The 130,077-nt window shown below is 42.8% G+C and overlaps 1 pseudogene across 1 annotated transcript; it reads left to right on the top strand.

The window, feature by feature from the left end:
* The first annotated feature begins 18,651 nt into the window (after positions 1-18,651).
* On the top strand, positions 18,652-108,679 carry LOC309416019 (nipped-B-like protein; annotated as a pseudogene). The gene is made up of 43 exons: positions 18,652-19,354; positions 22,155-22,320; positions 23,462-23,592; positions 29,185-29,284; positions 30,926-31,077; positions 32,646-33,215; positions 58,383-58,565; positions 62,030-62,207; positions 62,390-62,461; positions 62,547-62,636; positions 63,850-63,953; positions 65,561-65,647; positions 68,845-69,076; positions 69,768-69,919; positions 70,724-70,804; positions 71,880-71,980; positions 75,306-75,444; positions 75,661-75,743; positions 76,493-76,625; positions 77,968-78,111; positions 81,745-81,834; positions 82,079-82,293; positions 82,394-82,496; positions 83,406-83,504; positions 83,606-83,752; positions 84,944-85,078; positions 86,088-86,186; positions 87,387-87,440; positions 88,606-88,714; positions 92,972-93,108; positions 94,676-94,816; positions 95,134-95,227; positions 95,338-95,492; positions 95,765-95,855; positions 99,145-99,318; positions 99,882-100,072; positions 100,847-100,954; positions 103,323-103,523; positions 103,955-104,101; positions 105,223-105,518; positions 105,837-106,011; positions 106,646-106,831; positions 107,763-108,679. The product of its transcript is annotated as a nipped-B-like protein (transcript).
* The last annotated feature ends 21,398 nt before the right edge of the window (positions 108,680-130,077 follow it).

The raw sequence follows: 130,077 nt of genomic DNA, 5'->3' as shown, positions 1-130,077 counted from the left end.
TGTATTAGTTTGTGTTACCAAGTGATTTACACATGCAGCGCTGTTATTTTTGTGTACCACTCTGACTGTACATCACAGAATCACTAAGGTTGGAAAGGACCTTCAAGATCAACAAATCCAACCATTAATCCAGCGCCACCGTGTCCCCTAAACCGTGCCCTGAAGCGCCACATCCACATGTTTTTTGAACACTTGCAGAGATGGCGACTCCACCGCCTCCCTGGGCAGCCTGTGCCAATGCTTGACCACCCTCTCGGTGAAGAAATTTTTCCTAATATCCAATCTAAACCTCCCCTGGCGCAACTTGAGGCCATTTCCTCTCATCCTGTCACTAGTTAGTTGGGATAAGAGACCCAACAACCTCGTCGCCACACCCCCCTTTCTGGTAGTTGTAGAGAGCGATAAGGTCTCCCCCTCAGCCTCCTCTTCTCTAGACTAAACAACCCCAGTTCCCTCAGCCGCTCCTCATAAGACTTGTGCTCCAGGCCCCTCACCAGCTTCGTTGCCCTTCTCTGGCCATGCTCCAGCACCTCAGCATCCTTCTTGTAGTGAGGGGCCCAAACCTGAACAGAGGATTCAAGGTGCAGCCTCACCAGTGCCGAGTACAGGGGCACAATCACTTCCCTACTCCTGCTGGCCACACTGTTCCTGATACAGGCCAGGATGCTGTTGGCCTTCTTGGCCACCTGGGCACACTGCTGGCTCATGTTCAGCCAGCTGTCAACCAGCACCTCCAGGTCCCTTTTCTGCCGGGCAGCTCTCCAGCCACTCTTCCCCAAGCCCGTAGTGTTGCATGGGGTTGCTGTGACCCAAGTGCAGGACCTGGCACTTGGCCTTATTAAACCTCATACAGTTGACCTCTGCCCATGGATCCAGCCTGTCCAGATCCCTCTGCAGAGCCCTCCTACCCTCCAGCAGATCAACACCCCCACCCAACTTGGTGTCGTCTGCAAACTTAGTGAGGAAGCACTTGATCCCCTCATCCAGATCGTCAATAAAGAGATTGAACGCGACCGGCCCCAGAACCAAGCCCTGGGGAACACCGCTTGTGACCGGCCGCCAGCCGGATTTAACGCCATTCACCACAACTCTCTGGGCTCAGCCATCCAGCCAGTTCCTCATCCAGTGAAGAGTAAACCTCTCTAAGCCACGAGCTGCCAGTTTCTCCAGGAGAATGCTGTGGGAGACGCTGTCAAAGGCTTTACTAAAGTCCAGGTAGACAACGTCCACAGCCTGTCCCTCATCCACCAGGCAGGTCACCTGATCATAGAAGGAGATCAGGTTGGTCAAGCAGGACCTGCCTTTCATGAACCCGTGCTGGCTGGGCCTGATCCCTTGGTTGCCCTGCACATGTCCTGTGAGCACCCTCAAGACAAACCGCTCCATGATCTTCCCCGGTACTGAGATCAGGCTGACAGGCCTGTAGTTGCCAGGATCCTCCTTCTGGCCTTTCTTGTAAATGGGTGTCACATTGGCAAGCCTCCAGTCTTCTGGGACCTCCCCTGTGAACCAGGACTGCTGATAAATGATGGAGAGTGGCTTGGCAAGCTCCTCCGCCAGCTCCCTCAGTACTCTTGGGTGGATCCCATCAGGCTCCATAGACTTGTGTGTGTCCGGGTGGCTTAACAGGTCCTTAACTGCTTCCTCCTGGATTATGGGTGGGTTATTGTGCTCTCCATCCCCGTCTTCCAGCTCAGGGGGCTGAATACCAGTGCAGATACCTGATCTGGCTATTAAAGACTGAGGCAAAGAAGGCATTAAGTACTTCAGCCTTGTCCTCATCCTTGGAGACAATGTTCCCCACCATATCCAGTAAGGGATGGAGATTCTCCTTGCCTCTCCTTTTGTTGTTAATGTATTTGTAGAAGCACTTTTTATTATCCTTTACGAAAGTGTCCAGATTGAGTTCTAGCTGGGCTTTTGCCTTTCTAATTTTGCCTCCGCTTCACAGAATCACAGAATCACAGAATCACTAGGTTGGAAAGGACCTTTAAGATCATCAAGTCCAACCATTAATCCAGAACCACCATGTCCCCTAAACCATGTCCTGAAGTGCCACATCCACACGTTTTTTGAACACTTCCAGGGATGGCGACTCCACCACCTCCCTGGGCAGCCTGTTCCAATGCCTGACCACCCTCTCAGTGAAGAAATTTTTCCTAATATCCAATCTAAACCTCCCCTGGCGCAACTTGAGGCCATTTCCTCTTGTCCTATCACTAGTTACTTGGGAGAAGAGACCAACACCCTCATCGCCACAACCCCCTTTCAGGTAGTTGTAGAGAGCGATAAGGTCTCCCCTCAGCCTCCTCTTCTCCAGACTAAACAACCCCAGTTCCCTCAGCCGCTCCTCATAAGACATGTGCTCCAGACCCCTCACCAGCTTCGTTGCCCTTCTCTGGACACGCTCCAGCACCTCGACATCCTTCTTGTAGTGAGGGGCCCAAAACTGAACACAGTATTCAAGGTGCGGCCTCACCAGTGCCGAGTACAGGGGCACAATCACTTCCCTACTCCTGCTGGCCACACTATTCCTGATACAGGCCAGGACGCTGTTGGCCTTCTTGGCCACCTGGGCACACTGCCGGCTCATATTCAGCCGGCTGTCAACCAGCACCCCCAGGTCCCTTTCCGCCGGGCAGCTCTCCAGCCACTCCTCCCCAAGCCTGTAGCATTGCATGGGGTTGTTGTGGCCAAAGTGCAGGACCCTGCACTTGGCCTTATTAAACCTCATACAGTTGGCCTCTGCCCATCGATCCAGCCTGTCCAGATCCCTCTGCAGAGCCCTCCTACCCTCCAGCAGATCAACACTCCCACTCAGCTTGGTGTCATCTGCAAACTTACTGAGGGAGCACTCAATTCCCTCATCCAGATCATCTATAAAGATATTGAACAAGACTGGTCCCAGAACCGAGCCCTGGGGAACACCACTCGTGACCGGCCGCCAGCCAGATTTAACGCCATTCACCACAACTCTCTGGGCTCGGCCATCCAGCCAGTTCCTCACCCAGCAAAGAGTAAACCCGTCCAAGCCTCGAGCCGCCAGTTTCTCCAGGAGAATGCTGTGGAAGACGCTGTCAAAGGCTTTACTAAAGTCCAGGTAGACAACGTCCACAGCCTTTCCCTCATCCACTAGGCGGGTCACCTGGTCATAGAAGGAGATCAGGTTGGTCAAGCAGGACCTGCCTTTCATGAACCCGTGCTGGCTGGGCCTGATCCTTTGGCTGTTCTGCAGATGCCCTGTGAGCACTCTCAAAACCAACCGCTCCATAATCTTCCCTGGAACAGAGGTCAGGCTGACAGGCCTGTAGTTCCCAGGATCCTCCTTCCGGCCTTTCTTGTAGACGGGTGTCACATTGGCAAGCCTCCAGTCTTCTGGGACCTCCCCTGTTAACCAGGACTGCTGATAAACGATGGAGAGTGGCTTGGCAAGCTCCTCCGCCAGCTCTCTCAGTACTCTCGGGTGGATCCCATCAGGCCCCATAGACTTGTGGGTGTCCAGGTGGCTTAGCATGTCCTTGACTGCTTCCTCCTGGATTATGAGGAGTACATTGTGCTCTCCATCCCCGTCTTCCAGCTCAGGGGGCTGAATATCCTGTGGATACCTGGAGTGGCTATTAAAGACTGAGGCGAAGAAGGCATTAAGTACCTCAGCCTTGTCTTCGTCCTTGGAGACAATGTTCCCCGCCATATCCAGTAGGGGATGGAGATTCTCCTTGCCTCTCTTTTTGTTGTTAATATATTTGTAAAAACATTTTTTATTATCCTTTACGACTGTGGCCAGACTGAGCTCTAGCTGGGCTTTTGCCTTTCTAATTTTGTCCCTGCTTGACCTAACGAGATCTTTGTACTCTTCATGAGTTGCCTTCCCCTTCTTCCAGAGGTGATAAACTCTCCTCTTTTCCCCGAGTCCCAGCAAAATCTCCCTGTTCAGCCAGGCCGGTCGCCTTCCCCGCCAGCTCTTCTTACAGCACATGGGGACCGCCTGCTCCTGCGCCTCTAAGATTTCCTTCTTGAAGACTGTCCAGCCTTCCTGGACCCCTTTGTCCTTCAAGACTGTCTCCCAAGGGACTCTCTCAACCAGTGACCTGAACAGGCCAAAGTCTGCCCTCTGGAAGTCCATGATAGCAGTTTTGCTGAGTCGTCTCCTTACTTCACTCACAACTGAGAATTCTATCATGTCATGGTCGCTAAGCCCAAGATGGCCTCCGACCACCACATCTCTCACCAGTCCTTCTCTGTTTGTAAACAGCAGGTCCAGCAAGGCACCTCCCCTGGTGGGCTCACTCACCAGCTGCATCAGGAAGTTATCCTCCACACACTCCAGGAACCTCCTAGACTGTTTCCTCTCTGCCGTGTTATACTTCCAGCAGATGTCCGGTAGGTTGAAGTCCCCCACAAGAACAAGGGCCAGCGAATGCGAGACCTCCGCCAGTCGCTTATAGAATGTCTCATCCGTCTCTTCATCCTGGTTGGGTGGCCTGTAACAGACTCCCAGCAGGATGTCTGCCTCATTGGCCTTCCCCCTCATCCTTACCCACAAGCACTCTACTTGGTCTTCACAATCTTCGATTTCTATGCAATCAAAACACTCCCTAACATACAGAGCCACCCCACCGCCTCTCCTTCCCATTCTATCCCTTCGGAAGAGCTTATAGCCATCCATTGCAGCACTCCAGTCATGAGAAGCATCCCACCATGTTTCTGTGATGGCAACTACGTCATAGCTGTCGCGCTGCACAATGGCTTCCAGCTCCTCCTGTTTGGTGCCCATGCTGCGTGCATTGGTGTAGATGCACCTGAGCCGGGCTGTAGATTTCAACTCTGGCACGTTGAACCTACCCCTAGGTTCAACTCTAGTGAGCCCGGTTTTAGCCCCTCCCCCCTCCAATTCTAGTTTAAAGCCCTCTCAATGAGGCCTGCCAGCTCATGAGCAAGAATCCTTTTTCCCCTCGGCGTCAGTTGCACTCCATCATTTGCGAGGAGACCTGGTGCCGTGTAAACCGCCCCGTGGTCAAAAAACCCAAAATTCTGACGACGGCACCAGCCCCTGAGCCATGTGTTGATCAGGTGTGCTTTCCTGTTCCTTTCAGTGTTCTTCCCCGTCACTGAAGGGATTGACGAAAACACTACCTGTGCTCCCGCTCCATTGACCAGTCGCCCCAGTGCTCTCAAGTCCTTTTTGACTGCCTTCGGGCTTCTTAACGCAACCTCATCGTTGCCAACCTGCATGACCAACAGCGGGTAGTAATCAGTGGGCCGAACCAGACCAGGGAGTTTTCTGGTGATGTCTTTCACCCAGGCCCCAGGGAGGCAGCAGACTTCCCTGTGTGTTGGGTCTGGTCGACATATTGGGCCCTCTGTACCCCTTAGGAGGGAGTCACCTACAACAATCACCCTCCTCTTTTTCTTAACTAAGGACGTCTTGATGCGTGGGGCTGGTTGACACACCCTAGGCACCCCCTCGGATGGACCTTCATCAGGGTCCTCATGTTCCTGTCCTTCACGTTCCAGAGCCCCATACCTGTTGTGTAAGGGCAGCTGGGATGGTGAGGGAGGCCGGGAGGGAATTCGCCGACCTCTCCGAGGAGGGACCTGCTTCCATTTCCCCTCATCTCTTAGGTCCTCTCCTTCTGCCCGGCAGCAAGAGGACAGGGGATCTCCTGCTGCTTGTGGAGCCTCCACCAGCTGCCCCTGCCTCAGGGCCGCCAGGGAGTGGCTCCACCAATCTATCTCCCTCTCACACTCCCTAATGCTCCTCAGCCTCTCCACTTCCTCTTTCAGCTCTGCCACCAGGCTGAGCAGGTCGCTGACCTGGTCGCACCGCACGCAGGTAGCGTCCCCATCGGTCTCTGGGACAACCGACAGGCTCAGGCACTCTCTGCAGCCGGATACTTGGACAGCCACGTGCCTGAGCGGGAGCTCCGTCTGTGTCGCCACAGTCTTTCTGGCCCCGGTTTTCAGCCGAGTGGCGACCATGGCTGCGCCTCCTCTGGGAGGACGATGGCCACTTGCACTGTACCCCGCCCGCACGCCTCCTCCGCGCGAACTGCCGCGCTACGCCCTCCTGACGTGTCGCGCTCCGGGTCGCTCGCGCTCCGGGTCGCTGCTCTTGTAGGCGAGAGGTTTTGGCCGCCGCCGCCCTGGGCCCCGCCCACGCTGAGTCAGAGCTGCCGCTCGTTAGGAGCCCGCTCCGCCGGCCGGGGGTCGGGGGGGGAAGCTGGGGCACTCTCTCGCTCCCTGTGCTGCCGCCTTCGCGGTTTGGCCGCCTCGGGAAGGCTCCCCCGGCGCGATCCTTCGCTCCGTAGCCCTTTGCCTCGGTGGCTTCACCTAACAAGATCCTTGTACTCTTCTTGAGTTGTCTTCCCCTTCTTCCAAAGTAGGGAATTTCCATCTATATTTTCCAGAAAATCAGAAAAATTTATGGTTAGAAGAATTATCAAGACTTTGCCTAGTTCTCAGTTTTCCCAATTCTCATTTTTCCCTACTTTTCCCAGATTCCCTCAGATTTGTCTGTACTAATCCTTGAAGTCTGCTGCCAAAACTTACAAAATAACCCTCCCAATTCCTCAGGAATCTTCACTGACGTGGGGAAAATTACCTTGATTGAAGTAGTTTATAGAGAGGACCCTACAAGCTTCTACCAACTGCTTTAGAACGAGGACTCTCAGTAATCCCTGCTAGGAAAAAAGTACTAAATTCACCCAAAAGAAAAGAAGAAAAGCAGCTTTGGGGATTGCTGAAGTGTAGTGCTTTAGGGTATTTTATATCTTTCACTACTAATTAGGATATAGTCACCCTTCTTACCTCAGAAGTACTCTGCTTGGGTCGTGTACATATCCTGATAATAACACGTGAATACACTCTAAAAGGTGTAAAGGCTTTTTCATTCTATTCCAATACGGGTCCTAAAATAAGATTCAAAAATATCAAAGAGACAAAAAAAAAAAAAAAAAGCATGTGTGTGTACACACACAAACATCCAGCTGTGGTAATTATTCATTCACTGTAAAAAATATGTTAGAGAAATGGGAGTTCTATCTTAACGCACATTAAGTCTATATTTAAATACTATTTTGACTTTTGAGTACTAAAACTTACCTGAATTTAACTTAGTTTTCCATTACCTAAGAGTCTGTCAGGTAATAGATTTTAGGAGGTTCTGAATTCCTTACACTGTAAGGGATCTGGGTAAAGAGAACCAAGTCAAGTCTCTTTGTTTTAATTCTGTTTAAGTCTGCTCTACAAGTCAGAAGTTAAAAATACGACTTCCTATTCTTTATGCCTATGGTATCATTAGAGAAGTGCAGTAAGATAGCAAATTTTAATCATTAATAGGAAACAAAATGAATGTATTCAAGAGACGCTGTTCCTTCTGCCACATAACATTTCTGATCCTATTTAATCTTAAATCAGCTTTAGGTGAAGTAAAAGGATTAGAAATTCTAAACAATCTTCCTCATTCTTTAGGACTGCAGTGAATAAAAACAATGGGGGAAAAAAGCATCAGTAAGAACCTTTGAGGAAAAACAGGTGAGAAAAGCTATGAAGCTGGTATTTTGATACATCCCACCTTACAATATTTTATGTTTCCCACCAAAGACAGACCTTGACAGTAGTTGAAAACAGAATTTTTATTTTGTGGTGATTTTCCTTACCCGTGCTTTAAACAACTGGTCATATACTTCAAGCAGCCTTGGCAGTGGCACTCCGATTTCTTGCATGGTATATGTTACAAAACCTACATCCCAGTTCAAAGCGCAGACCCGTTGCTCTAGAAACTGCACTAAAAAATCTGGAGACAAAAATAAAAACAATGGGATGTTTAAATTCCAACTAGTTAACTGGAGTCTGGCAAAGGCAGGCATCTGAAAGTGATATACTCCAACTTTAAGTTTCTCCCTTCCACACAGTTGGTGCCTTTCTCCTGTGAGGCACATGTAACACCTTCCCCCAGTCAGCACTGAGGGAAGAATAACAATTAACTATATATTGTTCAGCAATAGTTGTTCTGTTACAATACTAAAAAATATTGCTCAGCGCTAAATGTTCTTTTATTTTAGCAGCATAAAAGAAGATTTAGTGCTGAGCAATATGTTTTCCAGGTTGTTGTATCATACCAAGTTATCAAAACATGTGAGCATCTCAAAAGCGGAAAGAAGCTCCAAAAAGGGTCCAGAAATCTCCTGAATTCTGTTTTCAGCTTGCAATGTATTCCCTGTTGCAAGTACCGTAACATAAACACGTAATTTCCTTCCAGTAATGGCCTGGATTAAAAACTAATATATTCCATTCATTCAAATGTGTTTTAGCAAACATCCTCGGGCATTGGCCTTTTCTTGTCCTTGGTCTTTTCTTAAAGTACCTACACATAAGGTTTTGATTTTGGTTTGCTTGTTTCTTCCCCCAATTACCTCAGTATATGCAATAGATCACACATAGTCCATACCTATGCAGGTCAGCCAGCTTAGCCAAGACTCGGGCCGCATTACTAAAATTTCGGTTCTTTTCAAAGTATCTCCACAGTAAATCCATGTAACGAACTTTGTTTTGGTCAATCTTGGTCATCCGCACAAGGTAGGGTTCCAAAAAGGGGGCAGTAACCTGCAAAAGTCATAAAGATAACGTCTCTGTTCTTGCTCTCTCCTCCTTTTTAAAGCATCAGCATTATTACTATTAACTTTTCCAGCTCAGTGGAAGCCTCCACGAAATGATTTCTTGCACAGAGATGAGCTCACCTGTAACAGTTTGTCAGCCAAGTCAACTTGTATCAGCCAGTTGTAAAGTGCAATGCTGAAGAGTTCATCTGTTGAACGCTGAGCCAGCTTTAGCATTTGTTCAAACTAAGGGAAGAAAAGGCTAGAGCTGTTATTCCAGAAGCGGTTACGTTATGTCAGGCACTGAATACCTATGCAGCAATACTTAGGTTCATGCTATTTGCTTGTCATCATTTTTATGCAACACTCCGCACCTAAAGAAGCCCTACTGGATATGGCGGGGAACACTGTCTCCAAGGACGAAGACAAGGCTGAGGTACTTAATGCCTTCTTCGCCTCAGTCTTTAATAGCCACTCCAGGTATCCACAGGATATTCAGCCCCCTGAGCTGGAAGACGGGGATGGAGAGCACAATGTACTCCTCATAATCCAGGAGGAAGCAGTCAAGGACATGCTAAGCCACCTGGACACCCACAAGTCTATGGGGCCTGATGGGATCCACCCGAGAGTACTGAGAGAGCTGGCGGAGGAGCTTGCCAAGCCACTCTCCATCGTTTATCAGCAGTCCTGGTTAACAGGGGAGGTCCCAGAAGACTGGAGGCTTGCCAATGTGACACCCGTCTACAAGAAAGGCCGGAAGGAGGATCCTGGGAACTACAGGCCTGTCAGCCTGACCTCTGTTCCAGGGAAGATTATGGAGCGGTTGGTTTTGAGAGTGCTCACAGGGCATCTGCAGAACAGCCAAAGGATCAGGCCCAGCCAGCACGGGTTCATGAAAGGCAGGTCCTGCTTGACCAACCTGATCTCCTTCTATGACCAGGTGACCCGCCTAGTGGATGAGGGAAAGGCTGTGGACGTTGTCTACCTGGACTTTAGTAAAGCCTTTGACAGCGTTTCCCACAGCATTCTCCTGGAGAAACTGGTGGCTCGTGGCTTAGACGGGTTTACTCTTCGCTGGGTGAGGAACTGGCTGGATGGCCGAGCCCAGAGAGTTGTGGTGAATGGCGTTAAATCCGGCTGGCGGCCGGTCACGAGTGGTGTTCCCCAGGGCTCGGTTCTGGGACCAGTCTTGTTCAATATCTTTATTGATGACCTGGATGAGGGAATCGAGAGCTCCCTCAATAAGTTTGCAGATGACACCAGGTTGGGCGGGAGTGTTGATCTGCTGGAGGGTAGGAGGGCTCTGCAGAGGGATCTGGACAGGCTGGATCAATGGGCTGTGGTCAATTGTATGAGGTTTAACAAGGCCAAGTGCCAGGTCCTGCTCTTGGGTCACCACAACCCCATGCAACACTACAGGCTTGGGGAGGAGTGGCTGGAGAGCAACCCGGCGGAAAGGGACCTGGAGGTGCTGGTTGACAGCCGGCTGAATATGAGCCGGCAGTGTGCCCAGGTGGCCAAGAAGGCCAACAGCATCCTGGCCTGTATCAGCAATAGTGTGGCCAGCAGGAGTAGGGAAGTGATTGTGCCCCTGTACTCGGCACTGGTGAGGCCGCACCTTGAATACTGTGTTCAGTTTTGGGCCCCTCACTGCAAGAAGGATGTTGAGGTGCTGGAGCGTGTCCAGAGAAGGGCAACGAAGCTGGTGAGGGGTCTGGAGCACATGTCTTATGAGGAGCGGCTGAGGGAACTGGGGTTGTTTAGTCTGGAGAAGAGGAGGCTGAGGGGAGACCTTATCGCTCTCTACAACTACCTGAAAGGGGGTTGTGGCGATGAGGGTGTTGGTCTCTTCTCCCAAGTAACTAGTGATAGGACAAGAGGAAATGGCCTCAAGTTGCGCCAGGGGAGGTTTAGATTGGATATTAGGAAAAATTTCTTCACTGAGAGGGTGGTCAAGCATTGGAACAGGCTGCCCAGGGAGGTGGTGGAGTCGCCATCCCTGGAAGTGTTCAAAAAACGTGTGGATGTGGCGCTTCAGGACATGGTTTAGGGGACATGGTGGTTCTGGATTAATGGTTGGACTTGATGATCTTAAAGGTCCTTTCCAACCTAGTGATTCTGTGATTCTGTGATTCTGTGATTCATGACAAGTCTTGACTTTCACCTACCTCGCTAAACTATTCCCTAATTTTTAAAAAATAACAAATTCTACACCCCTTCAAATCACCCTGTTTTCTGCAGTGGAGTCTTGATTGTTTCGTGAGTTTCTTACATGGTGCCCTGCTTCTTCATTGCTTCGCATGTTGGGGTCAGATGACAGCACCGGAGAACCTGGCTTTTTGGGTACACTGGGAGACTGAGGAGCAGCTTTGCTTTGATTCACTAGCTCTTGAAGGGTGTCAGTGATACACTTGTAGCTGTTCAATCTGTAAACAGAGCAAAAGAAAAGAAAAGCCTCACAATTTTCATGGCAACTCTCTATGAAATACTCTTCCGAAATGTTGTTACGGTATGCCTTTGTAAACACGATTGCTAAACGTAAAAAAGATCACAGATTATTGTCAGCTAGTTGCCACAACCTCGTTTGTTCTCGGTCATCCTTCTAGCAAGTACTTCTGTCATGTTCAGATCACAATGTCTTCTGCATCTCTCAGGTTACCCTCTGTTCCAGGTTAAGTTGGTGCCATATTAATGATAAACAAGGAGAGCATGCTGGGCAAAAACCTCTCCATTGTGCCCCTTATTATTAAATGCATGTTTGCCATTACGCTGCGTACCTTCCCCCAAAAGAGTTACTGTTCCAGTCACTGGAAATAAAGCACCCCAGGTAATGGTAGTAGGGCAACCTGAAAACTTGCCTCTCTTGAAAAGCTTGGAGTCCAACAAGATCCTCTTCTGGTTCTCCATTTTTATAGAAATGAAGGCCAAGACCTTGGGGATCTTTCTTCTCAGCTGCTGTAAGAGAGAGTTCTACTACTCCCTCATAGAAATGCACTAGGAAAAAAGAACAAATATGACCGTTCATTATTGTATTAAAACTATGACAAAATGGTAAATGACATCAAACACTTCCCATTTTAGCAAGCAAGAAAAAATAAATCTTATTCACTTTGGTCTGTATCCTACAAAGGTTTGTGCCTGCACCTAACCTTGTGGGATTATATGCAAGTTTGAAGTTATGTATTTGTGCAGAGGCTGAAGTCTGGGCTGTTACAACAGTTGTATCTACATTTAAATTATGTACTAGCTCCTACTGCACAAACAACATTCAGAACCATCTTTCAAACAGCACATTTGGTATAAAACCTTACTTGCAAAAGCACAGTCCTTTACCCTCTGCTTACGTACAGCCCGACAATTTTCCTAAAAATGGTTTTACCACATACATGAAACAAATGCACGCTGCAGTGTGGGATAAGTGGATGCGGATATTTTTATACAGAAGTGGGCTTTTTTATTGATTGGTGAAATCTAGAAAGGCTTTAAACAAGAACAGGTTGACACACAACAGTTGTAAGAGTTATTATGAAACTCTTTATGGTAAAACACTATGAAAGGAATTGAAAGTTAGTAAACAAAACAAACAAACAAGAAGTGGGCACAAAAGGACACTACAGAAACTACCTACCGGAACACAATCAGTGATTGCCTCTTACCTTGCCTATATTGCGCACAAACGTTAGCAAGGTCTACTTGATTGCTGATCTTCTGGTACTCTTTCAGTGACTCTCTTAGCATCTTTTCTTTTTCCAGTTTGCTTGGAGCCTGCCGTGACCGCTGAAGCAGTTCGTTTGCCTAAAAACAAATGGTGGGAAAATGGAGATTATTCACATGAACACATCAGGAACAGATCATGGATATTGTTGGAAGTTCAATGAGTTGTTACTCCAAACTTCAAAGCTAAAAAAGCTGAAACATCATCCCCTCAACAGCACTCTCTCGTCACTTGATAACACTGAGTTTCCAGCCGAAAGACTGTACAATGGCACTAGAGAGAAGGTCTTAAGACTTAAGCAGACAACTGGTTCCCCCTTCGCCCCTCACCAGTTACTTTTTCCAAATTTATTTGAAGAGCTTTGAAAAGTGAAGGTCTTCTACACAATTATCTTAATCTTATCCCATTAATAATGGATACTGTCAGAGATGAAAAAAATGGCAGATGCATAAAAAGGGAGAATTTAAGAAGTTTGAGGTCTGCACTTGTTACGCTTTTTAATATTACAGTTATGTTGAAAGTTATGAATTTTTTTAATTATTAGGAATATTTGCTCACACAGAGTTGCCAGTAGTGCCTGTGGAAGAGCACTAACAGCATGGAAATAGTAGTACAAAAACTCTAAAACTACTGAAGACTGAGGAAAAGCTTCTATTTGTTAAACAATTAGTTAACTCCTTGTCCAACAGAACAGAAAAGCTGCCTGTGTTAGAAATCGTGCTAACTCCCCAAAGCAACCGTGTGAAGAGCTCCAGCTTCTGTGCATTGGTAAAGTTTAAAAATTGTTCTCTTTATCGACAAAGAATACAACTCCTCAAATAATTGATTCTCCTGTCAAGCGCTAGCACAGAGTGCCTAGTATGCAAATCAATAGCTTCTTCAAGGGCTGGGTGCAAATTCAACATTAGCAAAGGGTACACAGCAGCAGCACCCATAGCTCTGTAAGCTTCCTTCCTTACAGACAAGGAGGGACTGAAGGAACTGGGGTTCTTTAGCCTGGAGAAGAGAAGGCTCGCGGGACAGTGTGTGGGATCTTACTAATATTCATGGGACGGCGTAAAGAAGGCAGAGCCTGACTTTTCTCAGTGGTGCCCAGTGACAGGACACGATGCTATGGCCAAAAGCTGAAGCGAAGGAAATTACGCCTGAACATAAAGAAGATTTTTCTTACTCGAAAGGTGGTTGAACACTGGAACAGGTTGCCCAGCGAGACTGTGGAGTCTCCATCATCGGAGATATTAAAAATCCCACTGGACACGGTCCTGGGCAACCTGCTCTAGTAGACCCTGCTTTGCGCAGAGAGGGCAGATAATGTCCAGCGGTCCCTTCCAACCTCAGCTGCTCTGTGATACATTCTGCATCCCTACTTACACGAAAGGGCAAGGGTTTGAGACTCTACAACACTACTGCTCTCCACTGTTAAAGCTTTACCAACACCAAGGCAACTCGGCTTGGACAACATGGGTCTAGTCTTTCCACCACATTTTGCAGAATGTGCTGAAGGCGAAAACACAGTAATTTATAAAGTCAGACTCACTATTAACTGTCAATAAAAGTGGAATTAAGAGCTATTGTGAAAGACACTTCCAATTTGCTAAAATTGGCTGATGAGGTCAACACTACACGTCAGTCTCTTAAAAATAAACTCTTGGAACCTGAATAAAAATCCGTATGTGGTTTAAGATTCATGACAAGTTTCTCAACAAATTAAAGTAATGCTCCTTTGGGAATATTTAGGTAGCAAAAGAAATTCAGGTGTTACATGCCAACAAATTAAAACTCTATGACTCAGATCGTACCTTCTGAAGCTCACCCACAACAACACTGAACTGATGCTCGCACAGCAACTTCCGTAAAGCCAATGCCTGGCAGGTTTTGTGAACAAGCTGCTGGATGCCTTGAAGTGAGATCTTCTCAGTTAGCTATGCCTCAGCTGAAAAAGCTGCTAACATTTCCCCAAAACAAATACCATCTGTTCACATTTATTTCAAACTACGCCACACAGGAGGAGTGCTTTCTGAAAAACAAGTATGGCTTTGAGTGAGTGCACTGGATTTACATATCAGTCTTAAAGTTTTGCTTGTTTTTTTCATAAAGTTATTATTATAAACGCATTCATGATGAACATCAAAGAAATAAAAAGAAAACCATACATATTCCCCTTTTCTTGGATTACCTCTATTTGCTTTTAGAAAGAACAATTACAATTACAGCTTGGGTCAACAGTGTCTACACTACCTTTAAAGGAACAACAACTGCTCCAAAAAAAACTAGTGACATTTAAACCTGGCAAGATGGGTGATATTCACTGAAAGAATAATATGGATGTACCTATTGCGTGGGGGGAACATAACTGCAACAATTTCTCTTTGAGTGCTTAACAGTTCAGAAATGAGGCAGCAATCATTATATTGTGTCATTTAGGAATCCAAAAGGGTTTATGGGCTTTGGAATGCGTAAAAATGAAAAGTAGAATTCCTAAATGTCTACTGAATTCGACATTATGATTAAGAAAAATTTACATTCATGCTATTGAAAATGAGCAGTTCCGAAAAAGAAGTAGAAATTAAAAGCCAGGATTACACCCACATGGACCACAACCATCTTTAGTTCTGTAACAGACATCAACAACCTCTCACAACTTGCCTGCAAGTGCTGGGCAAAAGCTACGCTACAGGAGGACATGAGCTCAAGCGGGCTGTGTGATGGGGCTCTTCTTCTAAACAAAGTTTGTAGGCATTTCAGTGACTGTAACTTAGGCTACTAGCATTACAATATTTCTTTTTACACAAGACAACATACTCGCTTGTCTCACAAGCAAACTGCTTAACAATTGCTATCCCGAAACTATAAATGGGTGTGCAGCTACTCAGTATTGCAATGAGGAGATGAAACAATCTCATGGAACACAGAGAACATTAGAAGGCAAAAAAGGAGACAGGTAAGCATGCAAAGAAACCTCTGGTTTTGTATTTCAAGATTGTCTCAGTGGGGAAAATAGGAGAAAGAGGACACGTGTCTACACAGAACAGAAGGTTGGTTCTTTGTATGAGAGAGCGGGTGTGTTTTAAAGTTCAAGCACTTTTGTTTTAGCTTAATAAATTCAGAGATACAACTTAGGTTTTGCAGTGGCTCAGGACCAGTACATGCTGTGGACTGCTTTAACTAGCTGCAATATTAAAGCTTTTGGTATCAAACTGAAAGGTACCATGTGCAGCATGTAAGAAACAAAATTTCTTGCCACAGTCAACCTAAAGTGTGGAATGTTTCTCTAGATTTGAGTTTTCATTCTGAGTATGAATGAAAACTCCACCTCTAGTACCGTTGCATGTAAATGATTTTTTACATCAAGGTCACTGCCGAAGCACTGCTCCTGGTGGAACAGTATGACATGGTATGGAAGCAAAAGGAAGGGTCTAGCAAAGTTAGTTTCCAAACTACAAGTGTTTCTTCTGAAGAACTTGATACTGAGTATGGCATATTGGTTCATGTTAAATTTGTGTGGAAAAAAGGCATTATTAGGTGAAGGTTTCAACAAGAAAAGTGAGAAAGGCAACACCCAGATGCACTGTTCCCTGACACCTCCTGTTCAAAAGTAATTACATACTATGATATTTCCTCTGGAGTTCCTGCTGGACTTGCTGAGAACTTCCACCATCAGGCCGCATGAAACCCAGGAGCCTCTGTTGCAGATTGGCTGGTGTGCTGAAACTGCCATTCCAAAATAAAAAGGAGATGCTAATATGAGTACAAATACGGAATCTTTTAAAGATGGAATCTAACAACTCATTTTTAGCATCTGACCAGGTGAAGCTGGAGGCCATACACACACTTCAGCTCAACACAGATACACATGGTATAGTTTTTAAAGAGTTGGATGTTAAATACCACTAGTAAATTCAACATGGTGAATAATACCTTGGGTTTCCAAGGGCTCCTGCTGTAGCAAACCGTGAGTTTCTACCCAGAAATTCTTGTAAACCTTTTAGTTCTTGTAGCACACATTCCAGCACATGGGATGGAACACTGCTTTCTACCTGCAAAAGAAAGCAGACTTCTTTACAGAAAGCTTAGTTTCCGAACATTTACCATTTTAAGCTAAAGTCATGAAGAAGACAAACGCAGGTACAACAAATAAATATCATGATAGTAATACTCTCACCAGGACACAACACTATTATACCGCAGGCATTGAGAAGGGGGCACACATGGGAAGAGGCAGGAGTCCTCTGATGATACATGGTGTTCAAGGTGCTGCTTTCTCTGCTCCTCTGATAACCAGACCTGCTGTTCTACTGTTTCCGACTCTGAACTAAAACAGTGACTGAGCAGTGCTAAGACACAAAGTGTAACTGCCAAGGTCTTCAGAGTCTCCCAGTTGCCCTGTAACTGGAGGAGGAAAGCTCAAGTAGCAGTTAACTTGCGTTGCTGAATTCACTCAATTCAGGATTCTGTTAACACCCACAGTCAGAAAGCGCTTTGTTCTTTTGACCATGGACAAAAGGTGAAAGACCAAGATGTCAGCCAGGAAGATGCTGGAAATCTTTTTATGTCCCTACGTAACTGCTGTGTTTATCCTAACCCACTAAAGCAGCTTATTTTTAGGCTTTGTCTGGAGGGGGTATGCAGAAATGAAGGAAGTGCAATTACTAAACATGGAGAAAACTGGCCATTGCCAACTAACAACAGAGATCAAATTCCAGTCAGGTTTCTTTAAAAGTAACATTCAAAATGGTAGCTTAAAGAGATTTAAAACCTAATAGTTTTAGAAAGATTTAGCAGCCTAACAGTAAGTCTCTGTAAACAGATTCTGTTTTGCATTATTTCTCTAACGAAATAGCAGGAAATACACTTCCCTGTAGAGCAGCGTTCTTAGTTATTCACATAGCCCCGTTGATGCATTGGGTGAAATGTCTCTTACAATATCCGTTGCTTCTTATAAAGAAATAAATACATATATACTGAATAGGCAAGACCTCATTTGCATACATGTAAATTGGATTTCTACTTCTCTGTCTGAAATGCTATACTGCATTCTGAGGCATTGTTTAAAAGCTTGCCAACACAGCAGTTCTTCATTCAGCTAATATAGCTTAGCAGTTTCATTTTTTCAGCCTAGAGGTAGAAATGCTGGACTCCTGGTGATAAGCTACTGTACAAGGGTGATAATGTAAAATTTTCTAAATATCTTAAAAACGTTGTTTCTTCTTAACTAATTGTGAGTTGCTACAAGGTAGTACTTCTAACTCTTGTTACAGGTGGGGAATGGCAAAAAAACCAACCCACAACAAAACTTGCCTGTCAGTTAAGCCATTAATTGTTGCATGTTGTTCTGATGTTTTGTATGAAGGAACCTGTCTCATCTTCAGCTGTCAATTTCCCCCCCCCCCAACTGCTTGGTATTTTAAATTCCTTAAACAAGCGAGTTTAGTAACGTTCTCAGTGACTTGAGTTGTAGTTTCACTGGATCTCAGTCTCTGGTTCTGGAATTGAATCCCACCTTATTTGCCAGTTGTATAAACACAGTTTTGCTCTCCACACAACAGAGGTAGTATTTGGACCCAGATATTCCTATGTGGTTTCTTCATATTGTGTTTGTTGTATAAACTAATCCTATCACTTACTCCCATCAGTCTCTCTTCGTCTTCTCTTTGGTCTCATCTCTTTACTCACATCATGATACTTAGAAAAACTTTGTAGTCCAAGAGCCAGATTCTTGAATCGCCATACTCGATTCCCAGCTTTATTGGCTATTTATTAGCAGACTTTATTAGTAGTGTCCTACATATTGCCATTGGTGTGGCATAAGAAAGAATGAGATAAAAACTACTAGGAAATGACAGTGATCTTTTGATTTGTACGTCTTGCAGAAGTAATTATCAAAAACTTTGACTTGTAAAGTAGGTGGTTTTAGCATCTTCAGTAGATAGCATAAATGCCTACAGAAGAAGTCTTTTTACTGTTTCCCAAACAGTAACATATGTTAACATAGGTGCCTGCCTCTAATAGGTAACCACATGCATATCAAATTCCTTTAATTTACTTGGTTTGTCTTCAGAAAATATTAAGTTCAATTTTTGTCATTTTGTTAGAATAGTAGTGGATCGTGAGGTGTGATCTCGGTAAATATTTGTTGTTTTGGAACTGCAGTTGAAATTATTGTGACGACCTTTTTTTTTCGTTCACAGTGTAGACTTCATTACAGTTGGGATCTTTATAGTTAGTGAAAACTGGGTGAAGAAATTCCTTTTTCAGTAGCTGACTATAATCTGTGCTCTTTCACAGGAAATAAACGAGCGAGGTCAGTGGTGGCTAAACCTCTTCTTTGTGTGGAGGGGATGATACAGCTTCTGGTAGTAGTTTGACCAGACAGAGCTTAATATTAAAGAGAGATTTTCAGCTTGATTTTGAAATACCTACTACTTTTGTGTTTGTATTTGCCACTTGGTTTACACCTTGAATTTTGCATCGGTAAATTACTCCTTTTGGTTTTGCTAGCCTCTTCTTACATGATAAGTATCTCCTCCTGCAGAAATGGGAAGTGAATATAGCAGCTAATAACTTAAACTGGTTATGCATTAAGTGCTATCCAGTGCAGTATGAGCTAACAGAAGTTTTCTTACCAATTTTTGAGTTGGTACGGTATAACCTGAGCAAATCTTATTTTGATTGCCTTATCTTGCATCTTTTTTGGTGAAGGAGACTGCTTCTGAGAGCAGAAGCTTGCCTTTGGATTGCTTAATACCATTTGATATTTAAAGTCTACATTGTCCTACCCACTCTAGTACACAGCTGAAGGTATAGTCTGTGTTTCATTTATGTTACTGAATTTAAAATTCTAACAAAGTAAACTGAAAATTTTCATTTGTTTCTGTTCCTTTTTTTTTTTTTTTTTTAGTGCTTGGGAGATGGGAAGTACTGATAGCTGGCACCTGAACTAAAATATCTGTGTACACACTACTATCCCAGAACTTCAGGATGAATGGGGATATGCCTCATGTTCCCATCACTACTCTTGCCGGGATTGCTAGTCTTACAGACCGTAAGTACTCTTCTTTTTCTTGTCTTTACTATGCTTTATCTAGCCCTTCAGTAAACACGTGCATTTCCAAACTATGAAAAATAGTTTTATTTTAATAGCTCTTAAAGGTAAATCTGTTCAAAATCAGATGTGGCATTAAAAATGTTAGTTTTGTCATTGCTTGAATTTTAAAAATCTATTCAAATAAAACATGCTAGTTTAAACATGAAATGAAATGTAGATTAAAAAAACCTTAAGGAAACCTGGAACAAAGTATAGGCATTCATTGTTTGTTTGGAATGTCATTCAGTAGCATGTCTGGGTGCCCCACAAATAGAGAAAAACATATAAATGATAAAATGCTTCTCTAAAGCATACATTTCATCATCGTTACTGGAGGGAGGGAGGAGGCGGGGGAGCAAGAGGGGGGCAGAGAGACAGGGAGGGAGGATTAGAGTGGTGCTCAGCTAACTGGAGAGAATTGTGGAATATGCTGAATATACTTGAAACCTCGTTCCTTAGTTTCGGACGAGGTACAAAAAAGTTGCTCTAATTAATACTCTAATTACTAGGTACAAAGAATGGCTGCTAGAATGGAAATAAAGAGCTGAGCCTGTGAGTCTTCTTTCTCGACTGTTGTGCCTACAGAAGGAGCAGATGTGGGGGTGTGCTGACTTTAAATATGTCAGGAAGACAAAATGCAAGGAAAGGAAAGAACTATTTACATTACAAGCTGACACTGGCACAAAACCAAATGGTTAAAATGTGACTAAAAATAAATATGTAGTGAAAACTAAGAGGAGGTTTATTATTCCTATAATGAGGTCCTAGAACAACCGTTGCGGTAAGAGCAGTTGGGACAAAGATGCATCTTGTTTGTGAAATGTAAGGAAGAGTTTATAGCTCCATTGTCTGTCTGAGGATAATTGGGCTCAGTGACCCAGGTGCTTCTTCCGAGTGCTTTTTTTTAGTATGATACTGTTGAAATTTGGAGACTTTCCAAGAGACAGTGAAAGTATATACCCAGCAATTGAATTTAATTGCCTACAGTAAAAAAAAGCAGATGTATTGGAGGAAAAAACCCACTTCTTCATGTCCTTCTGATATCCTGAAATATCGGATTGGAAGATGCTGCTTATGTATTTAGATGTGTCTGTATATGTCCTTATGTAGCTTTAACAATGGTCCATCCTGATGCAAATAATAACGTTTCCGGGCAGTTTTCCAGCATGAAGTATTTGTGGGTAAGGTCCTAGAGAAAGTCAAAATACTTAACTGCTAGAAATCACTGGTCAGACTCCTAGTGCGGAGTTTCTGGAAACACTGAACTACCTTTGGTGGGGTCAGCCCTTGTGTTAGGTGCATTTGCTTCTTCATCTGTTGCATTTACCTGATGTCTAGCAGCAGGAGCAACTGAACGAGAAAGGCTTGTAACTGCTTCCGCTTATTTTTTTCCATGTGAAAAGAAGGAACTGGAGTGGGCAAGACCTCTTGCCCTAAAAGCGCAGAGGACAGGATGACTAGAGGCAGTAGAATAAGCTAGTTAACGAGCTGAATTTGCGCTATTTTAAGAAATATGTTTTGCTGATCTTGCTAATTTTTCCAGGTTTCTGGCACATTGAAGGTAATCTGATGCAAGTAGCAAAAGCTACCTGTTTTAATATATTATACGCTTTAATTTGAATGGCAATTTATTTCTAAACACAGTGATGATATGCATTATATAGGGGGAAAAATACTGGAATTCCCTCCCTTTTTTATTTTTAATAATGAATTTCAAACTATAAAAGAGCCAAAAGAGTGTCTTTGACTTCATTTTTCTGAAGCTATTTCTAAAGGTTCAGTTAAAACGTTTATCTCGAGCTGTAATCAGGCTGGGAGCTTGAAGTTAGAGTCAGCTTGTTTTCCTGGACCCCTGAAGATGACTTCTCCATGCAGCTAGCTTTTTGGCCTCTTCTGGCTCACTCTCCTCTTGTCTGTGTAGCTCTGCAAATCACCTGGTCAGGGCTTCTCATATGGTACACTTCTTTGTTATGTCTGTAGACTCAAGCATGCCCTCTGCAAGTATAGTGTGCTCATTTGTAATCTGGAATATTGTGATGGGTGTTTTCATTAAAGCCTTTTATCAAGATTTGTAAGTGGGTCTATGGACTGAATTAGCATTTTAGTGATCATGCCAACCAATGATATCTTCTCTTTTCTTGAGAAGATGACTTATATAGAAATAAATACAACAAGAGAAGAATAAACGGAGAATTTAATTAGTGGCTTAAACTGGTTTTTGGGGTTGTTTGGTTTTTTTGGTGGGCTGTTTGGTTTTGGTTTTTTCTACCCTGACCATACAAAGTGGGAACACTAATGAAATATGAAGATCAGAGCAGAAAACTTAAAGTATGCTTAATGCACTTAAATGCTCAATGCATTTACAGCACTGCACGCAGTGACAAGGATTTGGCCTCTCCTTCCTTTGTCAGTGCTTTTGGCTCCAAGAGGAAACTGTCATATTAACATATTAAATAACTTAATGTTCTGGAATGTCTAAAAGTATGTTTCTCTTCATGATACTTGCTTTAGCACAGTTAAATATTTACAATAATACGGCAATATAACCTGTGGATTTGACTGCATTACTTTGTTTAAAACAGAGTCCAGCCTTTGTGTGTGCGTTTATGATTTAAAAAATCCAGAAGCCTTCCCTATATTTTCAATTCAGTTGTCAAGTTTTCTTTCTTAGTCACGCGAGGGAGTAAGAAGGTGTCCGTATTTGTATGCTTGTGTTTCATGAAATGATTCTGAACTCCTTTCTGTTTCCTGGTAACAGTTTTGAACCAGCTGCCTCTTCCATCACCTTTACCTGCTACAACAACAAAAAGCCTTCTTTTCAATGGGCGGATAGCTGAAGAGGTGAACTGCCTTCTGGCTTGCAGGGATGAAAATCTGGTTTCACAGCTTGTCCACAGTCTCAATCAGGTGTCAACAGATCACATGTATGTATTTTGAACTTCAGCTGTATCAGTTGACCACCCTTATTCCTTGAAACCAAAAGTAACTGGATTGACAAGGATGTTTGTGAGAATCGGAAGATTAGAACATGCAGGTTTTTTACGAGGCTTGCTTAGCAGATGACTGCTATATGAGCCAAGTGTTTCGGTCAGTCCCAACATTAATAATTGTCCAGCAGCCCTTCTCCCTAACAGTGGGGGTTATTTTCTAGGTCTGATGCTCGTTCCATTCTTGCTGGCTAGGAGTGCAGACTTTGTGCTGTTGATGGTGCAATGCTCATTTGTGTTCCACTTGTGCATAGACAAATTATATACCCAGTATCAGACAGCAGGAAAATTTTTTGAGACACCCATGTAAGACCCATGTCAATTCTGATTAGGTATTGAACTTCAATAACCAGCAAGTATGCTAATGTATTCTCGTTTTGTTAATTTTATGGTTGTTTTTTTTTTTTTTTTAAATTTTTCCCTGGTGTCCTTTGAATTGTCTTATGCTGACCACCCTGTCTGTTTCCTACGTGTTCCAATCAACTGTTTTAATCAAATGGAAGTAGCCTTTAAAAGTCCTCAAAGCAAACAATAAGTGAAAGCACGGGTGCATTTATAGAAAACCCATGAGATTTTTTTTATGGTTCAGAGAGAATCCTGTGATGTCACCTGTGGCAATTTCCCTCTTTAAAATAAAAGATTCGCAAAGCGGTGGTCTGCAACCTGCGTGTTATACATTCATGCAGACGTTATTTTCACTCCTACGATAAGACTTCCCTGATGTTATGCCAAAGTGTTCCTTTATGGAGAAGATCACGATGTAAAAGTGGGCATAAGAACCTTTTTGTAACAGTCTGAAAGTGACAGCCTTGCATGCTGTGGTAACAGAAAATAAGTTACTGTGCTTAGTAAGAGAAACTGAGTTTGAAGACTAGGAGGAATACCTCTTCTGCCATTCCTTAAAGAAGAGAGGGGAAAAAAATAGAGGCAGGGAACAGTGCTTTGCAGACTTGTTTTTTTCTATATTTAATATATTATATTTCATTTTGGTTCTTTCTTTGTTTTTTTACTTGACTCATAGTCTCTTATAATTTGAAAATGCATTTGCCTCTTTATTTGCTTACTTCCACAATTCCAGAGAGTTGAAAGATAACCTTGGCAGTGATGATCCAGAGGGAGATATACCAGTCTTGCTGCAGGCTATCCTGGCAAGGAATCCTAATGTTCTCAGGGAGAAAAGCATGCCAAACAGATACGGGGTACAAAGCGGTAAGGAGTTTTGATTATTTATTGACTGCGTTTTATGTTGTTCTATAAGTTTAGGGGACTGACACTAACCACAAATAGAGAGAGCACAACTGTGATGTTTATGCCTTACCTAGTATTTGGTAGTCATATAAAGCTACGTACCTTGGCACCTTCTAAGAGCGATTTTATTAGAATAAGCATGGAAAGAAACTCTAAGGTGTATTTTTGTAAAAACTGTTTCATTTCAGTACAAAGTTTAACCTCTAGGATGAGTGATGAGATTTTATTTTAAAATAATTTTGTTTGAATTTCTCTAGGGCTGGGTTCATAGATTTGTCTTAGTAAATAACTGAAGTTGGAAAAATGTGTCTTGATCTTACTGAAAATCTGTAGAATTACAGTGTACCATTGCAGCGGTAGTTCGTAACAGTTCTGGGGCAAGGAATAAAGTTGAATGGGCCACACTTAACAGCTCCTCCCTGCCATTCCTCGTCTGAGCAATTCGTGATGCCCCGCAGATTTTACTCTTCTGACAGCCAGTTCTCTTCTGCGGTGTAGTGGGATATACACTACAGCAAAGATGAAGAAGGAGAGAGACCAAGCAAAGGATTAATTGGACCAATTCTAGCTGTAGACCTGGAGGCTTGCAGCTGAAGTATGTGCCTTAAATACCAAACGATGAAACGAGTAGGGGAATTTCCAGAGTGTCTGCAGTATGAGGATAAAGCCTTGCTAGCGCTGTGGGGGTATAGATAGAAGTGTTACGAGAGTCCACGGGGGATAGGAAGCGTAGGGTGTTTTTGGAGGGGAAAAATAATAAAATGAGATTATTAGGTTTGTTCACCTAGGCTAGTGAGTAAAAGCCATACAACATTTGAAAAGAACTTGCGAAGGAGAGAACACATAATGCTCCTTGAAAGAAGGCAGAAATTTCCTGGAATGTCTGTAGGTTCACTGATAGATATATCCTGAAATTTAAGCTCTGAAAACAGGCTCCAGATCCTGTGTTTAGTGGTAGCCGTGGCAGAGTATGATTTTTCCAGCTGTGGGAATAGTTGTGACTGCCCTGCCAGCGCGCAGAGTGGTCCCACAAAGAACATATGCTTGAATTAGAGTTTTCCACCAGTTTTGTAGAGTAGAAGAATTTTTTTCTGCCGTCTGTTGAGTCCAGCACGTGGTGAAGTCAGCGCTGGGTACCGTGACCCAGTATTTGTAACACCCACAATGGAGGAGGAACGAAGGTGGAAGCCCCTGTCTATTTACCCAGCCTGGGGTGGGTGTGTGCACCAGGATCCCTTGAGTGTCAGTTCCTGTGTTGGTATGGAGAAAGGGACCTCAAATTCATTTCTCCTAGCCTTCATTCCTGGTGCAGGAACAGGAGGCTCACGTGGCTAAAGAACTACGTTAGGCACGGAATAACATTCTCGGTTCAGTACAGTTTGTCAGGAAGTAAAGACATCTTCAGAAAGCGAAATACTGTGTTTAGAATTCTTGTGAGTGTAAGGTAAAGCACAAGTAGAATTCTGTGCTGATGTTTTGTCCCATGTTCATACTGATCTGTAGTTCAACACCAAGTTTAGAGCAAGAATTGTTTTTAGTTATGGTGAATAAATGGTGCAAGAAGCATGTATTTCGTGACGATGTGGACACTTCCTCCCTCTTCGTGTCCGGAGCAGGCACCCCTCACCTTCCCCCCACCATTGCTGGCGTATTTTGTTTCAGGTAACGTAGCGGCAATGTGCAAACTCTTATTCCCAGCCTTTTGATCACAGTCCCACGGTCGAAGCAGTCTTCATACACCTTAGACTTCTAGACTGGAGTTTTAGTCAGATTTTTCAGATGGTTTTCTGCTACCAGGTTGTCTGAACAGACTGAGTCACATCACCATGTGGTGTCAGGGCTAACTTTGTAAAAGGGCAAAATGTTAATTTTATTTTAGACCTTTTTCATCAGGTGACGTGGAGGGTTCTGGGTGCCATCTTGCAACTGCATCTGTCTTGCATCTTACAGTGTTTGAGGGAAGTCGTTTTCTTTATAAATATTTATTTAAACTTAAGATATTATTTAGTCTCTGTTTTCTTAATAATTTTTTTTTGCTTTTCTCTCTCGACACTTTGCTTTGTCTTTCAGGACATGTGTGTTGGAAAATCAGCTAAAATAGTGTACTTCAATAGGTTAGTATTCATAGCATCGCTTAGGCTTCAGGAAGGACTTAAGATTCACCTTATGCCATTTATCAGAACTCATCAATTTGGGGGGATCAAAATCTTATGCCTCTTTCCATAAACACCAATTCCTTGCATAATGTTTTTTTATTTATACAAGAATTCAAGTGCACGTGTGCCTGTAAAAGGGAAAAACGTTGCAGACATACACGTCAATAAGAGTGCATATTTAACTGAAAAATCACCTCTTGCTGAGCAGTCCTAGCTTAAGCATGCATGATGCTGTAATGCAGTTCAATTGTACAAAACTTCTTCTGAGACCTTGAGCTGCATTTTTATGTAGTGCATTCTCTGGCATTTAGCAGGAATGCTAAAATGGACTTAAGCGTATCACTTTTTTCCAAACAAAAAACTATAGTCAAGTCTGGGAGTATGTGTTAAGGAAAGTAATTTTAGTAATGTGACTACCAGGACAATGTTTTCTCAAACCTGAATTCAGGTTACCAACATTCAAAATTAATCTTGCATTTAAAAGAAATCTTAACTCTTTAAAGTATAGAAGTGCCATAAATGGAGCCATAAATCTGCTGCTTAGTGATATGACGACAATGTAATAAAGGTACAAGAAAATATTTTAGTGCTAATGGCTATGGGCTATTTTCAACTCCTTTTTAGACTAAATGTTTGGGGCTCATTTTTACTTCTTTCACCTTACAGCATTATCTGGTGTACTTGTTATCTGTCTGGAAACTTAGGAAATGCTGGGTTGTTGTTGTTGTTGGTTAGTTGGTGTTTTTTGGTTTGTTTTTGTTGTGGGGTTTTTTTTTTTTTTCATTTTTCCTCTAGGTTACCCAGGTTTTGCCTCCCATGCCCCCCTCTCCCAAACAGAGAGAAGTGAGAGCTGTCCGTCACACAATAAGTTTTAGTTTGTTTGTTGTTTTTTTTTTTAAACGGCATTAAAAATGGATTAATTTGTATATTTTCTGTCATTCTTTTAGCGAAAACCTACCCCACCTGTGGTTCGAGACGTGTTTTAAATTTAGGGAGGAGACAATAAATGGCTAAATTTTTCAAGTATGTTGAAAGTGCAGTCTGTGCTTTAAGCATAAACGGAACCTTCGTCTGTGTAGTTCACGCTCGTTCGGGCACATTCTGTCAGCTTTCTGTACATGAATGTTCAGGGTTGGCAGTTTGACGGAAAGACCGTACCCAGCCGCGCTGAGAGCGGCAGTGAGAGGTGAGCGGGCAGCGGGCACGCCGGGCACTGCCGCCAGCACAAAACCCCCAGATGTTCCCCCTCACTTGCCTCTGTGCGAGGCGGCCAGCGTCCGTTTAAACGGATTTTGCGGGAGCTGAGGAGTCCCTTCTGTTACTCGGCACAACGAAATGTCCTGTGTATTGAAGTACGGAGGTCTCTGATTTTTTTACCTTTTTTTTTTCCAGCACAACATGGGACTTTCACTCCTGCTCCGCGGTAGTTTGCCTGCGCTAAAGTGCTTGGAATGCAGCACTTAACACCTCCCGGGAGGCAGCAGCGGCTGCGTTCGTGGGAGGTTATCCCGACTCTCCTCTGCTGGGGAGAAGGGAAGAGAGAAGAGGGTGGCAGGGTGGATTTCTGAAACTCCTTTGGCTTGTGTGAATATTGCAGTATTGAAATCGGTGATAGCAACTGGAGGATTGACAGCTCCCAAATGCTCTGGACTGGGGACCCCAGTCAGCCTTCTGTCTAACGTTTGCCTTGAAGTATTTGTACTGCTGATGTGCTTTTACCCACGGCTGTGGATCACTTGCTGTGCCTTCCCGAGCTGCAGCACACACGAGAGTTCTGCCACTGTTTTAGCTGCAAGGCATTTGATCCTCTCCTTAAAATAACTTAAATGAATTTTAAGTTTTTGTGTCTCTGCATCACTTCAACTTCCAGTGTCGTGCTGTCGTTAGGGAATTCTTTACACCTGTATCGAAGAGTGGTAAAAAAAATTCCTTTAAATACTCCCTAACAGTGATGCAAGTTAGGAGAGAATAGAACAGGGTATTTCACTTGGAAGGGACCTACAGTGATCATCTAGTCTAACTGCCTGACCACTTCAGGGGTGACCAACAGTTCAAGCAAGTTGTTAGGGGCATTGTCCAAATGCCTCTTAAACGAGGAACTTCCAAGTGCCTTGGTACTTGCAGCTTGCCAGCCAGTACAAGTCCCGAATTTCCAAAGCATGACTGTGGGGACCTCCAGGCTGTGGGAGCCTACAGTTGGGATATTGGTTCTGCTTTGCAGTTGCAGAGATATTTCAGCACCTTCCTTGATAACACTCTGTTGTGGTTTAACCCCAGCCGGCAGCTAAGCACCACGCAGCCTGTCACCCACGCCCCCACGGTGGGACAGGGGAGAGAACTGGAAGAGTAAAAGTGAGAAAACTTGTGGGTTGAGGTAAAGACAGTTTAATAGCTGAAGTAAAAGCTGTGCACGCAAGCAAAGCAAGACAAGGAATTTGTTCACCACATCTCATGGGCAGGCAGGTGTTCAGGCATCTCCAGGGAAGCAGGGCTCCATCACATGTAGCAGTTACTTGGGAAGACAAACGCCATCACTCTGAACGTCCCTCCTCCCCCTCCTTCTTCATCGCCCCAGCTTCATACACCGAGCATGACACTGTGCGGTATGGAGCATCCCTTTGGCCAGCCGGGCCAGCTGTCCCGGCCGTGCCCCCCCAGCTCCCCGTGCACCCTGCGCCTGCTCGCTGGCAGGGCAGAGCCTGAGGAGCTGGACAGTCCTTGACTGCTTAGCCACAACCCAAAACATCAGCACGTTATCAACATTTTTTCATCCCAAATCCAAAACATAGCCTCACTCTAGCTTCTGGGAAGAAAATTTATCTCTATTCCAGCCGAAACCCGGACACATTCCTTACAAGCGTACTGGAGGTGGAATAGAAAGCTTTTGTCGCTGCGTAGAAAGGAACCACGCAGGCATTATGTGAGAGTTGGGAGTATCTTGCAGCACTCAGCCTGAGGTGAGTGTTTCCTGGACTTGCTCTGAAAATGGGAGATAAGTTTTCTGTGTTCTTCTGACTTGTGAAGTTTCTGGATCTTTTAATTATTGGCACATTGAGTACTGTACACACCAACCTGGGGTGTGGAGTACGTGTCCTGTTACAAAACGTTTCTCTACGGGCAGGTTTTAGCTTGGGAAGCTCTAAGGAACCGAGGAAGGAACTGCTGTTAGTATTTGTAGCTGACACTGCTTTAGGGAGCATTTTTTAATGTAATGATGTGAATTGGATGTCTTATATGGAATCGGTGATTTCTAATGTTTTCTAACAGTTGTGGGTAGATGATGTTAATGTCTGTGAAGTTTATAATCTCTTTGTGTACAGTAATTTCTGAAAGGAGCTACTTCGTTGGTTAAAAAGGAAATGTGTGTAAAGTAATGCTGCTATCTTCCTTTTAACAGGGATGATGATGTCGCAGTTTAACATTTCTCAGAATTCCATGCGTGGTAGTCCTGCATCTTCCAGTTATCAGCAAACCACTATCTCACACAGCCCGTCCAGGTAATTCCTTCTTTTAAACGGGGTGGGAGAGGCAGCGAACGGCAAATTCTTCCTACCGTGGCAGTCAATTCCTGCTGCAAGCATGTGAGTGGAAGGCGATCAGCGTCCAGACGGATTTGTGTGACAGCGGGGGGAGTTTCTTCAGCTGGCAAAGAAAGGTCTTTCTGTCGGTGAATTAATGTTTGTAGTCTAAGGATTAGTCATGATTCTCCGCTCTCTCTCCCTCCCATAATTTTGGCAAACTTCCTTTCCTGCTTGAGGAGTCCCCCTGCCTCCTGGCACCCCTCCAGCTGTTCTCTACCTGTGTCAGAGGCTGAGCCTGGTGGCAGGAGGACAGGAGAGAAGAGGCTGGTGTGTTCCAGCATGTGTCACAGGACCAGTGTGACAGGAGGGCGGCAGGGAAGGCTTGTTAAAGCATGGAGTAGTGCCGTGACAGTTACACAAAAGGCCGCTCAGTGGAGGATGGGCCCCGTACTTTGTCCAGTCTTCCAGCAGCACCCTCACCAGCTTTCTGGTTCTTTTTTAAACTTAGGAGCATTGGCCAGGAGCACGTACCTATAGTCCAGGCCTCTATTAATATAATAAAGCACTCTGGACTCGAGGAAAGAGTTCTGTATGTAGTTTCAACCCAGTTACTGGGCTTTAACAGGTTTCATCTTCAGTTACCAGATACCATGATTAAAATAAACCTATTTCCCATTTCACTTCAAGTCACTGTAATTGTTTTGGCAAATGAAATGCTCTGTATCTGCACAAAAACCAGTACACTTTTTTACTTTTATATCTGAAAGGGATATTGAAGAAGGTTTTTTGAATTGTGAATATTACAATGAGTATTACAAAATCTTCTCAAAATCCTTGCAAAATCCCTGTGTTAAAGACTTTGCTGTGTCTTTCTACGGAAGCCGACCTTCACAGAGTTGCTATCTAGAGCTGAGGGTTGTGGAAGCATGTAATGTACTTTCTGAAGTATTTGTTTGGTTTCGTTTTATTTTGAAAAGCTGATATAAGAATGTAAGTTATAATGTGCATGTATTATTCTCTCAAGCCTGTGTTATTTTCAGGGCTTCCTATCTGTAGGATCAGTCTAAGGTGAAGCCAGAGAAAGAATAAGCTGTATTCAGTGGACCTGGGCTCAGGTCCCACCTAACTGCCTATCGCACTCCGATATGTTGGCAGCATAGCTCTGTTAGATGAAACGCTTTGAAATCTTACAGGAAAAATCATTTTTAGAGTAGATGGCTCCTTGTTAATCCTAGTGACCTAGTTGGTAATTAAAACTTGGCTGTCACTTTCGTTCAAACTTCTAGGACAAACTTTTGGAAATTGCAGATCTTATTTTAGTACGTGTTTGTGTCATTGTTTCCTGTCCCTAGGTGGGAAATGCTTTAAGAATGCTTTTTATTCTATTCCTTACTTTTACTGAAGTAGTACCCAAGTTGTGACTCTTAAGTAATAGATTGAAATTGGGAAGGTATTGACAGCTTAAAATACTGCTTTTGAGGGAGATTGTTGATTGTGTTGGAATTTTAAATCTGAAAGAAGTTGTAGTGTTCTGAGTGTATAATATTTCAAAAGAAACAACACTCATCTAAATTTGCTTTTCCAGCTTTTAAAAACATTTTTGAATTTTCTTTTTAGCCAGTTTGTGTCACCACAGACAAGCTCTGGGCACAGCTTTATGGCACAACAGAACAGTCCAGTGCCTAGTCCCGATGCTCCTCAAAGCCCTGCAGGATACATGCCATATTCACATCCTCCTAGTTACACACCACATCCTCAGATGCAGCAAGGTAAGTCTGTGATGTTTGCTTTATTCTCCTACCTCACAGCAGCTTTACATTCATGGGCACATTTCACTGAAGGAGTCACACGCTTAATGCAAATCTTTGAGTTGGCAGGTGTGTTTAAGCTTTTTCTTCCTGGCTGTACAGAGTGGTAGTATATACTTTATTTATAAAAGAAATATATATATAGAAGGGAAGAAGAAAAGGTAAAACACATGCTGATGTTGCATGACTCCCCTCCGAACACCCATCTTGCACAGTTGTCATGTATACATGACAATAGAAAAAATCAAAACAACCCAAAACCTTTTATTTGTTAGTTATGGCCATCATTTACTTGTACTAGCAAAAACCTCATTTTTGCCAATGTAACCTAAGATTTGCTGCCAGCTTATTTAGCCTTACCAAACCTTTGTAGTGTTGACTAGATTAATTCTAAATTGGCTGGCATTATGCTTGAGGTATGCAGTAACTGGCAAAGACGACCTTCAGAAGGAATGGATTTCTTTGTTCTTCCCTTTCTAAACACAATCTTCAACAACATGTGCCCGTAAACATGATTGCCACTCATCCAGAAGAACATTTGAACTCCTTTTTGGTTCAAGTTGCTGCTGTTTCACCTGGCTCTCTCAGAACCCCATTTTGAAGGGATACCTTTTCAGATTTTTTCTGAAAAGAATCTGATTTTACAGTTCAGATGGTAATGTTTCAGCATTAGAGGGGCTGAAGAAGTACAAGAGGAGCTTTTTGATTTGTTTACCTGTATGTTAGCTTTACTTTTCCTATTGGTAAAGCACACAACTGAAATACTCTTACTAATGCTGCTGCCATTTTGCCTTCTTAAAGAGATCAATGCACCCTGATTGAGAGAACCAGTTCTTGATGCTACAAGAATCTTGCCAGACGTTGTTTCCTCTAACCTTGTATTTTAGAAATGTATGGAAGAGGTGTGTAAATTACAGTAAATTAGAGTGTTATTTAGAACATGGGATCCCTGACAGTGAGGTTTTTGCCTATGATTTGGAGTGTAAGTTGTGCTGATAAATTTTCCAGCGATGAACAAACAGCAAGTACCTATGCAGGGCTTGTTGTTGCTACTCTCACTAGCCCCTTGACAGTTTGGTTGACAGGTCGCAAACTTTGATGAAGAAAATCAGCAACATACTTAATTGTTTGTTTGGGAGAACAAAAAAGAGTGGCACTTGACGTGATCAGTCCAGTGAGAGATCTCAGGAAGGATGTTATAGTATCTAAGCTTTCTTGCATAGAATAGGAACTTGAGGCAATTACCGAAGGCAGGGGCAGAGACTGCATTTCTGTACTTCTGACAGGGAAGTAGCAAGGACTTCTGGGGACTTGGGGAACGTGGTTGCACAGACTGGAATTAATTCAATTACTAAATCGGAGAGATACGGATTTGGAGGGTGGACTGTTGGGTGGGTGAGGAATTGGTTGGACTGCTGCATCCAGAGCGGTCAATAGCTCCATGTCCAGGTGGAGATCAGTGACAGGTGGTGTGCCCCAGGGGTCTGTACAGGGACCAGTGCTCTCTAACATCTTCATCAGTGACACAGGCAGCGGGATCGAGCGCACCCTCAGCAAGTCTGCGGACGACACCAAGCTGAGCGGTGCGGTTGGCACGCCTGAGGGACGGGATGGCATCCAGAGGGACCCGGACAAGCTCGGGGAATGGGCCCGTGTGAGCCTCCTGAGGTTCCACAAGGCGAAGTCCGCCGAGGCGAAGGGCTCCGGGGCGGAGGATCGCGCCGGGGTTCCCTTCCTCGAGCGGCAAAACCGCGGCGGCGAAAGCGGGGGGAGACAGAGGGTGCGCCCCCCCTCCCCCCGCCCCCGCCGAACCGGCGGCGCGAGCTCCTGGCGAGCGGCAGCGCTGACGCCGCGTGGGCGGGGACAGGCGCGGCGGCCAAAGCCGCTCACGTACCAGAGCAGCCCCCGGGCGCGCGAGCGACCCGCGGCGCGGCGAACAGGGCTGGCACGTCAGGAGGGCATGGCGCGTCATTTAGCGCGACATTTGGCGCGTCAGTTTGAGCGGCAGTTCGCGCAGAAGCCGTGGCCAGGAGGAATGTGGCGGCCCAGACCGAGCTCCCGCTCGAGCAGGCGGCTGAGCCGGTGTCCGGCTGCAGGCGGTGCCTGAGCCGGTCGCTCGTGCCGGAGGGCGGCAGAGACATCACCTGTGTGCGGTGTGACAGGGGAACGACCTGCTCAGCCTGGGGCAGAGCGGGCAGAGGCCGTGGGGAGGCTGAGGAGCATCAGGGGGTGCGAGAGGGGGATGGATCGGTGGAGCCGCACCCGGCCGCCCCTGAGGCAGAGGCAGCCGGTGGAGGCCCCACAAGCGGCGGGGGATCCCCTGCCCTCCTGCTGCCGGGCTGAAGGAGGGGACCTAAGAGACGAGGGGAAATGGAAACAGGTCCCTGCTCGGGGCGGCAGGCGAATCCCCTCCCGGCCTCCCTCACCGTCCCAGCTGCCCTCACACAACAGGTATGGGGCTCTGGAACTCGAGGGCCAGGCACATGAGGACCTTGACATGGTCCATCCAGGGGGTTGCCTGGGGTGAGTCACCCAGCCCCACGCATCAAGACTTCCTCTGTTAAGAAAAAAAGGAGGGTAATTGTCACAGGCGACTCCCTTCTGAGGGGTACAGAGGGCCCAATATGCCAACCAGACCCAACCCCCAGGGAAGTCTGCTGCCTCCCTGGGGCCCGGGTGAGAGGTGTCACCAGGAAACTCCCTGGTCTGGTTTGGCCCACGGATTACTACCCACTGTTGGTCATGTAGGTTGGCAGTGACGAGGTTGCGCTAAGAAGTCCAAAAGCGATTAAAAGTGACTTCAGAGCGCTGGGGCGACTGGTTGATGGGGTGGGAGCACAGGTAGTGTTTTCCTTAATCCCTTCGGTGGCAGGGGGAACACTGAAAGGAACATGAAAACACACCTGACTAACATGTGGCTCAGAGGCTGGTGGCATCAGTGGAATTTTGGTTTTTTTGACCATGGGGAGGTTTACACAACACTGGGCCTGCTGGCAGCAGGTGGAGTTCTCCAAGGGGGAAGAGGATTTAGTTCTCCAAGGGGGAAGAGGATTGTCGCTCATGAGTTGGTGGGACTCATTGAGAGGGCTTTAAATTAGGTTCAAAGGGGAAAGAGGATAAACCCGGGCTCCGTAGAGATGAGCCTAGGGGTAGCGTGCCAGTCTTGAGGGGTAATCAATAGCCCAGCTCAAGTGCATCTACACCAATGCACGCAGCATGGGCACCAAAGAGGAGGACCTGGAAGCTGTTGTGCAACTATGACTTAGTTGCCATCACAGAAACATGGTGGGATGACTCACATGACTGGAAGTGCTGCAATGGATGACTATAAGCTCTTCAGAAGGGATAGGCAAGGAACGAGAGGCAGTGGGGTGGCTCTGTATGTTAGGGAATGTTTTGAGTGTATAGAGCTCAACAATTGTTGATGACCAAGTCGAGTGCTTATGGGTAAGGATGAGAGGGAAAGCAAACAAGGCAGATATCCTGCTGGGAGTCTGTTATAGACCACCCACCCAGAGTGAAGAGGCAGATGAAGCATTCTACAGGTGACTGGCAGAAGTCTCGCAATCGCTAGCCCTTGTTCTTGCGGGGTACTTCAACTTGCCAGACATCTTCTGGAAACAACACAGCAGAGACAAAACGTTCTAGGAGGTTGCTGGAGTGTGTGGAAGAGAACTTCCTGACACAGCTGGTAAATGAGCCTACCAGGGGAGGTGCCTCGCTTGACCTGCTATTTACAAACAGAGAAGGACTGGTGGGAGATGTGGTGGTTGGAGGTCGTCTAGGTCTTAGTGACCATGACATGATAGAATTCTCAATTCTTGGTGAAGTAAAGAGGGGGGTCAGCAAACCTACTACCATGGATTTCTGGAGGGCAGACTTCAGGCTGTTCAGGACACTGGTTGAGAGTGTCTCCTGGGAGACAGTCCTGAAGGACAAAGGGGTCAAGGAAGGCTGGACAGTCTTCAAAAAGGAAATCTTAACGGTGCAGAAGCAGGCGGTCCCCATGTGCCATAAGACAAGCTGGCAGGGAAGACGACCAGCCTGGCTGAACAGGGAGATTTTGCTGGGACTTAGGTGAAAAAGGAGAGTTTGTCACCTTTGGAAGGTATCACGACAACCCCGTGCAACGCTACAGGCTTGGGGAAGAGTGTCTGAAGAGTCTGGAGAACGGCAGAAAAGGGACCTGGGGGTGCTGGTTGACAGCGGGCTGAATATGAGCCGGCAGTGTGCCCAGGTGGCCAAGGCGGCCAACAGCGTCCTGGCCTGTATCAGAAATAGTGTGGCTAGCAGGAGTAGGGAAGTGATTTTGCCCCTGTACTCAGCACTGGTGAGGCCACACCTCGAATCCCGTGTTCAGTTTTGGGTCTGTCACTACAAGAAGGACATTGATTTGCTAGAGCGTGTCCAGAGAAGGGCAACGAAGCTGGTGAAGGATCTGGAGAACAAGTCCTGTGAGGAGTGGGTGAGGGAACTGGGGTTATTCAGTGTGGAGAAGAGGTGGCTGAGGGGAGAGACCTTATCGCTCTCTGCAACTACCAGAAAGGGGGGTGTGGCAAGGTAGGTGTTGGTCTCTTCTCCCAGGTGACTAGCAATAGAAGGAGAGGAGTTGGCCTCAAGTTGTGCCAGGGGAGGTTTAGATTGGATATTAGGAAAAATTTCTTTACTGAGAGAGTGGTCAAGCATTGGAACAGGCTGTCCAGAGAGGTGGTGGCGTCGCCATCACTGGAAGTGTTCAAAGAACATGTAGACATGGCACTTTGGAACACGGTTTAGGGGGCATAGTGGTGTTGGATTGACAGTTGGACTTGATGATCTTAAAGGTCTTTTCCAACCTTAATGATTCTGTGTGCCTGTGATTCTGTGACCTTATTGCAGCCTTCCAGTACTTAAAGGGGGCCTACAAGAAAGACGGGGACAGACTTTTTAGCAGGGCCTGTAGCGGCAGGACAAGAGGTAATGGTTTTAAGCTAAAATAGGGCAGATTTCCACTAGATGTAATGAAGAAATTTTTCATAGTGAGGTTGGTGAAATACTGGCACAAGTTGCCCAGAGAGGTGCTAGCTGCCCCATCCCTGGAAACATTCCAGGTCAGGTTGGACAGGGCTCTGAGCAACCTGATCTGGTTGAAGCTGTCCCTGCTGATTGCGGGGTGGTTGGTCCCTTCCAACCCAGAGATTCTACAATTCTATGATTCTCTAGCTGCTCTTTGCTGATAACCTTTATTCATACTGCAAGTTGTTTTAAACATATTGCTGTCTTTCTGTACAGCCTGTCTGTCTTCCTCTCATGCTGTTACAGTTGCTCTTTCTCAGATGGATAAAAAGTTTGTGCTTCTTCTCACTGAATTTCTTTCTTTCCAAAGGTTATTCAAATTAGCCAAGAAAATTGTAATTTTTTGTTCTGTTTTTAAATGCAATTGTGAGCCTCTCTCTCAAAGACTCAACACCAAAAGCTGTTAGGATCTTCAGATTAATGAAATACCTTCTAATTCTGTTACACGAGAACTTTTTAATGGCAACTATTTTAAACTAGTGTTCTTAAGACAGTGCTCTGGAAAGCTGCACTTGTTCACTTATACTCCCTTCATCCATTTTTACCAAGAACAGTTGATCGTCTGTGAACACAGTTTTGCAATAGGGTATACTGCAATCTTACGGAATTTTTGCCTAGATCATGCTTCCTCAGCTTGTTAGTGAAACTGTTATGAGAAGCTATATAGAAAGCCGTGCTAAAGTCCAGATATGGCACTCAGTTCTCTTTAATCCACAAGACCTACTGCTTTATGGAATAAAATTATTTTGATTTGATGATATTTAGTCTTAACAAATTCACTTTGCAATACTACCTCTTTATTATTTTCTCAATCGTGTAGACAAATTGTTCTTCTAGTAAGTACTTAAATCATACGGACTATGTGTAATACATCCTTTTGAAGGGACTGTTTTTTCTGTTTTGAGTCTGCTGGTGGCACAGATTCTCAGGATGGTAGTTACCAATTCTGAGACTGGTTTAGCCAGAGTTCCAGGGTGAATTTGTCTGATGCCATTTTCATGAAAACATTCAATTTCTGTGAAAGTGGTAAATAGGATCACGTTCAACTGAAAAAATGAGACACTTCCATTTACACATTGTAACTGCAGTCTCTTGAAGTCTTTTGGCGGTAGTGTGTTCCTCAGGTTCTGTCATCACCAGGTTCTTAGCTTTTCCAACAGACAGTGTGTCAGTATGAATGTAATATGGATGCTCTGGTTCTTTTCTCCTTCCCCAGCTTCTGCCTTTAGGAACTTCTTTAAAGCCTTAAAGCCTCTCTTTCCAAAGGCTTCTCCAGTAAAAAGTCTGGCATGCTGTGTCCGGGTTTGTACAACAGTTTGGTGCCCACTTAAATAATGTGCCTGGAGTCTTGAGGATCACTTTGCTGTGGATTTAAAAAGGTGTAGCACTTGAATGTTCCTGAAGTTTCTCTCCAACATGCTATGAACCAACTATTAGACATTAGTCTTCATTTGTTCACTAGCAGTTTTTTCCAGCTTTCATGTGTAGGGAACGATACTTCTGGCAAAAGAGGATGTAGGGTGGGTGAAAGACTTTGTGTCGACATCTGTGAACATTTACCTGCAAGGGAGTTAAAGGAATTGAAGGTACTGTTTTGAGTCACCCTTTGGAAGTTGTAGTGGAAGTGGAAAACTGCTAGTCCTTTAAAATTCTGTAAAATATGTGAATCCTAAGTTCCTGATAATGTTAATAGTTGTTTTTTAACCACGTGGATCACAACAAAGAATGTGATCAGTGGTGTGACTTTGGTGCATCAGCTTCGAAAGGCAAGTGGCCTTTTCCCCGAAGAGGCTCAGAGATGATCAGAGAAAGTATCATGAATGCTTAAGGTGCAAGTGCTGTGGTGTGATTAGAAAGTGTGCAGATAAAAACCGTAAGATGGAGATGTCAGTGATCTGCGCAGTCTTCTGGACAGAAGCATATTTGCTACCCAAGTCACTGATGCACAATGAGCAAGTGAAGCCATTCCAGTGGTAAACAAACAAGAAGTGGTTTTTAAACTACATTTTTAAGAAGGCTAAGTCACTGTCGATGCATTTTAGAGTTGCTTGCATTATACAGGATTTGATAAGAAACCAGTCAAGAGTCAGAGAAGAAAGATGTTTACATACAGCAGGTGGTAAAAGTTCTTCCATACTCAGTGCCATCTACCACTAGGAATCGGTAGGAAAAGTAACCAATAGAAAGAACCAGTGCCAGGATTATCATGGGTGGTCAGGACAACTGTTACTGAAAGGCTGTGGAGGTGGTGTTCGTGGGTGTATTTGTTCTCGGCAGAAGCCTTATTTCCTGTTGGTGTTACCTGCTTCTCAGCTACATTTGGTGTTACCTGGATGACCATCAGTATCTGCTTTTCAGTAATGATACAATCACCTTTCCAAATCAGTGGAGAATCTCTTTTTACCTTACAAGATTTAGATATTCCTGCCATTTAAAAAGAGATTGAACAAAGTTCCTTTACTGGTACTATGGAAGATCAACTACAGAAAGTCAGATATTTTTCTCTTGAATTACCACGCAGCCCTAGATTTAGACTCAAAAGCTGCCTACGTATTTCCCTGTTCTAAAATAGTATTCTGAAATCCACTTCATTCTCAAAAGATAATTTCTGAAGATCATCGTGTGGTTTACAACATTGACAGCATTTTGTAGAACAGAATCACAGAATCACAGAATGGTAGGAGTTGGAAGGGACCTCTGAAGATCATTCCAACCCCCCTGCCAAGGCAGGATCACCTAGGGCAGGTTGCACAGGAACGCATCCAGTCAGGTTTTGAAGGTCTCCAGAGAGGGAGACTCCACAACCTCTCTGGACAGCCTGTTCCAGTGCTCCGTCACCCTCACAGTAAAGAAGTTTTAACTTGTGTTCAGGTGGAGCTCCCTGTGCTGCAGTTCATGCCCATTGCCCCTCATCCTATCACTGGGCATTACTGAAAAGAGACGGGCTCTGTCCTCCTGACAGCCACCCTTCAGATACTTGTAGCCATTGATAAGATCCCCTCTCAGCCTTCTCTTCTCCAGACTAAACAACCCCAGGTCTCTCAGCCTTTCCCCATATGAGAGATGTTCCAGTCCCTTAATCATCCTCGTAGCCCTCCATTGGACTCTCTCCAAAAGTCCTCTGTCTCTCTTGAACTAGGGAGCCCAGAACTGGACACAATACTCCAGATGAGGCCTCACCAGCGCAGAGTAGAGGGGGAGGATAACATCTCTCAACCTGCTGGTCATACTCTTCTTAATGCACCCCAGGACACCATTGGCCCTCTTGGCCACCAGGGCACATTGCTGTCCCATGGATAACTTATTGTCTACCAGGACTCCAAGGCCCTTCTCCATGGAGCTGCCTTCCAGCAGGTCAACCCCTAACCTGTACTGGTGCATGGGGTTGTTCCTCCCCAGGTGCAGAACTCTACGCTTGTCCTTGTTAAATTTCATAGGGTTCCCCTCCGCCCAACTCTACACTCTGTCCAGATCCCCTTAAATGGCAGCACAGCCCCCTGGTGTATCAGCCACTCCTCCTAGTTTTGTATCATCATCAAACTTGCTGAGGGTATATTCCAACCCTTCATCTAGGTCATTAATGAAGATACTGAACAAAACCGGACCCAGTACCAATCCCTGGGGAACACCGCTAGCTAGAGGCCTCCAGCTGGACTCTGCGCTGCTGACCACAATGCTTTGAGCTCTGTTGCTTAGCCAGTTCTCGATCCATCTCACAGTCCATTCATCCAACCCATACTTCCTGAGCTTCACTATGAGGATGTTACGGCAGACAATGTCAAAAATCTTACTGAATTCAAGGTAAACCACATCCACTGCTCTCCCTTCATCTACCCAGCTAGTCACTGCATCATAGAAGGCTATCAGATTGGTCAAGCACGATCTCCCCTTGGTGAATCCATGCTGACTACTCCCGATAAGTTTCTTTTCATCCATGTGCCAAGAGACGGCCTCCAGAAGGAGCTGTTCCATCACCTTCCCAGGGATGGAGGTGAGGCTGACCGGTCTATAATTTCCTGGGTGTTCCTTCTTGCCCTTTTTGAAGACTGGGGTGACAATTGGCTTTCCTCCAGTCCTCAGGCACCACTCCCATTCTCCATGATTTTTCAAAAATGATGGAGAGAGATGTTGCAACAACATCAGGCAGATTCCTCAGCACTCACGGGTGCATCCCATCAGGGCCCATGGATTCGTGAGTGTTCAGTTCAGCCAAATGATCTCTAACCCACCTCATCAACCAGTGGAGAGTCTTCCTCCCTCCAGGCTTTTTTGCTTATCTCCAGGGTCTGGGATTCCTGAGGGGTAGTCCCAGCAGTAAAGACTGAAGTGAAAAAGGCATTCAGTAACTACCTTCTCTGCCTCCTCTGTCACCAGGGCTTCCACTTCATTCACCAAAGGTCCCACATTTTCCCTAGTCTTCCTTTTACCACTGATATACTTGAAGAAGCCTTTCTTGCTCTCTTTTACTTCCTTCACCAGATTTAGTTCCAAGAGGGCCTTGGTCTTCCTTGTTGCATTCCTGCATACCCTGACAACATTCCTATAGTCCTCCCAAGTGACCAGTCCCTTTTTGCACCTACTGTAAACCCCTTTCTTCCATACAAATTTTTCCAACAGTTCCTTGCTCATGCATGGGGGTGTCCTGCCTCCTCTACTTGTTTTCTTACTTAAAGGAATGCTCCAATCTTGAGCTTTGAGGAAGTGGTGTTTGACTATGAACCAACTCTCTTGGGCTCCCCTACCTTCTAGAGTCCTAGCCCACAGGATACCTCCAAGTAGGTGTTTGAAGAGGACAAACTGTACCTAAAACGTTCCAGTCATGCAAGCTATCCCACCTTGTCTCCATGACTGCAGTGATATCATGGCCCTGTGACTGCACCCAGATCTCTAGTTCTTCCTGTTTATTCCCCAGGCTGCTTGCATTGGTGTACAGACATGTCAGGAAGGGAGTCAATCGACTGTCACAGACAATCTTGATATTATTATCACCCTTCCGCTTTGCATCTAGTTTAAAGCCCTGTCAATCAGCCCCACTATCTCTTGGGCAAAGACCATCTTGCCCCTTTTAAGAGACGTGTCTCCCGTTTGATGCCAGCATTCCTGGTGCTGTGTATGCCATCCCATTATCAAAAAAACCCCAAATTGTGGTGGTAACAGCAGCCACAGAGCCATGTCTTGATGGACTGGATCTTCCTGTCCCTTCCTGTCCCTTCCAATGTCACTGCTTTCAACTGGGAAGGAGGGAAGAAAAAATAACCTGTGCCTCAGATTCTCTCACTAACTGTCCCAAGGCCCTAAACTCTCTCTTAATTGTTTGTGGACTAGAAATTGCTGCTTCTTCTCCACCCACATGGAAAATCAGTAGTGGGTAGTCATCTGTGGACCTCGCTAAGCTTGGAAGTTTCCTAGTGACGTCCTTAACCTGGGCTCCAGGGAGACAGCAGACGTCCCTGTGAGGAGGGTATACGCAGCATATTGGACCCTCTGTTCTCCTCAGAGCAGCATCACCTACAACTACAACCCTTCTTCTTTTCCTTTTGTGTGTTGTGGTGATACGGGCAGTAGGCCTGTCTGTGTAGACAACTTTGGTGTAGCTTGCCCATTGTCCACATCCTCATGTGGCTGTTAATTAACTGTTTGGTTGAGAACAAATCTTCTCAACCTTGGAATCTTGACTGCATCAGCCAACAGATCATACCTGCCTGTCTGTGTATTCTTTCCACAAAAACATTTCTTCGATTATCAACAGGTCTTGTAAGAGCTTTGTTCTCAGACATGTAATAGCTCAAGCCTCCTCCTATAGGAAGTGTTCTGGAGCGACCTCAACAGTACTAGGCACAACTCTCTCTGTATAATGGGTGATGTTTTGTCTGAAGTCTAAGCATCCAACAGAATGTGGTACATGTTCAATGTGTGACACCTGTTCAAAACTGCTGATGTCTGTAGTAGAGTGAAAGTGTTCCAGAATGCTTCATCTTTTTCAGTCTCTTTGCACCTCAATACACAGGTGTTGTGGCTTCTAAGCCTCCATGTTACCAGAGGCTTAACCATCATTAGACATCTCAGAAATATGTGAAGTCATTGCCAGGACATGTACTCTTAAAATACAGCTTATAGGCCTTACTATCCACACCCTTCAGGAGTTCCTTTCAGGAGGAAGATTTCAAATACCTGTTCGTAGTGCTCCCTAGGAGAGGGAAAACTTTACTTTTGTTTCTTCGTTCACTGGATTCTAAGTACGTTCAGCAGAAAGCACTAAAGTCCTTCTGACCTCAAGTCTACCCAAAGGTAAAAAGAACCACCATGTTCTTTGCTGCAGTGTCATTTTTCAGCATGACAAATACCAAATCAGAACAATTTTATCATACTTACTTAAAGTTTAGGACAAGGGAGAATCAAATCTGTGTCCTCTATTTGAAGTGTAACTGTGAAAAACAATAGGTGTCCCATTGTTGCAACTTCAGAAGTATTCACTTGAGACAATTCCCAGAGTAAGATGTCAGTAAGATCACTTTGAAAACTTTTGAGTTTTCTCTAATATTTGTAGAAATAAAAATGCAGCTTGTATTTCTTGAGTGGTGGTCATTACCACCAAAGAAATTGGTAGCTAAAGATTTCTGCTATTCATTACACTAAGAGAATCTTGAAAACTACCAAAAGAGATAGTAAGGGGGTTGGAGGTGGGGGTGGGGGGGCATCACAAGACTAGGAATCTGTGGTGAAAGGCAAGTGAGAGATCTTCATAGGGTGTAGCCGGGACTTCAGTACTGGTGGTTGAGTGTGGTATCTAATTTGAGGAGGGGAAGTGGAATAGTGGAAAGATCTTGAGAATCAGGATGAGTCAAACAGGGCTTCCCAACATTGTGGATGTTATTGGCAGAATATGGAGTTGTTGCTGATGGTCAAGAAGGGGTAAGATAAACCCATTTCATACCCTGCTGTCTACATACAGAAGTTACAGGACTTCTCACAGAAGGTACTAGGGAGACAAAATAAGTATAGCAATCTGTGCAAAGAAGTCATCAGCAAAGGCACACTTTTCATTGAAGCCTTGCTAGAGGTATCCCTTCTTTTTTTCATCTACAGGTCAGTACATTGCTTAATGATTCTTAATACTTCTTAAAATAGCTGGTAGAAATTTAAGGTGCAGAATAAAGCTGCTTTCTTGTTTAGTGGTGTGTCCTGAATGAAGCACATGGGGACCTGTATTCCAGTTGATTTTTGATTGTTGTTAGAAGTTCTGACCTATCACGACCTGAACCAGAATGACTAATAATAATCTCAGTCACTGCTTTCTGAAGATCAGTATTCCCCAATGGATGAATGGAATCTGATAAATGTTTGCTTTAACAAGAGGAGGCTGGTCCAGCCAGTAGGCTCTTCTTCAAAGCTACTTTTGTATCCACACACTTCAAGTAGAATCTCCAGCAAGTTTTAGCTGAGAAGCATCTGGAAAAATGCACTGTATTTTTGATGGTGCACAGCAGCTCTCAAACACCTGGAGCAAGACTAAAACACACGTTCTTTTTTGTTCTGACTTTCATGAAATATTGAACATTAGTTGTAAAGTTTGTTTACAGTGATTTACTATAATTTTTTTATATGATGTGATCTCTCCCCTCTTTACCACTGCTCAATAACCATCTTCCCAAAAAGGATTCGAACCTATGCTTCCCTTCTAACCTGCATCTTCTGGCAGGTCTCAGTTCTTCCTGAGTTCCTGCAGTTGCTGTGAATCAGGTGCAAGAGTTGCTGCCTTATATTGGGACAAATGATCACCATTTATTCACTGGTGCTAAGTTGCCCCTATGCTAGACAGCAGCTCTTTTCACTTTGGCTGCTGAGGTTTCAGCCATGAATGAGTAGTACTGAGTAGAGGGATTTTTAGCAGGCTTGGGACAGATTTCCTGAAAAGGTGCTACCTTGGAGAAATATGGTTCTTACTTCTTGGCAATGCTTTTGCTGTTGCTTGTAAGCTTGTACTATGCCTACGAGGTTGATACACTCTGGGATTGTTCTAGTTACAGCTGTTTGGCTTGGTGTGACTGCAGGGGGAAGCTTCCTCTGTTGTTCCTATGGGCATATGCCTGTTAGAAATACATCCAATAGCTCCTGAATATGTCACTCACTTTTGCAAAGCTGCTTACTGTATGCAAAAGCCTGGCATTTGTGCATTTCAGTCCATATACTGTAACTTCAGATCACATTATGTCAAGAAAATAGTGTGATTGTAGCAAGTCTAATGAGAATGGGAATGCGTAGTGCCAGCTGATGCTTTACAACAACAAGCATCCCTCTAGAGAACTTAGTCAAGGTGCTAGCACATGCTAAAATCTGCGTGAAAGCATCTTTGCTGCTTTTGCACTCGAGGCATGGGAGTACATATTACAGGCACACTACACTGTCTGTGTGGGCAAGCATTGTTGTCTTCCATAAATTACTTGAATTACCTGAATGAATAGAATTGTACACACAAGTTTTGATAGAAGATTAGTGGACTCGTCTGTCATTTTTTACAGACGTGAAATCTCTGTAATACTATGCTTCATCAAGGGTTTTCAGATGCTTTCTTTTTAACAGTAAGGCTTTGGCTGGATGTGACATGGTCTTTCCGAGGCCTGGAACCAGTAGGGTGTTGGAAGTGTTTATTCCAGTGGAGCGGCAGAGATTTTTTTGGAGGGGTTGTTGCTAAAAATTATACAGCTGCTACACTTGGCTAACGTAATGCTAAGGTCTTTTTCTTCTTTTTTTAATGGTGAGGTTCTTCTATAATGTTTGGTACAGGCAGGAAATGGGGATTGGAGCCCTTTGGTGATTATAGTATTTTCTGTAATAAATCATTAATGCTAACAAAATTTTTTAAATATTTAGCTTCCACCAAGCAAAATGTCTCAAAGTGGGAGGCAGTCTCTGTTTCTGAGGGTTTGCAGAAGTGCCGCCACCTTTGGAAAGCAGCGTCTCTTCCTGAAATGTGATTGTCATGCTTTTGCTTTCTGAAAAAGGAATTCTTGGTGCAAAAATCAGTAATGCAAAATCTGTCAGATTTGACCTAATGCATGTCAGATATGCCTAAGGAGTGATTTTATAATATAAGACCTTTTTCCTCCCATCTGAGTGCTTTCAGAGCTCTGCCTTTATAATTCTATCCTTTTGGTCTGTTTGGATCTTGGATTAAGTGGATTATATGGTCTTTTCATCATGGTAGAGAGCTGCAAAGTTTGAAAAAGTTGGTTTCATCCTCATCCTCTGTGTGGAAGGACAAGAACCCATCTCCTCTTTTTCCATCAAGGAGATCTCTCTGTATTGTTTAATTCTGTAAGTAACTTGTCTGCATCTGTTAATGAAAGGAATAGTGGGAGGTTTTGGAGATCAAGGCACTTGGCACCAAAAGTTACGTTCTAATACATCTGTTGTGTTTAATAGCCTCAGAACAAACAAGTAAGTCCATGGAACATGATGTCCCTTTGCCCCCCTCACAATGGCCTCTATAACCTCATCAGATACAAGTTGTCAATCAATACTAGATTATATCTTCTCTTTTGGAAGTATGTGTATTGTTACAGATAGATCCAGCTATTATTTATTGAGACTCAGATTATCTGAGTTGGAAAAAAAATTACTCAGAAGGGCTAATACAGAAAGGGATTATCTTTCTCCACAGCACTTGACAACCAGTGAAGCATCCTGTGCTTAGGTGCATGGTGATGTTTTGATGATATAATTTCTTTAGAAACGTAATGAAGCTTCCCGCACACTTTCTTCTCTTCTAATCGCCATCAGTAGTCACGTTTCCTGTACTACTTGGTGCTGTTGAAAACTTTTGAAAGAAGTAGAGGTCCATATTCTGCATCTGTTGTGTTCACTTAACTGAAGTTGTGCTTTGTTCACCTTCTGAGGTTGACTACTCCAGGAAAGTACAGGAGATCCTGTTGAGTTGTAGAAAGTTATGTCCCAGGAATTTCTGTTCTTCTTGGGAATCTTTTTTCCCTTGGGTTAGAGGAGGAGGGGAGCTGCTAAGGGGGGAATTTCATTTTGGCAACCTCAGTTCTTTGCATTAACTCGTGCTTTGCCACTGTTCAGATAAAGAGGGTTATTTTTGTGTATAGCCAGGTAGTTCAAAGGTAGTCAGTGACTTTCGGCCTAAACGTTTCCTAGAACATGACACTAAGTTCTCTTGTTCTTCAAGATTTAGACCTGCTCCTGAATTAATTTTCAGGTTCCAGGTTTATACCTCAAGATATTTCATGCTTTTTCTAAAAGCCCCAGATACTGCGAATCAAGGATTTTTAAGATATTAATGTTAAAAGGAGCTCTGCGTTTTCCAGGAAGGGGAAAAGGGAAGATAACCATGAAAATTACTTGACAAAAACAGGAAGCAACACATCTTTTTTCAGAGACTCGTTTTCAAATTGCTTTAGTTTTTTATTTCATTCAGATTTACTGAATTTTAATTTGAGCTCTTCCATACGTAGTATTGCGTATTCACTGTTAGATTTTAGGCTACTTCAAGGAAACTTTTTTATAATGCAGCTGTTTTAACAGATTAAGGAGTTCTACTTTTACTTGTAAAAGGCGCTGTTTTCTGGAGTTTGTGAGAAGAGTCATGGAACAATTAATCAATAACCATTTCATTGGGAGGTGAATTTTTTTTTTAAATGTTAAAAGCCCTAGAAGCATTTTTTAAATGAGACAAACCTACTCATATCTGTGTTTTTTCCCCTTATATATGGTACCTCTGAGGATCCATTTTACCCACTTCTTTGGAATCTTACTGTGGATTCTTTGAATTAGGAAGAAGTGAAGCTGTAATAACTTTCTTTCCAATGGTTGGATCAGTTAGGGGGCATTTGGATGCCTGCTGTGGGCCCTTCTTTTTTTAGTTTGTTCCAAGCCCATAGCAGCAGAGACACACATCCCAGGAGTGTGAATCTGCCGGAGCAAAACTCTCAAAACTACAGTTATAGGTAAGTAACCTTTTTCTCTTACCTTTTAAGTTCTTTTCCAGCTTCTCTCCCTTTCTCCCCATTACCCATCTCCCTGCAAAAGTTCCCCAGAGAGGAGACTAATAGCAGAACACTATGAAGAATGAATGAATAGTTCTTTACATCTAATTTTATATAGCCAATTAATGAAATGACAGAATGTGTAATTATAACCAGTATATTAGCATTCATTTCTAAAAATATGTTATAATGGTTTTACTTCCTTAAAAATGGAGCTACAAGTGTAGTCATTTGTATACTAATCTTGCAGAAGATTACTGTGACTAATACCAGAGACAAAATGAGGCAGTGTAAAATACAAGTGATTGTGTGTCGACGTAGCAGGACAATGTGAGCATTAGGTATCGTGTTTTGTTGTATACAAACTTTCATTAGGTGTGCATTTTGTAGTGTGATGTAGTGAAACTGGCACCTCGTAGCTTTCCCAAGAAAAAGCAGCTTTTCAACCTCCAGTTCCTATAGATGAGAGATTTGTGTGTGGGTGGGTGTTCAGTTGTGTTCTAAGACACGGGGAAGAAATTCCTCTTCTATCCAGAGAAATTGCAGTGAAGTGTCGCAGTGTTTCTACCTATCTGGGAAAAGTTACTTTCTTTTCTGTTTGGTGTGAAGAATGAAATACTGATTGAATGAAAAATACATTAAAAAAAAAGTAGAGGTATATTTTTTTTAATGGCGTTTACTTCATTTTGGTGTTCTTGTGTGTTGTGGTTTAGCCCCAGCCGGCAACTAAGCCCCACGCAGCCGCTCACTCACTCCCCCATGGTGGGACAGGGGAGAGAATCGGAAGAGTAAAAGTGAGGAAACTCATGGTTTGAGATAAAGACAGTTTAATAAGTAAAGCAAAAGCTGTGCACACAAGTAAAGCAAGACAAAGAATTCATTCACTACTCCCCATGGGCAGGCAGGTGTTCAGCCATCTCCAGGGAAGCAGGGCTCCGTCACTTGTAATGGTTTCTTGGGAAGACAGACGCCATAACTCCGAACGTCCCTCCACCCCTTCCTTCTTCTTTGTCCCAGCTTTATATACTGAGCATGACGTTATATGGTATGGAATATCTCTTTGGCCAGCCTGGGTCAGCTGTCCTGGCTGTGTCCCCTCCCAGCTTCCCGTGCACCCCCAGCCTGCTCGCTGCAGGCCAGCATGAGAAGCTGGACTGTCCTTGACTACTTAGCAACAACTCAAAACATCAGCACCTTATCAACATTTTCCCATCCCAAATCCAAAACATAGCCTCACGCTAGCTTCTATGAAGAAAATTAACTCTACCCTGGCTGAAACCAGGACATTGTGTAACATGAAATCAAATTCTCCCGTTTATCTCAGGCTGTGCTTTATGTAGGGTGGCACAGAAACCTGTTCTTGTAAGCAGGTGTACAAAATAACTAAACCCTAATAGTTTGGTAAGAAGCCTGGTTTTTTAATGTGTAGTATAAACTAAGATTAAAAATTAAATACATAGCTTGCATGTAGCGTATGCCCTTGCTTGTACCTGTTAGATGGATGGGAGGTTTTATGACATTACTTACCCAGTAATGACTTTATTTTGATCTGGGCTAGTCACTTCTCTATAATGGATTTAAATCTTGGTAAAGAAATGGCATGTATAATTAATAAACCTATTAAGAGTTTAAGCCCAGCGTTTCTATGGTTCATAGTCACTAAGTTCACTCTGACATCAGCCTAAGAAGACACAGACTTTTTTTTCATTATCAGGCAGTATAAATGTTACTGGATCTAGTTAATTGAAGATATTTTTGAGTGCAAGGTATGGTGTCAGAATAAGATCAACATCTGGCAGGGAGACTTCAAAGTCATTGCTTATTTCTAAAGTTTACTGTTTATACAAATGAATTAAAAACTAACTGGATATGTTAATCTAAGTGATACATAAAATAAGCAGTTTTCATTGAGTCTGCTGTTAGTGTGTTGCATTTTTCTTGTGGAATTCGGTGCTGCATTGTGTATTTCACAAGGAGGGTGGTGAAACACTGGCACAGGTTGCCCAGAGAGGTGGGAGATGCCCCATCCCTGGAAACATTCCAGGTCAGGTTGGACGGGGCTCTGAGGAACCCGATCTACTTGAAGATGTCCCTGTTCCTTGCAGGGAGGTTGGACTAGGTGACCTTTAAAGGTCCCTTCCAATGCAAACGATGATTTCTACAATTCTGTTTCAAAGTAATTGCACTTCATGTTTTGCTCAGATGGTTTAACAATTGAGTTTACAAAACTATAATTCTTCACAAGGCATCGCATGGATAAACCCCAGCATTTCTGTCAGAAAGATCTCTCTCAAAAGTAAATTACAATTTTATAGTATTGTTTGTAAAAGCAATATTAAATTCAGGGAGGTTAAGTTACAGCTTCCAATCTCTAAAGAAGTGTAGAAACTTGATTATACTTCTCTCTAGTTCAATTCTTGTTATATTCTAGTGTAGTATTTCTTTCGTATTACTATAGTTGACAGGGAATAATGAGTTGCCAGACATCCTTAAGTAGAAAAATTCATAAAATCATACTTCATTCTCCAGTTATGCTGGTTATGTTATTGAGATATTTGAGGAAAGAAGCAGAACTTTACCAGAATGAAGATTCTGAAGTCTGCTACACCTTAAGGCATGTCAGGGACTCCTGTAGTCTTTTTGTGTTTCATTCTGAATGAGTTAGGGCATCCCTCCTGATGGGCTTTCCTTTTTGCACAGTGACCAGAAGTTGGATAAAATCTTCTAACAGAGAGCAACTGCTTCTATTCAGATTCTCAGAAATCCCTTCCTCTGAACTGCAGTGGCTAGAAGCCCTCTGGTCTCTGCTTCGGAGACTTTGGAATTGCATTCAGCTCTATGAAGCTTCCTATGCCAGGTTCATGACTGTACTTTCTTAGCTTCTTTGGCAAGGGAGCAAGCAGTGAGAATAAAATTTTTGACCTGTGTCTGCTGAATCTCTCCTTCAAGGGGAGGAGATAGTACTGTGGGAATCTCTTCTGCTGATGGGAAGAGTTCTCTTTGGTTGTTCAATTCTTTGTTTATTGTAATATGGCTTTGGGGTGAAGTCAGGTGAGAGTAAACTCTCATGGTCAGTAACGTAGAAAGATAAGAATGGGTATTTGCCCTCACTCCATTGATAGGTCATCCATCAGTGCCCTTAAAGTAATTTTAAACCTTCCTTTCAGCCAGATCAGATTGATTGGTTTAGATTCTTGTGGTCTACAGAACACTGTTGGCTGGGGAGACAGGACGCTTGGACAACTTTGAAGAGATCTGTGAAAAATAACTAAGAAAAGAAAACAGCTGTCGGTAAACATAGATTTGTTATTTAGATATAGGGTTATGTGTTACCTGTTGAAAATTGCTCCTCTTGACTGTTAGCCTGAATAAGGTAAGCTTGTAATTGGCGTCTGGCTGACTTGTCTCTGATGTTGTTAAAGAATAGAAGGTTTGACAATAAGTAATTACTGCTTAGGACTGGTATATTTGGCTTAGATTTCTTCATTACTGATCTGAATAATTCAAAGAAGTGGCATTTCAGATGAGTGGAGGCATATCCCAGTAATCTCTGAAGAGTGTTAGAGCTTTAAAAGATAAAATTCTTAACTATTGTACTTTGAAAAATGAACGTTTGCACTGGAGTCATCCAAATGGTTCATCCAGTATTCAGCATTAGAGGAAGAGCCTTCTTTGTGTTTTGAAGAAGAGTATGTTCACATTTAACCATCTAAGGTATGAAGTCTCCAATTGCATCCCTTACACGGTGTAAATGGGGGAGTAATAATTTATCTGTTGTGTCTTCAAGATCATTCAAGATCATTGAGAAATCTCTGGATTTTAGTGTCTACCAAACAGTATTAATAGAGTGGAGTGTTACCATTCTGCTAAAATGAAGCTTAGCAACCATGCATGTGGTTATTATGTAGACTCGTCAGCTTTTCACAGCTATTTACAAAAGGCCCATTTCAGTTTGCTAGGACAAGCAGTTCTAGAAGTTTTTAGGCTATCACCCTCTTACACTCATTTGTTGAAAAAGTTTAATCTGGGACTTACGGCAATCATCAGGTTTGCAAGAAAGCAGTTAACATTGGAGACTTCAGCACTAACACTGTTCTGGCTGCTGCTTTGGAAAGATTTCAGGTTAAGTGCAAGAATGGAGATGCTTCTTTAATACAGCTCCCCTCATCCAGCTGCGAATTTATTTGCGAATAAATTTGGCGAATTTATTTTGCTTCGGTGTCTATCATAAAGTTGGCAGGCATTCCTACATTTTTTTGTTGAACTTTGCAAAGTCCCTTATTTGCAGTTCTCCAGTTTCTGCATGGAGTTTATTGTATCTGTCTTTACTGTCTTCCAGCCATTAAATGTTGTACATGATTTTGGAGTTTTAGGAAGTTAGAGATGTACAAATAGATTTAAGAATGAAAATGATGGGGGAAAAAAGCCTGTTCATGTCAGTATTTGTTACTGTATCCTAATGTTAATTTTGGAGATGGTCCTTCAAAGTTTTAATTGTTCTAAATACGAATCTTCTACAAATATACAAGAAATTGGAAATTGTATGTTATCATTCTGGTTTATAATTTGAGAGGATGGTGTGGGTTTTTTTCCCTTGGAGTTTATTTCCCTATTCCTTGATTGCATCCTCCTTACCATTCTCCCAAAAAGAGAGCTGGCTCATTGCATGTGGTGATAAGGCACCACAAACCTAGGCACAAAATAAGTTATTTTTCTTACGTTGCATTTGTATCTAGACAATTTGACCATAGACCTACAACAGAATTTCCAACTGGTGTTTAGTCATTCTTTAGACTTAAAGTCCTATTCCCCGATTACAGAGAAAATCATCGTTTTCTTGACAAATTACACAATGGTAAATGAGAAATGAGAATATAAGCCTTACTGCAGGTAGAGCTTTTGGTTTTCGTGGCAGAAGTTAATTTCAGTTTAGAGTACCATGTTGGTAATATAAATAGGTTGTAGCTTGCATGAATAGAACATGTAAGTTTTGGGTACTTCCACGTGCTTCTCATTTCTATGCATTCTACCAAATTGGCTTACTTTATTTTTCTGTATTCTACTCATAAAGATTTTTTAGTATAAACTGAAAGGCTTATTGCAGAGTCAAGCTCTTGACACTACATAAAACTATCACCGAACTTTGAATTTCATCCATGAAAAGCATTATGGTTGTCAAGGGAAAATGCTCAAGCTTTTAAGTGTGTAGTAGCCCCACACCTAATACACATGTGTTGTGGTATAGACTCCAACTGTTAGTATACTGCTTTGCTTCAAAGAGGAGCATGGAGTCTTGGAGTTATTTTAATGATTTTTGTTCATTGTTCCTGTGTTCCTTGGCTAAAATATGTGTCAAGTCCAGCTGATGCACTGAACCAGGTTGGGAGAACCTCTTGTCTTGATTGTTGCAGATCCTTGCATTGTTGTGTATAACGAAGCAGGCTGAATCTGCAGAAGAGAATCTTTTAGTAGTATTCCTCAAAAAGTAGCTGTGGAGGTGCACCTTAGCGTTGTCTTGGCAGACTTTTGCTTCAAGCATAATGGATTAGTTTGGGGGTTTTAAAATGTTGGTTGGGTTTGGGTTTGTTTTTTTTTCTTTTCGGTCTTTATGTATTGCAGCTGCTTTGTTAGATGGTTCTCTTGGGAATTATACAGGGACTTGGATTTCATGTTTTGAGAGTGCGGTTTTTTTAATGATTTATTGGCACCTGGTGGTAGGCTGACAATGAATGAGAATACATTAAAAAGAATTAGCTAGAGAAGCTCTATTCTTGCTTTTAAATGCAATGCATTTTGTTGTGTGTGCACATACATGCTAGTTACCCCTTATAGTAGGTATAGGTCAGGGCAACATATGGGTAACATAACTGATTAGGAGCAATTCTGGTTCCTGAACCAGGTCTTCTGGCATTACCTTAAGTATTACCTGCATCGCACCAGAGGGGCATGGTCTTTGGTTTTTGGGGGTTTTAGGCCCTACTCCTTAAGTCAATGTTGACATATTTTTAGTGTTGACATCTATTTAGTGTTGATGCGGCCTCACTGTGAGTATTGTGTGCAGTTCAGAGCCTCACAGTTTAAAACGATGTTAAAATACATGAATGGGTCCAGAGGAGGGTAACAAAGTTGTTGAAAGGGCTGGAAGGAAGGCCTTATGAGACATGGCTGAGGACTTGAGGGCTGTGGCGGAGGAGAAAATTTCAGCTGTATACAGGACGGTTTCTGAATGCAGTTCCAGGTATATCATGAATTCAAGATTAAAATATTTTCTTATGCAGTTGATCTGATAAGAAATTACATAGAAATTCTGTTTGTGAATGTATAACTATGTTTATGTGCACGTGTACAGAGGTGATATCTGTATAATGGATTTGTTGTGCTACGTCTGTTCTCTATCTACCAACCTGTTTGGTATTAACTCTTAAGGACTTAGTAATTGAAGATGTGTATTACTTTTTTGTAAAATATTAGCCTCCTTGTTAAATATTCTCTCTTTAGCCTGGAAATACAAACATTGCCCGTGTCGTTTTTTGAGGTTCTGAAGAGACAAAATTTCCATTTCTAATAATAGGTATCTAGAGTTAGACATAAAATTATGACATCTTTGTTGTCAGTTTAGTCTAGATTTCAGATGAAACCTTTACATTCTTGATAGGGAATACTGAAAACTTTCTGATGGAACGCCGCTCTAGTCTCAGAAGAAGAGAGACCAGCTTCCTCGTAACTTCTTTCCTAGGGTATATATAATGCTAAATAACAAGGTGAACTTCAATGTTTGAAAAGGTTCATAATTTCTAAAGGTATCTCTCCATAAGCCAAAGTCTGTTTGTCAGCAGCTGACTGATACGGAAAGTATTCATGCCATTGCCACAATGTCCTCACTCCAGTTGAAAGAAACAGTGTTCACTGCTTTACTCTGTGCTGTTTTCAGTTACAAAAATTTTAATACACTAGGAAATGTAATTTTCGTAAGCATTCTTTAATTAGTTCATCTTATATTTCTTAATAGATTGTAGCAAATCTTTTCTAGTGTTGCCTTTTAGCATCATTATTCCACTTCTCGCATCCCTCTTATTCCGTGTAGCTTAGTATATTTTGCTTTATCTCTCCTTATTTTATTTCCTTGTATTTCTCGTCCTTTGTTTTTGCTTTCTCATCCATTTCTCCCCCAAGAAAATGTCTTCTCCTGGCTTTGTCACGTACAACATCATTGCTGTGATTTATCTGAAACCCACTTTTAAAGAGGAGTAGCTCAGCTAGTTCAAAACACCATTTAGATAGTCATTCTGTCTTAAGGAACTAATGCCCATTCATTATAAAACTCAGTAAATCTGACTTGTTTTAAGCTAAACATAATCCTTTGCAAAGCGAAATTCCATACAACTGTTTACACTGTTCCAGTAAATTTTAAATTTGAAAATCATACCTTTATTGTGTGTGTGGGTAAGCCTTGCTTTGTACTGCAAACAGACAAAGTAACATTTTAATCAAATTTTACAGACAGGTTTGAAGTTTTGTTAAGTTATTCTATGAATGGGAGCGGTAGCCGTAGTATGTGACTGTTAATATTGAAAGGTCCCAACAGTCGCTCTTGGCATTTACAAGGAAGAAGCGACTTTTTTCTCTCTTTCCTGATCTTTGATCATTTTCTGAAAGATTCACTCTAGCTCAGAGGAAGGTTATGGAAGTTTTTTTCATAGTGTTTTTGTTAAGGGGTCTTATGGTGAAATTTTGCGGCCTGTTTGTCCAGGTCAGAATGAATTGTAACACACTTTTTCACTTTTTTCTTCTGGTTTTAACACCTATGAATGCCTTTTATCCTGGTTTTAATGCACATGTATGTTGTTGGGGGATCCATGAAACTTTCCCCTTCAAGTTTGTGCCTGCAACGAGGAGGTCATGTTTGCTACCCTTTCTTTTCGGAGCTTCAGCGAATACCTTCTCTGCTGCTTCTTAGAGCTGTGCTGATCAGCTCTGTTGGGCTGGGAACTGTTAACAGTTTCACAGTTGCTGCATTCCGAACAGGACAAATTTTCCGTTGTTAAAGTAGGAAACCGATAGGAGTAATGACAGAAACTGTAACTGTCTGCGTAAGGAGATGTCTGAGTTGGTTCATAATATGTTTCAAGGATTGCCTGTCCAAAAGAAGTACCACATATGTAATGCAAGTTTCAGTTCCAGGACAAATGGGTGCATGTTCTTTAAGATTTGTGCAGATACACCTTTTTGGTCTTCCAATATCACTGAAAAGGAGTTTGCTGTTTAAAAAAATAAATCTGATAGGATTCCTACTCCTTCATTGTGTGGATTGTTTTAGGATTTCATTATCTGTACAACATGGAACTTTAAATGCAGGTTTTTGTTGCTCGCAACAAGTCTTCCTGTTTAGGAAGATTCTGCATTCTGTGCTGCTATGATCTGAAATTTGAGTGAAGATTTGCCATTTCTTCAAAGGTGCTCTGCATACATACTTTACAGGACCAACTAAAAAAATTACTGCTTAAGCATCTTCATGTCTTAGAGTTAAAACAATGGTTCTTGATTTTTCTGTGTTCTGTGCTTTTGTGCTTTTTATTGGTGTTTGGGTGTTTGTTTGGTTTTGGGTTTTTTTTAATTCCAGGTGACTTTTTCAGAGCCTATAGTAATTGTAACTTGGCATTTGTGTAACATGAGGGTCCATCTTTGATTTCTGGCATTGCTGGAAATAGCCTCACTTGTGAAGCAGAGTGATCAGTCAGGTGTAATGTTCTAGGTAGGAGTGGCAAGAAACAAAGTATTCCAGGATGAAAATTCCAGATTGTGATGGATTTGTGTTGTTTTGGGTTTTAATGTAACTTTTGTTCCTTTCCTTGTAGCTGGCTTTTGCAATGTCTTTGTTTGGCCAGGTTTAGTGTAGGCTTTATGCTACGTGTGTAGTCCTGCTGATTTCAGTGAAATTACCAACAGAGTGCCTAGCATTGAGAATATGTGTTAGAGAACCAGGGTGTGAGGCCCTCCAGCAATTTCACCTGTGGAAATGGTCTTGTGTATGTGAATTTTCCTGTAGTCTGGGGCTGGATGTAAGCTTAGTCTCTTCGGGCACTGTACAGGCTTACAAAAAGGCATGAAGTGCTGGTGTGGGGACACCCCACGCAGGTGTACAGATACGCAGCATCCAGGTTAGACCTGGCTGTCTTTCAGTCACTGCTTGGTAAACGCAGAAGAATGATCTGTCTGTGCTGGCATGCTTCTGCCTGTCTTCAATCAAGTGCCCAGCCTGCAAAGAATGATCTCGTCACAGCAACATGGTCAACAACACTGTGAAATGTTTTCTAGCATAAAATTGAGAAGTTAGGTAACGTTGTGTCCTGGTTTTGGCTGGGATAGGGTTAGTTTTGTACATAGTAGCTGGCATGGGGCAATGTTTTGGGTTTGTGCTGAAAACAGAGCTGATGGTACAGGGCTGTGTTTGCTTCTGCTGGTCGGTGCTGACTCAAGGCCTTTTGTGCTTCTCACACGTCCCACCAGCGAGTTGGCCGGGGCTGCACATCAAGCACACCAAGGGAGGGAACGCGGCTGAGACACCTAACCCAAACTAACCAGAGGCATATTCTGTACCATATGACCTCATGCTCAGTGTATAAAGCTGGGAGAAGAAGGAGGAAGGGAGGGACATTCGGAGTGATGGTGTTTTCTCTTCGCAAGTAACGATTACGTGAGAAAGCCCCGCGGTCCTGGAGATGGCTGAAGACCTGCCTGATGATGGGAAGTAGTGAATAAATTCCTTATTTTGCTTTGCTTGCATGTGTGGCTTTGCTTTACTATTTAACTGTCTTTGTCTCAACCCACGAGGTTTCTTACTTTTACCCTTCAGATTCTCTCCCTCATCCCACCAGTGTAATTTTCTATAATTACTTGATAATTATAGGAAAATATTTTTCTGATCATTAGTTTCATTGCTTGTAAGCAATTTCTCTGGATGTAGCTATATGTGAAAACAGTAATATGTGAGACTTCTTAATTTTTGTGCTGAAAATTATTTCTCTTATTAAGGTTCTTCAATTGCAGTTAAAGATATTTAAATAGGGAAAGAAGAAAAGAAAAAGACTGAGCTTGAGTTTCAAAATGGAAATAAATTTTAGAAAGTTATGTTAGTGATATATTGCATGCAATTAAAAAGTGAACTACCATCCAGAAGATGATTTTTTTGAGGAGAGTGTGTGTGTGTGTGTATAGCAACTGGCAGGTGATTTCCTCTAATTAATATAGTATGCCTTGGGAAGGAGAGAGATGTGCTTATGAGAAAGATGCTTGTTCTGTTGTTGGAAAAAAATTAGCAAGTTAGTCTGATAATCTTCAAATCAGTGCGGTAGGTTCTTTGGTAAATAAAGATAAGACATCAAATAAACAAAACCCCAACAAATAGTTTTCTGAATTAATTTTGTTTCCTTGTGTCAGTTGTAAAAATTTTGACTGCAAATCTCCTTCATTCTGACTGCACATGGGTCTTAATCGTCGTTTCAGGATGTGATGAGAATGATATGATGTTGTTTACCAATTTTCCTCTGTGTAAAAGAAAGCTGATGGGATCCAGCTGGCCGTTTGCCCATATTAACTGAAAATCTTTCTACTTTGCTTTGTAACAAAATCAAGCCAAAATTGGGGTTGCATCATAAACCTGCTAGTAAGAGGTAAGAAAGAAATCTGAGGCAGAGGTTGGGTTGTCAGTGATTTGGCCTGTATTTAGGGATAAGACCGCAGAGGTTCAGCCACAGATTGTCCCTGTTTACTGGGAAAGGGAAGGTTACCGTCTTGTGTACACTAGCTAGTATGACTGAGAGTAAACACAACTGTTAATAAGGCACAAAGAATCCTTAATTTATCTACCTGTTAAATTCAGAGGATGAACTGAAATAAGACTAAATTTTGTGGAAGTAGAGCAGGGATATTGTTTTACCAAGGAAATTCACTGATTTGAGTTTGTCTATATTTATATGCCTGACATAAATATTTTATTGAAGGAGATGTGTATGCAATGTTATGTTAATTTCTAATAGTAGTGTGACCAATAAATGCAACTTTAAAAGGGCTGTCAAATACATCCAGGTATATCTAACTGTAGTATTATTAGTGGATATACTGTAAGTGGTTCCTCAGAAAGGACTGTAGTGTGGGGCCCTTATTTTTATCTTCAGGTTTACATTTGCTCTTCTTACTCTCCATTAATAGGTAGCATAGATCAGTCAGTGTTAAAGGAGTTTCCTCCTGAGTTCCTGGCAGAAATTGAATCCACCATGCCACCTTGTGAACGTGTGAAAATGAACAAGCGCAAACGTAGCACAGTGAATGAGAAACCAAAATATGCTGAAATCAGTTCTGACGAAGACAATGACAGTGAAGAAGCTTTTGAATGTAAGTAGTACATTGTTCTGCTCCTACTGCTAAAGAAAGCTAGTATTTTGCTTTTACAAAAAGATTTACCTTTTTTTTTTTAAGTTGGCTACCCGAAATCATAGGAAAACAAGTTTGCTGTCCTGACAACTGCTTGGCCAAGAACCTTTTGTTTCTTTTAAAAGAGAAATTACTTGATTTCAATTTGTCACTCAAGATGAAAAGCAGCTAGTTGTTAAATTTGTTTTCTTAATTACCTTATGGGAAGCCCCTGCCTAGATTTTTTTTTTTCCCCAGTTGGAGTATGAACCATTTTTAGCCAATCAGCTTAAGGAAAATATCCTCTAAAGCCGCACAGAGTACTTGCATACAAATGTACGCTAAGTGAAATGTGTTACCCACGCAGGGCTAGAGGAGAAATGCCTATTGCTGTTAACCTGAGAAGACGTCTTGCTTATAATGATTTTTCCCAAGTTTAGACTCTTTCCACCTTTGCTTGTATAAACATCTTACTGAACTTTCGTAAAACACAGTGTTTTGCTTTTCTTTCTTTCTTAGGGTCCAAAAGAGAAAGATTTGTTTGTTCTGCTTCTAGTGTGTTTCAAGTTCTCATCCAACAGATTCGCAGTGCTTATGCTCACATACACGTAAAAATTATGATAGCGATAGCTCTGATCTTTATCAAAGAAGCAGCAAAGAATGTCCTTTTGTTTGTTTTTGCTTTTAACTATAACTGAATAATGCTGCTTTGAGCATGAGTATGACATCTCGAGGTAATCGGTAATCAGTCGTGATGATGGTGAAGGATTAATGATGCTTTGCTTCATTCAGGATTCCACATTCTCTGTTTACCGTGTCATATCACTTGTTTATGGTGTTAATAATCTGGAACGGTGAATTAAAAAAATAAATAAGTAAAGCAAAATTATTTAAGTTGGTTGGGAATGGAGAGAATTGTCAAGAATTTGAGATACCTTAACCTACCCATTGGCTACAAGGGCTGTTGAAATTCTGAAATACAAAGTAAAGCAAACTAAGGGAAACTTTCACAGTAATTATAGGCTTAAGGGCTTCTAGATTTGTTACAGCTACTCAAGAGACATTCGAAACAACTCAGTGAGGACATCTGGTTTAAAAATAAATTTTAATGTTTCTCAAAGGGTACTGTAGAACTGAGAGTGAATGAGAACGAGACAAAATGATCAGGAGAATGAAAGATTTGTGACAAGTACACTGAATAGATTTTACAGATAGGTATTTCAGAATTCTTCTGGTGTTCTAACATTGCACTTGAAAAAATATGAGGCAGCGATTGTTACAGAAGTAGAGAAATTTCTCGGAGTATCTCATGAAGAAGGGACATTCCCTTAAATGAAATGATGAGAAATTAAAAATTGAGGAAATCATTCTCATACAATAAGTGCTAGCTGTATTATTGCATAAATGTTTGGCAGAATTCAGAAGGAAATTGGGTATTTATATCCCAAATAGTCTTTACTTATGTATAAAATCAATAATAACTCCTGAAATGTTATCAACACTTAGATTTTTAGTCAATGTTATCTACTTAAAAATAAATGTTGTAGAGCCGTGATTGTGAATAGCTGTCCCCATGGTCATCTTAACTGCTCTGCTGAGCCAGCACAGCTGTAACACATCCTGTTTTTTCATGCAGCATTGATAAACTGGTCAATTCCGAATCCTGCTGGAAAGCAATGTTGGAAGTTACTTTTCTTATGGAGAGGTAGCTGGGGTCAGAATTCGTCCTGCAGACCTTAAATCGATACTGAAGATTTGTAAACTGTGGAGACAAATGCCATCTGCCTCCCAGAAAACACTGTCTCATGGGGGAGAAAGAATCAGTTAAGATGTGTGAAGTCTTTTCCCATAAAACACTTACTTTCTTCTCCAATACGCTCACTCCAGGTACCCAAGGTGGCCCTCCATTTCTTCAGCCACAGTTAACTCTCAACCATTTTAGGCAGTGTCAGTAGCTCAGGCATCCTGAGCATGACTGCACCACCTCCAGAAACAAGTCTGAGCCAGAAGCAGTACAGCTCAAAGCCTGAACTGACTCATTACCTTAAAGCCTTGGGCTACCTCTGTGCAGAAGTTTTGTACTGCCTTTCCAGAAGTGGGAGCCCCCCAAGGGGCAGGGCAGAGCATTAGTAGTGCCTCAGGTTCAATGGTTTTTTAATTAATTCTGAGCCTGGGCTGACTGTTGACTGTATCCTGGTACGTATACCAGGGGTGACTATATCCTGGGCTGTTTCCGATGCTTCTCAATAAACTGGCGTTGTGGGAAGAACTTGTTGGTTCGCTTCCAGTTCTGTAGAAATGCTTGCAGCCATTTTGCTCCGAAACAACCCTATATGCAGTCATACCCATCTAAACTTCAGAAGATTTTGGCAGAGACACACAGATGTCAGGGCTGTTGTATGCAGGTTCACAAGCATAAACTCTGCTAGCCTAGAATGTGACCTCTTGGAGCTGTTCTCATCTTCACAGCACAGTCTGTGTTAGACATCACTTTGCTAGCCAAGTTATCCTGTTATGTTAGATAATGGAGAGTGGATCCCATGGAGGAACTTCCTCCTCCTCCATGTCCTTATTCTGTTGCATGGCAGCACCCTCTCCGCTTCAAGACACCCAAGACTTCCATTGAAAGCAACAGAGAACTCTCCGTTCCCCTTCCCCACTTCATTTCCACCAAATCTCTGTTTCTGTATAGAGCATCTATCCTGGTTTCTTCAACATTCACTTCTGCTGGGCTTTTTGGTCCTGGCTGAAAACTGGTGATAATAACCTTCTGTGGTACTGACTTGCTCTCTGGTCCAGGATTGTGACTCCAGCTCTCTCCTTTATTCTGAATTTCCTGCAGTCTATATCAAGACAAAATCCTAGTTGTCTTGGCAAAACTGAATATCTTTAAGCAACTAGGTTGCAAAGTCTCATTGGAACTTGCTGTGTTAGATGACTGAATTGGAATACGGACACTCAGTAATAGTCACAGTGTAGGTAACTGAAGAAATTATCTCAATGTTCTCTTTTAAAAAGTATAACACTTACCTTGGTTTGTTCCACTTCCCTTACTTTGCTTAAAAGGACAAATGCCATGTTAATTTTGTATTTTTAAATGTTTGCTGGTGTCCTTACCAGTTTCAGACTCAGCATTCATGTGATTCAGAAGAAATCATTAGAATATCCCTTAACAGCATTTCATAGAATAGAGTGTTCACTTGTTTTACAGAACAGCTGTGCAATACTGTCTAACTTGCAAGTCATACAACCGTGGAATCATTTAGGTTGGAAAAGACCTTTAAGATCATCAAGTCCAACTGTAAACCTAACATGGCCAAGTCCACCACTAAACCATGTCCCTAAGTGCCACATCTACATGTCTTTTAAATGTTTTAAAATGTTTAGTTTTGAGCTATTAAGAGCAGAGTGTTTGTACTTACAATGAAAATGCATTTCATGTCTAACTTCTCGTAAAAGACATAAAAGGGATAGAGATGAATCTTGGGAGTGTGAAGAACATGACAGAGGAAGTTCTGGTGATCATAGCAGAAGCGGTCATTATCATGAAGGAAGGAGGACTTCTGGTAGTGGCTGATGACCTTGATATGGATGATTATTCTCCTCCCCCTAGCCTCAGTGAGGGTAACTGATCATTTAAAAAATTTAATTTTATTCTGTAATTCTAGTGCATTTTTAAGGGATATGTTAAACGTTTTAAAATAAACATCTTGACATGCATTATTGAATACAAGTGTAAGAAATGTAAATAATCCTTTCATCATTTTTGAGAAAGTATTTGTTTTGCTCTTGATTCTCTTAATTAGTGGCTAGAAAAATGAAGAAAAAAGAAAAACAAAAGAAGAGGAAAGCCTATGAACCTAAACTAACACCTGAAGGTAATTTTAGAAGATTTATTTTGTACAGTTTGTATGTTGTGTTTTGTATATAAAATAATTCTTTATAAAATTCTTTTTTCACCAGAAATGATGGATTCTTCGACTTTCAAAAGGTTTACTGCTTCCATAGAGAATATTTTGGAAAATTTGGAAGACATGGATTTTACAGCTTTTGGTAATATGTCAGAAATTTTCAAGATGCTTTCCCCAGTTAGAAACATAAGAAACACCAAAAAATTTGTATCGCGGTATTTTCAAACTTCCTTCTTGGTGATTTAGTTGCCTGTGATACATGCCAGGGCATACTGCATTTATGTGGCTTCCACCTTGAGTGGTGGCCTTTACCTTTCCTGGGTCACTTGTCGCTGCCAGAAGAAGATCCTCCTCCCTCCTCCCTGCAGAATCCAAAAAGGGCATAAATAGCAGTCCCCAGCAGCGGAAAGGAGACCCCTTTGGGATGCCATTAGGGTGTTATCTTCTGCCAAACATGTCTTTGTAAGCAACATTAACATAAGATGGTTCTCTCGCTGGTGACGCCTGAGGGACATAATTTTGCATCTGTTGTGGCCTTTGTCCCAACAGAGCTTGGTTATTCAATTCAGGCAGAGAGTCCTTATGCATTTATGGCTGGGGCACTGAATCACTGTATGCTCCTTATCCACGGCAGAGGAAAACCAGCCAGCTTAGCGTAAGGGAGTAGTTCCGGTTGACCAAGGTGGCTTTCTAGTGAAATGGACAATAAAGTATGCGTTAATTTTTTTCCTGCCATCTTTGTCACAGGATTAGAACAAGGGGAGGAGCGTGGTAAACAAATCGCTACAGTTTTTTTATGCAATAGTGTATATTAGCTTGGACTTAAAAGTGAAGTCATTGGTTCTTTCTGTGTCTGGTAACATCATGGGTTTTGTACGGGTAAATACGATTTAAGACACAGTGTATGCCAAGGTACTTCATTTCATATGTTTTTCATCTATTGCCCTTCCCCAGACTTGAACTTTAGTATTAGGACTACAGTCACGTAAGGTCTGGTTTACTGAAATGAGGGTAATGGCACACGAGCTGCAATAATTGGGTTTTGTGATATTAAAATTTTTTAGTTTCTGACTTTCAGAAATGGATCCCTCATGTTAGGCCGTTAAATGATATTTCAGAACCAGTCACACCTAACAAGTAGTCGTGGTTTTAACACAACCAGAAGGTGTTCATCATCAGTCTTCATTAGATGGAACTATTGGACACTAACTATTTGGAATTATTAGATGCTAGCTATTTGGAAAATCGGTTCTTTTTCTTCAGTTGGCTTTTTCATACTGGCCGTAAAATACCGATTTCTTTGAAGTCTAATTAGAAATATGAATGTTAATTTTTTAATGATTTTTTTTTTAAAGGCGATGATGATGAGATTCCACAGGAATTGCTACTGGGAAAACATCAGCTTAGTGAGTTGGGTAGTGAATCTGCAAAAATCAAGGCAATGGGCATTATGGACAAGGTACGTCTTCATAGTCTTTTGCTCTTCTTGAACCTCCAGTTTTGGTAAACATACAACATCTTATGTCCCTGTAATAACATTCCACCCTCTCCAGGTGTGCATGTGACAGGTACTGTGAGCAGTTGTGTTTCTGCTGACTTAGCTGCTGACTTAAAAAGTTCCCACATCTTAACTGTTAACTGTCTCTGGAGCTGAGCCATTTTTATTGGTTGGTCCTTCTCTGTGTCCATGCTGACTACATGCCCATATGCAGTACCTGTGCCTGAGCAGCAGAATCTGAAATAATTAACCTACTTTCACAAAAGCACCTCAACCTGCAGGCTTTGCTCTGTACAGCTGGTGTTGAGCAACCACAGTAAAGCTGAACCTGCTGGCAAAGCAAAAAAATCCACTCTTACTGATAGATGCCATCAGTGCAATGTAAGTGTATGAGGTCCAGCCAGCATCACACTGAATTGCCTGCTTCTGCCGTCTCTCCAAAAAGGCCGTTCAAATGTAGAAGATATAACACCCCAGGTGATAAGAAGAGTCATTTTCTGTAGACTGCATATTGTGGTTTCTTTGCCATACTCCTCTCGACTTCAGTTCAAGGGAACTTTCTGCTGGTGCAAACTGCTGGTATCGCACCTCTAGAAACAAGGTTCTTGCTTTCCCCATCTTCCTGGAACTTCTGGCCTTGGGCAGTCTCATGATAAACTCTTACTCCTCCTGCTCCTGACCACGTACTTTGTCTATGAAGTGTCTGTGAAGCCACTTGTTATAAAAGTCACTCTGAAGGCTTTTCTTTAAACCAAAATTTAGATACTGTTCCTGGGCTTTTCCTCAATCTCCCTGCCTTCCTTTGTAACATCTTGTCAGCCTGAGTGTTTCTCTTTCCTGATAGTTCTCACCCTTAGCTTCTGGTCCCCCTTTTTCATGCATGCACACATACATACGTACATACATGTATGCATAAAATCAAAGTTGTGTTGCTTCTAAAGGTGACTGCCAATAGTATCTGGATGAGTGAAACTGGCTCTCCTCAAGTTTAGCATATTCTACAAATTACTTAATCATAACTCTGTAGGAGATGAGTAAGTGAGCTTGAGTTACTTTTTTCAACACGGTAGTTGTTCAAAGTTAACGTTAATGTTAAGAATACATTTCCTTTTTATTAGCACTCAAGTATCAGGGAATTTTATTTCTGCTTGTTCATGGAATTTGGATTTTCTCCTAATAAAGCTCTGTACGGTCAGTTAGAATTTGTGACTGATCCTTGGATTGGGTAAATTTCTGTTTCTAGAAGCAGAAGTGTGTAACGATACAACGTTAATGACAGAGAGGCAATTTTAAATCTATTTCTGTGGATTTTGCTGGTTGAAAATGCAGTTTGATTGCAGTCTCAGAATAGGTTTCACCTAGTTGAGCTATATTAGCATCAGCATTCTGAATTGTGCTGTATCAGAAACCACAGAAATCAAGATCTGATCCTTATCTCAAATTGCTTACAGTTTAAGTGTTTCAGGTGATGTGACAAGTTCTGTCCTTCATCCGTGGACATTCTTTTCAGCAGTTTGGAAGCCTTTAAGTTCCTGCAGTTGTTTGATGTGTTTCTTTTCTTGTTCTAGCTCTCAACAGATAAAACAGTGAAAGTCCTGAATATTTTGGAGAAGAATATTCAAGAAGGATCAAAGCTTTCTACATCACTTAGCCATGTGAGTTTCATATTACATAATTGCACAACATTGTGTAGAATAGGGTCTTCTTCACCTGAGCTCTAGTTAGTGATAAATTCAAATACTGTGTGTAAGTGTGAGAGGAATTTGTCATGTAATAATCACATTATGATTGATTATGACTGATGATGAATTTGTGATGTAATAATCTTCCGGGGAAGATAATGGAGCAGTTGGTCTTGAGAGTGCTCACAGGACGTCTGCAGGACAACCAAGGGATCAGGCCCAGCCAGCATGGGTTCATGAAAGGCAGGTCCTGCTTGACCGACCTTATCTCCTTCTATGACCAGGTGACCTGCCTAGTGGATGAGGGAAAGGCTGTGGATGTTGTCTACCTGGACTTTAGTAAAGCCTTTGACAGTGTCTCCCACAGCATTCTCCTGGAGAAACTGGCGGCTCATGGCTTAGACAGGTTTACTCTTCGCTGGGTGAGGAACTGGCTGGCTGGCCAAGCCCAGAGAGTTGTGGTGAATGGCGTTAAATCCGGCTGGCGGCCAGTCACAAGCGGTGTTCCCCAGGGCTCGGTTCTGGGGCCGGTCTTGTTCAATATCTTTATAGATGATCTAGATGAGGGAATCGAGTGCTTCCTCAATAAGTTTGCAGACGACACCAAGTTGGGTGGGGGTGTTGATCTGCTGGAGGGTAGGAGGGCTCTGCAGAGGGATCTGGACAGTCTGGATCGATGGGCAGAGGTCAACTGTATGAGATTTAATAAGGCCAAGTGCAGGGTCCTGCACTTCGGCCACAACAACTCCAAGCAATGCTACAGGCTTGGGGAGGAGTGGCTGGAGAGCAGCCCGGTGGAAAGGGACCTGGGGGTGCTGGTTGACAGCCGGCTGAATATGAGCCGGCAGTGTGCCCAGGTGGCCAAGAAGGCCAACAGCGTCCTGGCCTGTATCAGAAATAGTGTGGCTAGCAGGAGTAGGGAAGTGATCGTGCCCCTGTACTTGGCACTGCTGAGGCCGCAGCTTGAATACTGTGTTCAGTTTTGGGCCCCTCCCTACAAGAAGGATGTTGAGATGCTGGAGCGTGTCCAGAGAAGGGCAACAAAGCTGGTGAGGGGTCTGGAGCACAAGTCTTATGAGGATCGGCTGAGGGAACTGGGGTTGTTCAGTCTGGAGAAGAGGAGGCTGAGGGGAGACCTTATCGCTCTCTACAACTACCTGAAAGGGGGTTGTGGCGACGAGGGTGTTGGTCTCTTCTCCCAAGTAACCAGCGATAGGATGAGAGGAAATGGCCTCAAGTTACACCAGGGGAGGTTTAGATTGGATATTAGGAAAAATTTATTTACCGAGAGGGTGGTCAGACATTGGAACAAGCTGCCCAGGGAGGTGGTGGAGTTGCCATCTCTGGAAATGTTCAAAAAACGTGTGGATGTGGTGCTTCAGGACATGGATTAGGGTGCATGGTGGTGTTGGGTTGACGGTTGGAATTGATGATCTTGAAAGTCCTTTCCAACCTTAGTGATTCTGTGATTCTGTGAAACTGCATGGGGATTTGGATTTTTTGTGACGTTGATATGTCATATTTCACATTTCATATATTTCTTTATTTCTACACTTTCTAGCCAAAACAATATCCTAGCAAGAATAGTGTTCTTGAGTTTTATTGGGAAAAAAACCCCAAATCTGCAGAAATAGAGAGTAATTATTTATCTTACATTCTATAATAGGAAGAATTTGCAAATGAAAACCAGAGGCACAGTATTTGTACCTAAATACTTTCATCTAGATAGTTTGTAGGGTTTTCAAAGTTTCATCAGGCAGTTCTGAATGTCTTTAGCAACATGAAAAATAAGTGAAAAGAAGGTGCTATTTACCTGCTCTCGTTCACGCTGATTAAGTCTTTATGCCAATGCTTTTGAAGTTATATTTTTCTTTTAGCTTTTTGTAGTAAAATTCAGGATGATTAAGCAGTTAAAGAAATTGCCCAATGATTGCAATTCAGAGACAAAGCTTTGATTAAAAAAAGAAGCAGTCTCCAGCCAAACAAGTTTTAGATTTTTCTTAAAACCTATATAAATATGACTCAAATAATTATGGCAAAGAAAGCCAAGCAGTAATCCTACTTCTTTGACAGTTCAATGAAGATATCCTACCTCCATGTCAGGTATATTTGTCAGAGTGTCCTTGCATATTCTTATTTCCAAGATTAATGAGAGAAAAAAAAAAGGAAATATTTAAAACTAATTGGGTTTTTTTTTAAGCCTTATTTGCTTAAGGAACAAATGATGTAAAGCCATTCCATGCAGGAAATTTACAGGGATCTCCTGACTTGCAGATTTTGGTTGATTTTACAAATATATATCTCATATATATCATGCACTGTGATACTGTTTTAGATTCTCTTACCTTAAAGGGAAAAAGTTGATACGTTTTCACCAACCCCCTGTTTTGACAAGGAAAGGCACCAGTGTTGAGCAATGGTGTCATACAGGCAGGAAAGATTCTTTTTTTCTGTAGGCTGTGTCTGTACCAGGGAAGCTGTGAAAAATTCCACCTGGTTTTGCTGTAAATAATGTAATTACAATATTTAAGTAGTGCTGTGTGGTCATAGTTAACGTCCCGTATGTTTGTTTTTGTAAGTTGTCCAATGACAGAGACACAGACATTCTGTACCCCATGCTAGACCTAAGTGGACATATTTGATAAGCCGTCTTTTAAACCCATTGATAATAGATGAGCTGGTCTATGAAGCAGAGGAAGTCACGTACTTAGGAGTTTCACATGCCTTGGGACAGTCTTTTTGTGTAAGAATTCCCTCTAGTGGCAAAAATTAGACTGATCAAAGCAGCAACTGGTGTGCACAGGCCACTGAAGAGAACACTAGCTGAATGGGTTTAGATGTTGCTGAAGGCACACCAGCCTTAAGTAGAGTGTGTGGCAATCTTCTCTCATAGTGTTCCCAGTGATAGACAGAAAGCTTCTTTGTGTTCTAGCAGAAGGCAGCAGTGAGACTTTGAAGACTTGTAACTTAGGGAGACACATTACAAACTTGTTGCTAGTAAAACAAACGGTAGTTGATTTCTAAAACAAACTATTTTGGTATCAAAAAGGACGTACGCCATTTTGTACATGTGTGTATGTGAGTATATTATGGTAATGTCACTATCTTCTACTTGGTGGGGATAAAAATTTGACTTGTTCACACTGTCCTGCTTTTCTTGCCTGTTACAGAACAACAGCACTGAAGATGAGGAGAGATTATGGAAAGATCTTATCATGGAAAGAGTGACAAAATCTGCTGATGCTTGTCTTACTGCTATCAATATTATGACATCACCAAATATGCCTAAAGCTGTATATATTGAGGATGTAATAGAAAGAGTTATTCAGCACACAAAATTTCATTTGCAGAACACTCTCTATCCTCAGTATGATCCTGTGTATAGAGTGGATCCTCATGGTGGTTAGTATGCTAAGAGATTGTAAAAAATCTTCCCGCATTAAAAAACATCTAAACATACTCTACTGGATGATGTGGAATCAGATTTTTATATGCAACTCTTATACTGATAGCTCTTCCATGTAACGTACAGCATCATGAATTAATGCTTTGTGTTTAGTTTGAGGATGATGAAATGTAGAGTAAAAAACAAGTGAATGAAATGCATCCTCTGAATAGTTTAGTCACACAACATCTTGCTCTACTGCAATAATTAATGTCATCGTAACCAAAGTATTTAGATTAAAGGATTTAGATGCTTGCCTGAATTTCTGCTTCTGTGTATAGTTATTATATGTAGGAATAAGTCACTTCGTAGTCATAATCTCTGTGTATGTAATGGCTTATTTCAGTGAAAACTATTCAGCATTTAGCATTTTGTTGTCACGTACGTACCTCTAGATGTGTGTGCCCAACTTTAAGAACATTTTTAAAAATCTTGGATCCAGAATTTAGAGAAATTATGAAAAATTAATCCAATGTGAAACTCTTGCTTTCCAGCTGATGCTACTAAATAGTTTTTCTTCTGTGAGCAATTGGTTTTACAAAGCTGTAGTCATGGAGTTGTTTTGGGGACACTTTTTGAGGAAGATCATCCTCTACTATTTGATGTGAAACACTGAAAAAATTATTGAAGATATTTTTAATTTTCTAGACGGTGTTTTAAGTTCAAAAGCAAAACGTGCCAAGTGTTCCACCCAGAAGCAAAGAGTTACAGTGATGTTGTATAACAAAGTTTGTGACATTGTCAGCGGTTTGTCAGAGCTGCTAGAGATACAGCTTCTTACTGATACAGCTATTGTTCAGGTAAGTTTTATCTGCTGTCTGAGAATGTTTGTTTCTCTTTTCCCAGAGAGAATGTAAAGTATGAATGTAAAGTATGTCTCAGTGACGTGAAGTATGAAATCAGTACAAACTTTTGGATTATTAACATCTGAGAGACTAGTCTGTTGTGTAGTAGCTAATCTGCAGAAGAGTATTTAACGTTCAGACCTTTAGTGGCTTTTCTTGTACACTTAAGAGAAGTTTATCCCGATTGTATTGAAATACAGAGTCATAGAATCTTTTAGGTTGGAAAAGACCCTTCAGATCATTGAATCCAGCCACAAACCTAGCACTGCCAAGTCCACCACTAAACCACGACCCTAAGCACCACATCTACATGTCCTTTAAAGACCTCCAGGGATGGTGACTCAACCACTTCTCTGGGCAGCCGGCACCAATGCTTGACAACCCTTTCAGTGCAGAAGTTTTTCCTAATATCCAATCTAAACCTCTGGCCAACAGGAGGCCGTTTCCTCTTGTCCTATCACTTGTTACCTGGGAAAAGGGACCAACACCACCTCGCTACAACCTCCTTTCAGATAGTTACAGGGAGTGATAAGTCTCCCCTGAGCCTCCTTTGCTCCAAGCTCAACAACGCCAGTTCCCTCAGCCACTCCTTATGGGACTTGTTCTCTAATATCCTTTAATGGCTTTATTTGCAAATAATATGAGGTAATATGTCTTGTTGAACACCTTACCTGCTGAATGAATAACCTCTTTGTGAAACTGTGTGAAATATCAGTTTGTTAGTCAAATACCCTTACAGTAATTTCTTTCCATTGGTAGGTATCGTCTATGGGAATAACACCTTTCTTTGTAGAAAACGTCAGTGAACTGCAGTTATGTGCCATCAAATTAGTGACTGCAGTAAGTCGCCATTTTAATTTGTGGTTTCACGTTCCTGTACTTCTGAGAGTTATTAGGGCATTTACATAGGCTGTATTTTCTCTCTGGTAGTAGCATTGGGGTTTAGAACTAATTTTATCCTTGCATGTTTTTCCAGTTTGCTGTCATGATCTAGGAACAGTATGAAACCTACCTGAGCTGCCCCTACTTGCAGAGTACTCTATAGGAAGAAATATCCTACTTAACCAAAATTAACAAGTTCCTCGCTTACGTTGTTTACAGTGTAAATGCAGCCCCCTTCCTCTTAGCTGTCCTTTTTTGTCTTAAGAAATCTTGGCAATGTGGTTTTCCTTGTTTCCTATGTCAAGATTTGAATTTATGCAATGGAACATGGTATTGAACTAGTCGGATACTTCTGGGTAATAGAAGAAATTCTTTTCCTCAGAAGAGGTGGCTATGTGAAAAATTCACAGGGCAGACAAAATATCATTTCGGGAAAACTGCAGCGCGACATAGACATGCTTGCTCAAGTGGGAGTTTTCCATCTCTTTAAGGATGATAGACTCCAGTATTCTGCCTTAAACAAAAGGAGAGACAAACGCTACAATCCTGACCCTTTACATTGAAAGAATATGTCACGTCAGGCAAACATTAGAGCTTGGGATATGAAGCAAAACTGATTTCTCAAATGTGCCCTACAACCATACATGTGTTCACATAATTTACATTACCACCGAGTTTTGCTCTGTACTGGAGTCTGAAAGCTTAGTATTACACTGTTTGACTTTCCTACACAGTGTATTCTACCAGTAACAGAAATGTTTAAAACATAAGGTATTTTTAAGTGCTATTACATGTTTATGTTACTTGAAGATTTGTAAAAAACTATATTTGAAAAAGTGTTTATGTATTACATAATTTTAATGCTTTCTTTGTAAAAACAAAGTAATGCATTAAAAAGAAGGTATGCATGAATTATGATTTAAGTGCCTTGTAAAGTGTATGTCTCTATATGTAATGTTATACAATGTGTTTAAGAAGTAATATTTTATGTAACAAGCAGTAATTTTCTAACAATCTTGTAACTGTTAAATAGGTGTTCTCCAGGTATGAAAAACACAGAGAGCTAATACTGGAAGAAATTTTCACTTCCCTTGCAAGACTACCAACTAGCAAGAGGAGTTTGAGAAACTTCAGGTAATATCTGACAGAGATCAATAACTTGTAGACAGTAGCATTTACAGCTTGGTAGGAGTTTAGGTTTCAGTATTAACTACTTAAAAATCTGCAACTCCACAAGCTGTGCTTTATGAGAGGTTGATATTTCAAAACAATGAGAGCAGAATTTCCTGACAGATGTCTTGAAATAATCTGTTTCTCATGCCATCATATTTGTACCTGCTTACAAAAATAATTGAAATATCTTATTATTTGTCTCACTACGGATGTAAATGAGTGTAACGTTAGTGTGCATTCAGAGGGGGTTTGTGTTGGAAAGCTCTTTGGTTCTGTTTGTATGGAGTTACAGAATGTCTTCATTGCTAAAGCTTCATAGGAAAGTCCTGGCTGAATTTCTCTGAGGATGCACTCAGAGCACTCTTTGCAGAAGGGAAATCCATCTAATATGCCTTTGAATGAGTTTCACTTAGGAACTACTCTGTACACTTCAACTGTCTTTCAAGCACTTCAGCTAGATTTCACTGCATCTTCAGCATAATAGTATAGGTTCAGGTTCCATCTGAGAAAGAATCTGGCCTGAACTGAGTTTCAGTTAGAATTGAGGTTGGGACACTTTAAATGATCGTAAAGCATTTGTTGGTGGTGTTGATTTTGTTCCTTGCTTGCATACGTCTTGCCCCCAGATACAGACAAACCGTCAGTTAAGTATGTCGTCCAGTCCAGGGTGGATGAACAGGTAATAACCAGGAAAAGAAATAGACTGAGACTTTGAGGTGGAATTCAGCGACCCTAATGTTAACATAAGTGCTTGCTCCTAGTATTTCCTGTTGTTTTGGTTATAGACATCAGAGAGATGTAGCAAACAAGAGCATAAATGGCAGATACGCTCTTTGAGTAAGGACATGTACCAGAAGGAAGTCACTATCTGGAGGCCCCAGAGACTGCACTGCTTATCTGTAGAGCCCTAACTCTGTCTGTTAAAGGGCATTTTCTAACTGTGGCTACAGTCATGAAGGGTACAGCATACACAAAATTGGATATGAAAACTTTTTCTCTCTAAAAGTAGTCAAAGATAGCTTCATAAAGATAATAATTACAAGCTGGTTTTGTGCCCAGTTAGTATTTTGATAATTTGGGGAGAATGATGTCAGGGGTCATCACCTTTTCATGTTGTAAGCATAGCAATAGATGGTGTTGATGTATGCATGTGTAGTAAACATCATACTGTTTCTCAGCTTATATCATGGGAGAAACCCATGCAGTATATTCATACTGGTCTTACCGTCTTAAAGACACAGTTGTGATTGGGACTAGAGGAGCAAAGTCCCTCCCACTTTAAGAGAAGATCAGTTCAAGATGATCTGAGGAACCTGAACATACACAAGTCTATGGGACCTGATGAGATGCACCCCAGAGTCCTGAGGGAACTGGCTGATGTAGTTGCCAAGTCACTCTCCATGATATTTGAAAGGTCCTGGCAGTCGGGTGAAGTCCCTGGAGGCTGGAAAAAGGGAAACATTGCACCCATTTTTACAAAGGTAGCAAGGAGGACCCTGGGAATGGCCAACCTGTCAGCCTCCCCTCTGTGCCTGGGAAGATCATGGAACAGATCCTCCTAGAAGCCATGCTAATGCACATGGAGGACAGGGAGGTGACTCGAGACAGCCAGCATGGCTTCACCAAGGGCAAGCCCTGCCTGACCAACCTAGTGTCCTTCTATGATGGAGTGACTACATCAGAGGACAAGGGAAGAGCTACTGGTGTCATCTGTTTGGACTTCTGTAAGGCCTTTGGCACAGTCCAACAACGTCCTTCTCTGTAAATTGGAGAGCTATGGATTTGATGGGTGGACTGTTGGCTGGATGAGGACTTGGTTGGATGGTCGCATTCAGAGGGTGGTGGTCAATGGCTCAATCTCCACATGGAGATCGGTGAAGAATGGTGTCCCTTCAGGGTTCATACTGGGACCTATTACTCTTTAATTCATCAATGACATAGTGGGATGAAGTGCACCCTGAGCAAGTTTGCAGATGATGCCAAGCTGAGTGGTGCAGTTGACACACCTGAGGGACGGGATGCCATCCAGAGGGACCTGGACAAGCTCCAGGAATGTGCCCATGTGTACTTCACGAGGTTCAACGAGGCCAAGTGCAGGGTCCTGCACCGGGGTTGAGGCAACCCCAGTATCAGTACAGGCTGGGGAATGAAGTAATTGAGAGCAGCCCTGCCAAGAATGACTTGGTGGTACAGGTGGATGAAAAGCTGGACATGAGCCAGCAATGTGCACTTTATGTGCAAGAAAAGGTCCTGTTGGAGAGGGTCCAGAAGAGGGCCATAACAGTGATCGTGGGGATGGAACACCTCTCCTGTGAAGAAAGGCTGAGAGAGTTGGGGTTCTACAGCCTGGAGAAGGCTCCGAGGAGACCTTATTGCAGCCTTCCAGTACTTAAAGGGGACCTATAAGAAGGATGGGGACAGGCTTTTTAGCAGGGCCTGTAGCAGCAGGACTAGCAGTAATGGTTTTAAACTAAAACTGGGTAGATTTAGGCTATTTGTAAGGAAGAAATGTTTCACAAGGAGGGTGGTGAAACACTGGCAGAGGTTGCTTAGAGAGGTAGTAGATGCCCCATCCCTGGAAACATTCCAGGTCAGGCTGGACGGGGCTCTGAGCAACCTGATCTAGTTGAAGATGTCCCTGCTTATTGCAGGGGGGTTGGACTAGATGATCTTTAAAGGTCCCTTCCAACCCAAACTATTCTATGATTCTATCACATACTTACAGACACTTGCAGGCTGAAGTTCATGCTCCGTTATCCTACCTCGGAGTGCCATAGGTGTAACTGTTGTAGAAGTCAGTCCGGGTCATGCTCACTATTTTCTGTTGTTTAAAAGCCCTGCACATTTCTCATGCATTAAATAATACATAAGTAGTAAATTATTAGGCCAACAGTTGAACAGTTTAGTGCATTTTTTTGGTGTTGTGTTAGAAATGGATATGGCATTATAAGTAGTAAGCCTATTTGTAAGTGCCTTAGCATGTAGGTGTTTAATTTACCAAATAGTCCTGTAGATTTTTTGGCTGCTGAACTTCACAGATGCTCTGATAGCCCATCTGTGGGCTGTTTCAATGCATGTCTTCTGCCTGAGAATAATACTTACCAGTTTTTGTTAGACCACATCCTGCACTGCATAAGAGAGAAGCAAAGGAATAGATAAATGTCTAGAACACAGATTTCTCACTGTGGTCATAATTTAGAGAGGTATTATGTAGGAGCAAAAAGTTTTGGTTTGTTTTGTCGTTTTATTTTGTTTTAGTGTTAATGCTGTCTTTTCCTATTGACAGGTTAAAGAGCAGTGACACTGATGGAGAGCCTATGTATATCCAGATGGTAACAGCACTAGTTCTGCAACTTGTTCAGTGTGTGGTGCATTTACCATCAGCAGAAGAAGATTCTAATTCAGAGGAGGAGTCAAATGAGAAAGTAAGATTTTTTAAAAACCTTAATTTTTATTTATTTTTGTTGTGCAGGAGTGACTTTGTGTGTTTGTAGGTATAATATTTTATTGCGGTGCTCTAATAATCAAATACTGTAATTTTATGTCTGCTGTAATTATTTGATGTGTGAGAAATGCTGATCTGGAAATCATATTTCTGTGTATGCTAAAATAACAAGCAAATAATATCTGGTTATTTTTAGGTGGATCAAGATGTCCTTATTACTAACTCATATGAAACAGCCACGAGAACAGCACAAAACTTCCTTTCTATTTTCCTTAAGAAGTAAGTTCTGTTGTGTTTTTTAGTGTGTTGATGAAACCAGCTCCGAATACAGTCTGTCATACCTTAAGACAAACGTGACCACTTTGCAACGCTAAATACCTACTCAAAAAGTTATTTATACCAATGTACTTTATACATCCCTGAGAGGAAAAAATTATAGTATGCCTGAGTAACCAAAGGATTTCTAAGAATAAATCCCAAGGTTTTTATCGTGTTAATTTATACCCTTAAGCCCAAAGGCTATTTAGTAGCCGTATCATTAAGGTTAGGGATGCCACATATAAGTGAAACACTATCCGGTACGTTACCTTTGATTTTTTTACATTGTGATTTTAGTCCTTGTGCACCATAATACTGAGACATCTCATCACTGTCAGATAAACCAGAGCAAGCTTAAGGAATATAGACAGAACAGCTCCTAACTACCCCATTCCAGCTTGCGCTTTACAATGTTACCTACTTTGTCCATCCGAGTTTATGCAGACTTTAAGTCAATAAATAAAAACATCTTAGGACCAAAATTCTACTGTTGGGGATATGCTACCTTACTTGCAGTGCAACTTGGAGTGATAACTGCTTCAACTGTGTTTCCGTAAATGAACAAAATTTTCTGCTTGTAGTTCAGATATTTTTTTTAGAATTGCATAAAACTGTTTTTCTGACTTAACCTAGGACTACTTCTGTTTACATCAGAAGAAAAGCTTAAATGGCTCTTAAATTTGCTTACAAAATGTATTTCTTTTAAACAGGTGTGGCAGTAAACAAAGGGAAGAAAATTACAGGCCACTGTTTGAGAACTTCATTCAAGATCTTCTTTCCACAGTCAATAAACCAGAATGGCCAGCTGCAGAATTGCTACTTAGCTTATTAGGAAGGCTATTGGTAAAGGATTCTAGTTTCTAACTATTATATTAATTTATTTCATATTACAATGAAAACTTGTTTATTTCAGATGAAACTACTACGAGAATGCTTTCTGATTGTTGACACACGTGCAGCATTTAAGGATTTTCTTAGGTATATCACTCCTAAAATTGGAGAACTTGGAGGGTAGTCACAAGATGCAATATGGTTTGGTGGAAGGTTATATGGAGCAAAACTTTTTTTTTGGCAGTGAGTTTGAGTGAATTCGCAGTCCAGAAATATGTACATGAAGACTAGAAATCTAATAGTGTAGCCTGTTCAGTCTCGCAAAGGTATTGTGAGATCCAGCTTGTGAAGTGTGAAACTACAGATGTCCAGGCTAGAAAGTACATGTTTTTAACAATGACAGTAATTAATTGTTGGAATGGCTTGTACAAAATGGTTAGGTTTCAACATTAAATTTCACTGTAAATAAATTGAGTCCTATGTCTGTTTTAAATGATCAGGCTAAGTATCTGTTATGATTCCTTTGAGCCTCAGTCTCTATGAAGATTTAAGTGGAAATGTTTGAGACTGGAATACATGATAATTTAAATGTTTTGGCAATATTTTCCAAATTCTTTGAAAATACCTGTGCATTCTGAGTCGCCTGTCTCCATGAATGCTGGATTGTGAGCTACGCTGACTTTTGATTGGTATGCTGAACCATGTGGTTGAAATTTTAAGAACCTAATAAGGCTTCCTCTAAAGTTCCATGGTGGACTAAACATTGGTGTGAGAAAGTGATAATAAATGAATGCAGCCTTCACAGTACCTCAGAAATACTGTCTTTTAAATGGTGTCATGACATGGTTTAGTGAGCATGGTGGTGTTGTGTTGATGGTTGGACTTGATGATCTTAAAGGTCTCTTCCAAGCTTAATGATTCTGTGTGATTCTGTGAATATATAGAGGGCAATAAAATTTGGGTTAGAGAATCATTGGTGTGGAACTTCTTAAAGATCTTATGTGTACAGTTTCTCATGGAAGTCCACTTCTACTATTCCACAACAATTTCAACGCTAAAAAATCCCATCGCATAGCATCTAGTAAGTGTAGATATTAATTTGGAGTAAAGTCAGACTAACAGCTGTAAATATTGATGTTAAATATCTTCTCTGGACTATTCCTTTAGCAGAGAACCTGAAAACAATTAAGTGGTTTGGTTTTTTACCAATAATAACATTTAGTTATGATATTTTACTGAATGTGAATATTTTTGTTGATGTGTTTTTTTAGAGTTATTCTTCAGATGTCATTAACACAGTAATTTGAGCTGTGCCTTGGACAAATATTTTATGGTCCTGTTCTGTTTTTCTTAGGTTTACCGGTTCAGTAACAAATCTACAGAAATGGCATTAAGAGTTGCATCGCTTGACTATTTTAGAACTGTAGCTGCAAGACTGAGGAAAGATGCAGTCACTAGCAAAATGGATCAAGGATCTATAGCCAGAATCCTCAAACAGGTGTGTGAGAGGTCCCGTGCCCGCTGGATTGAGATGTAGCCGTTCAAATACTTGAAAATTTTAAAGATGCTTGAAAAACTGGTGTTGTGGAGAATCAGTCTTCATTGTTCAGATTTCTGAATCAAATATACTCAATTTATAACATTTGTTAGCTCATGTCTTCTTTGCACCGTCTTTGAGGGGATCATATGAAGTGGCTAACTATGGTTGCTAAGCCAGTTTTCTTGTGACAATACAGGGGAAATAAGGGACCAACAGTTGGATTCTATCTCAAGAGGCCTTAAAAATACGTATGTGTGTGCATTTGCTATCGCAAAGTGGTAACGAAGCTTCTGACATTCATGTGCAGGCTTTAGAGAGTTAAACTGTTAGGCCTGTAAGGTTAGTTGTTATGTGATGTAGCTGGTATTGGTCGTCTTTTTTTTTTCTTTTTTTTTAACTGGACTTGCATATATCTTCCATTGGAGAGCGCACATTAACATTTCTGCTAATGCTGCTCCAAATCTGCAAGGGTGGCAACAATTGTCAAAGCAATGTATGCATTTGGGCTCTATACAGTACGTAGTATGATGAGAAAATCTCAGATCTTATGTGCCCTTTTAAAAATGTGGACTTGCACTATCTTATGGACGCTATACATTTCTTTCTGAACTACTAACTGTTGTCAGCACGATCTAAAGTTGAGTAGTCATATCAAGTTCATTTCCCTTTCAGTTGCCTGAAAAGACTACAGATCTATTACATGTACTTCATCGTGACAGTTAGAGAGTCATGTTGAAGGAAAAACTTCTGCACTTACAGGCATCCAAATAAAGAATCAAAATTAATCTACTCGTTTATGAGGCCGATACTTCCCATAACTCTTGTCGATGAGAATATTCTACAACATATAGTGTGAAAATCTTGATGTCCGTGGCTTAATGTAATTGATATTTCTATATGCTAAGGGGTTATAATTCTCCTCTGTTGGCAGTGATTCTGACACTTCTACATTAGGCTTCATAGGGAAATACTTGAGAAGAATGCGTTTCTCTTTCTTTGCCTCTAGAAGTTATAATAGTATTGAAAGATATTCTAAAAAGATACATACCCAAGCAGTGACCTGAATTTTTCTATTTGTTTTGGGGTTTTTACAGGATCAGGCAGGAACTAGACATTGGCATCTGTAGAAAATAAAATTGCTGTGGGCAACTGAGTGCTAGAAGTATTTTTTCAGTTACTCAGGAAGCTCAACATTGGTGATGGCGGACAGTACCATCTGTGCATTGTGGAAGGTGTGTACTATACAGTACCATCAGCCAGAGTAGAGTGTGTGTTGTTTCTAAATTATTTGTAATATAAGAACAAACAAATACTTGGAAATGTGTACATGAGAGCTAAGCATTGCTTTGCTGTTGAAGTGGCAAGAAAATAAGAAGATCCATTGGTAGACATACTTAGTTGTCATCATCAGAATGATACATGGAATCGTGGAATAGTTTGGGTTGGAAGGGACCTTTAAACATCATCTTGTCCAATTCACCCTCAATCAGCAGGGACATCTGCAACTAGATCAGGTTGCTCAGAGCCCCATCCAGCCTCACCTTGCATGTTTCCAGGGATGGGGCATCCACCACCTCTTTGGGCAACCTGTGCCAGTGCTTTACCACCCTCATCTTAAAAAATTTCTTCCTTGGATCTAGTCTAATTCTACCCGCTTTTAGTTTAAAACCATTACCTCTTGTCCTGTCACTATAGGCCTTGCTAAAAAGTTTGTTCCCATCTTTCTTCTAAGCCCCCTTTAAGTACTGGAAGGCTGCAATAAGGTCTTCTTGGAGCCTTCTCCAGGCTGAAAACCCCAACTCTCTCAGCCTGTCTTCATAGGAGAGGTGTTCCATCCCTCTGATCATTGTGGTGGGCATCTTCTGGACCCTCTCCAACAGGTCCATGTCTTTGCTGAGTGCTCCAGAGCTGGATGCAGGATGCCAGGTGGGGTCTTAGCAGAGCAGAGTAGAGGGGCAGAATCCCCTCCCTCGACCTGCTGGCCACGCTGCTTTCGATGCAGCCCAGGAGACGGTTGCCTTCTGGGCTACAAGTGCACATTGCTGGCTCATGTCCAGCTTTTCATCCACCAGTACCCCCAAGTCCTTCTGGGCAGGGCTGCTCTCAATCCCTTCATCCCCCAGCCTGTACGGATACTGGGGGTTGCCCTGACCCAGGTGCAGGACCCTGCACTTGGCCTTGTGGAACATCATGAGGTTCACACAGGCCCATTCTTCAAGCTTGTCCAGGTCCCTCTGGATGGCATCCCATCCCTCAGACACGTCAGCCGCACCACTCGGCTTAGTGTTGCTGCAAACCTTTGATCCCACTATGTCACTGATGAAAATAAGATGAACAGTGCTTGTCCCAACACGGCCCCACCACTTGTCACTGAGCTTGATATGGACATTTAGCCATTGACCACCACCCTCTGGATGCGACCATCCAACCAATTCCTCATGCAATCAACTGTTCACCCATCAAATCCATCACTCTCCAATTTAGAGAGAAGGATGTTGCAGGGAACTGTGCCAAAGGCCTTAGAAATATAGGTAGCTCTTCCCTTGTCCACTGCTGTGGTCACTGGATCACAGAACGCCAGCAGACTGGTCAGGCAGGACTTGCCCTTGGTGCAGCCATGCTGGCTGTCTCGAATCGGCTCCCTGTCCTCCACGTTCCTTCTATGCATATAAGATATATAAATATATCCTATTAAATACTCTTTGAAAAAATATTTTCTGTTTCTAACATTCATGCAGTTTAGATGTTACAGATCTGGTACATACTCTCCAGAACTAGTTTTCAGATTAATCTTTCCTGTGTAATGTTTTTTGTGCACCTTTGAAAGTGCTTCACAGGAAAAATAGTATTACCCTATTCTGTAGATGCAGTAGATGACATTTTTTTATAAAACATGTGTTTGTTCTCCAGCTTTGACTGTTAGAGACTTAGTTGAATCTCAGAGAGTATGATTCTTCAGTGATGGAGCTCAGAGGTGTTTGGGACCCGCTTCTGTAAGTTCTTCCCTAGATGGAGCACACTTGCTGCAATTGCTCTGTATGGATGCTTTATCCCTGAAAACAGTTATACCAAATATTTTTACAAAGAGATAAGTTGGGAGATTTTTGATGTTTCCCATACCTTTTTACTGTTGGCTGTTTCATACTTTTATTTTACTTTTTTGCCTTTTAGACCTTGTTCACCTGAGAAGTCACTGTTGCAGTATTTAGTATTGGTGAGACGGCTAACTGTGACTTCTGTGGATTAAACGTTGTGTCAGTCTGCTATTTGTGATTTCAGCCCTTCTTTTTTCTGCCATGACACCAGATGAGGGTCTTCACACAAGATCATAGAATGAAATTAATCAAATCAGTCAGTCTGGTTTAAAGCCACTTTTATTCAGCTCTTGATCTTTTTTAGACATCAGAGCAACAGTCTCATTTTTTACAGTCTCTGTGCAGTTTATAAGTAATTGGTTGAAAAATTGTTAATGTTCTGCAATTATCAAAACAACTGACTTTGGTGTATTTTATATGTGGACATGCAGATTTTCAGATGATAATCACCCCTGTGCAAGATTCTGTTTTATAACTATCTTTCTACTTCTGACAGGTTTCGGGAGGAGAAGATGAAATTCAACAGCTGCAAAAAGCTTTGCTAGATTATCTGGATGAGAACACAGAAACTGATGCATCATTAGTGGTAAACTTCAGCTTTCTGGTGTCAAGTGTATATAAAAATATTTTCAGTAACGTGTACTAAATAAAACGATTTTCAGTTATGCGTATTAGTGCTTCAATTAAACTGGCACCCTAACATATGCTGTTGATTGTGTTTTCCAAAATAGTGTTGATGCATTAGATTCACTCAATCTCATTATAAACCTGTTAATTTTCCTATTCTGTATCTGTTGTTTTTGTGTACTGTGCATCCTATGTTTCTCCAGTTTTCTCGGAAGTTTTATGTAGCTCAGTGGTTCCATGATACAACTATGGAGACAGAGAAAGCAATTAAATCTCTGGAGGATGAGGAATCATCTGAAGGAACTCATCATGCAAAGAACGTTGAGACCACGGGACAAATCATGCACAGAGCAGAAAGTTGCAAGAAGTTTCTTCGCAGCATCATTAAAACTGCTCCATCACAGTTCAGTACATCAAAGTATGTTTCAGTACCACTTATTTCTTTATTAGCCGAGCATCTGATGTTTCAAATCATTTTTGATAAACACGTTCTAACTGACACATGGTATTTGTTGCAGGATGAATTCTGATACTGTGAACTACAAAGATGCGTGTTTGATTGTTCGCTACTTGGCCTCTATGAGGCCGTTTGCCCAGAGCTTCGATATTTATTTGACACAGGTAAACAGTGCTGGAAGTCTTAGTACAGTGAAGCACGGTTGGTTTCTGATTCCAAACACTTTGTGGTAGTGTGCTATATCTGTTCGTTGTTGAGCACAGGTATTTAACAGGCCATGGTAAGACCGTGTGACTTCCTATTCTGTACTGATGACGTAAGGGATTATGTTTCTTTTCCTTGCGTGCATTTCGTATGTCATAATGTGCAGACATTATTTTCTTTGTCTGTGTATGGCAAAATCATTATAATTAGATGTACACAGTAACAGGATAATTTTAAAACGTTGAAATCATTGCCACAGTTTCTGTAAGATACGTGCTCATTTGGTAACATTAACCCATGAAATTGAGTGTAATTTGATTTGAAAATACAAGCCAGCTTGGTCAGATGCTTGCAGTGCATGTTACTGTCACTTTGTTGTTGTTGTTTGACCAGTGTCGTTTCTTTGCTTTTTCTGGGAGAGGAGCACTAACGTGTTGGCATGGTGACATGTTATAAGTATACGTTGCATACTTACGTTGACCTACAGCGAGGGCCATTCTTAAAATTCTAGTGCCCAAATCCAACTCTCCTGTTAAAAGAGCCGTGGTGAAAGCCACAACTAAATGACAAAGGTAGAGTTTAAAATGAAGGGCCTTCAAGTGAATGTAGAGACCCTGTGTAAATCCTGTTTGGACCAGACTTAGAGATGTAGCGAATCCTAATAAATATCCATGCTCAGTTAGCAGTGCATTGGAACATCACTTGCATGCACCTTTTTATTGTGTGAGAAGATACATCTGATTTTTAGTAGGCAGATACTCTTATTTTAGTTCAATTGTTCGCATGTTATTCTGCTGCATTTTTGCCTGTCAAACATTGTTTGCTACCTTCCCAAAGCAATCGAATCTTTGTTTTTGGTTTTTTACTAGATTCTGCGTCTACTTGGTGAAAATGCAGTTGCTGTTCGAAAAAAAGCCATGAAGTGTTTGTCTGAGGTTGTTGCTGTAGACCCCAGCATTCTAGCCAGGGTAAAAAAGGAGATATCCATCATGCACATACGTTCTTCTGTCATGCTTAAAATAAATCTTCATTTCTTATTTTGAATCTATGTTTCATGTGTTCTTTTTAGCTGGATATGCAACGAGGTGTTCATGGACGGTTAATGGATAACTCCACTAGTGTACGAGAAGCAGCTGTGGAGCTGCTTGGCCGACTTGTGCTCTGTCATCCTCAGCTTACTGAGCAGTATTATGACATGCTGATTGGAAGAATATTGGTAAGGTGACTTGTGATACTTATGATAAAATAAGTGGCATTGGAAAATTTGTTTTTAACTGAGTTTATATGTTTAATAATACGGAATGATGTTTCCAAGTGTAAATTATCTCTTACTGTTTTAATGGGGAGCATCATGCTTTTAAGACCAGCCGTGTAAAATGCATCACTTGTTTCCAGTGAGACTGTGTTACATCAAAAGGTAAACATATACAGAAAGTTGTACCACATCAGAACCAGGCTTATATTCCTTTTGATCGCATTGTTAAGGCATAAATCAGGTGAAATGCGGAGTTTTGCCACATCCCTGAAGTCTGACATATAGGTCATTAAGGGTAGTGTGGGTGATGAAGAAAGATCTACAACGCAGTAATCTGAAGATGCCATTTGTGATCCAAAAGATAAAACTGCTTTGCTTTTCTGTGTTATTTTTAGTGTCTGAAAAGGCTTCTTATTTGAGTTTTTGTACAAAAAGTGTGTTTTGTCTGGGTGTTCAGGTAAAATAAAATGTTGATTTAACTGTAAGATGACACTAGCTCTTAGCATCCGTGTCAGGTTTTTAGTCAAATGCTAGTCATTTGCTATAGTTACATGATAAAACGTGTTTGTGAAGGGTTTTGGAGATGAGTAGCTTCATGTGCATATGAGCATGCCTAAAGCAGTTCATCCTGACATTCAGATTCAACAGGTTTTGAATAAGGTAATATGAAGTGAAACTCCTCATCCATCTCCTTAGACGAGGCCTAGGAACATGGAGAAGAGTGCTGCATGTCTCTTGTCCATAAGCTTTAGGCAAAGGCTTGAAGTATTACAGTCCAGATCTACAAAGAATGTTGTGCGTTCCAGCAAAGTAGCTAAAGCATCACCACATCTAGCTTGTAAGCTTTTGCATTAAGAAGTGGAATTACACATTTGCAACACTGTGAGCTCTTAGATGGGAGGGTATAAATGGAGGAAGCGTTTCAGCATTCTGGGTGCCGAGCCAGAACCTTTAGCATTGCTGCAAATAGGGTGGTACAAGTTTTGCTGACCTCTTGTATAAATGCACTCCAGTATATTTTATCTGCCTTTTCTAAATAAATTCTGCAAGTCAGCTTGGGTGACCTTCACATGTTAATTCATACAATACATAAGCTAAGTCATATTTCTGATTTGTTTTCAGGAGTGTAATGCTCTTCTCTTCTCTTCACAGGATACTGGTATCAATGTGAGAAAAAGAGTCATAAAGATACTTAGGGATATCTGCATTGAGCAACCAACATTTCCCAAAATTACAGAGATGTGTGTGAAAATGATTCGGAGATTCAATGATGAAGAAGGCATTAAGGTAGAATGAAGCATGTCCTTTAGGATTTTAATTATCATTATTTTAGTGTTTCTATACTTTGACCCCCAAAAAAATTAAAGAAGTATTGCATTGCACCTTTGTAATATTTATGACTTTCATTCACTTTTAATTTTCGAGAGCAAATATCTTAGCTTTCTAAAATGCTCCCTGACTTGTTTTTCTTTCTTTCCTCTCTTCTATTTTCTTGAAGTTCTTGCTGATAATCCAAAGATTTTTAGAAATTATTTTCTAGAGGTTTCTTCCTTCTTGCAAGTGTTGTCTCTGATACTTCTCTTTTCTAACAAGTGAAGTTGTCATATCAAACTTCTGCCTGCAAACAAAATAAACTTGAAGTCAAAGTTGAGTACTTCACATCAATATATGCCAGATTTGTAAGTTCTGCATGTAAGAGTTAAAAAGCATTCGTCTGTGGTAATTTTGCGCTAATTCTGAATGTCTAATGAATCAGTTATTCCCCCTAAAAATGTTCCTTATGTGATCATACTCAGCTCTTTGTGCAGTGTATATGCAGAAGGGCGCAAAACTAAGAGTACATGTTAAATCATAAACCTGACAATGATGTTTTTGTTTGATTTGGCAAAATAATCTTAAAATTGTTGGGTAATTAGGAACAGACGTGTAATATTTGGTATCACACTTTCAGTAGGATTTGAAATCTGCAACCTTGTGTTCAGTGATCAGCTTCTCAGGGTACTGTGTTTTCCTGAGGAATGCAACTTATTGCAGGAAGGTGCTAGCTCCATTTTCTTTAGCATCAGTTCCCGGTGATCATTTTGCTGAAATTTGCTTAGAGGTCAGCATAATTCCTGTAATAGTAGACCTGGGTCTGTCTCAGGTAACATTTCCTACAACAGTCTCACTTAGGTTGAATAATTCCTTATGAAATGGCACGCATCATCAACGAATCTATTGTATGGATGTATTAGAAAGAATACCTGTGTGCCAAGATAAGTTTATTTCTTTCTGCTAATATTTTTTTTTCCTTCAGAAACTAGTAAGTGAGACATTCCAGAAGCTCTGGTTTACTCCAACTCCACATCATGATGAAGAAGCAATGACAAGGAAAATACTGAACATCGCTGATGTGGTATGTTAAACAAATTTGAGTTAAGCTGTGTGCAGAATTTGGTTATGTTTTTACTATCTTTGAAATGCTGTCTGTAGTTTTTTAGACTGCAGTAATTTAATTGTCAGAGGGTTTTCTTTTTACATCTCCTGGCAGTAAATATGTGCCCAAATTATTCACCTTGATGGAACAGGCTGTAGGAAACTTTAGATGCTCACCAATCTGCTGGCAATGATAACTGGGACCACACTATATTCAGGTCGTAGAAAATACTGGTTCAGTTAAAGCACAACATATTTCTATTATATTTAACATTTTCAGGAATTGCTAGTAGCAGTATACAGTTAAAGCCTAACTAAGAAGGTGTCTCTTAAAGAAAATTTTCCTCAAATGATTGGTAACATCTATTTTGAAAGGTTAATAAGACGTTTTAACAAATACAGGGTCATGTTCTCACTCAGGGTAAACTAGTATCTGCACAGTTGTATCTACTTTTTAGGAGCAGCAAATTAAATAGCATGTCTCCCAAATAACAAAATCTGTTTCAGATAAAACGCTTTAATTTGTTGTGTAAAACCACTGTGCTGAGAAGGTGTTTTACTCTCAGTTACACCAGGATGTAAATGTCAAATAAAAGTACTCACTTCATTACTTACAATTACGGGTTTAAACTTCATCCTGCTTTTCAATATATTTCTCAAAATGGTCATCTAGTGTGCATTTTTCCAGACTGAGGAGTCGGTCAGTTTGACTTCATCTTAACTCTCAGTTCTCCTGCCAATTCTACTTTGGAGCACCTGTGGGCTGTTCCCAACACAGGATACCAGCAAAGGCTTGGTTTGTTTATATTAAAATTTGTGTCTACGTATATATATACACATGTTCATTTTTAGTATGTCAGGCTTGTACTTGTGCATTAATCTGCGCAAAATGTTCTACAAAACCAAAATTTGGTTTACATTAGAGCTGGCAATCTCCGGTAGAATGTGTAGGCTTTGTGCTGTAGGCAACACAAATTCTGGAGTCACGTAAATGGTGAGAACTGTATTTCAAATGCTGAAGACATTTTCTGATCTCCAAAGATATAAAATCATTGTACTGAATGCCTGTGAAAATACATCTACGCGTGTCTACTGGTCTTTTAAGATGACATCTGTATTGAAGTGGTTTTTCCTCAGGTGCCTTTTTTGTTAACCAGTTTATTCTCAAAAATACTTCCAGGTTGCAGCTTGTAGAGATACAGGGTATGATTGGTTTGAACAGCTTCTTCAAAGTGTAAGTAATGCATTTTGAACGTATGGTACAATCATAGTTAGATTTCGACATTTCTTTTGGGACTAGAACACGTAGAAGGGGGACTAGAAGAGCAATCCTTTACAGCAGACAAATTCAATTCATGCCCTTTAAACGTCTGACCTTTTTTTTAATCTTCATGGGTGCAGTTTTCTTTGTCCCTTTATATTAGTCTCTGTCTTTCCATATGATCTGTTTTAAAAAATACTTCACTTCTTGGTTTTGGGAGGGGTTTTGTTATTTTATTTTGAGTAACACAACATGAAGTCCATAGCTAAGATACTTAATTCAGAAAGGAGGCATCTAGTACAATGTTGATTTTTTTTAAATGGTAGATAAGTGTATTTTCACATCCGATTAATTTGTTACATAATTTATAGAAGCCATGAATCTTCAGAGTATATTTATTGTACGTAATACTACATAGTATTTTACTCTGATTTTTCTAAGAATTGAGCTTGTTTGTTTATGTGTCTTAACCTGTGTTATCATTCTTCTCTACATCTTGTATGTGCTGGTTAATTTTCAAGCAAAATAACCTTTTTCATTTTACTTTATCCTGGAGCGCCATGAAAATAGGTAGCTAAGTAAACAAGAGCCTCTTAATGCCTGCACTGAAGAAAAGGCTAGAGTATGGACTCAATCTTCCTTAGATATTAAAGGATCTTTGTGGACATAATTTCAGTACTCAAAGTCATAAGGAAGAAGGCTAACTGATCAGAATGTTCATAAAACTATGTTTCATCTTCATTTGATATTTTTGCTTAGTGTGGAAATTCCTTTTGAATTTGCTCTTTTTTTCCTAGGCGCTTTAAAAGCCTTCTAACTCCTATTAGTTACTGCTGGCAAGTATGACTACATTATTGGTTTATGCATTATGTCATTAAGCACCAAGTTAGCTTTCATCCCAATGCACAAATCAGTAGAATTTTTATCTTCTTTTTTTTTTCTTCTCTTGAATTTTTGTTTGATTTTTTACTTCCCTGAATTTTTTCTTCACCATGTAGCTTTTATGGGGAAATTAAATCAATACTTTTGTAGGGTAAAATCCTTATGTATCTGTAGGAATCATTGTAAAACCAGCATGTATCCCATGCAAATTAATGTGCCCTTAACACTAAATCATGTTCTCTCTCATCTGCGACAGCTGTTGAAGTCAGAAGAGGATGCCTCGTATACACCTGTGAAGAAAGCCTGTACTGAACTTGTTGACAATTTGGTTGAGTACCTTCTTAAATATGAAGAATCTTTCTCAGGTAATATTATTTACAACACAGTAGCTGAATTCCTTTGAATTTTATGTGCTACTATAACAGTGGCTGCTCAAATTACTATTGTGAAAGGTTACTGTTACAGAATTCCTGTCACAAAACTGATGGTAGTAAATCACTGCTTTTAAGTTCACTATGAACTTCTGAGCACTGTATAATGATAAAGCTTCCCTGATTTTCACTAGCTAACCACAAGACTAGAACTACTTTTAAAATAACTTGTTCAAACCTTCAGGTCACTAAAACCAAAACAAATGTGGCAAGTTTTATTTGCATTAGTATGTTCTACAGTTGTAAGAGGAATCACTGGCTGGGCCAGTGCCCTGTGTGCAGCTGGCGCAGCCGGAGGCGCGGGCAGGCGCTGAGAGCTCTGCCAGTGCAAGAGGTACATTCAGTAGCTCCCCGTCGGCGGGGAGCGAAGCCGCGGCCTTCTCGCTGTAAGCGCCTCCTCCGTCAGTGCGAGCAGGGCACGCGGGAGAGCTTGCCAGGATGGACGTGGGAACCCCGACGGAACTCCCACGGGAACAGGCAGCTGCCCAGGTCACAGGCGGCAGGGAGTCCAGAGCCTCGCACCAGCAACAAGTGGCAGTGAGGAGAGCTGCTGCGTCCGCTGGGAACAGGCAGATGAGCTGCTTGGCCTGGTGGCAGAGCTGCGCCAGGAGGCTGGAAGGTTGGGGAGCATTAGGGAGGCTGCACAGGAGATAGACTGGTGGAGCCAGGCTCTGCCCTCCTGGAAACAGAACTGGGAGCACCCACCAGAGATCACCCAGGATCAAGGGGCCTCTGTATCCTGCCCCAAGCCAAAGGCAGAAGCCAAAATGGAAAGAGTGAGTGGAGGCAAGTCCATGGTAGGGGCAGCGGGCAAAATCCCCTCTTGCCCACCTTGCCCCCAAGGTGCCTCTGAGCAAGAGGTATGAGGCTCTGTTTGAGAAAGAACAGCCAAATGAGGATGTGGATGACAGGCAAGGTACACACCATAGTTGTCTACACAGTCAGACAGGCCTACTGCCCGTATCACCACCACACACAAAAGGGAAAAAAGAAGGGTTGTAGCTGTAGGTGATGCTGCTCTGAGGAGAACAGAGGGTCCAATATGCTGTGTATACCCTCCTCACAGGGATGTCTGCTGTCTCCCTGGAGTCCCGGTTAAGGACATCACTAGGAAACTTCCCAGCTTAGTGAGGTCCACAGATGACTACCCACTACTGATTTTCCATGTGGGTGGAGAAGAAGCAGCAATTTCTAGTCCATGAACAATTAAGAGAGAGTTTAGGGCCTTGGGACAGTTAGTGAGAGAATCTGGGGCACAGGTTATTTTTTCTTCCCTCCTTCCAGTTGAAAGCAGTGACATTGGAAGGGACAGGAAGATCCAGTCCATCAAGACATGGCTCTGTGGCTGGTGTTGCCACCACAATTTGGGTTTTTTTGATAATGGGATGGCATACACAGCACCAGGAATGCTGGCATCAAAGAGGAGACACCTCTCTCAAAGGGGGAAGAAGGTCTTTGCCCAAGAGATAGTGACGCTGATTGACAGGGCTTTAAACTAGATGCAAAGCGGAACGGTGATAATAATATCAAGATTGTCTGTGACAATCGATCGACTCTTTTCCTGAAATGCCTGTACACCAACGCACGCAGCATGTGGAATAAACAGGGAGAACTAGAGATCTGGGTGTGGTTGCAGGGCCATGATATCATTGCAGTCCTGGAGACACTGTGGGATACCTCGCATGACTGGAATGTTGTCATGGATGGCTACGTCCTGCTTAGGAAAGAAAGGCCAGGAAGGCGAGGTGGTGATGTTGCTCTTTATGTATGTAAACAACTGGAATGTACTGAGCACTGAGACCCTGGACTTCAAGAGGGCTAACTTTGTCCTCTTCAAAGACCTATTTGAGGTATCCCATGAGCTAGGACTCTAGAAGGCAGGGGAGCCCAAGAGAGTTAGTTAATATTCAAACACCACTTCCTCAAAGCTCAAGATCGATGCATTCCTTTAAGTAAGAAATCAAGTAGAGGAGGCAGGAGACCCCCATGAATGAGCAATCTTGGAAAAATTTGTATGGAAGAAAGGAGTTTACAGTAGGTGCAAAAAGGGACTGGTCACTTGGGAGGACTATAGGAATGTTGTCAGGGTATGCAGGAATGCAACAAGGAAGACCAAGGCCCTCTTGGAACTAAATCTGGTGAAGGAAGTAAAAGAGAGCAAGAAAGGCTTCTTCAAGTATATCAGTGGTAAAAAGAAGACTAGGGAAAATGTGGGACCTTTGGTGAATGAAGTGGGAGCCCTGGTGACAGAGGAGGCAGAGAAGGTAGTTACTGAATGCCTTTTTCACTTCAGTCTTTACTGCTGCGACTACCCCTCAGGAATCCCAGACCCTGGAGATAAGCGAAAAAGCCTGGAGGGAGGAAGACTCTCCACTGGTTGATGAGGTGGGTTAGAGATCATTTGGCTGAACTGAACACTCACGAATCCATGGGCCCTGATAAGATGAACCCACAAATGCTGAGGGAGCTGCCTGATGTTGTGGCAACACCTCTCTCCATTGTTTTTGCAAAATCATGGAGAACGGGAGTGGTGCCTGAGGACTGGAGGAAAGCCAATTGTCACCCCAGTCTTCAAAAAGGGCAAGAAGGAACACCCAGGAAATTATAGACCGGTCAGCCTCACCTCCATCCCTGGGAAGGTGATGGAACAGCTCCTTCTGGAGGCCATCTCTAGGCACATGGATGAAAAGGAAGTTATCGGGAGTAGTCAGCATGGATTCACGAAGGGGAGATCGTGCTTGACCAATCTGATAGCCTTCTATGATGCAGTGACTAGCTGGGTAGATGAAGGGAGAGTAGTGGATGTGGTTTACCTTGACTTCAGTAAGGCTTTTGACACTGTCTGCCGTAACATCCTCATAGTGAAGCTCAGGAAGTATGGGTTGGATGAATGGACTGTGAGATGGATCGAGAACTGGCTAAGCAACAGAGCTCAAAGCGTTGTGGTCAGCAGCGCAGAGTCCAGCTGGAGGCCTCTAGCTAGCGGTGTTCCCCAGGGATCAGCACTGGGTCCAGTTTTGTTCAATATCTTCATCAATGACATAGATAAAGGGTTGGAATGTACCCTCAGCAAGTTTGATGATGATACAAAACTAGGAGGAGTGGCTGATACACCAGGGGGCTGTGCTGCCATTGAGGGGGATCTGGACAGAGTGTAGAGTTGGGCGGAGGGGAACCTCATGAAATTTAACAAGGACAAGCGTAGAGTCCTGCACCTGGGGAGGAACAATGCCATGCACCAGTACAGGTTAGGGGTTGACCTGCTGGAAGGCAGCTCCATGGAGAAGGGCCTTGGAGTCCTGGTAGACAATAAGTTATCCATGGGACAGCAATGTGCCCTGGTGGCCAAGAGGGCCAATGGCATCCTGGGGTGCATTAAGAAGAGTGTGACCAGCAGGTTGAGAGACGTTATCCTCCCCCTCTACTCTGCGCTGGTGAGGCCTCATCTGGAGTATTGTGTCCAGTTCTGGGCTCCCTAGTTCAAGAGAGACAGAGAACTTTTGGAGAGAGTCCAATGGAGGGCTACGAGGATGATTAAGGGACTGGAACATCTCTCATAGGGGGAAAGGCTGAGAGACCTGGGGTTGTTTAGTCTGGAGAAGAGAAGGCTGAGAGGGGATCTTATCAATGGCTACAAGTATCTGAAGGGTGGCTGTCAGGAGGACAGAGCCCGTCTCTTTTCAGTAATGCCCAGTGATAGGATGAGGGGCAATGGGCATGAACTGCAGCACAGGGAGCTCCACCTGAACACAAGTTAAAACTTCTTTACTGTGAGGGTGACGGAGCACTGGAACAGGCTGTCCAGAGAGGTTGTGGAGTCTCCCTCTCTGGAGACCTTCAAAACCCAACTGGACGCATTCCTGTGCAAGCTGCCCTAGGTGATCCTGCCTTGGCAGGGGGGTTGGAATGATCTTCAGAGGTCCCTTCCAACCCCTACCATTCTGTGATTCTGTGATTCTGTAAGACGTTTGTAAACTAGCAATGCCCTTGAAGCGTCTTTGCTTCTTGTTTCACATAGTTCACAGTCACATGCACTGTATTCTCATCTCCAATCTACTAGGAATATTCTATATTGATCATGAAAGAGAGGTAATGAAAGAGATATTAAAATAATGTGTAAGTCATATGTTTTTCACTACTCAGACATTACTTGGTCTTAATATCCTTTTTGTATTTTTAAATCTTTTGCAGATTCTGACAACAAAGGTATGAATTCCAGTCGCTTGGTTGCTTGCATAACCACTTTGTTCTTGTTCAGCAAAATCAGGCCCCAGCTAATGGTCAAACATGCCATGACCATGCAGCCCTACCTGACCACTAAGTGTCGTGTAAGTAGAGAAAATTAGTCTTTCCCCCTCCCCCGCCCCCAATAATTAAGCATGGAAATGAATGGCTGTCTTGTATACGTGATGAAATCGAAGGTAGGAAAACAAAAATTAAAAATGTGTTTTTATTTCATGGGCATCATAGCTTCTGAAGATACTAGGTCCTTTTGATGACCTCTGTTGCTTCTAAGATGCTGTGCCTCACCCTCTACCTCCACATTTGACAGCCAAATGAAACTGAAACTTATGCTACCTCTTTCCCTGGAGGCCTAAGACCCAGGTTTTCACCTGTTATGAAATCATCTCTTAAAATTGTTTTGTTTCATAGTCACAGTCTTAAAAGTAGTTAATATTTAACATACGAATCTTAAGACTAACAATATGGTTCTGTAAGATAGAGTGTATCTAACATATAGCAAATGTATCAGAAGGACAATGTCCTGCTCCATCTTCTTCCATGCTTCATCTCCCACTTCCCTAGCTCTAGTTTTTGTACTCCCCTGTAAGAGAGTTTAGCTCACAAAAATGGTAGAGAGCTATAATGCTGAACCCCCGCAGTCTGGTAAAATGGCACCCCTCCTCTGCAACACTGCGGCACTTTCTGCCATTTTGGTTAGCACAGTTGGCTCAGTGAACGTTGTGATGAATCCCTGATCTGGCAGAAGGAGCAGGGCAGGGTCATGCAACCGTGGCTCCAGGAGGAGTGTGGGTGGGTGGCAGGGCCACATTAGGTCAGCTGGCCAGGGCAGGCTCGAGAGGAATTGGTACCAGCTTAGACTGTAGGTACAGCCCAGCATTGTCCATTGTCCTGGCGCGTTCTCTGGGCGCGTTTACAAGAGACTTTTAGAGCTGCTCCTGATCAAACAGTATAGGAAAGGGTTATCTGATTGTCTACGTGCTGCAACGCATTTAGTGGCTTACTTCAGTTTTGTACTTACACAGGTTGAGGCGAGTCGTAGAATTACCACTGTCCGCTTGAATATGTTAAAGAGCTTGACAGTAGCATTTGGGAATTATCCTGTCCTGATGAGTGAGCTTGGACACATCTAACAGGATGTGTCTTTAACAGAGAAACGTTTTCCATAGATTCCTCACTTACAGTACCTATAGAGTCATAATAATGCAAACCAGTAATAATTTTAATTGTGATTTCTACATTTGTGCGCATTATTACCTATCTTGCTTAAAGGCACACTGAGTCATAGCACAACTTCATTTTGTCCCTGACACCTGTTTCCAGGTGTTGTGTGTTCTCTAGTGTGCAATGTGTCAGGAAGAGCTCCTAGATTTATTGTAGGACTCCAAAAAATTATCTGCACCAAAGGTTTTCAGGTCTGTCGCAGTCCTGAGGAGTGGTGAAGTTCTGCTCACGCAGATTTTTCTTCCAGAAGTTCTGTGGAAAGCAGAAGTAGCTGTCATAATAATATGCAATTTATTAGCACACGTAAACTCTATAAATATTCATTCAGATCTTTACCACATACCTTACCTGAGCTGGGAGTTTGACTCTCAGTGCATACAAATAATACTTAGCCAGAAATATTGAACGCTGTTAATACTGTTGTTTCAGACCCAGAATGATTTCATGGTGATCTGCAACATTGCAAAAATCTTGGAGCTTGTAGTGCCACTAATGGAGCACCCAAGTGAGACCTTTCTTGCCACTATTGAGGACGACCTCATGAAACTCATCATCAAATATGGCATGACGGTAAGCTTTTAATTGCTACCATTCAGTTGATTCCATTTCACTTTGTGAAATACATGGTTTTGATTTAAAGAAAGTCTGTCTTGATTATGAGGATAACTTTGCAGCCATGAAAATTCAGTTTACATGGTTTACTGAATTTTGTATGTGTCGTTATATTTTAGTGAGTTTGAGCAGGTTTTCCAAGCAGTCTAGGAGATGGTCATTCCAGCTGTTAGATCATTAGTTTTAGTTCAGCATAGCTTTTTCCTACATAACTTCACAAAAATCTCAAATTTAAGGTCTAAATATATAATTAATTTGTTCTTTCTTGCTCCTAGGTCGTTCAGCATTGTGTGAGCTGCCTTGGGGCTGTCGTGAACAAGGTCACCCAGAACTATAAATTTGTGTGGGCCTGTTTTAATAGATACTATGGTAAGTCAAATCACAACATGTAAATGTCACTTTTCAGTTTTGGCTACAAGTCCTATCTTAGGGGTATACCATGATTAAACACTGTGATCAAAACTGTTGTCTCCCTTTAGGTGCACTTTCAAAATTAAAAAGTCAACACCAAGAAGACCCCAACAGTACAATGCTTACTGCCAATAAACCAGCACTCCTTAGATCACTTTTCACTGTTGGAGCACTGTGTCGGCATTTTGATTTTGATCAGGAAGTTTTTAAAGGCAACAGTAAGGTAAAATAAGTTGTATTTACTCTCCATGTCTTAGATATGTTGAATGCCCCTCTTTAATTTTAAAGTACTTTATCCCCAGTCCCTCAAAGCTACGTGTTTTTTCATAATGCGTACAATACAGCTTTTTTGGGTTTTAACTACGCGGTTTTGCAAAGGCCATGCAGTAAGATCGAGTTTCTCCTTTTCTTTTTGATATTGATGTTTTTTATAAGAGATTTCAAAATGCCTGTTTCATCTTAAAATAGCTATTATTTCTGTTTTAATTTGCTCAGGTTAACATTAAGGATAAAGTACTTGAACTGCTGATGTATTTTACAAAGCATTCAGATGAAGAAGTACAGGCAAAAGCCATTACTGGCCTTGGTAAGAAATATTAATAGTTTTTATTATTCTGCTATAGTAAAACTCCATGTATATCAGTAGGAATTCATGTTTTTGTGTAGCGGCAAGGGAGTTTGTTTAAAACCAAAACGTACTGCATGTTTCGTTTGAGAACTGGCTATAGAAAAGTTGTCCAAGGGTTGCTTCTTGCACCCTTCTGCAGCGGAGTAGCTGCTTTTGACAGTGGAGGCCTTTTGATGCATGACCAAGTCTTCAGGTGCAGTGGATTTCCAAAGTAATGCAGATGTTATTTTTTTTTGCCCACATGCAAGTAGGTTGTAACTCCAAGTCTTGTTTTTTTCAGTCCATAAGGTATGGCTAAAGAACAGCTAGAAGAAGTGCTGAAGACACTTTGAACATTTTAGCTGTAGGAGCATGTACTCTGCAGGAGTCAAGAGAACTCTGGCAGTTTATACAAACTGGGGGGTGGTGCTCTGTGACATTTCACAAGGCGTTGCCATGGATGATGTCATACACTAGCTATTACGGTTTGTTTCGGGATTCTAGCTGTATTTCACTTTTGAATAGATTCTTTATCTGAAGGCATTAGTGTGGTGTTTCAGTGACTTGCTGTAGTACATGAACTGTCACTGAGTGGTTTGTATCATGTTCATCCTCTGCGTAAGGACGAAACTGTCGCTGTGAGAGAATCTTGTTTGGCCAGATAGGCCTTGTTTCTGGAAGAGTTCAGTTCACGGTTATGGCTTAGGCTAAAGAAAGTTGTGTGCCAGGCATGTGAGCTTGCAGGTGTGTCATTTAATTGTGGACAAGAATTTGCGTCTTTATGTTGCTGTTTATGTGGCTTTTTAGATACCCTACTTGAGTTCAGGCTAGGGAGGGCTCCAAGGATGAGGACCAAGACTGAATCTTGATTTCATATTCTATAAGAAACCATTGCAGACAGCTGAGCAGGATTAATGGCTTTAGGGTTGCTTCTGTTGCAGGAGCAATGCTATGGCTTTCTGGACTAGTTGGAGTTTTCTAGGCATTACATCACGGTGCACAGCACTTACTGTAGACTGCTCGAATTTAGTTGTCCTCTACCAAATATTGCACATGGGAGAGGGCTGACTTCCTAACCATAGACATGATTGCTTTGCTCATGGATGTGGACAATGTTGCATTCATCTAAAACGTTTCTAAATTACAAAATGATCTGTGATCAGTTCGGGGGAAGGAGAGAAAACAGGGGTGGCTGTTAGTAGGCATTCTTCAGAATTTTTTTGCCTACCTCTAAGCATATCAGTCTTCATCTTAATTAAACGTTGGACAAGTGTTTTTGTTGAATATATTGGCCTCATCTAAGCACTCATCTAATTTTGAAGGGTAGCTGTATGGAGATGGGGTAGACAGTGCAAAGTTCACCTTACAGGTTGGTAACTGAGCAAAGCTGCCAACGCCATTTAACGTCTGTGTGCAGCAATAAGGTGAAAAGGACTAGCAAGCCAATTCAACATTTATACACAGTGAAGGCGTCGTGTGAAGAGTGTGTACTTTCCTACGGGCAATTATTAGTGTGTCATTTCAGTAAGGACATGCAACAGTTTTAGCCTTTGCTTTGGGATGTATCACTGCTGTTGAGGGATTAAGCTTAACCATAAGCTTAATGATTTTGGTTATGCTTCTCTTCCAGATGTGTGCTTGCAAGGCACGTTGAGGATATGAAATATTGTTAGTAAATGTAGCTAAGCCTGTAGGTATCTAACCGGTAATGTCTTACTTACCCAAGTTCAGTGCTTACTCTTAAGACTCTGAACAGAGTGAAAACAAAGGTATGAAGACAAGTGGTGTTTGGGCAGCCCTGAGCTGTGATGTCAGTCCTTAGAAAATCACAGCACGTGCCTTCTTTCATCTGCTGTGACAAATTCCTACCCTACGTAAGACTTCTTCCCTGCTTACAGGGGATGGAAAAAACCACCTGAGAATACTGGTGGTTTAGACCCCTTCAAGTGAATGAAGGAAAAAAGTCTTAGGGGTTGTTACACATACATGCATGGGGTTTTCATTTTTAAAATTGACCTTAGGAAATGGGTTGGACTTGCTCAGAGGTGGTCAGGTTGCAAACATCAGTATATACCTGTATGGAGCACACAGTTGTACCACAGACTGCCAAGACCATCATCATTCCTTCTTCTTTTTCTCCTCTTTCCCCTCCACCTCACCTGCTTCTCTTGGCTTCTTCTTTTGAGACTGAAATGAGATCTTAAACGCACTGAGGTCTTGCCCTGGACTTAGCCTTTACCTACGCTGTCTTTTCTGTGTGTATGGACCCAGTTTTAAAAACTTGACTCAACTTGACGCAGTCTTCCCTTTGTTGCAGCTATTTTTGCATAATTTTATTTGCTTTCATTCCCCCCCTCCCCTTTCTTCTTTTATGTACGTATGTTTTCTGTGAGTTCGTTCAGAATCTTAGTTTCCTTGAACAGTCTTAAAAAACCCCAAGTTTAAGTAGTTAAACATAATTTATATTGGGATGTTATGTTCCCATTACTGTTCTTTTATGATACTCTGAAAGAGTTTGTCAGCAGCACTTCTAAACCTACGTACGTGGTCTAAAACAGTATATATATACAGTCACTAATTGAGAAAAGCTTTTATGAGATAGAGACTCAGAACAACCAGTTCCTTGTCAAGGGTAAGGCTGCAGCTAAAACCAGCTCTATAGTGTGTATCTTCCAACAGATGTAGTCTTGGGAACGTTTCAGATCATTTTCAAGAGCAGACCTTAGTAGGTATGTGAATAATGACAGCAGGAGGTATACGTTTTAGTGTGTTCACCATTTCCATTTTTTAAGATTTTATTTTTAAACACTTGTGGTATTTATAGATTTTTCCACATTTGCTCTGCCTCCATATGAGTAACTTCACAGTTTCAGCAGAACGTTTTTCTCCAAACATATTAGAACAACAACGGGTAATTTTTGGTAATGTTCCTCCCTTGTTCTTGTGAGAGCTCCTAGTCATTCAGATGCAGGCCACTACACTGGACATGCTTCCAGACCTGTATAACCCTTCTTAGTGCAGCTGCCCTGGGTCGACACCCCATCTTCATCCGTCAGACAGAGTCATGGCTAATAGAGCTGCCGTAGCTAACAGAACTCCTTGTAAGCTATGGATGGTGTCAGTGTAGGAAAGCAACGCTGTTTGGACCAGCAAAAAGCTGTAGTGTTGGGAGGAGATAAATTTCATGCCTCTAGACTGAAAAAGCAGAAATACAATTTCTGGATGATAATAAAAATGTGGAATATTTCCTCTTTCTTTCCACCCTTAGGATTTGCGTTTATACAACACCCACGTTCAATGTTCGAGCAGGAAGTGAAGACTCTGTACAACAGCATTCTTTCAGGCAAAAACTGTTCAGTAAACTTAAAAATCCAGGTGTTAAAAAACCTCCAGACCTACCTGCAGGAGGAGGATACACGTATGCAGCAGGCAGACAGAGACTGTAAGTGTTGAGTCCTTCTGTGCTAATGTGGACCTAACTTTCTTGCATACAATTACTGTACATGTGAACTGAGTCACTTCAGACTGTTATCAGATCAGTAATGTTGTACCCAAGGTGTCTTAAAATAATTTGCAAATATTCATTATGTGCATGGGTATATACAACAGGTATATTACTTAACTTTCAAATTGTGTAAATCCTGGAAGGAATCCTGAATGCATGATTGCTGTTATGATGGTAGTAATACTTTTTATCAAAACCTCTTCTAAGGTTAATTTGCAGGGAGAAAATAATAAATACAATATAAGCTGTGTTATGTTACAATGTAAATTTTCAAAAGTAAAAACTTTTTTTAAGGAACAAGTAATTAAAGTCCAGTCTCTTTAGGTTTTTTATGTATACTTACCATCAGACTGTTCTGCGTTTCATGGGATCATAAACCCATTTTAAGACAGATGAAATGTGTATGTATTGTAAAGCTTAAAGATCAGCACGCATCAGGTACTGGCAAAGTAAATGATTATACTGTGTTGGCCATGCTGTTGCTTTTGTCCTTTTTACAGGGGAAAAAGTATCAAATCAGGAAGACCTGAAAGAAATGGGTGATACTTACACAGCGATGAGTGGTTCCATCGCACAGTTGTATCTCAAAGATGTCCTTGAGGCTTTCCTTCATACCCAGTCCAGTGTACGCCACTTTGCTCTAAATGTCATTACGCTGATGTTAAACCAGGGTGTCATCTATCCTGTTCAGGTATGGTAGGCTTTTATGATGGGAGTTTTTGTTATTCAGGTTTTCAGAGGTGTTCACTCTTGCTACATAAATTTCCATTTTTTCTTTCCCAGTTGTTACAGTAATTTCTTAGTGTAGCAAGGGGCCTTTATAAAAAGTGTATTTTGAAACGTGTTTTATGTTTTTTAGACAGTGAGATTCCAAATGCTGTATTTTCTGGTTTTGGATCAAGATGTAAAAGGCCAGTCAGTGCCTAAAGAGCATGTTCAAATGTGCATTGGAGCATATTTCTGTTATGAATTTCAGGTGTATTCCAAGTTGTTGTCTTCATTTGATTCTTTATCCTGGAAGATGTGTCAGCTTGCCTCCACCTCAGTTCCCATGTCCTCCAAACGCTGTGGAATTCCACAGTTGATGTTAGAACTTCAGTCATCATCTCCGCTATTATTTGGTTACATAATGTTTTGTAACTTTTTTTATACTGCAGCCATTGTGCATGTTCAGTCATAAGTGTGGATTTTATTTTTTTTTTTAAATGGCATTTTTTGTACTGTAAATTGGCTTTAGAGCTTGAGAGAAAGGGAAATATTACCTGAAACCTCACACAGCTTCTGTCATTTATAATGCTGGTCTCTCATGTATTTTATACTATTTGCTTGCAGTAGTCAAGTAGTAAGCTGCATAGAGCTTCGTATTCTAGTTTCTGCAGTAGTCACAATACAAGTAGTAGAACAACAAAGACTGAGAAAGAGGAGGTACAATGACTTTGAATAATAATTTTGTTTGTTTTCCAAGTGTGTGCCATACTTAATTGCTGTGGGTACAGACCCAGAGCCCTCTGTGCAAAATAAAGTTATCCAGCAGCTGGTGGAAATAGACAAAAAATATGCTGGGTTAATTCACGTAAGTAATTCTAATTTTACGTTTTACAAAATCCTGTAATGTTCTCTAGTGGTTTAACACCTCAATATGCCTCAGCTCTAGGAAAAGAATGTAAAGTAACAGTTAAACAAGAAATATAAGCAGTTGTAAAGATGATCTCGACTCTTTCCCTGTTTGGAAATATCTGTTCTTAGAAATAAAAAGGCTATAATAATTCGAAGTGTCTCTTCTCGTCCAAAATTTCCTTTAATTTATAATTCACAGTAATATTTTCCTCAGTGCATAGTACTTAAGAGCATATATTTGATAAGAGGTAAGGGCAGCTGTTTCATGAAGTTTAGCAATGATTTAGCAATTGATGGATGGACTGCTTGGTGGATGAGGCATTAATTGGATACTTGCATCCAGAGGGTAGTGGTCAACGGCTCAATATCCAGATGGAGATCAGTGACCAGTGGTGTCCCTCAGGGGTCGTATTGGGACCGGTACTCTTCATCAATGACATAGGCAGTGGGATTGAGTGCACCCTCAGCAAGTTTGCAGATGACACCAAGCTGAGTGGTGCGGTTGACACACCTGAGGGATGGGACAAGCTCAAGGAATGGGCCCATGTGAACCTCATAAGGTTCAACAAGGCCCAGTGCAGGGTCCTGCACCTGGGTCAGGGCAACCCCTGGTATCCGTACAGGCTGGGGGATGAAGGGCTTGAGAGCAGCCCTGCCCAGCAGATGGGGGTACTGATGGATGAAAAGATGGACATGAGCAAGCAATATGCACACACAGCCCAGAAGTCCAACCATATCCTGGGCTGCATCCAGAACAGCATGCCCAACAGGTCGAGGGAGGGGATTCTTCCCCTCCACTCTGCTCTGGTGAGACCCCACCTGGAGTCCTGCATCCAGCTCTGGAGCTCTCAGCGCAGCAAAGACACGGACCTGTTGGAGCGGGTCCAGAGGAGTGCCACCAAAATGGTCAGAGGAATAGAACAACCTCTCCTGTGAAGAAAGGCTGAGAGAGTTGGCGTTGTTGAGCCTGGAGAAGAAAAGGCTCCAGGGAGACCTTATTGTACTTAAGCTTTCTAGTACTTAAAGGGGACTTATAAGACAGATGGGGACAGACTTTTTAGCTGGGCCTGTTGCGATAGGACAAGGGTTGGTGGTTTTAAACTAAAAAAAAATTTTCGACTAGATCTAAGGAAGAAATTTTTCACAATGAGGGTGGTGAAACACTGGCATAGGTTGCCCCAAGAGGTGGTAGATGCCCCATCCTTGTAAATATTCAGCGTCGGGTTGGATGGGGCTCTGGGCAACCTGATCTAGTTGAAGCTGTCCCTGCTGATTGCAGGGGGGTTGGACTAGATGACCTTTAAAGGTCCCTTCCAACCCAAACTATTCTATGAGTCTGTTCTATGATTCTGTGATTTTCCTGTGCCAATGGACTAAGGAAGAGAACACCATGTAAATGTAGAAGTGTATATGTATTAGAAGGTTAAGGCTTTAAAGGCCTTATAAATTGTAATCTAAGCAGAAGGAGCATAGGAAGATGTATAGATCTGAGGGATGCTGCAGAAAGGAGAATCTGAGGACCAAGTGAGGAGTTGCGGAGTTGTGGCATAGTGCCAGAAATTCTGCTTAAAATCTGAACTTCAGTTGCAGCACCCTCTCCTTATTTCAGAAGGCCCCAGTCTAGGTTCAGTGTGTGTATGACATTGTGGGACTTGCCATATCTGCTTGTATTCCACTGCAATTGGAGCATTGCCCTGTTGATGGCATCCGTACAGATACCTAATCCAGTGAGTGAAGGCCAGCAGATGACACTTATGATGTAGGCAGCTGGGATTTAAGACAACGTGTAGATGAAGAGACAACTTTGCTGAAGAGCAGCGGAGGTAGTATGAGGGGAATTGGGTATGCAGCCTAACTAGAGATTCTGTGTGTTCTGAAAGTAGAGCAGGAGCCTCGACGTAAGTAAAATCACCTGGAAAACACAGGATCTATGCAACACACACTCATTTTCTGTTTGTTAGTCCTGTTGTACTAATATGGACTCAGCTGCTGATCTCACTACAAGTGACATCAGGCATAACCATTTGGTGAAATATTCTGTACACGTATGTTATATTTCAGTAGTCTTGAAGACTGTTGAAACTCAAATACTTGGCTGTAGTGGCTGAACAGATTAGCTGCATGTTTCTAGCAGAATTTAGAGTGAACGCAGTTCACAAGGCTTTCTGAGCTCTGCCACAAGTTCTCTTTTAATCTGTTTGCCAGCTCAAAAGGTAGTATTGCCTCAGTGCAGCTTTTAAACTTCACATGAGCATCCACTTAAAAAGAGTAAGTTTTACTGCTCTGAAAGCAATGGTTTCAATAAAGGTAAATTTCCATTTCAGATGAAAGCAGTGGCTGGTATGAAGATGTCTTACCAGGTACAACAGGCAATTAATACTTGCCCCAGAGATCCTGTAAGAGGGTTTAGACATGATGAATCATCCAGTGCATTGTGTTCACACCTATACTCCATGATCCGAGGGAACCGTCAACACAGACGAGCGTTTCTAATTTCTTTACTCAACCTCTTTGATGATACTGCAGTAAGCATCCCATTTCCTTCACTTAAAAAGAAATTAAAATTAAATTCTCCTTTTACAGTCTATTTTTATGACATAATCATTGATAACTCCATTTCCCTAGTGTACTTTCTTTTGCTTTGTAATATAAGGTATTTACCTATATAAGATTACCTATATAATAGACTGCGCTTGTTATATTTGCATCGTTCCGTAACTTTCTGTACCCAGTTTGCCTGATCAGAAATAACATACCTTCAGGTATGACTACATTTTGCATATATGTGTCTCTCTGTCTCTCTCCCTCTATCTTGTTTAGAGTGGGCTGGGCACGGTACATAGAGTAAAGTTTGTGATCATGTTTTTGCTCTAGGCTGCTAGCAACACTGGGTAAGTGTATAGATCTAAGATAGTTGCGTGTGTGTTAATACATATTCTTTTTTTTTAACTTCCAGAAAACAGAGGTGAATATGCTCTTGTACATAGCAGACAATCTAGCCTGTTTTCCTTACCAAACGCAGGAAGAGCCACTATTTATAATGCATCATATAGACATCACACTGTCAGTGTCTGGTAGCAACCTACTACAGTCATTTAAAGAGGTATGAGCATTTACATTTTAGTATGTTTACTATGGTGGCAACATCAGCTCCTCTGTAACTTGGTCAATTTTTCAGTGAAGACAGTACCCTCATTATGATATGGGCCAGCAGCATTACTTTGTAACCAGGGGTGAAAACCAAGGAACCCTTTCTGCTCTGGCTTGCACCTGCTAGGCACTAGTTAAAACTTTCCTCACATTGCTGGTTTCAGTTATGAAAAAAGAATGATGAATTTTGAGATCTTACTATCACATCTATATCTGATCTGGCTGGATAATAATTAATTGCATGCACCTGGAAGAACATGAACCCTGAATCATCATGAAATATTAGCTTATTGTGGTTGTTTGTGTAATTTTTGTAATAAAGTCCGTCTGGCTGTTCATTTTGTTGTCAAGGAGCTGATGGCAGTTGCATGTGTGTTGCCTGAGAGACTTTAAATCCCTTGCTTCTTGCAAGGAAAAGGTGCACAGATGTCTTAAGGTATTATAGAAGTACCTGAATCATGGTATCTGTTGTTGTGGCAGTACACAACCCTGTAAGAAAAAGGCCTCTGCTTCTTAAAGTCTTCATTGCCTGGACAACTTTAGCAGTAGAAGGTGCAAACTGTCAGACAGCAAACCCGTTTCTCACATGTCCAACCTGACTAGTAAGTACAAGTCAGAGTTGATGCCTGGAAAGAACAGTGCTTTGAGTTCTTACCCTACCAAAGTCGATTTTTAATCTGCTAGAAAGAGACAATACATTCTTCAGATTGGGGACCAGCATGTAGCACCCAGCACAGAAAGCATGAGGTCCTGCTTAGGACATCTACTGCCACTGCTAACAGACTTGAGTAACATGCCAGCGGAGTACTTGTTGCTTCAGTTCCTTCTGTACCCACCTTGCAAAAAATGTGGGCTTTGGATCAATTTTTCAGCAGCTTTTTGCCTTAAATAATTCTAATTTTGAATATCACTGCGTTATAAATCAGTAACATTGTTCAGGGAATTCATGCCAATTTAAGCTGGTAACGATTTTGGAAAGATATCTTAGAAATGTACGTGGTGCTACGTACATTTAGAAATGCTACGTGATGCTAGTCTAATTTTGGAATGTGTGTTAACTTCTCTGTCTTGCAGTCTATGGTGAAAGACAAAAAAAAGGAAAGAAAACCATCATCAGATGAGGAGACTAAGAGTGACAGTAAAAGTGGTAGTGAGAGCGAAAGTGAGGAGGAGGCTTCTAAGCCTCGGAGGTTACGGAAACAAGTAGACTCTGATTCAGATTCCGATGAAGAAAATGACATAAATGCTGTGATGAAATGTTTACCAGAAAATTCAGCTCCTTTAATTGAATTTGCCAATGTCTCCCAAGGCATATTATTACTTCTGATGCTGAAGCAGCATTTAAAGAACCTCTGTGGATTCTCTGATAGGTAAGGGTATTGAGATTATAGGCCATCTTGTTATCTAGCGAGTGCTCTGTAAGGGTTACGTTTGGAAGTTTTTTTTAAAAGGTGATTGTAACATTGTTTAAGCAATAGATTTGTGTAAGAGAACAAACATAAATGTTGTACATTGAACGTAATGAAACTTTGGCTTAGAAAAAGCAATGACTTCCATTTCTTACCAGGTTGTCTCTTGTATATGGATTGCTTAAAATATAACTTCTTATACTGAATATTTTTAAAGCTCTTCCTTGCCATTACTTTGGACTTTCCTTGAAAGCTCTTCCCTTTGTTTTCTTTAAACAGTAAAATTCAGAAATACTCTCCATCTGAATCTGCGAAGGTTTATGATAAAGCGATAAACAGGAAGACAGGCGTGCATTTCCATCCAAAACAAACTCTGGATTTTCTGCGGAGTGATATGGCTAATTCCAGGATCACTGAAGGAGTGAAAAGGAGTATAGTAAAACAGTACTTGGATGTAAGTCAAGTTGCTTTGCAGCAGACCCAAAATCCTTTCAAACTAGGTAGCACAGTATAAACTTGAAAGCAGATGCTGACGTACTGGATGAGCATTTCAGAATGTAAAGTTCCTGTAATCTTATGCAATATACTGATAACTCACCACTTCCTTTCGGGATGTTTAGCAGGACTATCTTTCAAAGACTTCTAATAAGTTTAAACACAATGAAAATTAGCTTCAACTAAAGGATATTCATGGTTATCGAGTACTTTCTAATTTCTGCTCTCCATCTTGTATACCTCGCCCATATAACTTTTTCACTTTATCCCTGACTGTTTCCACCAGAGGAACAGGGACTAGATCTAGTGTAGTTACTGCCTGCCCCTTACTGCCCCTTCCCTCTCTCCCCCAATATCGATTAGAGGAAACTTGCAATTTTCGAACCACAGGTAAAAAGCTTTTACATATCTACTAAAAAAAGAGAGGAAAGGAACAAGTTTGTAGAACAAAACATAAGCTGTTCAAGTCTGCGGTTGTCTGCCATTTGTTTTACCCTGTTTCTTTACCTTGCCACTTGTTTTTTATTTAATGTAATGTCATATAAATGTCTATTTTTAAAGTTACAATGTGTACCAATCTGTTTTTTTCATAGTTGAAGCTCCTTATGGAACATTTGGATCCTGATGAAGAGGAAGACGATGGAGAGGTGTCAGCTAGCACAAATGCTCGGAACAAAGCAATTACCTCACTGCTTGGAAGAGGCAGCCCTAAAAACAATGCAGCTGAGACAGAGGGCAATGAAAGTGATGGGGGGGATAGAGGAGGAGGCACTTCAGGGGTGACGCGGAGGAGGAGTCAACGTATTTTGCAGCGTATTATGTAAAATTATTTTTATGTGCTTATAAGTGTCAGTCTGTTAAACTAAATGTACACCAGGTAATGTAATTCACATGTGTAGATAGAGATTCCCTACTTACCCATTTATATGACTGCTGTAGAAAGTTTAACAGAAAAGACAATAAAAAACAAGCTAGAGATTAATCCCGTAGAAAAAAGTTACTCATTTTCCTCTGGAATGTAGTGTGTGTTAATCTTTCTATTGTTTCCAAGTCCTTATGGAGCTTGTTGTGGGTAAGACAGTTCTGGTTCCCCCAACTGCATTGTGTCGAGTTCAAAGCCTTGTCAATAAGCCCTGGTAGTTTGCGAGCAAAGACCCTCTTCCCCCTTTTGGTCTCTGAGAAAAGTTAATCCCATCTGATGCCAGCAAGCCAGGTGCCATGTAGGCCATCCCACTCTTAAAAAACCCGAAACTGTAGCAGTCACACCTGTCATGAAGCCATGTATTAAAAGATTGGGCCTGTGTGTTTCCTCCTATGCCACTGCCAGCAACTGGAAGGAGAGAGGAAAAAATAACCCGTGCACCAGATTCCTAATCAACCTTCCCAAGGCCCTGAAATCTCTTTTGATCTCTTTTTAGATATAGAGAGATATCTAAAGATATAAAGACATGAGTACAAAAAAGATATAAAGATATAAAAGATATAAAAGATATGAAGATATAAAGACATGAGTACAAATTAAGTGTATGTGCTTTTACAAGGATATGTTAACCCCTTGGCGCTGGCAGTCGCGGTGCATCTCATTGCCGGCAATGGAATGTGTGCCGGGAAATCCCAACTCCCGGTGTCAAGGGATTAAAAGCAATAAAAGCAATAATGTCACCAAAATTGTTCTGTTACACTTGGTCTCTTTTCCCCCCAATGCTTTATTCTTTGAGGAGGTCAAAATGAAATTCAGACTCTACGGAGTTGGCAGCACAGATGAATGAAAGTGTTGATGTCATGGGTGTCATCGCTATTTGCTGTCCAAAGTACAAAGACCGACCACAAATTGCAAGAGTAGTACAGAAAACCAGCAATGGCTTCAGTGTTCAGTGGATGGCAGGCTCCTACAGTGGCTCCTGGACTGAGGCCAAGCGCCGTGATGGCCGCAAACTGGTGCCTTGGGTAGACACTATTAAAGAGTCAGACATTATTTACAAAAAAATTGCTCTAACGAGTGCTAATAAGCTGACTAATAAAGTTGTGCAGACTTTACGATCGCTGTATGCCGCCAAGGATGGAACTAATGAATTTGTACATGCAGCCAAATTTACAGGAATTGAAATAACAGAAAAACTTGAAATATCAACTTTCTGGCAAAAAAAAAAAAAATCAGTTAAATGAAGAGTAAGAATGGAACCTGGGACGTGGGAAAAAAGAAGGAAATGTTTGGTAAACATTTTTGTGGGAGCTTCCTTCGCTGTTGTGCAGCAGAAACTTCTCAGTTCATTTTTACTCCCACTGTATTATAGTTTAACAAAAAAATTGTTTATATCTTGAAAAAAAACCTTTCTGTTTAAAAAAATAAACAAGTGAATGTTGGAAATTAGTCTGTTAATGTTCTTAATAAAGTGTTCTTGGAGTTTAACCTAGCAGCGGATGGCTTTCTTTAGCTTAGCCCAGTTTCCAGGGAAGCATTGTTTTTCCAGGCTGTAAAATGGCAGGATCTCCTGGATACATAATTTATTCTGTTGAAGAAAAAAAAAAAAAAAAGAAAAAAAAAGAAAAAAAAACCCCCATGCAGTATCTATGACCTATCTGCAGGAGGAGTTTTTGTAAATGTAGATTTTGATGTATTAGGTCACCCTGGATCAATACAAGAAAAGGGATCCCCAGCAAATCTGGTGGAACAAATATGCAATAAATTTTTTTACTTCTCTTTGTTATTTGTCTGTTTCCATTTGAATTTCTTATTGTAAAGATCTGTTTAAATCCATTTATATTATTTTGCAGTCTTTTATGTAAAATTTACTATATCAGTGGTTTTCAAGACAAGACATAAAATATTGTTTATACAGTTTGTATAGGCTGACTTCTGAATAATTGGTATCTTTTTATTTTTATCCCTTAAAGGGTGTAAACATGAGTTAACTCCAGGGTTGTATTGTATCCTGCAATATGAAGTATTAACTATACGATTTAGCACTGTGCCAAACACATTTTCCAGAGTACATTTTGATATAAAAAGAAACTATAGTTTATTCCTTGTATGCTTCAATTTCTTTCTAATGCTGTCCAAATGGTAATTTATGGTAGTTTAACTCTGGGGAAAGCTGAATGACTACTCTGCTCGGGCTAACTGGCCGTGTATGCATTTCGCTGGGTTAACATAGAGAGGTTTGTGTCAAGAGGAGGTAGCTACCAGTATCTGAGGAGCAAATGGGTACGAGTCTGGGTAATTACGCTACATTCCTTCACAAATGGATTTTTTTTAAAGTGCTTGTATATTAGACTATTTTTTTTACTAATCGGAAGATGTTGTCACATTTTGCAAATTGGAGAAATGCTGCTGAAAGCTTTCAGAAGCATTTGCTTCAGCTGCGTTGCCTCAGCCTTTCATAAGCACTTCGCCTTCCTACAGAGTAGGAGAAGCAGCAGATTTGCTAACAGAAAAACTCTAAACCAGCTAAACTTTTTAGGGGGCTCTTAAACCCTGCCGTGTTTTCAGATGTGTTGATCTAAAACAGGTGTTCCTCATGTCCTGGTTTCAGCCAGGATAGAGCTGGTTTTCTTCACAGAAGCCAGTGTGAGACTGTGTTTTGGATTTGGGATGAGAAACTGTTGATAATGTGCTGATGTTTTGGGTTGCTGCTGAGCAGTCAAGGACAGTCCAGCTTCTTGTGCTGGCCTGCCAGCGAGCAGGCTGGGGGTGCACGGGGAGCTGGGAGGGGACACAGCCGGGACAGCTGACCCAGACTGGCCAAAGAGATATTCCCTACCATACGACGTCATACCCAGTACATAAACTGGAGTTGGCCGGGGGGCGGAAATCGCTGCTCGGGGACGGGCTGTCGATCGCCGGGTGGTGAGCAATTGCTGTATTGGGCATCACTTGTTCTTGTACATTCCTTTGTTGGTATTATCATTGTTGTTCCCTTCTTTCTTTCTGTCCTATTAAACCGTGTTTATCTCAACCCACGAGGTTTTTTTCCTAATTCTCTCCCCCACCCTACTGTGGGAGAGGGAGTGAGCGAGCGGCTGCGTGGTGCTTAGTTGCCGGCTGGGGCTAAACCACGACAGTCCTTTTTGGCGCCCAACGTGGGGCACGAGGCTTGAGATAATAACAGTTGCAGGTCACAATATCAGTTTATTTGATTTGCATGATGCTCTCGTCTTTGTTGTACATGTTAAGGATCGGTGTTGGTCTCTGCGGGCTGCTGTACTCGCCTGCGAGTTTTGTTTTTAGAGCACTGACCTTGAGCTTAATGTGGTATCATCTGAACTCTGTACTAAAGCCGTTACTGTATTTTGGCTACAGTCTTGTGGAGACGATTAGCAATTATACTTCTGCCTCTGAAAGGCTTTCTATGGAGGAAATGCAGAATGATACCTTTGCTACCCTCTATCATAACGTTTCCTCCTTCATGACAGTAATTTTTCCGTATTTTGAACACCTTTGGGTAGTTATAATACCTCTATTGCTACTTCTGGGGAACATTGTTTCGGTTTTGTCTAAGGTTGGCAAGCGATTTAAGAATATCACCCGGAGATCTGCCCCAAGGCTGGATAGTTATGAATGGCAGGGTGTGTGGAACAGCATGGGCAAATGCCTGGGGCGGTGGGCACCTCCGGTGTTTTGGAGCTTCACTCCTGAACAAGTGCAGAATCCTGATAAACTAGCAGAATATCTGGAAGAAGTATGCTGTCGGCGTGGCAGCTCCAAGGAGACACAAATCATTGCCATGTGCTGGGGCCTGGCCCATGCCTACCGAACCCTATTTAACACTATGCAAAGGGGAGAGGGGCTCTCTGGGTCTGATGGCAATGTGGCAGGCACTGTGACTACTCCAACCCCTGCAACAGGCACTGTAGCTACTCAAACCCCTGCGGCGGCCACTGTGACTACTCCAACCCCTGCAACAGGCACTGTAGCTACTCAGACTGTTGCAGCTGAAACAGAGAACCAGCCCATCCCAGTATCAGTTGCCCCTGTACAAAAGAAGAAATCTTGGAAGCGGAAGTCAGCTCGTTTAGTAAGGGAGGAGGAAGATTCTGCTAAGAAGGAGCCAGAGGAAGAGAGTGAGGAGGCAGAGTGCTCTGAAGCAGGGCCATCACAAGCACGGAAGAGGGAAGAGAGCAGGTCATCGCTTGAAGAGGAGGAAGAGGAAGAACTCATGAAAGAGACGGTAACTACCCGATCTCTATCACTGAGTGAACTGCGAGATATGCGAAAGGATTTCAGCCATCGTCCAGGTGAGCACATTGTCACCTGGCTGCTCCGATGCTGGGATAATGGGGCCAGTAGCCTGGAATTAGAGGGTAGGGAAGCCAAGCAGCTGGGATCCCTTTCTAGGGAAGGGGGCATTGACAAAGCAATTGGAAAAGGTGCACGAGTCCTCAGCCTCTGGAGACGACTCCTGTCGGGTGTGAAGGAAAGGTATCCCTTCAAGGAAGATGTTCTATGTCACCCAGGCAAGTGGACCACCATGGAGAAAGGTATCCAGTACCCGAGGGAGCTAGCGGTGCTGGAAGTGATTTATGGTGACTTGGACAATGGACAATCATCCAAAAATCCAGATGAAGTCAATTGCACGCAACCTATGTGGCGGAAGTTTGTACGGAGTGCACCATCATCATATGCCAACTCATTAGCAGTAATGGCCTGGAAGGACGGAGAGAGACCAACGGTGGATGAATTGGCTGGCCAACTCCGGCAATACGAAGAAAGTCTCTCTTCCTCCCTACGGGCCTGCGTCTCTGCTGTAGAGAAACTGTCCCAGGAGTTCCGGCAATTCAAAGAGGATATGCCCTACCCTCCACCCGTACGGACCAGTGTCTCAGCCATTAGGAGTAAGCGCTCTTCTGTTCAAGAGAGAGGATATAGAGGATACACACCGCGAGCCACCCTGTGGTTTCAATTGCGTGACTACGGAGAGGACATGAGGAGGTGGGATGGAAAACCTACCTCGACCCTAGAGGCACGAGTACGTGAGCTGCAAGGGAAAACAATTACAAAAGGGCGTTCATGTTCCTCCAGAAAAATCGTCGCTCCACTTTCCAGTGGGCAGTTCCCCAGAAAGAATAGAAGAGCTGATCTCACCTCTGATCCTCTTGAGGGGACTTCTGATTCCTATTTACAAGAAGTGAGTAACGAGTACTATGAGCAGGATTAGAGAGGCCCTGCCTCCAGCCAGGCGGAGGAGAGGGATAACCGAGTTTATTGGACTGTGTGGATTAGATGGCCTGGCACATCAGACCCACAGGAATATAAGGCTTTAGTGGACACCGGTGCACAATGTACCTTAATGCCATCAAGCCATATAGGGGCAGAACCCATCTGTATTTCTGGAGTGACAGGGGGATCCCAACAGCTGACTGTACTGGAGGCTGAAGTGAGCCTAACTGGGAATGAGTGGCAGAAGCACCCCATTGTGACTGGCCCAGAGGCTCCGTGCATCCTGGGCATAGACTACCTCAGCAGAGGGTATTTCAAGGACCCAAAAGGGTACCGGTGGGCTTTTGGTATAGCTGCCTTGGAGACGGAAGAAATTAAACAGCTGTCCACCTTGCCTGGTCTCTCAGAGGACCCTTCTGTGGTGGGGTTGCTCAGGGTCAAAGAACAACAGGTGCCGATCACTACCACAACAGTGCACCGGCGGCAATATCGCACCAACAGAGACTCCCTGATCCCCATCCATGAGCTGATTCGTCGGCTGGAGAGCCAAGGAGTGATCAGCAAGACTCACTCACCCTTTAACAGCCCCATATGGCCAGTGCGAAAGTCTAATGGAGAGTGGAGACTGACAGTAGACTATCGTGGCCTGAATGAAGTCACGCCGCCACTGAGCGCTGCCGTGCCGGACATGCTAGAACTTCAATATGAACTGGAGTCAAAGGCAGCCAAGTGGTACGCCACCATTGATATTGCTAATGCGTTTTTCTCGATCCCTTTGGCGGCAGAGTGCAGGCCACAGTTTGCTTCACTTGGAGGGGTGTCCAATACACCTGGAATCGACTTCCCCAGGGGTGGAAACACAGCCCTACCATTTGCCATGGGCTGATACAAACTGCACTGGAACAGGGTGAAGCTCCAGAGCATCTGCAATACATTGACGACATCATCGTATGGGGCAACACAGCAGAAGAAGTTTTTGAGAAAGGGAAGAAAATAATTCAAATCCTTCTGAAAGCTGGTTTTCCTATAAAACAAAGTAAGGTCAAAGGACCTGCACAAGAGATCCAGTTTTTAGGAATAAAATGGCAAGATGGACGTCGACAGATCCCAACGGATGTGATCAACAAAATAACAGCTATGTCTCCACCAACTAGCAAAAAAGAAACACAAGCATTTCTGGGCGTTGTGGGTTTCTGGAGAATGCATATTCCAAATTACAGTCTGATTGTAAGCCCTCTTTATCAAGTGACCCGGAAGAAGAACGATTTTAAATGGGGCCCTGAGCAACGACAAGCCTTTGAGCAAATTAAGCAGGAGATAGTTCATGCTGTAGCCCTCGGGCCAGTCCGAGTAGGACAAGATGTTAAAAATGTGCTCTACACGGCAGCCGGGGAGAATGGCCCTACCTGGAGTCTCTGGCAGAAGGCACCAGGAGAGACTCGAGGTCGACCTCTAGGGTTTTGGAGTCGAGGATATAGGGGATCTGAGTCACGCTATACTCCAACTGAAAAGGAGATACTGGCAGCATATGAAGGAGTTCGAGCTGCCTCAGAAGTGGTTGGTACTGAAGCACAGCTCCTCCTGGCACCCCGACTGCCAGTGCTGGGCTGGATGTTCAAAGGGAGGGTCCCCTCTACACATCATGCGACTGATGCTACGTGGAGTAAGTGGGTTGCGCTTATTACACAGCGGGCTCAAATAGGAAACCTTAATCGCCCGGGAATCTTGGAAGTGATCATGGAATGGCCAGAAGGCAAAGATTTTGGAATATCACCAGAAGAGGAGGTGGCATGTGCTGAAGAGGCTCCACCATATAATGAACTGCCAGAGAACGAAAGGCAATATGCCCTGTTTACTGATGGGTCCTGTCGTATTGTAGGCAAACATCGAAGGTGGAAAGCTGCTGTATGGAGCCCTATACGACGAGTCGCAGAAGCCGCTGAAGGACAAGGTGAATCAAATCAGTTTGCAGAGGTGAAAGCCATCCAGCTGGCTTTAGATATTGCTGAACGAGAAAAATGGCCAGTACTCTATCTTTATACTGACTCATGGATGGTGGCAAATGCTCTATGGGGGTGGCTACAGCAATGGAAGCAGAGCAACTGGCAACGCAGAGGCAAGCCCATCTGGGCTGCTGAATTGTGGCAAGATATTGCTGCCCGACTAGAGAATCTGGTCATAAAAGTACGCCATGTAGATGCTCACGTACCCAAGAGTCGGGCCACCGAAGAACATCAAAACAACCATCAGGTGGATCAGGCTGCTAAGATTGAAGTGGCTCAGGTGGATCTGGACTGGCAACATAAGGGTGAATTATTTATAGCTCGGTGGGCCCATGACACCTCAGGCCATCAGGGAAGAGATGCAACATATAGATGGGCTCGGGATTGAGGGGTGGACCTGACCATGGACGCTATTGCACAGGTTATCCATGAATGTGAAATGTGTGCTGCGATCAAACAAGCCAAGCAGTTAAAGCCCCTCTGGTATGAAGGACGATGGTTGAAATATAAATATGGCGAGGCCTGGCAGATTGACTATATCACACTTCCACAAACTCGCCAAGGCAAGCGCTATGTGCTTACCATAGTGGAAGCAACCACCGGATGGCTGGAAACATACCCTGTGCCCCATGCCACCGCCCAGAACACTATCCTGGGCCTTGAAAAGCAAGTCTTATGGCGACATGGCACCCCCGAAAGAATTGAGTCAGACAACGGGACTCATTTCCGAAACAACCTCATAGACACCTGGGCCAAAGAGCACGGCATTGAGTGGGTGTATCACATCCCCTATCATGCACCAGCTTCCGGAAAAATTGAACGATACAACGGACTGTTAAAGACTACACTGAGAGCAATGGGTGATGGGACATTCAAAAATTGGGATAAACATTTAGCCAAAGCCACCTGGTTAGTCAACACTAGGGGATCTACTAATAGAGCCGGCCCTGCCCAATCAAAACTTCTATGTACTGTAGAAGGGGATAAAGTCCCTGTGGTGCATGTGAGAAATATGCTGGGGAAGACAGTCTGGGTTACTCCTGCCTCAGGCAAAGGCAAACCCGTTCGTGGGATTGCCTTTGCCCAGGGACCTGGGTGCACTTGGTGGGTAATGCGGAAGGATGGGGAAGTCCAATGTGTACCTCAAGGAGACTTGATTTTGGGTGAAAATAGTCAATGATTTGAATTGTATTATGTTAATTGTTACACAATACAGTATGTCATTACTACTATGGTTGCTATCTACCATATCGATGGTATTACAGTAAGAATCACCCAGACTGATGAAGAATGAGCTTCACCGAAACTAAGCAACATGCAGCAGTGATGGAACCAGAACTGGCTTCAGCAGCTTGCGCCCAACAATTCCCTCGAGACCGACATCTTCGACCTGCAGATCATGGACATGGACCGTGCCAGATAACGATCCAACACCACATACCATCTCCCCTGCCCTGAGAGACTGCTATGATGGATGAAGCCCAGAGTCATGGACTGAATGAACTACACAGACATTTTAAAGTGATGGCCCATGGACTAAGAAAGTGATATCTGTGTGTATATATTAAAAGACAGGAAGAGTAATACTGAATAATTGGAATGTATTGAAAGTACAGGACCTGGGCATGACGTAAATGGTATGGAATAAGGGGTGGATACTGTCCTGGTTTCAGCCAGGATAGAGCTGGTTTTCTTCACAGAAGCCAGTGTGAGACTGTGTTTTGGATTTTGGATGAGAAACTGTTGATAATGTGCTGATGTTTTGGGTTGCTGCTGAGCAGTCAAGGACAGTCCAGCTTCTTGTGCTGGCCTGCCAGCGAGCAGGCTGGGGGTGCACGGGAAGCTGGGAGGGGACACAGCCGGGACAGCTGACCCAGACTGGTCAAAGAGATATTCCCTACCATACGACGTCATGCCCAGTACATAAACTGGAGTTGGCCGGGGGGCGGAAATCGCTGCTCGGGGACGGGCTGTCGATCGCCGGGTGGTGAGCAATTGCTGTATTGGGCATCACTTGTTCTTGTACATTCCTTTGTTGGTATTATCATTGTTGTTTCCTTCTTTCTTTCTGTCCTATTAAACTGTGTTTATCTCAACCCACAAGGTTTTTTTCCTAATTCTCTCCCCCACCCTGCTGTGGGAGGGGGAGTGAGCGAGCGGCTGCGTGGTGCTTAGTTGCCGGCTGGGGCTAAACCACGACACCTCAATAAGTAAATTTTTCTTTCTGTGATGTTTCTTTTCTTTCACAAATTTAATTCATGATAGGAGGCTGTTTTTATAAAACCAGCTGGCAAATTCTAACAGGCTGTGTGATTTGTGGGGAATAGTAACAGCATTCTAAACTATTTTCATGCACAAAGAACCATTAAACTGAAATGATTAATAACTCCTCAGAATCTAGTTAGTAATTGTTCCTAGGGGAAATGCCTTTTTGCTGTTTCACCACTGGAATCTTTCTGAGCAGAAATACTTTAGCACCTTTTTGTTTTCACTGTTAATGGCGTTTTCTTCACTGTACAAAAAGCCACCTCTTGGGCTAAGACAGGTATTGCTAACGCAGGGAGAAGTAGAAAAAGCAAAAGTCACTCCTCTGCAGCTCTGGCAGTAGGACTTTTCCGTAGCCAACAACGAAATACTGTATTTCTCAGGGCCAGGGGCAGCTTTTAGTGTGGGAAATTCATACTTTGAGAAAGAGGGGTTGTATGACTTGTCACATGTTACTACTAGAAAGAGCTGAAAATTCTTCACAAGGCAACTCCCAAATGACAAAAAAGAGACTTTCATCCGATGCAGTCTAAAACGAAGTTATCTGTTAGCCACTTCTGATGCTATTTATATGAAGCATTTTATTTTTAATAGGCAATACAAACATTTCCTTGTCCATAAACAAACTGTTGCCTGGTCATGTGGCTTTCCCAGTAGCAAAGAAGGTTGTTTTATTTCAATTTGCTTGGTCTTTATTGGAATAAAATGATCAGAAAGAAATTATAATTAAACAGGAGAAACCTGAAGTTGTCTTGAGATGAGAGTATTTGGACCATTACTATATTGTGTGATACGCCAAAGGGCATACATGCTCCTTGATGGGCTCTGTCGGCTACAATATATATGCACTTAAAAAATTAGTTGTAGATTATTGAGTAAATTGAGTACGATTCTCACCAGTAAAGAGTTGAATCTTCCCCTTCAGTACCACCCAGAGTAGCATCTAGTTTTGTTTTGCCGATCACCAACATTCAGATTACTTGCTGCGAAAGAAAAAGGTAGTAGTGTTCATTTTGGGGAAGCAAGTTCCTGTTAGCTGTGTATAACGTGGGTGGATGATTTTCGGTGGCATGAAGTAGAAAGCCCGAGGCTGCAGCTGTAATTGGTGTAGTGAGCAGCCTCCCAGTAGCAGTCACAGTTTTACCATCACGAACCTCGTTACTGGCAACGGCACATACCAAGATAAGGATTTGTCTACATTAAAAAAAAAAAAAAAAGTTGTGGTGGGTTTTTTTCCCCAAAAAAAGTGCTGCAGCGCAGTAATTGACACAGTGACTCCCTTGCGTTGGCATAGCTTTGTAGTATTTTTTCACTGTATGGCTATAGATTTTTACATACATAAGTACATAGTATAGTGATTATTGCGTTTCTTTCTTCTTACTGTTTTCTGCCTTCGAGTACAGGTTCTGTACGTGAAAACTTGTTGCAGTCGCTTACCTAACAAAGGGATCTTGTCAAGCTTTTAGAGTTAACACTAGACATATTGTACTTTTTAAGAAAAGACGACACTTCCACAATCTAAATAAACAGGAATGAAATTGTTATTTTTAATCTTCCACTTCAGTCCTGTAAAATTGCAGAATAATTCTTGAGTATTTTCATTACCTGCAGCTATAAAAGATCACAATAGTTTTTGACAAAACTTTAATTATAAATAAGTACTTTAAAAAATGATTTGGTAATGCCCGTTTGTCTTTTTTTAAGGTTCTTTATTGCTTATATTAACACCTTTAACATGCATTAAGGCAGGCGTGGGCAATATTCAGCGTAAGCATTTTAGTGAGGTGTGGCCCTTAAAAAAGCTATTTAGAATTTTAAAATTTGAGTGCAACTTTAGCCTTTGTTTTGCTGTTGTGGTGTCACTAGTGAGAATATTGTTACTGTGGAATAATGAGGTTGTGCTAAACGTTAGCTCTAACACAAAGTACCTTGTAGCGCTGAAATAGTTCTTAAATGTGTTTGTGGCTCATGACAAAAAAGTTTGTAACCCAGCCCGGCTCATCAAGCGCTAGTTAAACCGCAGGACATCCTGCCTGATTGCAGGTGTTAATAATGTTCCAGGGTAACGCACGGATCTGTTCAACTGATCCTTACTGTAAAGATAACACCTTTTAACCCCGAGCCCCAGACAGATACTGATGGGGTTGAATTCAGACACCTGGCGCTTTTCTTATGCCCCCAACTCTCCTGAAGTCTCACGCCCTAGAAATAGCAAGGGCCCAAGGCACAAGTCCTACATCCTGCTTCGCTTCCACTCACCAAAGAGCCACACCATAATCGTACAAGCATTTCCATATCCCTCAGAGAATTTGTCATCTTAGCATTAAAGTACTGAATTGTAACGGGTGAGTTCTTAATGCAAGTAGTGAGTTTTTAGATTTCCTGGTTCCTTGACTAAATATTAAAGTGTTATTGTTACATGCAAATAAATTCATAGTATTTTCCGATTTCATTTCTTTAAAATAAACGTTTTAAGAGTTCAGTTTGGACCCTTCCAAAATGAAACTTGCAAGTTTCTATCTTAGAATGCGCAGACGCTTCATTGATCCCCTTCTCTTTGTGCTCACGATGCTCAAACGATGCCTGGGGCACCTGCAAGGCACCCAGGGAATCCACCTCTGGGTTATTCGGGGACAATTCTTGCCAGTCTGTGTTCAACCCATGAGACATAACTACGTCATTTCTAGCTTCTCCACGATTCAGATGCGGTCTCCCACCCAATTTTGGAGTTCCCTGTATTAGGTTGGCAGGCATGCAACTGCCTACAGTGCTTGCAGCTGCCCGACTTGTTAAGTGTCTCCTCCAAACACCCTCCTCAAAAAAGCGCTTAGCCTGAGCGTTGGTTTGGGGGTGTCCTGGTTTCAGCCAGGATAGAGCTGGTTTTCCTCACAGAAGCCAGTGTGAGACTGTGTTTTGGATTTGGGATGAGGAACTGTTGATAATGTGCTGATGTTTTGGGTTGTTGCTGAGCCATCAAGGACAGTCCAGCTTCTTGTGCTGGCCTGCCAGCGAGCAGGCTGGGGGTGCACGGGGAGCTGGGAGGGGACACAGCCGGGACAGCTGACCCAGACTGGCCAAAGAGATATTCCCTACCATACGACGTCATGCCCAGTACATAAACTGGAGTTGGCCGGGGGGGCGGAAATCGCTGCTCGGGGACGGGCTGTCGATCACGGGGTGGTGAGCAATTTCTGTATTGGGCATCACTTGTTCTTATACATTCCTTTGTTGGTATTATCATTATTGTTCCCTTCTTTCTTTCTGTCCTATTAAACCGTGTTTATCTCAACCCACGAGGTTTTTCCTAATTCTCTCCCCCGTCCCGCTGTGGGAGGGAGAGTGAGCGAGCGGCTGCGTGGTGCTTAGTTGCCGGCTGGGGCTAAACCACGATCCATGGGGATCCCTTTCTAGGGAAGGGGGCATTGACAAAGCAATTGGAAAAGGTGCACAAGTCCTCAGCCTCTGGAGACGACTCCTGTCGGGTGTGAAGGACAGGTATCCCTTCAAGGAAGATGTTCTATGTCACCCAGGCAAGTGGACCACCATGGAGAAAGGTATCCAGTACCTGAGGGAGCTAGCGGTGCTGGAAGTGATTTATGGTGACTTGGACAATGGACAATCATCCAAAGATCCAGATGAAGTCAATTGCACGCAACCTATGTGGCGGAAGTTTGTACGGAGTGCACCATCATCATATGCCAACTCATTAGCAGTAATGGCCTGGAAGGACGGAGAGAGACCAACGGTGGATGAATTGGCTGGCCAACTCCGGCAATACGAAGAAAGTCTCTCTTCCTCCCTACGGGCCTGCGTCTCTGCTGTAGAGAAACTGTCCCAGGAGTTCCGGCAATTCAAAGAGGATATGCCCTACCCTCCACCCGTACGGACCAGTGTCTCAGCCATTAGGAGTAAGCGCTCTTCTGTTCAAGAGAGAGGATATAGAGGATACACACCGCGAGCCACCCTGTGGTTTCAATTGCGTGACTACGGAGAGGACATGAGGAGGTGGGATGGAAAACCTACCTCGACCCTAGAGGCACGAGTACGTGAGCTGCAAGGGAAAACAATTACAAAAGGGCGTTCATGTTCCTCCAGAAAAATCGTCGCTCCACTTTCCAGTGGGCAGCTTCCCAGAAAGAATAGAAGAGCTGATCTCACCTCTGATCCTCTTGAGGGGACTTCTGATTCCTATTTACAAGAAGTGAGTAACGAGTACTATGAGCAGGATTAGAGAGGCCCTGCCTCCAGCCAGGCGGAGGAGAGGGATAACCGAGTTTATTGGACTGTGTGGATTAGATGGCCTGGCACATCAGACCCACAGGAATATAAGGCTTTAGTGGACACCGGTGCACAATGTACCCTGATGCCATCAAGCCATATAGGGGCAGAACCCATCTGTATTTCCGGAGTGACAGGGGGATCCCAACAGCTGACTGTGCTGGAGGCCGAGGTGAGCCTAACTGGGAATGAGTGGCAGAAGCACCCCATTGTGACTGGCCCGGAGACTCCGTGCATCCTGGGCATAGACTACCTCAGCAGAGGGTATTTCAAGGACCCAAAAGGGTACCGGTGGGCTTTTGGTATAGCTGCCTTGGAGACGGAAGAAATTAAACAGCTGTCCACCTTGCCTGGTCTCTCAGAGGACCCTTCTGTGGTGGGGTTGCTCAGGGTCAAAGAACAACAGGTGCCGATCACTACCACAACAGTGCACCGGCGGCAATATCGCACCAACAGAGACTCCCTGATCCCCATCCATGAGCTGATTCGTCGGCTGGAGAGCCAAGGAGTGATCAGCAAGACTCACTCACCCTTTAACAGCCCCATATGGCCAGTGCGAAAGTCTAATGGAGAGTGGAGACTGACAGTAGACTATCGTGGCCTGAATGAAGTCACGCCGCCACTGAGCGCTGCTGTGCCGGACATGCTAGAACTTCAATATGAACTGGAGTCAAAGGCAGCCAAGTGGTACGCCACCATTGATATTGCTAACGCGTTTTTCTCGATCCCTTTGGCGGCAGAGTGCAGGCCACAGTTTGCTTTCACTTGGAGAGGTGTCCAATACACCTGGAATCGACTTCCCCAGGGGTGGAAACACAGCCCTACCATTTGCCATGGGCTGATACAAACTGCACTGGAACAGGGTGAAGCTCCAGAGCATCTGCAATACATTGATGACATCATCGTATGGGGCAACACAGCAGAAGAAGTTTTCGAGAAAGGGAAGAAAATAATTCAAGTCCTTCTGAAAGCTGGTTTTGCTATAAAGCAAAGTAAAGTCAAGGGACCTGCACAAGAGATCCAGTTTTTAGGAATAAAATGGCAAGATGGACGTCGACAGATCCCAACGGATGTGATCAACAAAATAACAGCTATGTCTCCACCAACTAGCAAAAAAGAAACACAAGCATTTCTGGGTGTTGTGGGTTTCTGGAGATTAAGAGTCTCATGCTCTACCGCCTGAGCTAGCCGGGCCCGACCCTGCTTAGCTTCCGAGATCAGACGAGATCGGGCGTTCTCAGGGTGGTATGGCCGTAGGCCATACCATGGGAGGGGAGAGTTTACCCTGCGTGGAGCAGCAGTAGCTCGGGCAACTGCACCCCAGCGCGGTGGTTGTACAGGCGTGTGGCGGGCGTTTCAGCAATCGTCCGTCCAGGCAAGGGAGTCTGCTACAGTGGAGTTGCAGAAGTACGTCGCCAAATAACGGACTGTTGAAAGGCAGCTGTTGAAAGGCTCCTGTTTCTCTTTTGAAAACAAGTATCCTGCTTCCTAAAAACTAGAACGCTGATTTAGCTGATTTCCACACGCTCCCCTCCCGCCCCAGGGGACTGACTAAACAGGACACTGCTGCTGTGTCTGTAACGCAGCCGCTTGCCTTCTGGACGCTCTAGCTGCCAGCGCGAAGCCCTGTCCCACGGGGCACCGCTGCAACTGCGAGCTTTGGCTGTAAACCTCCCCCCACACACCATTTTTTGTCAATCGGCTTGTTTTCAATGCACTTCCCCCTTTCTCGTCGCCCAAAATAGCTTCTGGGTTTGTTTTACCTATCCCTTATTTGCAATTCTCTTCCCAGCCACAGAGGGCTACCAGATTTGTGTGTGGGAAAGAGCCCAAGTCTGTCGCTACAGTTAATTTAGTTTTGAGAAACCACACAGGGGATCATCGGCTTCTCATTTTGATGGTACAAGCGTAGACTGAAGACTTGTGCTTTCTTTGGGCACAAAGAAAAGTGCTGTTTTCTGTCTCTAAAAGCATAAAATATTATGTGTTTAGTTCTCTTGCTAGGGTTTGTGCTTGCACAGAAGTAATACAGAACCTGAACTGCACTTCAGTTCCCGTGAGCCAGAAATACCATGCGTAGACGAGAAGTCCAATGGGTCTCTTGCTGCCTGCTTAGACTAAATGTGCTCAGTGAGCACAGGCAAACAAAGTGTTGTGATTCCTTGAGAAAATCCACTCATTTCAGATTCATGAGCGCTTTTTTGATTCTAAACAGTCCCGGGTGGAGATGGATTTTCAAATTCAAGTTCTGCCTTGAACACCTCCTGTCTGATGCATCCCTGCTGCTCTGAATGATACCACTTCATCTCCCCGTACAAATCTGCAGGTCAGATTCACGTAACACCATGCTGATTTGGATCACTCCTCATCAATTCTTTTTATTTGCTGTCCAAAAGCACTGGTTGGAAAAAAATGATGATGCATGTAGTGGGTTTTTCTAAAAAAAATTCAACAGCTGCTACACATGGTATGAAATTCTCAGTTCTAACCAGCTCCGCAGCAGGCCAGAAAACTCAGAATTTTAACAAAAAATTATTTTAGAACTCAATCTGTCAAAATCAGCATCAGCAGTGATGTCTTGATTAAACTTGTGTCCAGTTGTCAGAGACTTCTGGAAAGGCAGAAATCTATTCCTGAAATAATTTGCACCTCCAGCAGGTCTATCTGCTATGTTCTCAAAGTATCACTGGTATTTTAAAACCAAAACTCCACAAGGAAGGGGGTGGGTTCTGTTCTGAACTAGAAAGCAAACTTCTGTCGAACGTATTGAGAGAGAGAGAGAGAGAGAGGGGGAGGATTCCTTTCCTTCCCTCCTTGTTGAAATCCATATGAAATGACTGGAGCAGAAGTTGTCACTTAAATCTGTGTTCAGCCTTCAAGTCACCCAGACCAAACTTTCCAGACCAGCTGTGCACAGCCTTCTACACACTTGCTTTTTCTCTTTGGGCAACTACTGGATGCTCCATGGTGGCTGAGAAACCCACTCAAAGAGGACACTTCCTTAAATGACACATTAAATAGTTTAAGGAGGGTACCCGTAGTTGATCATCGCAAGGCGTGTATTTCTCTCAGCAGGCCCTCTTCAACTCCGAGTAACTTTCTGAGCTTGCCTTCCTTCTGTGCGGTGTGTCTTTACACATCAGGAGAGAAAGAACCCTTCCATTATTTTAGCTTATTTGAAAGTATTCCAGCTGAGGATCAGAGTAGTCTACCGACGCCTTACCCCTTCTGCCTTACGTAGAGCTGCGCGTAAATATGATTTCAAAAGCAAGTCTCAGGGTTGTATTTATTGTCTAGGTAGCAGGTATTAATGAAGTTGTGTTCCTTTTTCTTACTAAATTTTACAAAGTGTGGTGCAGACTTTGCTTACGTACATGTTCCAATGCCACACACAATTTCTTGAAGCCTGTGTAAATTCTTTAAAGGAGCTTATGCCACAGCTGAACACACTTCAGAAGGCGTGGGCATGGCTTTGAGGAGCTGCGAAGCCCAAAATGCAACTACCTGCCCCTGTTTGTTCCCTGGGAATTAGCCTTATCTCTCTTTCTGTACTGAGGCAGTACTTTTGGAAATACAATGTAGATGCCAGCTCTGTGTACCTTGTGCTCTCTTTTCACACGATTTGACATCTCTCCAGTAGTTCCTTAGTTTAAATATCTCAGCCAGAGCTCTGACAGAGAGACAGACTTCTGCTGAAGAGGTACACCTAAAGGCAGCCAGCGGCACTCAACGGTAAGTACCATGTTCTTTATTACTGTCCGAGTCCCTTAATAATTAGGATTTCATATTTAAGAACAAAGATCGTCAACGTAGCATCTTCTTACTTCTGTAGCTTTGGTTTTTTCATCTTCCTATTTTAGTTCTTTTATTTCCTTGGGGTTTTTTTGGTTGGTGGTGGGTGTTGTTTTCAATCTCTCTCTTTGGTTCTTGGTTTGTGAGGGTTTTGTTTTGGTTTGATTTTGGTTTGGTTTGTTTTTCTTTTTTAAACTTCCTGGAAGAAGGGTTTGGTTTTTTTCTGTAAGAAGTTAGTTTTGGGTTTTTTAAGCTTTCTGACTGGAGCTACCAAAGAAACCAAGGATGAAGACATGTATTAAGATGTAAAATGCATGAAAATGAAGTACAAAACATAGAAAGAATTGTGTTAAACAGTCATTCTTATAAAAAGGATATATAAATTCAGGTTTCTAAGTCTACATGTATGATTTAACCCAATAAAATAATCTCACGCTTAAAGCTGTGAAACTTCAGTATCTTTCAGTCAGATAGAAATGTCCCACTATTAGACTGCTAAAGGAAATTGAGGTTTCTTCGGGCAGACTCCAAAAAAGAGTTTTCTGTGCTTTAGGAAAATGAAAGTTGATGTAGCTTGTGCTACTTGAGCTGTCCTAAAAATTCAGGCCGTCTTTTAAAAATACTTTTCCTCCACTTCTCATGTTTCTACTAGGCTATTCTAACTAAATATGCATGAGATCATATATATTCTATCTCCCACACTTTCCTCCTCTGTATTTCCATAGGTATTGTCTTAATTAATTGATGGGTCCATCTTTGTGCAGCTGATCTGTTTCACAACATACTCTCTTCAGCTTCTGTGCAGAGCTTTATTGTTAACAAGCAAGCAGATAACTGAGAAGTTCTCTCATGAAAACAGGACTGTGTGCTAGTGCGAATTTTTCCCTCCCTCTACATCTGTCTCTGGGAGACACTTGGAAAACAGATGGACACCACCTTCACAGAGTACAGTACAACTGAATTTGGAGCTGGCCCTTCAGCCCAAGGCTCAGCCAACTGCAAGCTGCCACGCGGCGCTCTCTGCTCTTCTTTTCACAGATGGACAATGTCTCTCAATTTTTCTGGTAGGACAGATGGGATACTTGCTGTCGCTGAGGATTGGACTGTTGCTGTTGGTGCTTTTATTGGAAGCAAGAGTTCCTATTTTGCTTTCATCTGGTAGTCAGAGCCAGTACACTACCTCTGCCAAGCCTTTCAGAGATCTTCCAAAACTTACTTGCTAGTTTTCCTGCTGTAAGTCAGAAGAGGATGAGGTGTTCCCATTCATCTCAGCATGCCGCTATGTTCCTACTAATTCTGAACCTCCCTTTGGTCATGGGATACCAGAGCAAATACCTAATTACATCAGCAATGCTCCAAAAAAAAAAAAAGGAATTCCTTTAGCTGGTTCACACGAGAATATTTCCCCAGAGAAGGATTTCTTTTCAGTACAGAGTAGCATTGTTTGCTCCTAAGATACTAGAATCTTTTTTTGGAAGAGAATTTTCTTTTGACCTGTCTACATCAAATCACCACCTACTGCTCCCTCCCAGCTGTTATGTTCTCAGAGGAGAATGATCAGCAGAACATCAAAATACCCCAACTCATACACTAACCAACCTGTTTGTAGGTGTTAAAACTGCTCCTCTTGGACTGAAAAGGATGTCTTGCATTTGCATGACTCTGCTGTGTCTCTGTTGAGTTGAAATCTGTTCTCAGGACAGACAGCGGTTATCTTCATCATCAGGAAGACCAGTGCAGCCACCTACCCTGAGTTAAGGATTTCAAGGTGATTCTAAACTTTTTTTTCTGTTTTTTTGTTAGCAGAGCATTGCTGAGGTGGCGGCATCTTGCTTTTGTCAGTAAAAGTAGCCCATCTCCATCACACTAGTCTTTGCTGCTGATGCAGTTCTTGAGACATTGAAGAGTCTTCACTGAATGTCTGGAAATTGAGAATGCCAATATTGGCTGAATAAATACCAGTTTCCTTTCGCCAGGAGCCAAAATCTGGCAGTATATGAAGTGTTATAAAAGAAGGAACCTTTTCTGCCAACAGCCTGAACAATGGCAGGAAGCTTAGCCTTATGGGCTGTGAGTGCACATTGCTGGCTCATGTGCAGATTTCCATCCACCAGTATCCCCATGTCCTTCTGGGCAGGGCTGCTCTCAATCCCTTCATCTGCTGACACCAGGGATTGCCCCAACCCAGGTGCAGGACCCTGCACTTGTCCTTGTGGAACCTCATGAGGTTCTCACAGACCCATTCCTTGAGCTTGTCCAGGTCCCTCTGGATGGCATCCCGCCAGGCAATGTCAACCGTACCACTCAGCTTGGTGTCATCTGCAAACCTGCTGAGCGTGTACTCGATCCCACTGTCCATGTCACTGATGAAGATATTAAACAGTACCGGTCCCAATATGGACCCCTGAGGGACACCACTCATCACCGATCTCCAGCTGGATATGGAGGACCTGGAGGATCTGTTCCATGATCTTCCCAGGCACAGAGGGGAGGCTAATGAGGTGGTAGTTCCCAGGGTCCTTCTTGCTATCTTTGTAAAAACGGGTGCAATGTTTCCCTTTTTCCAGTCTCCAGGGACTTCACCTGACTGCCAGGACCTTTCAAATATTATGGAGAGTGACTTGCCACATACATCAGCCAGTTCCCTCAGGACTCTGGGGTGCATCTCGTTAGGTCCCATAGACTTGTGCACAGTCAGGTTCCTCAGGTGGTCTCGAACCCCAGAAAAGGAAGGTCAAAGAAAGCATACTCCCCCGATAAGCAAGACTGGCAAACTGGTAACAACAGGAGAGGAGAAGGCTGAGTTACTCAGCAACTTCTTTGCCTCAGTCTTTACTGGCAGTGTCTCCTCCCACACCTCTCGAGTGGATGGACTGCAAGACAGGGACCGGAGGAGCAAAGTCCTTCCCACTGTAAGAGAAGATCACTGACATACCTGTCGAAGCCCTTCTTATTACTGCATCCCCTGCCAAGTTCAGCTCCAGCTGTGCCTTGGTCCTCCTGACCCCATCCCTACATAACGGGGCAGCGTCCCTGTACTCTTCCCAGGATACCTGTCCCTGCTTCCACTGCCTGTACGTTTCCCTCTTGTCCTTTAGTGTGATCATCTGGTCTCCACTCAGCCATGCTGGTCTCTTGCCTTCCTTGCCTGATTTCCTACACCTGGGGATCAGACCTCTTGCGCGCTATGGAAAGTGTCCTTAAAGATCTGCCAGCTCTGTTCTGCTCCCTTGTCCCTGAGGGCAGTTTCCCAGGGAGTCGGTCCTATTGACCCAAAGCCCTGAACAGCTGGAAGTTTGCTTTCCTAAAATTCAGGGTCCTGACTTTATTCTTCACCTGCCCCATATCCCTCAGGACTGCAAACTCCACCCATGCATGATCACTGCAGCCCAGGCGGCCTCCAATCTTGATGTCATCAGTTAGCTCACTTGTGTTGGTGACCAACAGGTCCAGTATGGCATCCCCTCTGGTAGGGATGTCTACTACCTGGCATAGGAAGTTATCCTCCGTGCACTCCAGGAGTCTCCTCAATTGCCTACAGCTCACTGTGCTACTTTTCCAGCCCATGTTGGGGTAGTTGAAGTCCCCCAGCAGGATAAGAGCTTGTGAGCGCGATGCCTTCTGTAGCTGGAGTAAGAAGGCTTCATCAATAGACTCCCCTTGATTGGGCAGCCTGTAATAAACACCAACCATAAGGTTCCCTCTGTTGCCTCAGTCCCCGATTCTTACCCATAAGCTTTCGACCAGCTCGTGCCTGTTCTTCAGAGACAGCTTTTCACAATCTATCCATTTCTTGATGGAGGGCAATACCTCCGCCCTTCCTCGCCTGACCCTTCTACACAGCCTGTGGCCATTGATAGCTGCACCCCAGTCATGGGATTAGTCCCACCAAGTTTCAGTAGTGGCAACAAGGTCATAGCTTTCTAGCAGCACGGTGGCTTCCAGCTCCTCTTGTTTGTGGCCCGTGCTGCATGCATTGGTGTAAAGGCACTCCAGCTGGGCCGTCAGCCATGTTACCTTCTTAGAGGAACACCCCTCAGTTCCTTTGAGGTATTTCACTGTTTTTTCCCTGTTGACTCCCATTACCTCAGCAGTCCCTGGCTCATCTCTGTAAGACATCAAGTGTGCTGCAGTGTAGCCAGCACGCCTCAGAGCAACGGGCCCTCACAAGCACCCTGTCCCTCTAACCTTGGCGTGTCATCCCCCACAGCTTGTCATGGGCAAGCCTGGTATTATCCCCCTCCTGTTTCGAGTCTAGTTTGAGTTAATTTTCTTCCAAGTAGCTGGTATCGCGCTGTGCGTTGGATTTGGGATGAAAACCATGTTGACAAGGCACCGATGTTCTCAGTTGTTCTAAGCAGTCAAGGCCTGTCCAGCTCCTCCGGCTCTGCCCTGCCAGCGAGCAGGCGGGGGGTGCATGGGGAGCTGCGGGGGCACGGCCGGGACAGCTGCCCCGGCTGGCCAAAGGGATGTTCCGCACCATACGACGTCATGGTCAGTGTATATGAAGCTGGGGGCAGAAGACGAAAGGGGTGAACGTTCGGGAGCGATGGCGTCTGTCTTCCCAAGTAACTGTCACGCGTGATGGAGCCCTGCTTCCCTGGAGATGGCTGAGCACCTGCCTGCACGTGGGGAGCAGTGAATTAATTCCTTGTTTTGCTCTGCTTGCGCGCGCCGCTTTTGCTTTACTTATTGAACTGTTTTCATCTGAACCCACGAGGTTTCTCGCTTTTCCCCGTGGGGGAGGGGGGTGGGGGCGGTGAGCGAGCGGCCGTGTGGCGCTCAGCCGCCGGCTGGGGGTACACCACGACGAAGCGGGCAGCCGTTGCTGAGCCTGCCCAAGGGGCTCCGAGGGACACACGGGACCCGCCCCGCTCGGCAGCACCTGTCCCTCCAGCCACGAACCCGGCGGACCCACCCCAGCTACCGAGCGGGCGCAAGCCGTCGAGGCGGGGCTGGCCCCCCCCGCGCCTGCGCAGTGCGCTGCCCGTGCTCCACCCCCGGCCGTTGAGTCGCCGCCGCTGCAGGCGGCTCGCGGAGTGCGGCGGTGAGTGCGAGCTGCGCGGCGTTGGGGCTGCTGGGGCTGAAGGGCTGGGGCGGGGAATCGCGGGAGTGGGGGCTGCGGGGCTGGGGCGGGAGCAGAGGCTGTGGGGCAGGGGCTGTGGGGCAGGGGCTGCGGCTGCGGGGCTGGGGCGGGGGCTCCTGGATGACGCGGCGGCCTATCGGCGCCCCGGCTCTGCCGGCTGTGGCGAGCGTCGGTGCAGGCACGCGCCGTCTGCCTTTGTCTGCGCCCTGAGGGCCGGAGCTCGCCTGAGGGACCGTCCGTGCCCCGACTCGGGCCGAGGTGGCGCTGGCGCTGGGCGCGGGCAGCGCCCGGAGCGGGGGGGCACCGGCCCCGACTGCCCACGCAGGGGGAAGCGGCTTGCCCGAGCTCTGCTTCGCTCCGGGCGCTGCGCCGCCCCCAGAGTGAAGCCCCCGAGGCGTGAGGCGGCGGCCTGGCCGCGGCACGGGCCCCGTCGGTGGCGGGGTG

This window comes from Phaethon aethereus, assembly GCF_964289735.1.
Source record: "Phaethon aethereus genome assembly, chromosome: Z".
Classification (NCBI taxonomy): domain Eukaryota; kingdom Metazoa; phylum Chordata; class Aves; order Phaethontiformes; family Phaethontidae; genus Phaethon; species Phaethon aethereus.
This window is presented reverse-complemented; position numbering and strand designations above follow the sequence as displayed.